General features: G+C 44.4%; 2 protein-coding genes across 15 annotated transcripts in view; one reads left to right on the top strand and one right to left on the bottom strand.

Annotated features, from left to right (window-relative positions):
- The first annotated feature begins 51,740 nt into the window (after positions 1-51,740).
- Positions 51,741-118,140, top strand: HPCAL1 (hippocalcin like 1). 13 transcript variants are annotated; one of them, XM_065055927.1, is made up of 8 exons: positions 51,743-52,134; positions 58,826-58,924; positions 68,133-68,179; positions 90,608-90,761; positions 91,913-92,004; positions 112,757-113,159; positions 114,267-114,372; positions 116,944-118,140. In XM_065055927.1, exons 6-8 carry the CDS (start codon positions 112,782-112,784, stop codon positions 117,039-117,041), a joined length of 582 nt encoding a protein of 193 aa, XP_064911999.1. In that variant the 5' UTR covers positions 51,743-52,134; positions 58,826-58,924; positions 68,133-68,179; positions 90,608-90,761; positions 91,913-92,004; positions 112,757-112,781; the 3' UTR covers positions 117,042-118,140. The 13 variants fall into 13 exon arrangements, with proteins under 13 accessions (XP_064912009.1, XP_064912006.1, XP_064912002.1 ...); XM_065055924.1 differs by having other exon boundaries at positions 58,826-58,967; XM_065055925.1 differs by lacking the exon at positions 58,826-58,924.
- An 18,994-nt stretch (positions 118,141-137,134) lies between these two features.
- Positions 137,135-143,358, bottom strand: part of ODC1 (ornithine decarboxylase 1) — a 9,569-nt gene continuing 3,345 nt past the window's right edge. For both annotated transcript variants that reach the window (XM_065055921.1, XM_065055922.1), the window contains exons 4-12: positions 143,050-143,223; positions 142,707-142,879; positions 142,280-142,414; positions 142,043-142,124; positions 141,629-141,712; positions 140,198-140,360; positions 140,005-140,117; positions 139,527-139,741; positions 137,135-137,621 (exon numbers count right to left, since the gene is read on the bottom strand). In XM_065055921.1, the coding sequence (XP_064911993.1) occupies positions 137,480-137,621; positions 139,527-139,741; positions 140,005-140,117; positions 140,198-140,360; positions 141,629-141,712; positions 142,043-142,124; positions 142,280-142,414; positions 142,707-142,879; positions 143,050-143,223 (1,281 nt within the window). In that variant the 3' untranslated portion in view covers positions 137,135-137,479. The remainder of the gene's footprint in view (positions 137,622-139,526; positions 139,742-140,004; positions 140,118-140,197; positions 140,361-141,628; positions 141,713-142,042; positions 142,125-142,279; positions 142,415-142,706; positions 142,880-143,049; positions 143,224-143,358) is intronic.

Here is a 143,358-nt window from a genome sequence, read left to right as displayed (position 1 = left end):
TCAGCTCATTTAAGTGCTCTCTTGGCAGTTGCTCTGTCTTTTGAAGGAGATAGGTTGCCATATATACGTGGACACTTTTTTTTTTGAAGAGTCCTTGCTATGCCATTGTTAGGCTGTATTAGGGTTTTACATGTCGTGGGATAAAATGAAGTTAAATCAGTCTGAAAGAAAAATGAACACTACAGAAACAGTGCTCACTGGCGCCTCCTTTGTGGGTTCCTGCCTGCAACTCTGGTTTGGGTCCCTGCTGCATTCAGCATCTTCAAGGAATGAGGATGAACACTGTTACCAGCACAAAATGTTGCTTGTACAACAGCAGGGCTATGGGGATATGGAAAGCAGCCCCTGTGATACAGGAGATGATTTGGAAATGCTTAGGGAACTCTCCCTTCTTTAGCATTATCATTCACCTTCCTCTGCCTCAGCTAAGCCACTCTCTGGTGCATTTAATTTAACCCCAGTAGTGTCGCCTGCTGGAGTGCAGCCTGAGGGGCGATACCCACCCCCCTGACAGGGCTGGGCCAGTTGTACAGTATTGCTGAGCTAGCAGTAGCACTAATCCCTCACACCCTGTTTCAATGGTAATTTCTGCATTTTCATACATGCAGCCCTCACTTCAGGTCATCTGAACCTTGATTCAAAACAAGCTTTCAAATAACATCATCAGACAACTTACGTGAACAATTTTTTTGAGAAAATCTGATGTGCAGGGACTACTAATGAGGAGAAATGGAGGCGAAGACAGGGAAGTGAGGGCAGCTTCAGAGACAGCGAGACCGTGAGAGGAGGATGGCTCCAAAGTAAACCCGTGTCACTCCTGCTTTCAAATTGTTTGTTTTAAGGAGAGGCTGCAGTTCAGTGTGCATGAAAGTGCAATACTGAATAAAGAGCACTTTTGCCTCAAGTAGATAAAGCAGGAGGGAATTCAGCACTCAGAACTCCCACAAAATTGTCTGAAAATTAAACCTGGGTGGAAAACCCAAGAAATCCGGAATTGATCAGAACAGACTGAGCTTAAGTGAGAGTGTCTGAGTGGAGACAGGTACACAACAGGAAACAGTGAGGAGGTCAGGGATGGAATATCACCATTAATGAGGGAGGACAAAATGAAGAATAATGGGCTCAGTGTGCAGCTGGACTTAAAAGGTGACTACAAAAATGGCACTGTATCCAGGAGGTCTCTTTTTTGTTTGTGATGTTTGAATTACTTTCACAGACAGCGCAGGCTTTGACAGTGAGCTCGTGTGGTCCCACTTTCTTGTCTGGGAGGATGTATTTGCAGCAGAGATTCCCTTTACAGGGGAACTTCTCTGCTTTTGCTGGTAGCCTGGAGTTGCAAGAAAGCCGAATGTAGCGAGGAAGCATGCACCCGGGATGCCTCAGGAGAGATGGGGTGCCTGTCCCTCAAAGCAGCACATGATAGGAGGGAGCACCTGAGGAAAACTGCAGAGGCTGTAGGAAGAAGAAAAGTGAGAGAAAAAGGCAGGGATATTGGAGGGAAGGAAGGAGGTACTGGTTAGGAAGGGCAACCACAGGAGGGACTTGGGCAATGTCCAGCCCACAGCAGCCCAGGCATGGGATGATTCCTGTTTATCTGTACCTGGTGCAGTGCCCTAGCAGCTGAACTTGCTCTACTGAGCAAGTGCAAGTGCCAGGGCTGCTGACGCTTACAGCACAACTGGGCACAGCTGGGCAGCACTGGGCACAACCTGTAATGCCATCATGTCGCAGCTCCCCAATGTCCTGTGCTTCAGAGGAGGGACCTGGAGAGGTCAGGGGCAGGTGGTCAGAGTGCACCTTGGAAGGTGGCCAAGCAAAGTTTCTCCTATCAACCATTTTAGCACTTTGAGCTTATGCTTTCTGAAAGCTTGTTTGCAAATTCGGTAATACAGAGGTTGGTTTCCTCCTAGAACAGACAATTGTGTCTCATTATTAAATATATCAATTTCTTTACATGGAGATGGACACTCCTTAGCTCCTCTACCCCATCTCCAGGGCTGGTAGCAACTTACTTTTGTGCCACCTTTAGACTAAGAGATACTTGTCCTTCTGTTTAAGCCTTGTCCTGTGATGTACTTAGAAAGTGCAATCATATTCTTTTTCAGCCCATGGTTAACAAAACAAGCCATCTTTTTTCGCTCTTTGTGACAAGTTGTAGTCTCCTGCTCATTCTCATTAACTCTTCCCTACAACCGCCCTGCTTTTAATCCTCTCTCCCATATGTGGTAGGCAGAACAAAGCATATAGTTGCAGATTAAGTCTCATTTTCTGTTAATATAGCTTCCTTATCCTTGCTGGAAATGTCTGATGGTTTCCTAAGTGTCCATGGGACAATTTTTTGAGGTTAGTGAGTGCAAGTGGAACAGGTCTCATTAGGCTGACTTCAATAGCATAGAAGACTCAAAGACAAGTTTTGAAGAAAAGAATGGATAGGATAAGGTATAAAGTAAGGGTGAATCATGCTATTATAGATGGGTCTACCCTACCCTTGGCAAATGAGGCAAAGTACCACTGCACTGTGAATATATGAAAGGGTGTTGCAGGGAGAATGTTAGGGAAGTAGAAAAGACTGGTGCTGCTTCAGGGGCTGCACGGTCGATGAGATGCAGCAAGGATGAAAACTTTGGCAGTAGGCATTTGCTAGAGGAGCTTCCTAAGTTCTGTCCCTGTGGGAAATCTCATGGTAATGTTTTCACTAACATCCTTGGCACAAAAAGGAGAGTGCTAATGAACTGGGTTTTGGCACCCCCAGTAAATAAGAGTGGAAGACATTTGAAGAAGAGACCTTGAGAATGAATAAGGTGAGTGGGTGAAACAGGACCATACAAAGGTCAGGATCATGCATGTATGAGCTATGAAAAGATTCATGGAAAATAACAGAGCCTATACCTATTGGGGGTCCAACTCCTGCAACGGGGCATTTAAGGTAACTAGAAACTTCAATGGGGAGTCTCAGACAGTCTCAGTGGCAGCTGATAAGTTTTGTGTGTTGTCCAACATGTTGTACAATTGTTTTGCTCCTACTCATAGCTCTTTTGCCCTGAGGAATGAAGGCTGCGTTCTGGCCATGTGATCTGATTACGGCTGGACTCCATGGCGTTCTATGGGGTCCTGAGCAGGTAGGAAAGCTCATTTCCACAGACAGCGCCTGGGCTGCACCAAGACCTCTGTCACCCCAGCATCACCAGCAAACAGCTGTGTGGTACTCACAGCAGACACGAAGCAACTGTTTATCTTCAAGGAGAAGCAAGATTCTGGGATGAGAAACAGTGCTTTTGTCAGGCTTATTCACATATTTCAGCCTTACTTTCAGGAATGCATTACTTATGCCTCCTGTCTCTGTAACAATTCACTTTTCCTGTCTTTAAAAGAGTTGTTCCTTCTTGGAAGGATATTCTTGCTTGCTAATATGGTATGGTGGTATCTGGTCCTTATTTTAAGTCATTCTCAGGAATGCAGGATCAATCAAACTACCTTCTGCAAAGCATGGCTAAGCTATGTAGCTTAATGAAATTTGATTTACATTCTAAAATCATCCTGAGAAAACCTAGACCTTTAATGAAGGAAAAGGAGAGCTTGAAAAAGAGGGTATAAGAAAAGATATTCCTGTTTTGACTTTACCATAAATCGTCCTGCACTGCGCATCCACTAAATATTCAGGGGATGGTTTCAGGTGGGACACAAGACTTGGAGGGGAACCCTTGTCTGTTGTGTGCATGTGGTTTCCTTACCTGGATTAGAAGGAAGGACACTACTAAAGAGGTATATTAATGCCTGTGAAAACAGCGAAGGCTTGCTCCTGTTTTCGTCACAAAGATTTAGTGGGTGCTATGTGTTGGACAGGACCTTGAGTAATGGTAGGCAGCCGGGTCCTCCTGGTGGGGCCAGACCTTGTGGCAAAGGCATTAATGGACCTGCAGAAACTTCCATCCCAGCTGAGCAGCCCATGGGCACAGAGGAAGCTGAGCCGCTGGTGTCTTCATCACAGCCAAGGTGACTGAAACAGGAAGGTGTCACAGCCTTGAGCTGGAGCTCCCCATCAGACTGGAGCAAGGGCTGGAGGAGAAGGGACATGAAAGCCTCAGGCATTTAATAAAAACCAAGACATACTAGGAAAGAGATTCTTGCAAAGCTCCACCAAGGCTGCTAGAAGGATGGGTCATGTGCTCAGACTCAGGTAAAGATCAGGGAATGACTGATATGCCCCTGGGAGAGGAAATACTCATTTCTCAATGACTCAGTCTGTAGTATTATTGCCCATGGCTGCTTCCTTTCCTCCAACAACAGTTTGCATGTATGCAGTACATTTAAAATCAGCTTTATGCAGAAATTATTTTAACAGCTGTCAAAAGGCAAAAAGATACACCTAAAATGTTTTTATAGGGTGGGTCATCTGTCTGCAAGGCTATAGCGAGTTGACCATGTCAACATGGCCATTTGATATCTGCAGGTGTTATTGATTCATAACCATGTATCATATCCTAGATGTTGGCTATACAGGGGACAGTCTCCAGGATGTCCTGGCCTGGATTGAAGAAGGTGCAGAACAGTGAAAGCAATCATCATCTAAGCTTGAATCTCAGTGTTGTTTATGCATTCCTACTTGCTGAAATCACAGCTTCAACTAAATGGTGAACATAACACTGGTAGTTGTCTCAGCATTTTAAGATACACCTCCCGAAAGAAGAGATTTACACTTTTCAGTGAGCTGAGAAATCTTGTACAGACCTGCAAAAGCAGGAATAATGTAATTTATGCAAATTTCACATACTAATTTGCTAATTATGGATTGTCAACTGTAAGAGTATGCAAAGGGACAGATGATAATTCTGTTATTGTCTAAGAACTAAACTCTTAAGTATTTTTGCCAAGAAATGTGAATGTACAAAAACCAATGACTTACAGAAACAGTGAAAGATTTTTCCACTGTTTGGTTTGGTTGGTGTTTTGTTTTGTTTTGTTTTGTTTTGTTTTGTTTGTTTGTTGTTTGGGTTTTTTTGTTTGTTTGTTTGGTTTGTTTGTTTGGTCTTCCTATATTATCATAGAATCATAGAATGTCGTGAGTTGGAAGGGACCCATAAGGATCATTGAGTCCAACTCCTGTTGGAGCTGTTCACCACAGCTCCAGTCCCACATCTTGGGAGGACAAAAGCTTTAGAATTACAGAAGGAAATTCCTTTTGTCAGTATTTGATCATGTGGAAATGTTGAGGCATGTCCAGTTGAAAGGCTGATAAATGTTTTCTATCAGACATGGTTTTAGGTGAAGCTTACTCACTGCAATATTAAGTTCTTCAAAGATTTTCTTCCTACTCTAAGCACATACCAAACAATAGGGATGATGGACAGATACTTTATTACTGAGTACTATTAGCTTTTTCACAATATCCTGAGTGCACTCCTGTTACCATGTTAAATTTAGAAAATAACCTGATCGTATGTGTTGGAATTTGACATTAAAATTAAGTTGAATCAAAAAATATTGGAAAAATATTCATTTAATGAGGCATATATTAGCTCTCAAATACTGACTTCACATTTTCATTTCAACAGTGTTCATATGATTCAGAAATCTTTGGGTTAGAATTGACTTCATATTTTTATCTTCAGCTCCTGGCTGTCTCCACTTCTTAGAACTAATAGAAGTTGCTGCTTTCATTTCTGCTTGAAAGACCTTTTTGTGTGTGTGAGTGTGTTAACAGGCTTGGACAGATTACACAAACCTGCTAAATACTGATTTTGGAAATGCTGAGTGTCAAATTAATTTCAGTTGTCCCTCTAAAGAGCTTAGGCACTGATTAAATACACTCAATATAATTTTAAATAATGAATGGATGCTTTGGATAATTGTATTTATTAATATAACTGCATATTTTATGATAGTAGAAAAGCAAGCATGGCAGTAAAAATGTATACTTTCAGGGCAGTGGTTCAGCTTTTAATTTTAAGAGGTGTTCTTCATTTCCACCCAAGAGATGTAGAGATGCTACTTGTGTATGATCCATTTAACACTCTGGGGAGGAGAGGGTTAGGAAGCCCAAACCCTCATTCAGCTCTCAGCTCCCCCTGACCCTTTTTCATGATGCTCCCCACTGCTGCAGAGGGTTGCCCAGCTGGGCTCCTTTGAAGGACAGGATCCTTTCTATAAAAGAGTCAGAAACACTTCCTTATCTGCCACAACTACATTATACTGTTGCAAAAAGGTACATTTTACCAAACAGCTGCATAAAAATTCCTTGAGTAGCTGGGCTGGGTATATCCACCCACCCCCAGATGTGAGCCACTGGAGCTGGCAGCTCCAGCCCGTGGTGCAGCAGAGATGCCGGGGTGCACCTCACAGCAGCGCTGAGCTGGAGAGCAGAGCTGGCACCTTTGGGGATGGGGTCAGGCTTTGCTTTCCAGTGTGAGGGCACATGTGCTACACTTTAAAGTGCCCTGTTTGCATGTGTTAGCACTCATCTACGTTAGCTGGCAAAATTGGCTACAACTGTTCAGGGATCGACATTCCCCCAGTTGGTACAGATGATGTAGAGTGCTGGTGTGATGGGAACCATGCCAGCTCGCAAGTCTGCCTGGCTCTGGCTGGCCCTACACCAGCTGTGCATGACAGGGACCTCCAACAGGCCCTAAACCCCCTCTTGTATTCTGTGCAAGAGACCAGGTGCTTCTTAGTGAGTGATCTTTCAGAAAAACAACCTAGGAGCACCCAAGGACAGGAGGAGTTTGAGTTGTCTTCTTGGTAGCTCTGTAATAAAGCACAGGGCAAGGAGTAAGCATGAATTCTCTGTGACTGACATTTATTCAAGCCAGTGGAGCTATGTTCTCTTATTGGCATTGTTCCTCTGAAGAGCTATTCCTCTTTTGTTGTATGATCATGAAGTGCATTTATACATTGGGTCCTGTTTGATGCTGCAGTCTTCATGCTTTTTAAAGTTCTTGAGTGGGTCTTTTCTTAACAGGAACAAATGTCAAATGTTCCCTTGCCTTGGCTTGTCAGCTGTGTTGGAGAGTCTGGAGAATAAGGGTTGTGGTATGTTTATGCCACAGGAGTTTAGCCACTGGCTTTTCTGCCTTGTGGAAACTGCTGGGACATGAGCACACTGGCCGGTCTTTCAAACAGCAGGAAGCTCTGGTCTGAACCAACGAGCTGGTACAGACCACCCCATGAACACGGAGTGCAGGAAATGGATTTAGATTACATGGAAAACTCCACAAAAATATACCTCCTTTGTGTGTTAACCATTTTCTGGCTTTCACTTCTTTTTGAGTAAAATAGATTCTACCATTTCTAGCCCTCATCTCCACCCAATGCCTGTTTTTATATCAATCTGCTATAACATCGTTCCTCAAGTAATTACAAAGATTTGATGAAGTGATGTCTCAGAGTAGTTCCTTTCCCTTTGAAGACTCACTGAAATTTTCTTACGCAAACCATATTACAAATAAAAGTCTTCTGACTGCTTCATATAGGATATGCTGAAACAATACTAAGTTCATGGCACATAAGATGTCCCTTTGAGTCAGTACTGGAGTCAAGTGAAGGAGATAAAACAAATTATTCAGTGCAGTTCAGATTTGCTCATGCAAGTCACTGAGCTCAGAGCTCTTGATCCAAGGCTCTGAAGTAGCAGTCAGAAGTTCTGCTGCCAGCCTTTCATAAAATCACCTTGTTGTTCCTCCCTGTATTCAATGTTGCGTATAATGTGCACTGGCTGGCAATAAAGCTCTGCATGCAAGGCTGGAAGTAGAGCACCATGTGCGCTAAAGTGCTTACCAAGCACTTTAAGGAGCATTTAGGTTCTTGCCTTTAGGAGATGGTCTGTGGGAACGGTGTGTTCCGTTCCCAGGTGTCTTCTCCAGAGTAGGGGGGGACTCTTGAAAAAAACTCATTCTTGATAAAGCTGCCTTAGCTTATTTTCCAAGCAATAGACTTTGGGAGCAGAAAAAAAAAAGTCTGCTGCTCTCAGTAGAGACAGGGACACCTGCAGAGAGTGAACATCCCCTTTCTGGTGTCCAGGCTTGAAGGAGATGCAAAGGAGTGAAATAGATCTCCTACAGTACAGCCAGGTGTCTAGAGGAGATAAAGTCTGGAATGGTGCACAGGTGGCTGGTCCCTAGTTAGAGCCTGGGTAGAGGGAAAACTAAGGTTCTCCCATATGGATTCCAGGAAAGCCGGTTTAGAAATCCCGCAGAGTGTGAGGCATGGTGTAGGATTTAAATGTCAACGCACAACTTCAACAGAAAGTTGCTACATTTTACTGTATTGTAGTTATTTACCTTTGTTTACTTTTGCTAAAGAGTGAAGAGACATCCTTTGATTTGATCAGAAGAGCCAGTTATTTTCAGCAGAACTGTGATGAAGTCCTTCAAGATGAGATACCTGGAATGTTTGGAGCTCAGCAACTGGTAAGGGAGACAGAAGCTCAGATGAGGAGGAAAATGAGACATGCTGCAATGGAATCAAACACAGCAATTGTGCCACCATGAATTCCCACATCTCAGACTTACAGCCTTTACAGTGACTTTAACCACTGCTTGGCGGCAGCTGAACAGCTACACCTCTTCTGAAGATGAGGGCCACAGTTTTTATTACATTTTTACAGCCTCTTGCAGATGACGTTGTGGTTTAATTCTAGTCTCATTCCAATTTGAGAGGTGGAGAATCACAGCTGCAAGTGCTGACATTCATGCTTCTCCACAGCGAAGCCAAGTACAAGAGACCTAATTCAGTGTAGCAGTTAAGCCCAGTGTTTGCCTTCTACTGAAGTTTGACAAGCCTTGAGACAAATATGTGTGTGTGAAAAAGGGTGCGTGCAAGTGTGTGTTTAGTCATGAAGCAGCATAGGATTAACACTTGACTTCTCACCCCAGGTTAGCTGGTCCAGGTATGCTGGTTTAGTGGTGCTGAGAAACATACGGAAGCTTGAATCCCTTCATCTTCATCCCTTCATCCCTTCATCAACAAGGCATCTTCAGTCTCCAGGGGTGGTGCCTCAATACTTTTTGCAACATTTAAATCATTTTAAAAGGTCTTTAAGAATTTACAGTAAGCCCTTGAGTTCTTCTAAGGCCACAAATTAATTAGCTTGCTCCTTAAATTCCAGCAAGCTAAGTGGAATTGCTTCAGAGAATCCTTCCCTGAAAAATGTAAAACATCCTTTGATTAACTCCCCGCTTCATTATAATGAAGGCCTAGATTTTTTTAAAGAGCTCGATGTGATTTTAAATTTGTTTAAGTGTCAGAGTAGGCTTCCAGCCAGAGTGTTAGAAATTAAACTGGTACTTTACTCAAAGTTAGAGGATAAGAATTTAGCTGACCACCAACAAGGAGAGACCCTTTTGCCATAAGACAAGGAGCATCCAGCTCTGCCTGCTGGCTGAAGCAGTCTGCAAAAAAAAGAAGCAAGGTAATAGTTGAAGTTACAGTTGGAGATGAACCAGAGGCTGTGCCTGCAGGCCGTGTGGGTGCCTCGTATTGACTCCACATGTCAGCTGTCAGTTCTCATGCCCATATCTGTGTCTCACAAATTTGGAGAATGAACCATAACTCATCAGAGCTGTAAAGGTGCTTGAGAGAGACTTGTGAACTCTCTCCCTGGACCAGGCTCTGTGTGTGCCCTACCAAAGCCTGGCTTGTGTTGCCTTGCTGACCAGTCAGCTCACTTTCTTGCAGTCATCTCTAGAGATGTGGGGATCTTGCTTCCTCCTCCTTGGGTTGCCTTTCCCTTAGTGTATTAACACCTATCCATCTTTTCCAACTGCTCTCACTTCCTCAAAGACAGTACTGGTTTTTCTCTTTTTGGTGCTTGTTGCTAAGGTATGTCCTACTTCCTGGATCTTCTGGTTGGCAGATTTGAAGTGAGATCTCCTTATTGATAACAGTAAAGGAAAAATAAGTCTATTGCTTTGGTAGCTGCTAAATGCAAAGATTAAGTGAAACCTCAAGGGATCTGAGAGGCTGCTGCTGACCAGCTCCAGAGCAAAGAAATCATTATTGTCATTTACCCAGAGATAAGATAGTCAAAGGGGAGGTGGGATTTCTTGCATGTCTAGTTCCAGCTCACCAGCTGAGGTGGGTTCATTGCCAGCTCCTGGGAGCAAGTCCTGTGGGGTTTTGACCATGGATCTGCAGAAAAGGAGACGTCAGACACTTCCTCAGTCCTGATGTTGAAACCTCTTGAGACAAGGACTTGGAAGAGCTCTGTGAGGGTGCATTGCAGTAGCAAACTGCCAGCAGGTGCAGATCTGGCATATCTATGCCAAAATACACATCTTTACTATGAAACAGGCAGCTGAGAACCATATCTGATTCTTGAGCCAATGAGTGGCTTCATGCTCTGGAGGAGGTGGCACAGCTTTAAAAAGCAGTTTTTCCCCATTACAGCACAGAATTCCCTGTTCTCTGACCCTCTCTGCAGTGAGACTCAGGACTGGGGGGACATCCACATGGCTTTCTGTGTCCGTGATCTCCTAGAAACTGATATCGCAAGTCCTGGAGCTCCTTGTTCACTTTCACTAAATTCCGGACAAGAAAATGCTCCCACTGAGTTCACTGACATTTTTGCTTTCTAAATCTTGAAATCCTTCATGACTGAGAGATATTATACCTCCAAACTGGTGGTATTTATTTTGTGCCAGTGCTGGTAAGCCCTAACTGTAGCAGGTGATGCCATAGAGATAAGTGCTGTACCTTTACAGCCTGCTAGTTGAACTTGTGAAATAACAGACCACCCTACAGTTCCTGAAATGCTTAACATTTGTGCTCCCCAACACGACCCAAGTACACAAATGCCCCTGTGACATGACAGGACTTGTGCCTGCTGTCTGAGTGGTAATTACCTCCCAGACTGTCACACTGTTCACCTCTCGGTAGGGTCCTGGGTGAGAAGTCTTCTCTCTCCTCCCTGCTCTTTTCTGCTCAGTCCTCACCCCAGATCCTACTTTCTTTTCTGCCTGCAGCTGCAGGGATGGTTCAAACCCACATTTGTGCCAACTTACTGAGATGCTGTGTTTTCCTGAGGTTCCCAATCTTTGAAAAACCTTTCAAACAATGGGTAGACCATCAACAATAAATTTTAGCAACCCGTCAAGAACCTAGTATTAGTTACCTAGTTTGATTTGGGCAAGGCAAATCTTGGCCTTGGTTTGTTAACTGTTTATGAATGTTTGCACAGTGTATAAAGTACAAAAACCTCTACAAACTCTACTGCTGGTTGTATCCTTAGTGTACAAGTTGCTGAAGTACAGTTGCTAATGAGGCTATGTTGTTTTGTGTATCATTGGCTACTCAACTCTACATCTCATTTCTGTAGTGGGAGGACTTGGTTGAGTAAAGCAGCTAACAACTGAACTTCAACTAAAGAGGCTTCCTATTTACTTCATATGCCACAAAATTAATAAATTGCCAATAATCTGGCTCACAAGGGATCATAGCATAGTTTGTGTTGGAAGGGAACTTCCAAGGTCACCTAGTCCAATCCCCCTGCAATGAGCAGGGCCGTCTTCAACCAGATCAGGTTGCTCAGAGCCCCATCTAGCCTGGCCTTGAATGTCTCCAGGGATGGGGCAATGACCACCTCTCTGGGCAACGTGGGCTGTTGTTTCACCACCCTGTTGTAAAAAATTTCTTCCTCATGTCTAACCTGAATCTCCCTTCCTTTAGTTTAAAACCATCGCCCCTTGTCCTATCACAACAGGCCCTGATAAAAAGTCTGTCCCCATCTTTCTTATAGGCCCCCTTTAAAAACTGAAAGCCCACAATAAGGTCTCTGTTCTCCAGGTTAAACAACCCAACTCTCTCAGCCTGCCCTCATAGCAGAGCTGTTCTATCCCTCTGATCATCTTGGTGGTCTCCTCTGGACCCTCTCCAACAGGTCCATGTCTTTCTTGTACTGAGGGCTCCACAGCTGGACACAGCACTGCAGGTGGGGCCTCACCAGTGTGGATAAGCAGGATGAGACTTTCAGGAGAGAAAATTCTTTCTACCTGATCCTTATTAACAGCTATGTGACGCCTGATTTTGTTTTCCAGAGGAAGCAAAGTATAAAGCTGTCAAGGGTGAAAGATCCAGGCAAAAGATGGGTGAGGGGAAAGAGGAGAGTGTAATGAGCTGAAGCCTAATGAAAGGGTGTTCTTAGAGGGCAGACAGAATAAGTACTTGGGCACTAGGTCATGAAAGTCTGGAGGGGGATATGACCAGCCCAGAAAAAAAAACTACACTTTATTGCTACAGGGTGATTGTTTCTGTATTACAGCTATTTAAATGCTTTCATCCACAGATTCTTACAATTGTAGAATGGTTTGGGTTGGAAGGGACCTTAAAGATCCCATCTTCCAAGAATAATGTAAAAACACTTTAATACTCTCAAGTCAAAAGGTACTGCTTTATTTTTTCCTTCAATTGATATATTATGGAAGATTATGAAGCATGAAACAGTGCTATTTTGCTACAGGAGAACTGAGTTCTTCTCCCACTAATGACGGTTTTGCACTCTAGTATGCCTGTATTTCTATATCAGCCTACTGCTCACCTTACTTAGGTTGTAACATAAGGCAGGATACAAAGCGTGTATTTCAATTAGTGCAGTAGTAGTATTTTAGGAGAAAACAAAAGCCAAAATAGTTGAAAGCGAATTACTCAACCTTATTATAAAGGGCAAACCTGCAAAGCAAGCATGCTACAAGGAAAGGCAGTTGTATAGTCTCAAAAAGTAGGTTAGAGTACCCAAGAGACAATTTAAATGAGCTAGTAAAGAAAATCAGATCTGGGACTATAGTGAGACATTCCTCTCTGTTAATATTGTAGAAACAAGTAAATCCAAGGGAGAAAAAAAATCACATTTTGTGTATACTGTTTCAAGTTGTGCTGATTTCTTGAGACCTCAGTGAATCATCTATGTCTAAACTCTGCAGGAAGAGAGGACACCAGGAGGAGACTAACATTTGTGATCCAGCATAATAACGTTATAGCAAAATTTATGACAGAAGACTAGGGTTTTTTTTCCATGATTGAATGCAGGGTAACATTTGGGGGTCTTTGCTTTTGTTGTGCACGGTGTGTATCCCTGCTCAACCATTATTAATGCTGTCAACAAGCAAGAATTAAAGCCTACCCTGATTGGGATGCCACAATTTAGCAAAATACACAACAGGAGTTAGCACGATTTCTTGTGAGGGTGAAGGACAAGACATGGCACAAGTGAGATGAGGAACATGAACGGTGGCACTTGAGCTGGGAAAGGCTCTTGCTAAGGCTGCTTTGAGCATAATACTTGCAGCTTTGGCAGCAGTGTCTTAATACAGAAGCTCACACAGTGCAAATAACAGCCAAAACCCAGAAAGCAAACCAGTGCAAAATGTAAGCCATCAGTTTTGGCCCTTGCTGGCCAAAGGCAAGTCTTTATGATTGAGGCTGCTAACGGAGTGGGCTACAGCCAGCCCCTGCTGCCATTGTCACAGCTCTGTGCATTTCTGGGGGTCTGATGCGCTGGATGTTCTCATTTGGCCATCCAAAGAGGAGTCCTCAATAGCGTCAAGCCTCGAATCTTTTTGTTTGGCAAGCTGGTAACCTTCTTTCCTAATGTAGAAAGGATCCTCCATTTTAAACATGCTAAATTACCGAGGAGAGGCAGAATATCCAGTGGATGTAGAGCAGCTTTTATGCCTTCATTCAGTTACGCTCCAGTTGTTGCTTCAGCTGAGAACTTGCCGTAGGGGAAAACACCACTTATGCCCTCTCCTTATTCCTTTATAGCATCCCCAGGTGAACAATGCAGTTTAAGAAAACCACCAGTATTACCTCCTGTCTTCTTTATGGCATGGGTCACTCACCTGAAAATAAGATCTTATCTGTTGGTAAAATTAGAAACCTTTGTGTGAAGTAAAAATTGTTTCTATAGCAGTTTGTAACTACAGTTATTTCATTTGGGATTAAGTTCTGCAATTTCCAAAGCAGTAACTGTGAATGCTGGTGAACCTTATGCAGCAAAACTACAATTCTGACCCCATTATAGTCTGTGGTAGAACTCCCAACTCAGCTACAGCCAGGAGTACAACACAGAAATAGGAACGACATATGTATTTTCATCCAGATGTTCTCAGTTTAATGGTCTGGTAATATCATTAGAGCAAAAGAAGTGTATATATGCAAGTTTCCTCATAAATATTTATATTGACACAGAAAATAGAACTCCAAAATTCAAATAAAAAGGAAAATACAATAAAAAGGTAAGAAGGAGTTGGAAACAAAGAAGAAACCCTGTCCAGCAGCAGCAAATGAAAACAACCATCCTGATATTTTGTGCCTCAATATTTCTCGAATAAAGTGTTATTTATATTTCTACCTAGAGGAAGAGAAGAAAGAACAAGCAATTTTGTGTGCACAGGTCCTGATGAAGCCTGGTTTCCAGTGGATTTGTCCACCACTTGTCCAGTGGGTGTCTTCTTCCTGGGGAAGAGAAGTACCTTATAAAACTGCTCCTATAACTGGTGTTAACACGTGAGCTTGTTCTACAGCTTTTCCATTTGTCAAGGCACACACAGTATACTTTCTCTCCCTGCTACTTGCTCAGCTCCTGTGCTCATGAAGCTCAAGGAACTTGATTATCTCAGAGTTCTGGTCTTCTTCTGTCAACTTCTGGCTGGGATGAGCCAAAGGGTGATGAGAAGGCAGAAGATGAGAAGACAGTGTGGCTGTGCTAACACTCGTTCCCATAGAAACATGTCTAAAAGGAGTATTCATTGTCAAATGGCAGAGCTACAGGGGACGGCTCGCTGTTCCCAAGAGCTTGGCCCTGGTCAGGAGGATGTGTGGTATCTGTCTGGTTTGCATCTTCGTGTGCTCAATCCCATGACACCCCCGCTAGCTGCTTTCTCCTGGCTGCTGACCCTGCATGAGGTGGGGACCCTATTCTGGGAAAACGATTGTATGCCTGCACCCCAGGAAGTATGTATTCGACGCAGCCTCCCAGAGAGCTGGGCAGTGGGCAAAGAGATTGGGAAACTCCTGAGACAAAAGTGCTGGATTCAGAGAAGAAGAAAGGACAGGCTTTTCCTTGGTGCCCAGAGGGACCGCACAGGGCTTGCTGCAAACTAGAAGCCTGGTTGAGCTGACCGAAGGGTAGCCCAGAGGCTGGGATCTGCCCTGCAAGGCCGTGGATGGCAAGGAAGAGACCTGCTTACACCATATCTGACATAGTTGAGTTTCTCTGCACAAAATGCTTATTTTACACTTAAAACATAGCCTTAGAGAGTTGAGACTCTCTTGGTGGTTTTGAGTAGTCATGTTAGATCCACCACTTAGTTTGCACTGGTCTGTGGTGAACCAGCTGTCACAGGTGCAGTGGTTTGCCATTGTGGGGTTGTACTATAGCATGCAGCTTTCCTGCAGCAAAAAGATTCACAGCAGCAGAGCCCGGCTGCTTTGAGTTGAGAGCAGGAAGGGTTTCACTGTGCCTCAGTGACAACGACTCTCTGTTCCTAGTACACACATTCTGTATGGGTGTCCTGTGGTTCCTATGTCCTGTCACTGGGAATCTGGGGACTTTTCTCACAGTTCATTGAGGGTCACTAGGTAGAAGTTGGCCAGAATGAACAGGGTGTCTGAAAATTTGGCCAAATTTGCATATTTCTTCAATACATCTTAGTAGAAAATTACATTCCTGTGTCCAAGTCATCATGTTGTACCAGGCAATATGCTGCAGCATTATGGAGCAACATTTCACCCAAAGTCCTCCCACATTATTTTTTCCATCCCAAGCACAATGCATCCTAATGCACACCAAGGTTGTCCTTTGAACTCCTGGCCAGCTGCACGTGCTGGGTCACTGAGCAGTGCAACAACATGGTGGTGAGTTGTTGAAGATACAGGTTGTCAATTCAGCAGACAAGATCCTACTGGGTATGCATGAAAGGTACTTGCTGAAAACCTGTGCAGGGTCTTCCCTGAACCATTTAATAATGGGAGTGAAGAAGAAAGGGAAACAAAAACCAGACAAAATCCCCATAAGGAACACTACATTTGGGGCTGACTCCTTTACATTTGCTGAATATCTCTTTCCGAGTAGTTGCTAAAACCTTCTGGGACCGGAGTCTGCTCAGTAGCTCAGTAGAGCTCCTCTTTTTGATGTCTTCAGCAGAATTTCAGCCCTTAAACATACTGCATTTAATGTAAGTTGGCATTCATGTATAAATCTAAGCTGACATTCCTGTTTATGAGTGCTTACAGTGGTCATCTGGGCTCCTTTTGAAATCAATCATCGCTCTTAAAGAACAGAGCAACTGAAGCCTTGGAAACATGGAAAAGAAATATAGAAGAATAATTAAAATGACAATAGGAAATCATACCAACCTAGTTCATGGCTTGAGCTGACTCTTGTTCCAATTTTGACAGTGCAATTATGTTAGTAATGTTCCTTTTTTCCCCACTGGGATGATATTGCAGCCTGGTGATGATGCAAGCTGGCAGGGTTGAAATCCCAGTCACTTCTACACTCTTTAGTCGGAATATTGCATCAAAGAAGATGAAAAATTCTTCTCTGCATGTATGCAGAAATGTGGCTGTGGAGTGAGCAGTTAGCGTTCTGGTAAAGGCCTGATACAGCTGAGAAAATTAAACATAATTTAGGATACTTAGGTTATGATTCAGTAACTGCAGGCTGAAAAGAGTTTTTGCAGAAAAAAAATACATTTCCTTCCTCAACTATTTGGAGTTGTTGGAGAATTTTGTCTTATTTCTAAACCAACTTTTTTAAGCATTGGGGTTTTTTTCCCTCCATGTCACTGCAATCTAGTAACTGCATATTTATTTGGGTGAGACAAGCTCTTTGTTCTTTACACTGAAGTTTTTGGAACTTATTTTCTGTTGGTCTCTTAGAAATCCTGAGGTTTTTTTGTAACCAGCCTAAACTTGAGGAACTGATGAAAACAAGCAATTTAAATGTGTTTAGAGGAGAACTGGGTCAAAAGTTTTGGTCTAAAATGTGCTGCTGCTTTTTTAAACTCATTTTCCCTCTGTTATATCCTCTAAAACGCTGGAATGGAAAACTCCAGGCTATCATACACTATTTCTTATGCACAATGTTTTTTTTAACATCAATGTATTTGAGACTGTAGCTTATAGTTTTTGGAAAACTAACTCACTGTCTTCCATCAGAAAAAGTTTTAAAAATTGTCTATGTTGTATTCAGCAAATTACACCTTCTGTGATAATGTAGGCTGATGTGAGATCTTTACCAGCTACCTTTCTGATATTGTTCTTTCTCATTTGCCAAAAGTACCTTCTCTCCCATATTTCTGAAATTACATATATGGGCGTATAGCCATTTTATAGACTTCACACTTCTGTTTGTTTCTTTTTTCTTCACATCAGTATTCTGCATTCATCATAGAGCTCTTCACCTAATATGAGCTCTTAGTTACCTGAGCAAGTTTCTTTGCAACTGAACAAGCCTTCTAAAAACGTGCTTGCTTTTTTTTAATCTGTATAGGAACACTCTGTCTATGCCAAATTTTCTAAACAGTGTCAGTCTCTTGACTGCATCCTCAACCAGCCCATGACAACAAAGCTGTTCTTCCCTCGTTTACTTAACATTTTGTAGCCTGTGTTAGTACCACAGCTCTTGCCTCCTGGTGTATGTATGTCCTGTGCTCCCTAAAGCACAGTCCTTCAGGAACAGCCTGAGGTTTGCTCCTCTCTTGCTCTGGTTGGTTGTTTTTTCTGCCCAGCAGAGAGAATTTGGGTGCTGTGGGTGCCCAAAGCAAGGGCGTTGCTGCTGGCCACGCTCCACAAGCAGGTCCTAAGGCAACTGCTGAAGGGCTTGGGAGCAAAACCAGACACGAGGTCACCTTTCATACAGAAACCTGAGAGCTCATGCTGTTGGTCTGCATTTCTCATAGGGGCTGAATTTTACATTGCAGAGAGTTTGGACCTCAGGTGTCCCCTAACTATATCATCATAGCTGATCCCTTCATGTAATCGTCCTCTATTTTGGACTCCTTTGCTATTTAATAAAATTCAACAGCAAGAAATGAAGGACTTGGACTTTGCAAGGCTTCCTTGCACTTCCTTTACATGTGCCCATTGGAATTGCCTCTGAATGATAATCCAATAAAGTGTAAACCTGGATGGACAGCTATTCCCACATTTACAAAGACCACATTATGCTGACAGTCTGTCATCCATACTAAAACAGGACAGGAACAAAACATTTTCTGCTCCACAATATGAACTTTTTGAAGAAACCACAGGGCTTTGACATTATACTTTTTGGAGAACTAGGCCAGAGGTCAGAAAGTGAAATTTTAGGCCATAAGAAACCAGCACTGGAAACTTCAAAATGCTGCTGATACAAATTCTATTAAAAAAAAAAAAAAAACTAAATACTTACAATACTGAGTTTAAAAGAAAGGTAATTGGAAAGAAGCTTTGAAAACTTTTGTATCCTAAAAAAAAATACCTCATGAGGAGTAAATTCTTGCTCTTGCTCTTCACAATCTGCCTGTTGAGTTTTAAAGGAAAAATCACCATTCTCTAACATTTTAACTACCTGAAAATTTTGAGGTACAATTGCAGAAGCTACAAGATCTCTTAACCTCAAAATTTTCCTTCTGTGGAAATGAGAATAGGATGTAAAAGCTATAAATATTTTTTGTTGTTGTTAGAAGAAATTTTAGCTTGCTGTAGAGGTGACTTTTGCTGTTCTTTTCCATTTCCATTTTCTCCCTTCGTAACAAATGAAGCATTTGTAGAGGCACAGAATAGGTTTAGAAAGCCAAGGCTGATTTAATTAGTCCCTGTATTTGTTAGACTGTAGGTCCTTGACCAGTGTATCTCAGGGTCTGCTTACCTCACTGTAACTGTTCCGTTTCCCACTTTCTTCTATGAAGTGGAATAAGAAGGAAAGCATTTTCTTCCATTGCTGCCACACTGAATAAACTCTGAGGGAAAGAGCAATAAAAGCTTCAAAGAAATAGATGGTTGAAATATTTTAGTTCTGCAAATGCATACAACATCGTGTTATTATCATTCCTGAAACAAATTTGGGCACTAAATTTGTGAGGGCCAGGGACGGTGTTCCCTGACTTCTAGCAATAAAAATTTGAAAGCATCATAAATTATCTGATGGGAATGAGGGAAGAAAAGCATCACAGAGGTGGGTTAGTGAGGAACAGCATAAAGCTGTAGAAAGCCGGGGCCTGGGCAGGGGGGGTGGGGAAGACAGGCCTGCAATTAGGCAGCATTTTGAGACTCAATCTCAAATCAGTTCTTGGCTCTGTCACTGACTATTTTTTTTTTTAACTTAGGCAAATTAATTGGTTTCTGTCCTTCAATTTCCAGTGCATAAAATGTCCCCAGAATGTCTGGCAGGAATTCAAGTGCTATTGTTACAGGCTCCCTGTAAAAACTGAGATATTGGAGGATTAGGCTGAGATTTTGACAATGCAGAAATCTTAATCAATAGCTCTTGCGTTACTGTTACTTCAAATGGTGCCAGAAAACAGCCTCATCTTTTCTTGTATATTGCAGGAATTTAATTTGGATGACTTCTCACTAGCAAGAACTAACAAAGCTCAAATTTAAGGTTCTAATTTTAGTTCGTCTCTATTACAAAGTCGAGGGTTTCTGTTTTTTTTTTTTTGTTTTTTTTTTTTTTTTAATTTGTTTTGGTTTTAATGGAAATTCTTCCCAAAATATGTCAGTGATGAAGAGAGTCAGACGTGATACGCAGCATGAAGGATGTGATAGCGGCAGCTTTCTGCACAGGCAGAGACACTCAGTTCCTCCAGTAGCTGGTTACTGCAGAGTGATTAATAAAGCACAGATAGCAGCTGACTGGGACACTCAAGAGCAGGGAGATGTGGTGGTAACACAGCCATGTCAAACAAAAAAACAAACCCAAACAAAACCAGCAGCTTCTTGTTTTCCTTCAGCCATAATGCCACAGGAGTTTGTACACGAGGTGTCTGTTTTACTTCTGCAAGTAACTTGGATTAAAAGAGACTTTGCAAAGCTTACAATATTTACAGTTTGCAAAGAATTTGGGTGCAAAGAACAGGGCAGGAAAGAGGGTAAAGATTGAATCTACTATCTGCTGAAATGGTATGTGGTGGGTTAGGTCTGTCCATGGGATGGGAGATTACAGCGTTATGAATGTCATTTCATTTCATGGTAAAAATTATTCAGCAAGCATTGTCTAAGCAATAAATCTCCCAGCATCACAGATCACCAAGGACTTGAGCTTTTCCATGTTTTCGCTGGAGCTCTTAGCATGAGTCATCTGTTAAGAACAGGTACCTGAATCCCATATAATTAGTGTCTTGTGATTACAGTGGTGTCATTGCATCTTCATCTGTCTTCTGTTTCTCATGTGAAACAAAGCTTAGGTTATTAAAGTAGCCAGCAGAATGGAAGAGGCTGGGGAAAATGGCAACAGAAGCAGAGGAGTGAATTAAAGTTTTATACATATGTATATATACACACACATATACACATATATGCGTATTTATATAAATTTTATATATACATGAATGTATAAATACTGTTATTTATCAAGCGAGTCCTGTGCCTTGGAGAATAGAAAAGGCCTGGATTAGACTTCAGCATGATGGTAATGATCAGCCATCCATGATGTTAAGATGGATGCAAAAGAGGAAAGTAGACGAAAATATGTGAGCTCTAGAGAGCGGGATTCAGATTTTAAGGATTAAAAAGGATTTCCAGTTGCTAGAAACAAGAAGAAAGCTGTTATGAAAAAATAACCTCTGCCTGTTGTGCATTTTTTCCTAATGAATTTGCTGTTACACCGAGATGTCAGGCACAGTCACTAAAATTTCCTCCTTTTTTTTTTTTTTTTTCATTTTTGCTAGATTTGCTATGGCTTTTCACCTTTTGTACCTGAATTTCTCTTTTTTTAATCACAGGTAAAGCTTTCTTGGCCTCTGGTGTGAGCAGCTGACAGGGGGTGATGGGATAGGAGGGAATAGAAGTCCCACGGCCAGGCTGAGGCTGAGCAGTAACCGCACAGCTGCCTGTGAGTGTCAGAGCTGAAGATGATGAGCCTAATGACTCCTTCAGTTGTGCGTTCCTGCTAGTGGGTTACGAAAGCTAGGAAGTCATGTCCTTGTTCTCCTGCTTCTAGTAAAGTAACAACAGCAACTGAAGAGAAGGCTGAAAGTAGAGGTTATTTGAAGAAACATGAGCTGCAAAATTTTGGCCATGCTGTGGAAGTGAGGGCTGATAGTTTGGGTATAATAGTTGTGTAGTTGTTGCTGTTGCCATTTTAGAGTATTGCTGTTCTTTGTCATTCAGTATTACCTAGAAAAAACTGCTGATGGAGTTTAGCTATAGCTCGTGCCAAGCACTTTGTAGTCACTACTCAAAAGATCATCTGTTGGCTTCAGTTTCCTCACATAACGAAAAGTGAGGCAAATATTGGAGAGGAAGCTCTTGCACAGGGAGATGAAGAGTCACTTGTGGTTGTGCTATCAGTCAGCTGCAGAGCTGGGACAAGCGCTCAGCTCTGGAAGGTCCCACCAAGGCAGCTCTGTTCTGTTCATAGCTTGAATTGTTTGATCTTAACTACAAGTTCCAGCAGGAAAAAAAGTGGTTGGTTGTATCCTGTTGTGCTTCTTGGGATGGTGGCAACTTGGTAGGTTTGAGGGCAATGTCCTCCTAATGCAAAGTTCCAGGGTATCAACCTTTGGTGACATAAAACTGTTTTCCTGCAAGGGGTGTGCTGTGCAATCCATGTGTTCCTGACTGAACGTAGCCAGAGAGACACATTAGCATTTCTCCCACAAACATCTTTAGTCTTCACTTAGAAATGGGAACTATTTTAAAAACAGGCTGTGAATACAGATTCAATGATGTTGTTATAATTACTGTACCAGACAAGATGCCTCATTTTAGGAAGGAAAAAGTAGTTACAAATACAGCATCTCATAAAAGAGACTTTAATTAAGTTGAGAGGCAAAATATAATAACAGTCTTTTCAATGTAGACGTGCTGTATCAAAGATCCCCAGACTGACAAGAAGATTAAGCCGATTACAGTTTCTACGTCAGCATAACTGTTGAATTCAGCACTTGCCAAAAAAGAGCCTGGATCATAAAATAGGCAAGTTCCTATTTAGCCCACTATGGAAAGTTTTCAGGATTTTTTTTTTTTAATTTGGATGAAACAGTTTTATTCACAGTGAATGGTTTAATACCATGTGCATTTGTATAATGAGACATAGAAGATCCTTAAATTAATGAAAATTACCCAGATTCTATCTCAATTCTTCCCAAAGCCAGGCTGTGTTGTCTTATCCCTAGCATTGCCTTCAGAGTGGATAGTCCACCTGGGCTGGCTCCTGGACATCCTCCTCGCTTCCATGCCATGGTTAAAGCCCCTGGGTTTGGCTGCTCTAGCAGCAGATGGGACCATCAGGGACTGATGCTGGAGCTTTTACCTCAGGAAGCAAAGGGTCAGATCTTCTGATCAAATAAACATCAAGTACTTCTTGCAGTGTGAGCTTGTTCTGCCAAGTCCTTAAGACCTTGGACTGAAATCAGAGGTATCAGTTCCTGCCTTTGCCATAGACTTTTTTCCAAGTCAGGCAGGTCCATGTCAATAAAGACAACTTCAGTGCCTAACTTCACTCAGAATGTTGTTTCTGGTTAACTTCGGTGTGACTTACACACTTGGATCTAGACCTTCTCTGTTTATGGTTCCTTTCATTCTTATTTGCCAAAGCTGGTAAGTCTGTTCCCCAAAGAGCTAACCCTGTGCATGTGAAATAATGTGTATGATAAGACACTGCTACAGTAATACTACTAATTGTTAGTGAAGCTCTGGCACAGAAGTAGTAAATGAGAGTTGAGAATCACTATCATCTGCTTACACAACTTCATTGGGACTTTAAGTGGGGGAGCGAAGCAATAATACGGTGCAATAGATCAGACTGTAACTTCCTGATAATTTCATTTATAATAGTCCTTTTGAATGAAAGATATTTTGTGAGTGTTATTTATTCATTCAATACTTCAGATCTACCCTGCTATTGCTGACTGTCATTACCAGGAAAAATAAGGCCTTTAGAATTAAAATGAGATGCAAGAGCATCATTCACTGGGCTGACTGCACTTTCGTTGGCAATCTATCAAATATGCTGCCAGTAGGAGTCCGATTCTGCAAGATGAAGAGCAGTCAAATCCCCTGGCCCCGCTGCACCCCAAGCTGGTTTTCAGCCACATTTGAAGAAGAGTTACTAAACATTCATTCTCAGCCACAGCGGGTGGTGGGGTCAATCCTGGATCCTTGACATTCTCTCAAAGGTGGGAATGTTTCACTGGCAATGGAAGAGATGCTGAAGGCTCCCATTCCAGGGTCTTGTTGCAACAGCATCTGCATTTTCATCAAAAGTATCCTCAGAAAAGCATTGCCTCTACCCCTAACATTTTCATTGCTTGGGTTTTTTCACTCCTCAGGCTTGTTGGCAGTTTTTGATAATGATGTAAATGGCATCTGTTTTCTCTAGTTGTAGTGCACAGCATTCTTGGGAGACAAGTAACACTTGTCCCGTTAAGGGTTTGTTTTGATGGTTTCTTCCATTTAACTTAGGTTTCACTTAACTAAGAAATTACAGGGAGGTATTAGCTTTGTTTGGGGCAACGAAGCAGTTTCGCAGGGCTGGGGTTATCCGCCTGCATGTTTGGGTCAGCTCTTCAGGCACAGTTCCAGAGGTGGGGACACTCTAGGGAAGTCTGGACAAAGCTGCTGTAGCTGTTGTGGTTCTGCTGTTTTGTGCAAAAGGCTGACCTGAATCTCTCCATCCTGAGCTGCCTGAGATATCTCTCCTGATTTTGGCCAGTCTGCAGCTTTTGGAGGCATTCCTCAGCTGTTTGTCTTCTGCTCTGGGACCTGGCATGCCTCAAGTGTGCCCCTCCTGCCCTCCTTGGGGAGCCACAGGCTCCAGCTCACTCATACCTCTCTGCCATCCCAGGGGTCCCTGTTTTTTACCTGTGCTCCTTTGCAAGCGCAATTCCTATCAACAACTGGAGGTTTCAACTCAGAATAGGTTAGAGGGTAGTTCCTGAAGTTGAGAGTTCATTCTCGCTTTCACCTTTGAAGATAAAGCGATGTGAGGGCCATGGTGGATGGATGAGGTATTGGGAAGTCCAGAAGCATGCAGGCATTCTCAAGAGAAAGTGGGAGAAAAGACTCGGAGATGAATCAGCTGAAGGTACCACCCTCCTACCCAAAAGCACCTGGAACAATAGACTGTTGGAAAGCACCTGGAAGGATCAAGTAAGACAGGTAGCAGCAAATACAACACTGTCTTTTGAATTCCCAGGTATCTTCTCTTTATAGCTAGATGAAAGTCAGTGTGCTCAAGGGAGAAACAGGTATCAGAAATATTGTCCTCAGGCTTTGGACATTACATGTGAATACCCAGGAAGGGAAGCACGGTCTGGCTGAACTTCCCAGGACATATATGTGAGGTTAGTTCATAACAGTGTATGAAGTGTGGTAACGATTCACTTCAAAACAAAAGGAGTTGCCCTTGGACACTGCTGCATCCCTCCTGGATGTGGTTTTGCTCTGTGTTCTTCAGTGATTACCTGGATGATGGACCAAGGCGGTCTGAGCTTGTTAATCTGCAGACAACGTGCAACCAAGAGTATGTGCAAGCACATTGGTGGGCAGGGTGAGAATTCAAAATAACCTTAACAAAAATGGATTAAAGCTGTAGGAGGTGAGTCAATGGCGGCAAACACAAGGTGCTGATGTGTGGGGGAAGATAAGGAACATGAGGGTGGGTGGCAGCCCCCCTCTGTGGGTGGAATGACAGAAGTGGCAGGCTTGTGGTGACCCTGACATGGGGCTACTGGGAGAGGCAGAGAAGAAAGGAGAAATCATTTCTTTGTGCCTTTGATAGATAGGTTAAGAAACTAGAAGCTTAAATTCGCAGGAAGAAAGATTCAGGTTTTACATTATCAAGAAACTCTTAAAACGCCAGGAAAGCAAGGTCATGGCAAACCAGGGGGGGGAAATGTTTTCTTATGTCTCCCTTCTCTCAACTACCGAATTATTAACAGCTGAACTGTTACCAATAGTGGACAGCCTAGTTCATCTGAATTGGTTTCAGGCAAGTGCTTCTTGTTTTTCAGACCAAAGATCAGCACTCGGTCTGTCTCCATGACAGCAAAACACTAATTTTTTGGGGACACTCACAGAGATTTAAATCAGGAACCTTTTGGCTCTTGAAGCCTAGTGGATAAACACCGGTTTTGCTCCTGGCAGATGTTCTTAGCCCAGCTCTTAAAGAAAGCAGATGTGAAGTTGGGCTGTGACCAGGTGCGCAGGTGGTGTGGGTCGATGCGCTGGCACAAAACAAGCTGGAGGAGAGATGGCTTTGCATCTCTCCACAAAATGCTCGAGAACTGGTGAAACAAAGGACTAAATGTGAGCCTGGCATTGTTGCTAATGTTTTAAAGGATGATGTTAAGCCAGAAAAAAAAAAAAAAAAAAGGAGACTGAGTAATTTATTTTTGTCCCTTACTCTCTCTACTTGTCATATTCAGCTTGCCTCTGCTCATCGTGCCCTCTTCTCACATCCAGAAACCAGCTTTGGCAGGTTTCCCAGACCTCTGCCATGGTCTGACCACCACAGCTGGAGACAGCAAGCTCTGCTGCTGGCCACACTATCCAGAGAAGGTGAATGAAGGCACTTTCCTCAATCCAGGACTAGATGATAGCCTTCTTTACAAATAATGGGTACTAGATTTTGCAAAGATCTGTCATGCCTCCAGCTGCGCCTACTCCCCTATGAATCCTTATGCAGTGAGTGTCCCAGCGCTCACTGTGAAAAGGTGTAGAAACAGCTCCCTTATTTAAAGATGCAAAATAGCTATAACCTTGCCAGGTTATATTCCTGAGGCCAAATTCTCTTCTATGCACTGTTGCCTATTCGGTTATTATGGATGCCCAGGTAGGTGAAAAGCAGTGTTGGGTTTCTGTTGTTACATGTTCCTTCTAAGTTGCTGCCAAACTGGAAATTTTAAATAACATATGTGAGTAGAGTTCCAGTCAGGATGGAGAGGTCCCATTTGGATGATGAGTGTCAGGGTCACGTTCTGATAATTAGAGATGCTGAAATGTGTTTTGTGAGATGGAGTCAGGCAGTGGCCAAGGATACTTGAATCTTCTATGACTTATTTGATCAATTAATATTTCAGTAATATTTTAGTAAGAAGGCTAATAGATTGTGTTTTCTGATTGCTTTTTGAAAACATTTAAGGGTTCCAAATGCTCAAACACCTTCATAGGTTTTGTTACCTGTAATACCAGAATTAAATATATTTAATAGAAATTACAGTAAACTTTGCTTGTAGCTCCACGAGTATTTCCTATTTAATTTCTGCAATGTTGTCAGCATCTGCTTGATACTGGTATCATACTTAGAGAATAGCTTTACCTGATAAAACATAACAACTATTAGAACATTATGTGTTATGATTTTAGGCACAAGGAATTGCTCAGGTGCATAATCCTGCCTAGAAGACAATCCAGCCCTTCCCAGAAGTATGGTGATTTTCAGAGTTATAGAAGAGTGAAGGAACAGAATGAGCATGTGGCAACATATTCACACCTTCTTTCCATCTGCATCTCCAACCTGTTGAGAGCCACAAGTGGTGTTTCTCCAGGTTGATACACATCAGTGACCTCCCATCCTCCTCCAGATTTGTGTAACTCCATTTTTTGCACCTAGAATCTTTTTGCAACCTCCAGCAAGGAACTCCAAAGATGTTTCCTAATCAGGTATTTTCTGCATGCTCACTCTCTTGTCCAGCTGGAAAGTGTTAAACAAAACTTGTCAGAGCCAGGTTCAGAAACAATCATCCTGTTTGCCCTCCCTGTCCCACTTGGACTTTGTGGCTCTCTATGACACCTCCAGTCCATTGTCTCTACTGGCCTGAAGATGACCAGTGTGTTGAGCTTTCATTGCCCTTCCCTGTCTCTTCCAGCTCCAGTCCATGCTGCTGGAGGTGGAGGGCACCCAACTCACACACCCTGTGCCAGATGGAGATGTCCCCTGCATGGTCTCAGTCACATTAGGACAATTTCTTTTCTGTCCTTTGCTTCTTTCCTTATTTTTATGTTCCTACTTTGAACAGCTACTATGTTGAATTCTTCAAAATCTATCCCATCCACTAACCATATGGAAAAAGATAATTTAAATTTAATCGTTGTGTAGGATTAGAATTTTTTACAACTTGTGTCACTTTGTATTTATCCATAAATTACCTACCAGCTTGCCACATAGTTGATACCCAAATTTTTTAATTCTAAATAACTCCGTATCATCAGCAACATTTTTTTCATGCCATTATTCAAGCTCTTTACAGCTCATTACTTCTATTATAACTTCAGGATCTTTTTCCTGAGTGGTAATGGTTTGTTCAGAAACCACTATTGTGGAAGTAAAGTGGGAACTGTTCTTCTCATCTTTATTTATCCACAGTGAATTTAATTTGCCATTACAGAAAACTATGTTGCTTTAAAAAACAGAAGATATTTATGTAAAACAGATTTTGGTAAGAAGTTAAAATTAAACTACAATAATGAAACAGATGATCTGCTTTAAGACATGAAATTCTGTATTAAGGCCAGAACTTGCTATAAGATCTCAGAATTTAGGTTGATGATATAAGTTGATTAATATTAAGTTGACATAATATTTAAGAATGACACTGTTTGTTTCCAAAATTTGAAAAAAAGGGAGCATTAAGCTCATAAAAGTCACCAGACAAGCATCTAAAACAAGTTTTTTGTCAAAATAATAGGACAGTTTTACAGCTGTTTCATCTCAGCAGGAATTCAGCAGGGTTTTTGTTTCAGCATGTTTCATCTAGTTCAGCTCAGAGACAAGTTAACTGAAAGATGAAAAACTGTTTCAAAATAGGACAAGCAAATTGTGATCTTTCTACACTAACACAGAAGTAAAAGTGGGATGTGAGGAGACCAGCTCTATTGCTTTTAATGTCTTAAAGGACCTTGTGGTTAGGAATGACCACTTGCCATAGAAAATGTGTATGTTAATAAACAAGAAATCTTTTCAATAGCGATCACATGTCATTAAGGATTTAAATAATATGCAACCAAAATAATTGTGCTTTTTTTTAAAAGAAGTTGCTTTTGTACTTCCTGTCTATATTTTTAGCCAGATACAGTTTGACCCAAGTTACCTAAGAAAAAATCATAAGCAAAGAATAAATCTTTAACTTACATTTTTAAATAGAACATTATGAGCTACAATAAAAATGGACAATCTGGATGCACAAATACAGTCTATCCCCCAGTCCTCAGAAGGTACCATGCCTATCTCTATCTTTGATTAAGTTGAAAAATGTCATATCCTAGTGGATGCCAGGCAATAAGAATGATTTTTTTATTATTATTATTTTTTTTTAGTTCAAATAAAACATGCAAAGTATGTTTAAAACTAACTCATTCCTATTTGCAGTTGGCAGAATTTGTTGAAACTGGTGAAAATTGTAAGTGGTCAGAGTCAGCTCTTTAGGAGGGAGCTGTCACTGTATATGTACTTCAGTGTCCCCTTGTCAGCTGGCAGCTCAGTGCACATTCCTCCCTGGCTGATGAAATCAAGATAAACTCATAGTCCTGCTTCTAAGTCTGTGGGTACGATATCACAGCTAGAGAACCACGCATGGTATCTGTCTGAGGCAACAGTTTAAAATGAAGGGGAATGGTTGGGTGACTTCAGTAACGTATTCTGGCTAGAGTCTTCATGCAATCTAGCAGCTATTCCAGGCAGACCTTACCACTGATGATTAAGGTCTCCTGATTGGAAAGGAACCAGGGATTCCTTTCCAGCCAATGGTTCTGACACGCTGGGCTTGTGTGAGTTTTCATTTTCAGGCACTCTGCAGTAATGTGCGAATGGTCACCCAACCTCACAGCTTCCTCCAGGTGAGATCTGGCTCATTGCTCCACATCCTGCCCTGGGAGCTCCCCAAATTTCAAGAAGCTCCTCCTGCATTCCTTCAGCATCAATCTGAGTCTTGGCCAATGCAAATCCATGTAGTTCCATTGACTGAAAAGGAGGTCAATTAAGAGCAAACACAGACCGAGCCTTGTTTATACACCTGTTTGTGGTTTAACTCTAACATAAAAGAAATGTGGTAATTGTTCATGTTAGTAATGGCCTTCCTTCTTCATGTGCCCCCTCTGAGGTATGAATTAGCTTTCTTGCTCCTTCTCTGATGAGCTAAACAGGGTGGCCTTCTCAGAGGAGGATTCAATTAACATGCAAATATCAGATTGTATAGAGAATTGCTGTCACCTCTGACTAGACCTTTGTGAACTTAATTCATAAAGCATTGTAAGCAAAATAATTGCTTCTTTTCTGAGGCTGTAATTGTTGAGTACATTATACTCGGTGTTCAGGAAGAAATCATCACTGGGCTATCAGACAAAAAATCAGGAACTAATAGGAAACACACAATTTTATATCAAGGAAATACAAAACAAGGTCATGTAATTTCTGCACATAATTGTGATAACGTAAGGCCTAATTCTGCAAGACCATGAAATTCATGCACTGAACAGGAGTCCTGATCACAAGGGTAATTCAGAAGTGGGTTCCTATTAAAATAACAGTTGTGAATATGATTCCTAACTAGATCTAACTTAAGATAGCAAAGCACTGCAGTAAGCATTTGAATAACACATGTTACATTTGATCATCAGATGCCTATATAGATAATGACATTTAAAAGTTTCAGGGAGTCAGGTGACTTGTTTTTACCACATGTAGCCTTCTAAAGCAAATTATAACAGACCACCTAATTAGGGAAATAGTATCTTTGTTGCTGATTGGAGGCAGAATTTGAGAGTAGATGCTTTCACTCCAAACCAGTGAAGCACACTCAGGAAGATTTCTTTTGATTGTGGTATTTTTGTGGATGGACCAGATCAAGCAGATGGAGCTAGTCTTAAAAAGCAGATTAAACATGTAAAAAGAAAAAAAATAATTCTTTCTAGCAAAGAAAATATGAATAGAACTGTATAAGAAAGGGAGGATGCTAGATGCTGGAATCTCATGTGCTAAACTTGTTTAAGTGAAATACCCGTAATGGGGTTATCAGCTTCAAAATGAGGCTCACATTGGTATTGTTGCCCTCTGAGCTATTGCAGCACTCCTGGGACAGCTCACACAGCCAGGACACTCACTTGGACGAGGTGACGGAGTAAGCAAGCTCTGACACAATTACAGTATAATGGGAGGTGAGATTATCCCTTAGAGAGATATTTTCATTGCTATGAGGTTAATCCAGTTAGGCTAACTTGTGCCAGGCATTTATGAGTGTGTTTAAATGAAGGAAAAACACCCTCCTTTTTAAGGATTCACTTACCACCCAGGCATTGCTTGCCTTCCTCTGCCCATCACCCACCCATCAGTACCCAGTGGGAACAGCCACAGTCCTTGCCAGCTGAAACTGCAGCTTCTCACACAACAGAAGCCCAATTCAGGGCATCCGGATGCTACCACAAGGTAAACAGCAGCGTATGGGTAGTAGTATGTTATGTAAACTATGGAAGAAAGAGACGTTAATATGATTATGAGACATTCACTGATGCACTCCTGAATTCCAGAAAGTAATACTTTCTGCATATGCATGCCTCTCTGTACCTGGGATTATTGACAGAGTTTTAATTTATATGTTAAATACAATGCACTCATAGTATTGGTGTGATATTGCAGCAATCTTCTTATCTTTCATTAACAACTCCAGAAACAAAGAATATTTTATGCTGATATCTGCATTATTTGCAAGATTTTCACCCTATTCATGACAATTATTTTGTTTCTTCTCCCCTTTCATGTGCATATGCAACTTATCAGCCAGGTTGCACCATTTTCTTTCTCGTATTGTTCAAGATTAAATTTCTCAGAATTGTATTTTTTCTTCCAAGTAAGACTGACCATGCAGTCCAATATTGCTTCTTTTCTGAGAGTATTAGATTTCTCGACAGATAAAATATGGACACTATTAGATGGCATTGACTTTTTTAAAGCTGTAAGTAGTAACTGACAAAATCAGTAACACCAACCATTTTAAGCAACCTTTCATCCTAATAATTCTTTGGCTTAGTCTGATACGGAAATTAATTTTACATAATGGGAGAAGATATATTTATGGAGCCTTGAAAGAGCATATCTTCTTCTGAGTTATTGAGCAGAGCAGCTCTATTTTCTTTTTGAAGTTTGTGTCATTCTCTGTGGTAAATGACTAAAGATGCTATTCGGCTCTGTGAGTTAAAACTTCATGCAGTGGAAGATCTGGCTAATCTGCTGTATAGTTATTACAGTCATGCTGTGTGAGTTTTATAACTCTGCGAGGGTCTGCAAGAGGCAATCTGTAGTTGATGCTGCTTGGCTATTTGAAGATGGGTATTTCTCCAAGGCTTTTGATACGGTTTCCCACTGCCTTTCTCATAGAGAAATTGATGTTATGGTCTAGAAAAGTGGTCTGTGGTGTGGGTGGGGAACTGGCTGACAGGCTGTACCCAGACGGTGGTGGCAAATGGCTCCTTTTCAAATTTGCAGCCTATCATGAGTGGCATCCCCCAGAGATTGATTTTGGGCCCAACGCTGTTTACTGTCTTCATAAATGATCTGGATGATGGGATCAAGTGTACTCTGATGAAGTTTGCTGATGACACCAAAGTGAGTGGCGAAGTGAACACTTTGGAAGGGAGAGCCGCCCTGCAGGATGATCTGGATAGGCTGGAAGAGTGGGCTAACAAGAACTTCATTAAGTTCAACAAGGAAAAATATAAGATCTTGCACCTGGGAAAATGTAATCCAGGAGAGCAGCACAGGCTGGGATCTACCCGGGTGAGGAGCAGCTCTGTGGAAAGGGACCTGGGGGCCTGGTGGATGACAAGCTCAATATGAGTGAGCACTGTGCTGCTGCTATGGCAAAAAGAGCAACAGGATGCTGGGCTGCATCAACAAGGACATCACCAGCAGAGACAAAGAAGACATTATCCTGCTCTACTCAGCGCTTGTCAGGCCATACCTGGAATACTGTATTCAGTTTTGGTCCCCACTATACAATAAAGATGTTGACAGGCTGGAGACAGTCAAGAGAGTGGCCACAAAGGTGATGAAATTATTGGGAAGGTGCCATATGAGGAAAGGCTGGAAGAAATGGGCCTGTTCATCCTTGAGAAAAGAAGGCTTTGAGGAGACCTTATCACCACATTCCAGTACTTAAAGGGTGGCTATGAATAAGATAGAGACTCCCTTTTTACAAGGAGTTACATGGAAAAGACCAGTGGCAATGGGTACATGTTACTTGTGGAGATATTCTGATTGAACACAAGAACAAAACTTTTGACGATGAGAACAATCAGCCTTTGGAATAATCTCCGCAGAGAAGTGCTGGATTCCTCAACATTGAACACCTTTAAGATTGGACAGGGTGTTGGGCCATCTTGTCTAGACTGTGCTTTCACTGAGAAAAGGCCCATGACAGGCCCAAATTACTTGGAAATGTCATGTTCTGCAGCGTGGTGCAGGTTAACATAGAGAACTACTTTTTGGGTAACTGAGCAAGGGATTCTTGAGCTATAATACACGACTATGAAAGGTCCTCTGTCAGCTTGTAACTCAATTTGCATTTTTTCTGTTTCAGAAGCTTGAACTAGGTATTTAGGAAGGGCTCAAGATGACTGCTGGCAACAAAACTTGACATTTTTCTGGCATTTAATGAAATAAAGCTTGTTTAGTCTCTAATTTTTGGTGTTACTAAACATGAAGACTATTACAGGTAACTTGTACTTTGTCAAGGTTTCCCTTTTTCTTGCCTCCAAACTCCTGGAGGAGAACACTTAAAGTTGCACAGCTATGTAGATGTAGAATTACTAAACAATTTCCATTCTCAAGTCCTGTTTTAGTTGCTCATGCCTTGTCAAATAAGATTGAATCCAAGTGGATTACGTATTATACTGCCTATCCCAGATCTTGGTGGCTTTGCAAGCTTCAGCAAATCTGACCCGGCAAATTTGGATAAAGTCTGACACAAGCCAGTTTAATTTCCTTAAGTTAGAATTCTTGGAGCTCCTTAGCCCAAACTTCAGTGCCTTGTTTTTGAGCAGGAATTGAAGCTCAGTAGGAGGGTTTGATTTGCAACTGGATCCCTATTTGGTTTTCCCTCTCACCCAAATCTGGCCCAGATACAAACCTCTGAAAAAAAAAAATTATCACTATTTCACATAAACTTTAGATATATGGTTCTGCAGGTTCTTGGGTGATTCCATCTCCAAATGCAAAGCTCCAGCCCAGCATAGTCTCTGGAGCTCTTCCTTTGCAATTGGGTATTGGAGACAAGCGTGAAGAACTGCTTCACTTGCAGCTGAAGCATATGGCTGCATAAAGCAGAGCTGTGAAAAGCAGATGAAGACGATGCAGACTAGTGAGTGGCGAACAGATGTGAAGATAGACAGGGTGATCTGGGTGATAGGAATAGGAGCAGAATAAAGCATGGTAAGGAGATGGGATAGGAAGCAAGAGAAGACAGTGAGGAGGCAGGTGGGTCTGTAACCAATGGGTTATATGATCTTCTAAGATCAAATTCAGGATAAATGGGTTTCTTTAGCATCTTACACAACAAATAGTCAAGAAATAATGTCAAATAAAATGTGAGTGTCTTCCTACACAGAAGGCAAGAGTTTGTTGTCTCCACTCCACTAGCTTATTTTGACAGGATTCACAGGCTGAAGCTGCCCAGTTTGGGTAAGGACTGCTTTGGGGTGAAGCACGGAGACACTTGAGGTGCCCCATACACACAAGGGACAACACACCAGCGCATCAGATGGAAGCAGAAAAGAGTTGAGACATTTCAGTGGAAAGCCTTCTCAGTCAGTGCTGTGGGATAAGGCCACCTCTGAGGAACACAGCTGCAACAGTAAGCAGATTAGTCTCTACTGATAGTGTTTCAATAATACTATCAATACTATTAGACATGTTTCAGAATACACTGATATCTTACATAATATCAGCCAAGGACTGAATTGTTTTGCCAAGCTTCATCAGGACAAGGGGGACAGAGTGGCAGAGCACACCATAACACAGAGTACATGATACTTCAAGGGAGAAAAGTATAGGAGAGATGAGATGTTGAACTTTACATCTTTTGTATTAGCACCAGCTGCAGAAAAGAAAGCACTCTATGTGTTTCTAAGCCAAACATGAAGGATTCTATTCACCTTTGTATGACAAATCATAGCACTTATTTGCCATCTGGGTTGAGGGTCTGCTTATCTCAGACAGGAGAGGTACCTTGGGTGGCAACGAAAGGTCTGTGGAGGGTTGATGGCATTTGAGCAGAGTCGATGTGGAGATGCAATGAATGGACCAGGCAGGTATTGAACTTAGCAAGTAGCCAAGGGGCAGTGATCACAGGAAAGTGACGGTCCTGCAGCTTGAGCACAGGCTGAGTGTGGTACCTTGGCTGGGAGCAGAAGAAGGAAAAAGCTGGGGAAGAAGTGAGCGGTGCAGCTGAGTCATAAGCAGGATGCTGGGGGTATGTGGAGGTGCTTTGTGCTTCCATTCAGAGCCAGGGAGATATGAGCAGCAGTATTTCAGTTGTGAATGACTGATGCAGACTTGTTTTGAAGACACAGTCTTTAGTCTCTGAAAAATATTTGTTGGAGGTAATGTTTGCAAGAGCAATACATTTCCAACGCAAGACTAGTGCTCTTGAATCCAGCCAAGGAGGCTTGTGTGAAATGTGGTTTGTCTTCAAGGGAGCTCAGGGATGCACCTTTGTTGGGGCATGGGGACCAGGAGAGCACTCAGAAGTCCTGGCAGGCCCCCCAAGCAACAGTGCGAGGAGCTGACAGCTCTCAGAGCTGTTTGAGTACAGTTGTGACATCAGTACAGAGAAGGGACCTTCCCCTGTGCTTCCAGTAACATCTTGAGTTTGACTACCTTGATGGATGCTCCATCCCTGGAAACATCCAAGGCCAGGCTGGATGGAGCTCTGAGCAACCTGATCTAGTTGAAGATGTTCTTGCTCATTGCTGGGAGTAGGATTAGATGAGCTTTGAAGGTTCCTTCCAACACAAACTATTCTATGTTTCTATGAGCGATCCCATGGTTGCTGAATGCTTGTTTGTAGAGCTGAGAAAATGATAATGAACTTGCAAGAGTAAACTGAAATAATTGAATTCACTGATTTGGAAATTTTTCCTGAAGCCTCGTTTGACTTCTGCATGCCTTTAGCATATGCATATCCTGTAAGTGCCTATAGAAATTCTATATGCAGGTCACGAAACACATCTTTGGATCACTTCTCACATCTCACGCAGAGATGCTTAAAATAAGACTGAAAAAGTACCCCTCTAGGGCAATGCTTTTCTGGCAAACATGGCCTAAATGGCCATATCAACACAAAAAAAAGTGTGTCAGATTCTTACTTCTGACAGAGTAGGATTCAAATCTCTCAAATATTAGAATTAGCAGAAATATATAATTTAATATTGACAATATATTAACATAAATTTTCTATTGAGTGGGGCATCAACTATGTTTAGACTGAACTGAAAAAGAGGCACAGGTCATGGCCCTGTCTCCTACAGCCTCAGTCCCCAGGCTGGGACCAAGCTCAGGGTTTCCTTCGTGTGGACTGAAGGGATGACTTGAGGGTACCCACGTCCAGACATGGACTTGGGCAATCTCTTCATCCAGCAGAGCCTAGAGAGACATTGTGTGTGTCACAAAAGGCTTTTTCTTGCCTTGCAAAAGTCCACATAAAAGAAACTAGCCTTGAGGCATACTTTAAGCAGAGAGATGATGTGCTGAACATACAGAAAATTTAGGGTTCATGCACTTTCCTGGAAACACAGTTTTCACGGGACAGCCTTTTCTGTCAGTGCTAATGACCTACCTCGGGAATATGATTCTATAACTCTACTCAGGTTCTTCACATAAGTAAAAGAAGATAAAATATAAGCTTCAGAATCTGAGTCAGGGCAGGTAGGTAATGTATGAGAGGGTTTGCAAACTGGCTCTGGTAGTGGCTGCATCATATTTCTGTAAGTGCTTGTTTCAGTGCCGATGTCATCAGCATCATACAGGCCCATTGTAGCAGCATCGTGTATCTAGCATTAAAAATAAATAAATAAATAAATAAAATCTGTTTGGAGTTGAAATTTACTTTTTCCTCTTCTTTTAGGCTTATGGTTTTTGTATTATACATTTAATTCTGTGGTCACTTTTCATAAGCTCTTGCAGGGGATTTTATTTCCTCCTCTTCCTTGGGAAGAAGGTTATACAAGGAGTTTCCAGCTGTGTTCAAGTACTGTGCAAATATATATTTTTTTTAAAAATCTGTCTTTTTAAAGGGTGAGAGTCAGACATCTTTGCACAGAGTTGCAGGAAATGATGGATGAAGTTTGGAAGCTTGTTACGAACATGAATGGTTCTGCTACCTGATCTATTTGATTTGTACTTAATTGTGGCTTAGATTTAAATGAATCTAAATGCCAGAGATGTCAGTCTAGCACAGAAATGGTACAAAATCTCGGAATCTGGCTGTAGAATTCATGTTGCTCAAGGCAACCTGCATTCATATTTGGAGAATTAGGTAGTCCATCCTGCTTTTCCTACAACACGCAGAGTCAGCTATTTGGGTGATATACATGCTGCTGTCTACTGTAAGTCTTGGTGATACTTTCCATGTAGAAAATGTCAAATATTCACTGCCAACACATTGAAATGGAAAGCCTGCTACAATTCAAAAATAAATATCCTGGGAGCTTCTCGGCTATGTTGAATTGCGAAAGGAAGAATAGTTCAAATGTTTTTTTCTAACCTCAGTTAACTCCACGAGAACAGGACACAGCTGTGAATCCCTTAAAGGCAATACACATTCTCTGCCAAGTTAGAAGGCAATTATTCTTCATAAATCTGTCTTTTTAAATTCAAGCAGATCGATTTTCTCGTCCATCCTTTCTCTATGCAAGCACCCGGAACAGCTCTTTTAGCACCACCTCCAATCAAGTACCCCACTTACCAGGAGGGCCACACCATGGAGGCGACGAACACCCTGTCAGCCCTGTGTGTCCCTTTATAATGGTGGATGTAAAGGTATGTTCAGATTTTTAATGCTTTAACCAAGAAGCTCTTGTGCTGTTTTTAAACATTAACTTGGCTTTAGATAACTGACCTCTATGCAAAGAAACAGGACACTCCTAAAAATGTATTTCTAGCCAATGGACAGAAAAGTGTTGCAATAAGATGCGATAGTTTCCTTATGTATACTGTCATAGTTTCATCAGCATAGGTTTTCTAGACCTGTACTAAATTGGCTTGGTTACGAGACAGTCAACTCCTAATAGCCCTGCTCTGCCAAATCACCCAGACTGAAAGTCACAATGGCTTCTGCCCTTTCTAGTGACCCGTAACCACAGCTAGACATTCAGCAGGTAAAGCCAAGGCAAATATTTCTTGGTGCAGTTGTGAGCAAAGCCTGTGTAAAAAGATGTGTGAGATTCAGGAAGACTGGTTGCCTTCAGGACTCCAAGGTGCTCTTTGTGATCTGAGTAACACGCTCGTCTTGATGTTTTTCACTTTTTCTTTTATCAGATAGGGAGAATGCTTTGCAGTGCTTGTAAATTACTTTTTGATTTTACTGATTACAACCATTACTGCTGTGGTGTCTTTTCTAGCTGACATCTGGTGGATTTAGTAAGGCCCTGAAAACCAACAAACACTTTGAGAAAGGGACATGCGTTAGCATAAATTGTCCTCTCCTGTGTTGCAGTGGCACAGCAATGAAAGAAAGATTTTTCATTAATATATACCTTTTTCTTTAATTATTTTTTTTTAAGACCAAATTGGTATATGTACCTCATTTGCATTTTGCCATAATGAAACAAAGCAGCTAAATGAGATGTTTGTCTTTATCAACCAGCCTCCAGAGCCCAGCCTGAGAGGTGAGTTAAGAGGAGCTGAGGGTTGGGATGTGGTGTGGAACAGGCCCAGCAGCAAGTCCTGTGTCAGCTGCTTGGTAGCACAGGATTGGATTGGGGTAGCCTGGGAACAACTTAAATCCAGGGGAAAAGCGTGTTCTAGGTCTGAAGAACTGTAAGAAACTGTGCTGTCACTTAGGAAATTTCTGGTTTACCTCCATCGGCATCATAGAAGGATTATCTGGGGTCTTAGCTCCACCCCTGATCCCAGTATGACCAACTTCAAAGTTAGGTGAGGTTGTCCAGGGCCTCATCCCATTGAGTTCCGAAACTTCAGGATGGGGGTACCACAGCTTCCCACAGCAACTTTTTCCAGTGCTTAACCACCCACCCTCATGAGGGAAATTTCTTCCTTGTTTCTAACCAGAATTTCCCTTGCTACATCTGTGACTTCTGTCCCTTGTCCTCCTGTGATATGCCTCTGCAAAGAGTCTGTCTTTGTCTTTCTCTGTCACCCACCGTGCTATTAGGCAGCAGGAGGCACTGCTGCTTCTCCCTAAAATAGCAAACGAAGGAACTAGAACTGAGCCAAGATATTCATAATAGCTTCTGGGGGGCTGAGAGACCATGTGAATCTCAATTTGTGAATCATTTCTGCCACAAAAGCAGAAGGAATGCAGAAAAGTCAACAGCTTGGCATCAGCTCTTTCAATTTTACCTTGAATTTGAAGTGACATAGATATTGACAAGGGATTGTGAGAGAAATGGGTTAAACAACCTGGAGGTTGAAATGAAATACTGCTCTTATTTGACCAATTTGTTGTTGATATTTTAGTTCCACAAAAACTGTTGTGAAAAGCTTTGAGCATCCCTTTCTCAGTTCCCAAGGAGACTGGAGCACATCTTTCTTGTGCCTTCACAGAGGTTTTGCTGCAAAAGTAGTGGGGTGTCACTGGGTTTAGACAAGAGTGCTTCCACTTTCTCCCAAATGTGGTGTTGGCCAGCAGAATTGCATGTTTAAACCCTGCAAATGTGGAAAACTGCAGCTGTGAATCCTCTGATAAATCGCAGGAAAACAGGGCTAGAAAAATTCACAAGGGCTCATTTAATCTTTTCTCCAGCCTCAAGGCAGGTTGTACCACTTTATCATCTCTAACCACCACTTGTCTGACCTGTTTGTAGCATGATGCAAATTTCAAGCCCCCCAGCGGTCCAGTCCAGTGGTTTGCTGCCCTTACCTGTATATTTTTCCCTCTTACTGGCTTTAATTTAAGCTCATCACTCCTTTTCACCACAGACATCCACCTTCACTTATGACAACATTTTACATAGTTGGAGGATTATGTTTCCCTTCAGGCTTTGCATATTCAGGCTAAACCCCAACTCAGTCAGTCTCTGCTCTTGGGATGTTTTCCACCCCCCTGCTCAGCAGCTGGGCTCTCTGCAAGTGCCACTCCTCAAGCCACGGTGCATCACTCTGGCTGCTGTAGAATGGTAATTTCCTGTTGTATGGGCTCTGCTCTTCCTTTATCTACCCTAGAACATCTGTCTTTTCCACAACAACATGAAGTTGTTGATTCATGTTCCCTCTGCAATCCACAACCACCCTCTCAGACCTTTTTTTGGCAGACCTACTGCAGCTGAGTCCAGTCTGTGTTTGTGCAGCTGATTGTTCCTGCCCACCTCACACACCATCTCTACTGAACCGCATCCTTTTTTCCAGGCTTTTTTCCCAACTTGTCAGTACTGCGTTGGATCCTGCCCTCCTCTGTACCCACAGCTCCCACTTGCTTTGCCTCGTCTATAAGCTAATAAGCATACTCTCCATTTCTTCACCATCTGTACCCTTACCACATGCTCTTCTCTTCAATTGACCCTAATGTTTTTGGACACATGGGACATATGTGATGTTTTACCTGCCACCCACTTAAGAGCTTAAGAGCTCTAAAGAGCTGATTCTCGTAGAGATGGCCTTTTGTTCCCCTTGCAGCAAGAACCCCGCAGCAGAGCTGGATGCATTTTTGACTCATACAGTAAACCTTGCTTCCTCTCTTCAGTTGCTTTGTGTAGTGTCAAACAGCTCCCACACTTACAAATAAAGGAGAGAATATCTGCTTACAATACATGCCTCCTCTTATGTACATTTTAAGTTCAAAAAATGGCATGGATTTATAGGTTTTTTTATCCTTTGACTTTGAAACATGCCAATGCTCTTAATAAATAAAGTATATAGAAAATCATGGCTCACCAATATGAAAAGAGCACTCTGATAATATGTTATGACTGTACCCAATAACTTAGCACTGGGAACAAATAATGCCATAACAGTGAGCTCATGGAAGCATGAGCTGACACGGGTCAGAGCCCTCTGTCATTCTGCATGTGTACGACTGGAAGTGTCTGGTCCCATGCCACCAAGAGATATGCCAAACCAGGGCACTGGCCATTAAAACAGCTCTTCTGGAGCAGTGATAATCTCCCTGTTTGTTAGTCTGTGAGCAGCCTGTCACTTCTGGCTTGCATAAAACTCAATTCTCGGGTGATCTGTTGCTGTTATTGGAAGGAGGCAATAAACTTCAGCCTCTCTGTGGGTATGCTCTTTTACCAGAAAGCAACATGTGAAGGCCAGAATCTGCCCTGGAGAGCCCTGTGCAGAGCCTCGGGGAGACTGCTGAGATGCTGAGGGCATTGGGATTGCACAGTGCCAGCCGTAAATGAGTCACAGAAGGTTGGCTCCTCCCGTATTCAATTAAAACATACCCCATATGCAGCCTGACTACATATGTTAGTCTGTGAACTATAAAAATCCCACATCCCCCTTACCTGAGTGTGGCAAGTTAAATGAGCAGTCCCAAGGATTCCACACCTTGGATTGGACTGGCTTCAAAAACTGGGAAACTGGAAGAAAATATCTGTGTTTGCTTGTTGGTGACTCAGGGCTCAGAGTTAACGTTTTTAAACTTGCCATGAAAAATATAGAATAGAAATATAACTGGTTTGAAAATTGAAGGTCTGCATTCACAATTAACACAAGAATTCCAGCATCTGGAGCTTCAAAAAAAGCCCAAATGTGATAAGGTCTGCAAACAAATGGAGATTTTATAGGACCAGTTGTAACACAGTAGATGTAATAATACTGAAGGCAGGGTGGGGGGAAGCAGATTGAACTACCATTACAACAAAATGTTTCAAAAAATATCCCTCCCTGTTTACAGGTGGGGCGGGAACACTAACATGAAACACTTGTTTCTTCTATGCTTTCTATATTAAGAGGTGCTATTTTAGATTTCTACTAATTTCATCAACCTAACTGCAGGGTCTGCTTTCTCTCCCTGGACTGGATCCATCCCGGGAAGAGCTCTGTAGAAGACTATGCAGCTCTGTTGAGTACCAATTTGACTGACTGTGCTCAGCTGTCCTACTAATGCATCTGTCTTGGGCCCAAGTGCTCTCCTGATTTGTACTAAAATTATCCTAAAACTAGATTTTTCTAAATTTCATTCCCTCGTAGCTTTTTATAGTTCTGCAAATTAATTATTCAGAGCTGTGGAAGTTCTCAGCAGCGTTCTTCCCCAGCTTTTATGGACACAGATGCATTTGGCTCAGGTAGAGTGGAACACGAGCTAATGCTTCAGATGGGGATTAGGGAATGAGTTTAGCCAAATGTTAAACACGCTTTGTTCAGCATTTTCTTGGTAACATCTGTATTTCCTTCCTGGCATTCATAGGCTTTAAAGTAACCGTTTACCTGTTACAGGTTGATCCCACCTGTGGCATCGTGGGGCAAGAGGGTTTGCAAGGAGCAGATGGGGATGGGGACTAGTGTGGCTGCAAAACTGGGCACTGCCAAAGACACCCCCACATTTTGGCTGGGATGGGAGTCAAGTGGAGCAGGGGTGCAGCGGGGAAGCTGAAGGAGACAGACTTCTAGACTGGAACCAGAAGCTGGGGAGATGTTAGCAATCTCACTTTGCTGTCTGGGAGTGAGTGGACGTGCAGCTGAGGATGGCTGGATTCTGGGGGACATGCTAGAGCGGTATCTCTCTGGGGTGCAGGCTGGGGGACATGTGTTGTTACAGCCCTAAGGCTTTGTTTGAAGCCTTCATTTGAGTTGGAAGTTATGAGGTATGTTTGGAGGGCATGAAGGCACCAAAGCATGGACCTATGAGGCTGCTGCCAGCAGAGCTCCTCTGGCTTCCTCAGCTGGGGACAGAGTGGCCTCTAGCACGCGCATGAGGGGAACAGCATCCATCTTGGGCTGTCACCCTCACCAGATTCACCCCATCTGCCCTGGAGAGTCACAGACACTTCTGTCACTGAGCCCTTTTCCCGGAGGTTGCCACTCATGTGCTCGGGGTTTCCATTGCATGGAGTGGTGGTGAGAGGTCCATGCTGCAGTCACCGGGCTCTAAGCAGGACCCTGGGTTCCCTGTGGTTGGCTCTGAAGAGTCAATATGGTAGCAGAAAATGAGATCCAGCCTCTTCTGCGTCCTACATCCTTGTTTGGGTAAGTGTAGTGTAGTGTGTACACTTTTAGTGATGATACATGAGGGAGACAGGAGATGAAGCAAGGTTCAAGTTAAGTATCTGCAGAGCTGGTGAGAAGGTAAATATGAGCTTCTGGACTTGGGGGATTTTTTTCAGTCCTTTCTTCTACAGCAACATATTCAGTTTTAACTTAAAAAGCCAAGAAATCGCTGTTGCAGCAATTTTTTTCCCCAAACCCTCCAGCTTTGATGTCCACCTTCACAGCCTCCTGTGCTTCAAGGCATTGTAAAAGCCAGGCAGGGCCTCCGGCTGTGGATGGAGGGACTGGGTTCCCACCATGCACAGCTTTGCACCTGGCAAAGGGATTCTGCTCCCCAGCTGCAAACACACAAGGAGGGCAACGGACCAATGCCTGCATGACACCGCCAGACCTCCTGCAGCAAATCACCCTTTAGCAGAAGCAAAACATGATGGGTTTAGGGCCTTTCCTCAGGGACGGAGGACTCAGCAACCTGTTTGACTCCTCTCTCCCATCACTTTGCACTGTTGGGGGGCAGGATGTGGGTGCACCTCTGCCCCTGCATGCATTTCTGCTCCCAAAATCAGGAAGCACTGCTCTCAGCCGTGTGCTTTGTATCACTGCCCATCGCTGGGACACCCAAACACCTCCACCTTCATGCTGAGCATCCTCTCCCTGCTGGGGCTTCACACTGAAAGTGAGTGGGATGCTGAACACAAATATTACACATGTGTCAAAGAGGATAAATTAAGGTTTATTGAAGAATAAGATAACCTTACATTTCAAAATAGTTGTTTCTTAAGTGTGTGAATTCCTCTCTCTGTGCCCTATATGACAGATTTTTTGCTTGCTTTTGTAAATAATACAGTATTTAATTATTGGACAAAGCATGTTACATAGCAAAATATGGTTTCTAATGCACTTTAAACTAGTAAATACCAAGTATTCAAACCCCCTTTGCTATCATTTCTCTCTTAATAAAGATTTTAGAGTTTCAGTATGAGTCAGGCAACAACTCAGGAATTGCTGCAGAAATTTCACTGAAAACATCTCTAAAAAAACAGTTATGAGTCAGAGGAAACACAGATGAATTTTACTGGTTCAGGCCTGGCTTGGTTGAGTCTGTAATTTCAGAAACCAAACTCCACATCTGGAATTGTCTACGGTTGGGCTATTAATAGGATGTCTGTATTTTTATTTCAACACCACTACCAAGGGACGAGGAAGGTGGCGGCCACCAGCACCCACCACTGCCTGGTAGAGAGGACCCCACTAGAATGGGAGATTTCATGCAGATATGACTCAGAAATGGAAAAATGCATTGCCAGCATGAAAGAAAACCATAAAGACAACCAGCCAGGAGAGAAAGATACTGGAAGACCCCAAAGGCTACTGAGTCCTTTGTTTTTCCTTTTGCCTCTGCTAGTGTAACTTGTTTACCTACCTCTTTGTTACTAGAAATTAAATTTTATATGCCATTTAAGGCTGGCTGTTCCCAACAGGAGCCCAAAGCAAAGCAGCAGTTGTGTCGCTCTTGAGAATTCATGTGTGCAATGGCAGAAATGTGCTCTTTGCACAGTTGAGGCCAAACTGTACGTTAATTAAGCAGTGCTGAAACTCTACTAGTTTATGTTAAAGAAGACCCACATCCAGCACTTCTTAGGAATTCATCTGGTTTAGGTACTCATTGGGTGCCCTTGATTGCTTCTTAATCTCTGTCAGCATGTAGGGATGTCTCTAAAAGTCCCCATCAGACAGAATTAATGTCATTTAGATACCCCCAGCATGGAGTAAGTAACTGAATTTCACTTACTTTCCTAGATTTTTTTTAATCTAAAAAAGCACACCTGGTATAATGATAATACAAGTGATCTGGCGGTAGTTCCAAAACAATCTGAGCACAGAGAAGGTGCTGTGGCTTTAATAAGCCGTGCCATTGTTTGCCTCTGAATGCTGTCGAGTGTATGGGCTGTGAGTAGCCGCACCAGGGGGTGCTATGGGCACCATATACCTTGCCAGAACACCAGTGGGATGCTGATGAGAACATGGTGTCACACGTTGCCCAGGATCCTGCTAGTAGGCTCTTTTATTAGATTATTGTCTATTTGGAGGGGGGAAAAATATCCTCTGCTTGAAGCAAAAAAAAGCCTCATGGTTTGTGTTGCGATAAAAGGTGATTACGCATCCCTGAAAACCACAATTGCTTTTATTTGCAAAGTTGCTGCCCCTCCCTCCGTTAGCTTTATAAAAATGCAAGTTTTGGCAGTGCTGTGGCAAAGGTAGGGCAGGATGCTTGGCAGGGCCAGTGAGTAACCTGCCCTTCGGAATAGTCCTCCCATTTCTGCAAGAGCCTTCTACACTTTGCTGTGATTTTCCCATTGGATGAGCAGCACGAGCTGCTGACCAAGCTCCTGGGGGGACATTGCTCCCTGTGTGCCTGCCCCAGCCCCACCACGTCAATGGGTCCCGCCTCCTCCTCCTCCTGCACCCACCATGTCAGGTACCAAGCCTGCGTTGCTGCCTGTCCCAGCTAAGCCCGTCCCAGCTGAGCTCATCCCAGCTAACCCCAGCCTCGGCAGCACCTTTTCCTCAGTCCGCAGGCTGCAGGGGCTTTGCAGAATCGTATGATGTGATCTCCATCTGATGGGAAACATACACCAATTTTTCACGGAAAGACCAGTGAGTGAAACACAGTTGTTCACATGCATGAACGATCAGAGAGCTGGAACACCTCTCCTGCAAGGACAGGCTGAGGGAGTTGGGGTTGTTCAGCCTGGAGAAGAGAAGGCTCCGGGAAGACCTTATAGCAGCCTTTCAGTATCTAAAGGGGACCTACACGAAAGCTGGAAAGGGACTTTTCACAAGGGCACGTAGTGATAGAACAAGGGGTAATGGCTTTAAACTGAAAGAGGGGAGATTTAAATTAGATATAAGGAAGAAATTCTTCACCATGAGGGTGGTGAGGCACTGGAACAGGCTGCCCAGAGAACCTGTGGGTGCCCCATCCCTGGAAGTGTTCAAGGCTGGGTTGGATGGGGCTTTGAGCAACCTGGTCTAGTAGAAGATGTCCCTGTCTATGGCAGGGGGGTTGGAACTACATGACCTTTAAAGGCCCCTTCCAACCCAAACTATTCTATGGTTCTACGGTATTTCACTCCTTGAAATCAAAGCTTGAGGCAGCAGAATTTGGACATTCGTGCAACAGCACAGAGAATCTGGTGATTATCTAAATGCGTAATCAATACCACCATTTAATTATTAGTGTGCATTTGTCCAAATGCCCAACAATGTGATTACCCTATTTAAGGATTGTCTCCAGGCATAAACCAACCTTTCTGAAATTACTAACTTTTTTCTTATTGAAAGTGTTGTTAATTAATACTTTTATTGCCTTCCCCTGCGATTTGCTTTTTCTTAATTACCAACAGGAACAATACAAGAGTGCTCCATCACCCATGGCAAAATTAATCTGACTTCCTCCAAATTGCACTGCACGATCCACATGGCTTCGCCTTCGGGTACTGAGCAGTAGAGCCTGATCTCATGGGAAACAGTGTTTTACCAGGCCCTCTGATTTCAGGGTGGGCTTGTGCAAATGGGAGCAGTGTGAGGACTTGGGTATCCTGGCAGGAGGGTCTGAGTCTTGAATAGGGGGTGCAGCACAATGCAAAGCCCTTGAGCCCCAGAGTGCTGGGGCAGCAGCATCCTGATGCCAGTATGCGGGGTCCCCCGGCTCTCACAGGGCTCTGGAAGGCATCCCAGAGCACACAGGCTGGCAGATCACTAAATTAGCATCTTGTTGGCTCCAGCATCCCCGAAAGCACTGTCGGGTTTCTTTCTTTTCTTCTTTTGTTCAGCCATATGAAAACCAGCGGCCTTAGCAAAACTCAAAGTCACTGTGGGGAAATACCGGGTTTTACTATATTATTTTTTATTGCCCTGATTGAACAAAAATACTTTGTTTTGTTTGGCTTTTTAAAGCCTTTGTAATATCAGGCTAAAACATTCATTTCATTTAGACACACTGGTATTTTTCACACTTCATTTCTGGCTTCTGCATTTTCCTGTTGTGGTTCAGAATAGAAACAAGTAACAGCATTGATATTTTCTGCTGCATAGAAACATGTGAGGTTTCTTACTCTATCCCATCACTCTCAGCAAAAATCTGTCATTTTGGACCACAGACCCAGAGTTTGCTCCATTGCATCCCATAGACATGATAGTCTTTCGATGGGACCTCTTCCATTTCAAAGACTCCCTCTTATTTTCTGCTTGGGCAAATCAGACACATGGTTTTGTGTTTCAAAATTGCTGCTGCTGCCGGTGTGACAGAATAGCCCAGGTGGGAATGCCAAGTCCAGGTGGGAATGCCACGGGATCACAGGCAGACACCCAAGACCCTGCTGCTCTGCCCTGTGCACAGAGAACTGGATTCTTGATAGATGCAACTCGAAATAAACACATGCAGGCTACGGAGCAGAGGAAATTCAACTTTAAAAAATAATTTTAGTTAAAACACTGCCCACCCACACTTTTTTTTATGATAAATCCCGGCAAACTTTGTGGCAAACCCTGGAGTGCAAAACTACAGTAAAGCACCATGGAGAGGACAAAAGCTTTTTAATTTTCCCTATTCAGCAAGGTTTTTCCCTTTTTGTGTAAGAATCTTTAATATTAAAATCTTATTTAAAACATTTAACTTTAGTGTCTGACATAGCAACTGCAGCCTGGGAGGCAAAATCAAGCCCCTTTTAGATACCCTTGTAATAAACTGGTAGACAAAAATAAAAGAAATTAAAAAGTGCTGGTTTAATTCATAAATTCGTCACCTCTGTCAGTCCTGACTTTTTTTTAATATATCCTCCCTCAGTCTTTCTATTATCGGAGAGAAAAACCACGCAGCCAAATTTCCTTTATATTACTTTAATCGTTGCTCTCTTTGACTTTGAAAAGCACACCAAGTGTTCTTATATATGTAAATGTGCCTGATGGCTTTTGCTGTTCACATGCTAAGTCTCCCGTAGGCACGGGGGTATCCCTGGGGCAGCCTTAATACAAATGTAGGTAGCAAAGTGCATTTTTTTCTTTGTCCAGCTGTGCAGGCTCACATCTGCTGTTTTCAGGCTTAGTGTCAATCATCACAGCTCTTACTATTCATTTTTCCTCTCAGAGGAAGAAAGCACCCAATGCAATTCCCCTACTAAGAGAAAGAGCAGCAATCACGCAATGAGGGAGTACTGCCACTATTTTTCTTACCTTTTTTTTTTACATCTGATGTTACTGACAGAGCGGTAGGCATAGCAAGTAGTTTGGAGATTAAAAAGCATGCAAAAATTACATAAAATCTTGTATTGTAACCAAATTCTCTGAACACCGATTTGCATTTGCTTCACATTGTATTATTCAAACTAACAAAGGGACTCCGGAGGGTACTAGCAGATTCCCCTCTCCCGCCTCTCCCCATCCTCCAAGGCCATTTACAACAGGCCAGGAAAGTACACTAGAAGATCCTGTAGGGAACAATCCTGCTTTGGCAGAAAATGCAGTGTAAAAACCTACCCGCTCTCTTCTACCTCCAGTTTCTGTGATCCTTATGACTCGCAAAACCTCTCAGCATATTTGTTTTGGTCATACGTTAAATACTGGGTCTGCCTGTTTGGGCAATTCTGCTTGCCCATACCTCTGGTGAGAGCAGTGCATGCAGCTGGCATTTCCCAAGTAACGTTTGTTTTGTTTGCTTGTTAAATCCAACTTGAAAATGCGAAGGAGCACAAAGAGGGGTTAAACTGATGCAGGCAAAGTTTCAAGCCCCAGCATCTTGTAGCAAAAAATGGGAGGCTTCATAGATGAGAATCCAAGTTTTGATTACTGGAAGACAAAACTTACCAAAGAAAATAGTTCTGATAAACAATTTGGGGATGACCAGGATGACCGTGTCCCCAGCTCAAAAGACATACTTTCGCTGTCACTGTCTGCAGTAGGGACAAGTCCTGGCTTGCCTGGAAGAGGCAGATCAAAGCCTGCCTGACCCACACAAGCTTTCTACCAGACACCTGGCCTGAAAGCAGCTGGAGCAACTGGCCGCCTTTAAGGACACTGCCAGCGCTTTCCATCCCAACAACCATGACAGGTATCAGGAGACCAACAGGGAAAGAGTGAACAGAAGCCTTAATCCTTGCCGACAGTTTCTTCCTCTGTTTTTGTGGTGCTGGGCTGTCTAGGTCAAGCTGATGAACTGCTCAAGAAGGGTAAATATCACTCTAATCTCTTCCTTGAGTTAATCATGCCAAACCACAGGAAGGCAGGTAATAATTCTAGATTAGCAATAGCCATATGAAGCTCACATTATTATGGCAGATATTTAAAGAATAGCAGTATGCCACACACTTCAAATACTTTAGTTTCCGTCTAATCCCTTGATGATTAAGCCCCAGAGAGCAGAAGGAATTTTACACAGTATTTTCAAATTCAGCATAGTCTGAATGATCCAGATGAATCCAATTTAATCCCTCTTTGTTTCTCTCCTGACAGTGGAAACAGAATTAAAAGCAGAAAGAAAATCAAACAAAAGGTGAGATCCTAGCGCAGCCATGGGTTTAAGTTTTGGAAGGCCCACGCCAGGTCATCACAGGAGTATTACAGATAGGCTTAACGAACACACGGCTATCAAAATATGAACTTCAGATAAGCCACATACACCCGGAGGGCCCAATCTTGCAAATATGCCTGCTTTCACAGGACATGACGTTCCTGCAGTATTATGCTCAAGTACACACTTAAGTGCATAATATGAGAAAGCAACTGCCTACATATGGATCTTAACTTGCAAGTACAGGGCTTGACTGTTTTCACATGGCAACATTCTCTGAAGAGGAGAGCAGCGCTGGGAAGCTGCAGAGTGGGAGCAGCAGCCCTCGCAAACTCATTGCAGGAATGTATCTGCAGCTTCTTTTTATCTCAGATTGTTTGTGAGCAGCCAATGACTTTCTAAGGTCAGACTTCCTTGTCTCCCAATGAGTTTCTGTAACTCAGGAATTGCCCATTATATAGCATTAATACTCAAAATAATCTGAAATGTTTGCGGTGTTTTTTTGGTTGGTTATCTATCTGAACTGCACCACCCTGTACCTACTAGTCACAGCTGGAAAGGTGCAGTTCTTAAAGAAATAAGTTGGGTATAAATGATAGTAATGCCTCATTTGGTTCTTGTGTGTTCCCAATAACTGCTGAATGTAGAATTATTTCCAGTATTTATGTGATTGATTGTGGGATGATATACAGAATACTGGACAGCTTGAAGAGAGGAGCAGCCACAGGGACTTCTCAAGTAAGTACCCATCAGTCATAAAACATCTGTGAGTCTCCCAGCATAGGCAGCTCTGGAAACATTTGAGCATGGTGCTGAATGGGGGCAGTGCAGCACGGGGACACTGACCTGAGTATCACCCCAAACCGAGGGCAGGGCGCTTGCAGCTGCCAAGCTCCATGGAACCAGGGCAACCCTGCAAGGAACCGCTGCAGCCTCCAGCCACAGCTGCAGGTCCCATCTCTCCACCTGCACGTTGCAGGACGTGGGGCAGCACTGTACAGAGGAAAACCCGCTGCTGCTGAGGCTGCTGGGTGAACCCATGTTAAAAATGAAAGCGGGATTGAGTGCCATAGACTGCCTCTTCTCACCAGAGGACTGTAAGTCTTGGCACAGGCCTCAAGTGGGTATGTGCTCAGTTGTCACCTCTTCCTGGGTGGGTAGAGTTGTCACCCGTGCCACCACCCTCCCTGGCAGAGCAGCCGGAGAGTTATGGCAGGAGCCACAGCCCCATCCCCACGGCCACTGTGCTTACATGGGCAAAGCTCAGGCAGGGGAGGGTTTGTGGGGAAATCAAGGGGATTACTCACGTGTAATCACCTCCTGCAAGGAGAACCCAGCTCCAAGTATGTGAAGTTGGCAGTGCTGGTGGTTGCATACAGTTTTCCATTATATGTTCCTGGTCAAGTTGCTTCTAGTTTTAACTGTTCAGGTTCTTTAGTTTCTAAGCTTGTTCTTTGCCTTGGGCTGACATTTTTATTATCTTTCTTTTTTTTTTTTTTTTAAGCTGGCAGAATGGCTGAACTATTTCTGAAAGGCCTTGGAGAAAATGGTTATTGTTGATAACAGTTTCATCTCTTTGCATCTATGTATTCAGTTTCAATGTATTCAAGCTTTGGACTATATGTAAAAGGTTGGTGCTTTTTATTTTTTCTGTCCTTATAAAAATCTGCTGGACTTGGTACAGAGATAAGCTTTGAAAAACTGCTCCTTTGGTGGTGGTGGTGGGATTTTTCTGTTTGTTCCCACCCCCGCTTGCCTCCCAAGGTTTGTCGCTGAAATCTTTTAAGTATCTTTTTCCTAGTGTGGCCTTGATTTCAGCTTTATTCAGTTCTTATCTTGCGACTGCACTGAATGTGCTCACTTAGTCTCCTGTAAGGGGAAGCAGACTGAAAGCTACCGATAAGGCACAGTGGCAACTATATTAAATTCTCCCTATATTTTTGACTTGAAAATGTGCTAGGCATGAGCTGGGGTGGGGGGTGGGCAGGAAATATCCTAATGGGAAGATTCACTTCTTTGTCTGTGCTGTAGGCCGTATTTCTGAGCAATGCTTCCTATTGCCTCCCTCGGGAAGCAGATTAGCAGCAATCCCTAAATGCCCTCCATTTTGTGATGGGGTACACGGGTAAACAGTCTAAGTTCACGTCTCACACAGAACCGCCAGTGCCTGTCTCTAGCCGGGTGGGGCTACACCCAGCCACAGACTACCTGCACCACATGCACCTGTACCGCTGTCTGCCTTGCTAGGGAACACTTTGGGTGGCGGGGGCACTTGTCCACATTCTCCTGCTCAGTGGGGCGGCATGGGGTGTGTTGTGAGGCTGCTGTGCTCGCTTCCAGCGGCCGCTCCGCGCACCGAGAACTTGCCACCTCCAGCCGCGCTGGTGTGAGCTGGTGCCGCGGGAGTCCTGTTCCATCGTTTATTTCCTTTGGGATTTAAAAAAAAAAAAAAAGGAGAAGAAAAAAAGGAAAAACAAAAGCAAACACGAAAAATCCAAACTTTCTTCCACTCCCTCCCCATGCCCACGTTGCGGACGAGGCCGGCGGCGGTGCCGGCGGGGCGGACGCACCCCACCCGCGGGCGCGCAGCCCCGTGGAGCCGCCTCTCCGCGCTGCCCCGCACTTCCTGCCCGGCGGCGGCCCGGGGAGGCGGGCAGGGCGATACCAAGTGGCCCGGCTCGGCGGGAGCGCCGGCGGCGGCGGCGGACGGGCCGCCCCTACGCGGGGCTCGGCGCTGCGCACGCCGCGGGGCGGCCGCGGAGCAGCGGCGCGGTGCGCTCCGCCCCCCGGCGCGCCCGCTGCCCCACCGGGGAAGTTGAGCTCCGTCCCTCGCTCTCCCCAGTCCCTCGGCGACGGCTCCTTCCTCCCCCTCCCTCCAATGCGCCTCCCGCTCATTTCCTCTTTTCCTCCCCGCTCGCCGCCGCTCCGCAGGCGCGCGGCTCGCCCGGGCGCCGCCGCGGAGTTGTAGCTCCCAGGAAGCCGCCGCGCCCCCGCCCAGCGCCGCCGCCGCCGCTCCCACACCGCCGGGGGACCGCGCTCCGCCAGCCGGGTAAGGGGCTGGGGCTGCCCCGCTGCCACCCGCGGAAACTTCGGCGGGGCTGCGGAAGAGCCGCGCTGCGCTCTCCTGCCGCGGGGACTGGAGAGGAGAGGCGCTGGGGCGGGGGGGGGGGTGCTTTCCGGATTTTTTGGGGAGCGAGGGTTGGAAAGACCCTGGCTGGATTGTGGGCGCGGTGCGTTCCTCGCATCTCTTACAGCTCCGCGGTGTGCGGAGCGGAGGGGGCGCCCCCTTCGCCGTCGGGGGATGCGGAGCGGATCCCTCCAGCCCCGTCCCTGCGGGGCTGCGGTGGCAGCGCCCGCCTCGCCCCGAGCAGTGGGGAGTGCCTGCGCTTTCCCCTGCCCTCGGAAAAAAAAACATGTATGTGTGTATTTGTATGTCTTTTTCCCTGTATGTGTATATCTGTACGTATATATGTGCCTGTACCTATACACATGCAGCCCGCGTGTGTATCGGGGGTGTGTGTGAGTCTCGCCTGATGCTGAAGGGAGTTACGCAGCTCTGCTTCATGGTGGTTAATGGTTTACTCGGCGAAGTTCCCGCCGCATGAATGTTGCAGGGCGCTTTGAGTCAACTCCTTCAGATCCGGACTTCCTATTTGCCACCTTCCCAAACGGCCTCTGAAAGATGCTGGCATTTGCCTCTGGCAAATAGGCTTTTTTGGCTGTCTCCTGCCATAGGAGGTGTCTGGGGCCGTGCTGGAGGCCAGATGGTTGTAGCTGAGGTCACCCCAGTCCCCTAAACCCGAGGTAAGGGGTGGACACCCAGCTCCTGCGATGTCGTGGCAGCAAAGGCGTCTGCCAGCTATGGTTTGCATCCAACTGCCTGAGGACCCGCCAGGGCGCGGGGCTCCGGTGCGCAATAGCTGTTGGAGTACCGAGAATCGCAAGAAATAGGGGATAAAACAAGGCAAGTGTGTTTATAAATGAGTTTCCATGCAAATGAGTTTCTGCTTGGTTGGGAAAAGGTCGTGTAATGCATCATCTGGAATAAAAAGGTTTGCTGAGAAAAACAGCTGGTTGTTCAGTAGGTCTGTGTCTGCTGCTCACAGCTGGGTATTTTATGACTTTATGACAAAATCGTGAGTTTTTTCACAGATATAGGCAAGCAATGGAACTTTGCGTTATTCTGTAATCCCACTCACAAGTGAAAATCTGGTAGGGAGGTTGAATTTTCTTTGGAGGAAGGAGAGGAGGAATTAATTACTCCCTCCCCAAAATATTTTGCAGTTTTTCCGATAGGAACCATTTGTATGGGTTCACGTTCAAAAGATCTTCCTGTCTGTGAAACTCGAGCAAAGACCAGGAGACTATGTCAGCAGCCCACTGGTGTGATAATGTCCTGTGTGTGGTCCCACCAGCATCAGCGGTGCTTCCCACAGCAGCCGGGGAGCAGAGCCAGAGAGGAGCCCGTGTGAGGCCCTGACTGCTCTGGGGACAAGTATCTGCCTCGCTTCTGGTGACTCGGCTCTTCTCAGGTGCTTGGATTGGGAGCCTTTAGATTCAGGTGAAAGGATCTTACAACTGCATGTATTTGATTTCATCTAGTGTGGTGAGGCTCGGGGAAAAATGCAGATAATCTCCACACATCTTCCCTTAGGTCAGCTAGGGAGATACTGGCCAGCCATCAGGGCATGGATTGCTTCTTCCTGACATCTGTTTTCTGTTTTTTCTTTGTATCTTGCTTTGAATTTAGGTTTTCTCTGTGTAGAGATGGAAGCGTAGAAAACTAGGAGGAGAAAAAAAACACGTGCCGCTGTAGAGTGGCTGTCGCAACGCTGGCAGCAGCTCCGCTGAGGAGTCAGCTATGCTGGCAAAGAAAGTGCTTTTTGTTGGCATAGTTTAGCCCATTCAGGGAACTGCAACGGTGAGGAGAGTTCTGCCAGCTGCAGGAGCGGGGTTTGCTCTTGCGGCTGGGTGCTTGCACCAGCAGGAACTTGTGCAAGTGTAGACAAACCTTTCGAGTTCTCCGATGAGGCTGCCGCTGTGTCGGTGCAGGCGATGCTTTGCTCACTGTGTGTCGCAGCTGGCACCGTGGTTCTGCTGCCCCAGTTCATGGGCATGGCAACAACATGGGCCAGTTGCTGAGAGCTGATGATAGAGATTACTTTGTAGTCCAAGCAATATTAAATTTGGATAATGACTCTGGAAAAAAAAAAAAAAAAGAAAAAAAAAAGAAAGCATGTGATCTGTGATTAGAAATGGTTGCAATTAAAAATACTCCTGCAACATAATTCTATTTTTCTTTCAAGCAAGACAGTGTTCTCTTGAGTGTCAGTTACTTTGATGTGAGAGAAGAATGCTGGTAGACCAAGGGGGCAGTCTGAAATAAAATTGTATATGTTTTTTTTCCTTGCTTTTAGTGACACAAGACTGTTAGGAATGAGGTTGTGCTGTCTGCGTATGCAAGATGCACTGATACTCATGGGAGGAGGCTCTCACGCTTTTCCAAAGAACTGCTGGTCCTTCCAACAAGCATGACTTTTAGGTCAGATTCAGTAACAAATGCAATATGTTTTCTAGTGAATGGAAGAAAAACAGACTTTGTTTTTTCTTTTTTCAAATGTGCTTTTCCTCATGTTCCTAGAATGCTTCCCATAATGTCTGTGTGAGGGATCAGTTTCTTTGGTTTTTTGTATTAGAAGATAGTTCGTGTCCAACTCCAGCATCTTCACAGAACTTAGCTCAAACTGAAGTTAAATTTATTTTAGTAAGAGGTGATTTATCTTAGCTCATGTTGACTGTATTACTGTATTGTGTGGGATCTTACCCATGAATGGTGGAGGGTTTTGCTCTAGCAAAATTATTGGGTTTTAGCTTTTATGATCAGAAAGTGTTTTAAATCAATGCCTGAAATTTCTGTTGTTCCAATAATTCTCTACCATCCTGAGAATATAACAAATGCAAACAATTGTCTTCACTTGTCAACCTTTTGCTGTATAAAAGCTTTCATGGGTCAGTTGTGTTTTGCTAACCTGCGTTTCTGCGTTTCTTGACTTCCCTGGATAAATATCTTTTGCCTGTTGTCGCACTCCAATAGAAAAGCAGTTGTGAATCCTTAGACAATGGTGGCATATACTGCATGACGGAGCTTCCTTACCCTACCTCCCTGAGTCTTTCAGTGGATGAGAGAATATTCTTCAGCTGAAGCTCCTGGAAATGTGACCTTTCTGGAAGTTCAGTGTTATTTTGCTTAATGACTGGGAGACCCACAAGATTGACTGCGGGATGAATTATGCATTTTCCTGCACTGATTGCCCTGGAATTAGTAGGCAGGAGCTGGGGGGGAGGGATTCATCTCATAATCTAAGAAATATTGCCCTTCTTCTGGATTGCACTACGTGAAATATGCCTTTATTATTATTAAGAAATGCTGCCTATAATTCACACAGTAGGTTTGTAGATACCTCTGAATAACTAGGGTGGAAAAGATGGCAATTGTACTTTGTCTGTTTCAATGTTTCTTGTCCTGTAGGTGTGTATCTTATTAAAGTCAAAGAAAGCAGCAAGTGGTTTAAGGAAATCTCCCTGGTGATCTGCGTTAGTTGAGATACTGTGGAAACCCATGCCAGCAGCGTTCTGCGCAAAATATGCCAGCTACAACCTGGACAGCTTTTCTCTTGCACGCTGCATGTTTCCCGATGATTGAACCGCCTGTGTCAAGCGACACAATCTACTTGAAATCTGTCTGGGTAAAAAAAACAGCAACAAAACTTAGATGTAGCTATAGTTACACACAGTTCATGCACCAGTGTTTGAGACCTTCTGCCAGTTTTTTTTATGACTTCACATATATTTTAGCTTTATTTTATTTTTCTGCCCTTTCTTTTCAAGGGAGATCAGGCTGCCTAAATGGGCTTTCCCATTTAGGGGTACAGCTGGTTAGATGCATCTTTAACAACTGGGGGAAAAAAAAGGGATGTTTGCTAGTCTTTCAGTTGCTATAAGCTTGGTGTATTCAGAGAGGTGTTCTGAGCTCATGGTAATCCCTTTGAATATCTGCTTGGGTTGGAAAACACTGGATATGGGTGACAGGGACACCTGGAGACTTCAAGGGTGGAGGGCATGGCTTGCACCTACAGAGGTGCTTGCTGAACATGAGACGTACTGAGATCCTGACTTGCCTGCCAAGAGCTACAGCTGAACTTGGGCAGCTGGTTTAGCAATTAAAATGTGTTTTTGTTTTGGACAATGGGTTTATCATAATTAATTAACCGGTGGACTAGTCAGAGTGGCAAAGGTGTTTGTTTTTGATTCCCCAACCATGCAGCGTGCCAGCATCGGGAGTGTACTTCCCACCAGTGGAAGTGCAAGAAACATTTCATAGTGAGTGCCCTGGGGAGAAGGAGCACATGTGTGTATCTTTTGGTGTGCAAACCTCAAATTCTTGTAATTTCTTGAAAATGCAAGCATATGATGGATGGTATAGTTTGGGCATGGGATAAGGAAATATATCTTGCTGATGCTTGAATGTTGGCATGTGGCTCATGCAAAGTCATTTTAAAATAGGTGGGGGTGGCAGCGGTGGGAGGAGGGAGGAAAAGAAATGCCTTGGGGGTGCTGGGAGTTGGGGTGTGGGCGAGCTGTAAGCCTTCCTCCTATGCTGCTGTTCTTCACCTCTGCTTCGCACAGGCTAGCTTGGAGGTAGCAGGATTTTTTTTCACATTTCTTTTTGTATTTCTAAAGGGCATTGTGCGCAGGATGCTCTGTTCTTGGCAGCTCGCCCGTGGTGTGAGGAGGGAAAGCTCGCTGCTTTTGGTCGTGCTGCAGATAGCTGCCGTCAAAGCCAGTTAGCGTTTGCAGGGCATCCTTTCCATTTTCTCTTTAGTGAGGCTTGTTTTTTTTTTTCTTTTTGTTATCAGGTAAATGCTGTTTTTCCAAATACACCACTTTGTGTTTCTTGAAACTTATCTAGGGAGAAGCAGACTTTCCTTTGGAGGATAGTTTGGGGCTGGTTGATGGGAGCTGCTTGCACGTGAGAGGGGAGTGGGAGTTACAAGGGAGGATGCTGTGGATGCATAACCATTAGCACTGACTTGAATTATGAAATGTGTGCTTGAAAGAAAGCAAGCATACTTTGTGGTGCTTGGGAAAGGGCCTAGAAGCAACATCTGTTAAATATGTTAGAATACTCTTGAAAACACTGTATCCCCTTCGCCAGAGCTGAAGGGAAGGCTTAGAACTTGGTCTTGGGATTGCAGACCTGGCAGGGGCTTCCTGGCCAGTGGGTATCACAGGCCTCTCCACAGAGTGGTCAAAGCATCGTCCAGGAGCAAGCCAGAGCTTCTACTGTTCATTTGAGTTTCTTCTTCAATGGTTGATACCCTTCTGTCTCGTGTCACCTCTCTGTCTTCTCTCCCTGGTGTCTGTCCTCCTGAAGCTCCTCTCGTGCTGAGAGAGCTGGAGTTGCTGTATGGAGGAGTGGGGAGAAGAAAGTGTACTCAGCATAAAAGGTCCTCTGTGATTAGACACTACTTTGACTTTTGATGAGCTGAGTTTTATTGCTCTTGTGCTCATGTAAGTCAGCTTTGATTCAGAGGGATTCAGAAAACGGGTGCTTCTGTGTGTAAGAGTTGTTGAAGGAGGCACTTACGTAAAATCTAGTGGGGCTTGGAAATGCATATACTTGACAATCATTTTTTGTGACAAATTTCTGAAATCCAGAACCATTTAAATTGGGAATGAGTGGAATGAGCAAGTACCAGTGTCCTACTTCTCTCCTGGCTTTCTGCAGTGAAGCCTGGATGGCTACATCCAGTGATGTGTGGCAGATGTCAGGCCAAGCATGTCCCTGGTGTAAGGAACCTGATTCCCCCAAATCCCATAGCAAGTTATTCTCCTTGGCTTAGGTTTGACAAGGAGAAACCCAGTGAAATAAGTTGTGGGAGACCTTTTCCTTTCAGGTGGCTCCCTTGCTGTTGGTAACTCACCGACTGAGGGGGTTTGCTGGGTGTTGCACTCTCAGTGATGACTTTTCTGACCCTTTCTCAGGTTGTCAGGCAGGAGATTTTTATTTTATTTTTTTTTTTTAATGGAAATTGGATTTCATTCCAGCTGAGGGTAATTGGTGCTGTAGTAATAATCTGAAAACAAATGAGACTGTAGACTCCAGCTACAATTTTCTGTCCTGCTCATGTTGTGCTTCTTAAAATGGCATTCATTCCTAAAACTGGCCCTAAAGCTCTTTTGCTAAGAGCTGTGCTTTCCTCAGGAGATCTGCAAAGTGAGGGGAGACTATCCTTTATTTTTTAATGCATCCTCTAGTCCTCCTCTCCCATCTCCTTAAGGATGCCCTGAACCTGCAGGCTGACTGATCTGTCCGAGCATGTCCCAGTGGGAAACCTCCTGACCCTGGTGGCAGTTTGTGAAGGAGCAAAGAGCGTGTCTCATCCTGTTCAGATGGTGAACATCCCTTCAAAGCAGTCTGCAGCTGCAGGAGGAGGAATCTGTGACTCTGGTAACATCTCCCTACCCAGCTGGGAGGAGAAGAGGGGTCTTTGCAGAAGAAAATCCCATCGCCAGTGCCTGCCAGGGTACCGCTGGATCCTCCAAAGTGGAGAACCAAAGCAATCACTGTGCTTGTCACCAGAGGGGATCTCTCTTCTGACAAAATGTGTTGCATGCAGGTTTTGCCAGATCTGAGCTTCTCAGCCGCGCTGACTGTGATATTTTTTTTCCTCTCTCAGATCTCCTGGTGTCTGCCCGTGTCTTTCATCACCCCCAACAGGGGCCGTCTGCAGGCTTTTGGCAAAGTGTGTGCCGCAGCTTTCCAGAAGTCCTGTCCTGTAAGTGAGGCAAGCTGTTACAAACTGATAGCACCAGAAACAAGTGAGTTCACTGAGTGGTCGTCGTTATGGGTATAATTCAGAAGGCATGGTTTGGAAGTGAAGGTGCCCTTGCTGGCTATTTCCAGGACCCTGTCTTGTTGCAGGACATGTTCAGGGATCTTCTTCCTTGGCATTTGGCTTAACCATTGTCTTCTGGGGGCCAGGAGCTTCACAGACGGATGTTTGCTAGTCCCATTCATGTTGGGACATTTTGAGTTAGCCGCATCTTGGTGCTGAGCTTTGTTTTCAGATGTTTGGTGCCTATGGGTGGTGCTGGGGTCTTGTATGTCTCATTAATGGGCTTGATGGCCTTTTACACTTGGTAAGGAGGCATATTTCTAACAAAAATGCTCTGCATTGCTTACTCAGTTTCATTAAAGGATTGCAAAAACATTTTGGGGGAAGCTTTAATATTCTTGAGCTGTATGCATTTAAAAGGCAGGGCTGACTAATGAATATTAATGCATGCTCAGGGTTTGTAATGAGCCGCCTCCTGGTGTAACAGTCATTAGATGGAAAGACAAACCATCAATGGCTTTTAAATATCATGAGGGATATAATCCTGTGCCTTCTGCTTCCCACGAGAGCCCACTTGCTGCCTCATGCCCAGTGTTTGGGCAGACTCTGACCCAAGGAAGATGTGCAGGTGGTGCTGCAGGCTGAGCTCCTCAGGGCTGGCCACTGATGCTACTTCTTTCTCTGACAGCATTTGTCACATCCCTGTGCCAGGTTCTGTGGCTCTGGCCAGAGCCTGTGGCTGGTGTAACATGGGGTCTGCAGGGTGCCCGTTTGCCACCACTTGCCTCTTCTCCTCCCCCAGCTCACCCTGCTATCCACACCAAGCTTCCATTTAAATGTGTTTCTTAATGTCAGTCAGCAGTGGAAGGAGAGGGGAAAAAATCCCTAACCAGTATAGCAATGATGACAGATCCCAGAGTGTAGACTTCAGGTTGATCACTTGTCAGTCTTTCTCCAGGTGCCTGATCTCATGCAGGTCATGGTTTCCACCTGATATAAAGAGGAAGGGACTTCCAGTGCTGTCATCCAAGTGGCCCTGCAGCTCCTGACGAGGGCTTCTCCAGTCTGTGTTTCAGGGACCCCTGCTGCTGGTTGAAGCCCATCTCCCTGTCCCTTAGTGGTGCCGGGACAGCCTGTGCCAGGGTGAGCTGTGGGATGCAGGAGGGCAAGCGGCAGCCTGAACTGGCGCAGCAGGGGAGACCATCAGCCTCCTGGAAAAAACTTTTGTTACCTGAGGTTCATATTTTACAGCCTCTAAAGCTGTGGTTGGCATGTACAGGAAGTTTTGCTCTTAATGTTGCTTTTCCAGCTTTCTAGAGGTTAAGACACCGGTGCATCTGGTTTTTGCTTTGCTTTCAAGGTGGTTTTCCCCTTGTAATTATGCATATGAGAATGTGTACATTTTTTAAATGAATAAATGATCTGCCCAGGAGCACTAGTTTGTGATAATTTAAACGCAGCTGCATGTTCTGTAGCTGGAGTGTGGTTTTATGTAGTGTAAAAGGAGCTCTAATAGGCAGAGAGTGTTAAGGTTATATGAGGCATCTTGGCTGTGCCATAACAGCATTTATCACTGTAATTTGTTTTTTGAATAAATTCTGGCTTCATTCAGTCCCTGGAAAATTTTTGTACTATTTCAACTACTGGTCTGTTATGTCCCTTCACCTCATATATTGAATGATAAAAATTTGCTATCTCCTTTAATAAAAGGCAGTTGAAACTATGTCTTGTGTAGCTGCTTAGGAAATCTTATTTTAGCAGATACCTCCCTTCCCATGACCTTCCTTATTCACTCCATTCCTCCCAAATCTTTATTGTGCAACTTGAATGTGATGTTTAGTTTACAGCATCCTGTGGAGCAGGGAAATGCAACTGAAAAGGAGGCTAAAAAGGGGAAGAGAGAAACTTCCCGGACAATGAATGTATAATGACATAATTTAGTTAATTGTTTTGGAAAAAAGTTTAAAAGAGGAAATAGAGTGAATAACTGGCACTGTTCTGTCCCCAGTTGCCTGTATCCTTTTTAACTATGTGCTGATGGCTTATGCGCAAGTCAGACCAGACAGTATGTTGTTGTTGTCAATAGCCTTTTTGGGGAAAAAAAAAAAAAAAATCCATCAAAACCATCCTGTAATTTAGTACGAGAAAATATTTAAGTGAAAATAATTCATCTTGCTTTGACAATTTAAATAAGGTTAAATAAAATGTAATGCATTTAGGTGGCGGAGTCTTTGAATTTTCATACCTGCCTTTCCTTCTTTCATGCAAATGCAACTTCTAGGGGAATTTAGTGCAGTCCATGAGCTTATACAGCTTCCTTTGGCAATCAGTTCTGTGATAACATCAACTTACCCAGTTTAGCTTCTAGTTGTAGCCCGAGTGCTGTCCTGAAAAAGCCTTTGCTTACCCTTGAATTTGTAAAGCTTCCTTACCCTGTTGTGGTTTCCTTTCAGTTGGTTTTCTGGAACCCAAGTGTGGGCTGTGTTTAATAAGCCAAATAGCTTTGCTTATGTAAAACCGTACTAAGGACTACAGATGTTAATTACTCATTGAAGTGGGCAAAGGAGGTGTTTGTACAGCTTCGTCACTCCTCGGAAGTGGGGCATCATGGCATGGTCATCCACAGTTGCCAAAGGCTGTCGGTCAACTTGTGAGAGGGTCTGTTAGCAGGAGGGACTGGAGCCAAAACCGATGTGCAATGCAGAAGTACATTCTGCAGCTTTGAGCTGAAGTGATTAAAACTCCTCAAAAGCCAGAGGAATAGCATCTGCCTCCCACGAGATGAATCTGTGGTGGTGTAGGCCATGATGTTTTTCATGATGGGCCTTGTTGGTGTGGAGGTTTCTTCTTCGCATGGGCTTCTTTCAGTTTCTGTTGTTTTCCCTGTTGTTCCCCAGAATCTGGCAGGGGTGACTGTTTGTGTTATGATAGCATCAGCCAGAGATAAGGTTCTTGTAGTGCACACTTCAGGCTGTTCTTCTGTCAATGGCATAACCACTACATTGCAGCTGTGTTCAATAAGTAAACTTTTGGAAATGTTCAGAGTGGGGTTTTTAGAGATGTGGAATAAGTTACTCACTTAGACCTAATCTACTAATTTAGATCCAAGCTTTTGGGGTTGTACTCCAAGTGTTTCTATGCTGTAAAGAGAGCTCCAGCATGGCAGGCATGCAGTGGAGATGTGTGGGGCAGCATGGAGTGTTTCCTGAAATCCCCCAGTAAAAACTAGAGGGGATAGATGCATTACTTTCATAGGATTTCTGTGACTCCTGTGCGCCCAACTCTGACATCTCACAGCTAAGGCGTGATGTTCCTGCTTGGGTAGGAGCACAAGTCACAAACAGCCTTCCAGATAGAGACTTAGGTCTCTTACTGTCCTGCACAGTTTACATTTAAGCACCCAGGTAAACATCTTGTGATGCTCTCAGAACTTGTTGACTTATTTGATTGACTTGAGTGCCAAGGGAGACTGACGGAAAAGAGTCTTTTGTTAGGGCAGAGATTACAGGAGCATCCTGCAACACCCAGCAGCCTCACTCTCCCTGCTGTGTTTTTTGTTTTGTTTTGGTTTGTTGTTGGTTTTGTTTGTTTGTTTTTGATGGTACAATATCTACCATTCATTGGTCTGTCTTCTCTGCTGAGAGGTGGACCTGGTTTTGCATTTCACCTCACTGTTACAGGTTAAACTCACCAAGCAGTGTCAGGGTGGCTTCGTGACCAGATGTAGGTACTGGTGATGCCGCAACAGGCTTCAGGTTGTAAAAACTTGTGTTGGGAAGTTGTCCAAAAAAACTGCAGAGGGAGAAAGCCTGAAGGCAGAGAGCTGGCAGGAGTTGCACACCTTCTGAAAATGCAGACTGCTTTACAGCATGAGAAATTAAAGTTTCCTGGGAGCCCAAGACTGTTCAGGTGCAGGAGGTGCTCCAAATAAGCAAAGATGGCCTCTGAGGAATGTCTTGAACTCCTCCTCCCTTTTGCTGTTTCCTGATGCGATACCTGCTTGGTGTTTCTTTTGTGCTCTGGCACCCGTGTGGTTATAGTCTTGCCTGTGAGAAGTGGCACTTTGCTACAGTGACTACTGCGAACTTTAACTGAGAGTTTTGGGCTCTGGAACCGTTGTAGTGCATATGCCCAGCTTGATGCATTCAAGTTGAGATTCACTGTTGTTATGGTTGTGGTGACAGCTGGAAGCAGGTATGGGGGGGTATCTTCTGTCTGCTACCGGAGCTGATGGACTTGTGCCTCTGAGGGAGTGACATTCAAACTCTGACTTAACATTCAGTCTCTGACTTAACCGTGCACCTCCTGAGGTGTTCCTGGGGAGGCTGTAGGGTCTCTGTATGTCAGTTTCCTATTGGAGTGAATGGATTATAATACATTTCTGGGAGTTTTGCAAACACCTTGCTTAGGTGAAATGGTAACGGGAGAGGTGCCAGTACCTGTATCTGAGGCAGAGAGAAGGAGGGACAGCAGTTTATTCTTTGGACACAACAGAAATCTCCCTCAGCAGTACCATCCCCTCAGAGCACGCACAGCCTGAGGTGTATCTACAAAAAAGCTGTAGCAGGGTATTGAGGAGAAAATTAGCCAGTGTCGAAATCTCTAGTTTAGCACCCTGTATGGGCTGGAAAACCTGCCCAGGAGCCAAGGGAAATGAGCCTGTGCTGGGCTGTGCTGACATCTGGGCTCTAAGCTGTGCTGAGTGGTGTCAGTTATCCCTGGGACTTAGGTTGGCCATGACCTTGAGTAGTGACAGCCCTTTGGACAGTGTGAACTGGCCGATGCCTTTTCTGGGATGTAGCAGCCTTAAAGAAAGCAAACCTGGATGACAGAGTCCTCTGGGAGTTTCCTTGCACTGGGGGTTGAGAAATATGTCAAGGTAGGATCTCTGAGAGCTCCTGGGTGGATTCTCATGTGGTGGCTTCTGGGCCTGGTGTGAAAGGTGAGGAGGAGAAAGGGAGCAAGAGGTGAGTGAGAAGAGCCTTTGCTGTGTGGGAATGGGTCAGAGCAGTTTGTCAAGCTGGCATGGCTACACGTGCACTCCGGATGCATCCACAAGTGTGTGCAGAAGTGCAACACCCAAAGGTGAGGTGCAGTAGTGGCTGATAAGCTGGCTGGCTGGCAGGGACCGGAGGAAAATTAGAATAGTTCAGTTGGAAGGGACCTACAATGATCATCGAGCCCAATGGCAGAGCAGATTACAGGACAATTAATTTCTTTGCTGTCCATGGACTATTACTACCCACGTTTAAGGGAGCTGCAAAATTTTGTGTCCTACAAGCCCTCACCAGTTCTTATTTGCAAGAAAAAAAAAAGAAAAAATAAACAACAACACATTTTTATAAAATAGCAGGGTCTATTTGAAAACTAAATTGCAAATAAGGGATAGCAGAGACTTTATGTAGCGCTGGGGGTTATCTCCACTGCTGCATGTGGTGTTTGCAGGCAGATCACACCATCCACAAACGTAGCAACGTTAATGACGGTATTGATTTGTCTTAATGCAGTTATGAAAGCTGAACCTTGGAGGTGTGGGAGGGCCTTAATCAGTAATGAGCATGGAGACTGATCAAGGACAGTATCAGCCAAAGGGGAACAAATGGAGGCTAGAACAGGGCAGGGTAAAATAGTGGCCATTAAAGGAAGAAAAGTGCCCACAACACTTGAGGCTTTTCCGTCACATAGGAGGAAATCTACTTTGTAGATGATGTCTGTGACTTGAAGCAAAGGAATGAGGTTAAAGTCACTTTGGAAAATGAGACAAGAGAAAAATAAGGGTGTCTGCCCTGCTTTTGGTGCAAGCTAAGACAGGTCTGAGGACGCTGCAGGACATGGTAGAGCTGCAGTGCCCATGGGAGCGGCGGGGTGGGTGATGTGTGACTGTCGGAAGTTTTACCCCTGCCACGTAGGTCAAAGCTTGGTCTAAGAAAAAGCATTTGTCATGTTAGTTTCCCCAGTCTGTCAATGAAGCTCTTTTTATAAGGAGGATCTTTACAAATGATTCTTTGGAGCAGTCTCTTCCTTAAGGTTTTTGCTAGCAGCTCTGATGCACTCGCCTCTTCCTGCCCAGCCTCCAGAAGTTACTGACATCTCTTCCTTTAATTCTGCTTTGTAATTGAATTTCTGCCATAAGTTGCTTCTGCTAATTCAATTATACCTTACTTTTAATTGGCAGTGGATTTAAATACTTCATGTGCTGTTAGCATAGAGATTAACGTGTGCTGACCGGTGACCGGCTACTCCCTCAGAGTGGAGCAAAGGTTTTGTATGGTTATAAGAATTTAAGTAGCCATTTTCTTTCCAAAAAGTCTTTTGCGATGCCAGAGTCTAGCAAAGGACTGGGAAATGCCATTTATTTTGACATAGAAATATGGCCAAATAATCTTGTGCTATTCTGTAAGGTTTGTTGAATGGGGAAGACACAGTGATGCTGTACCAGTCACAAATAAGAGAAATCATAAGAGCTTTTTGTTTCCTATTTGCCATTGACTGGGTTCAGTCCTTACTTTGCCTTTCCACTGTGTTTTATTGGCTTGGCAGTTTAGAGAGATAACATCCATCCCTGTATAAAATGACGATACTGGGTTTTCTTCCTAAAAAGATGTTGAAGCTAAAATGTCTTGTTTAAATGCTTGTATTGCTGCCAGGTTGCAACATTTTCCTGCCTGGGGATCTAAAGAGTAATCGAAAATTGCATGGAGTCTTGGTTCTTTCTTCCTGTGAGCAGAAAACTGATGTAGTTCACATCTGCACTGACGAGGATACCAGGATAAAACAGGAAAAGAAACATTTAGGGAGCACTCAGTTAAGGGTTTTTCTCTTCATCTTCATTTTTTATTCCATTGTCTCTGGGCCTTAGGGAGGGGTTTGTTTTGTGGGCCCCAAAACCCACCTCCGTGACACTTGTCTCACTCTCATGATTTGCAGAAGGAGCTGGATTTCAGCTGGTTGCTTGGCTTTGGTTCTTTTCAGTTTCTTCTGGGTGATAATTTCTGAAAACGTGTGGAGAATTTGTGAGGTTTCCATAACAATGAAAAGGCAAAAAAAAAAAAAAATAGTACTAAATTTTTTAAAAAGGAGGAGATGGAATTGTAGTAGAGTCAGCCTGACTTTTATTACAGTATTTTCCTGGAAGTCAATAAATTATTTCCTACCTAGGCATCTTTTTCTGGGTGCTTATGAATAACAGTCAGCATGGCTTATTCTGAACAAATAACGTCAGACATCCTAATTTCCTTTTACAGCAGGGTAACAGGTCTTGTGGATAGAAGGAGAGCGGATGATATGATGACGTACTTCAGTCCTAGTTAAATTTTTGGCACTGTTTTGATTCTCAGAGGAAATCTAGGGAAAAGAAATTTTGGTGAAACTTTCACCTTATGGATGGTGCAATGCAGGTGTGCTAACTGTGCTCCGGCTTACCTCCAGTATGTCATCATGCTCAGAAGTATTGGGTGGGGTCTGCAGAGGTGGGCCCTGTGGCTTGGGTCATTGTAACTGGTGCATTTGATAAAACACTGGTTCAGACTCAACAAGTAGCACCAAAGTAGGGGAAGATACAAGCACTTGGGAGGAGGGATTAGATTTTCAAATAACTTTGGACAAAACCAGGGAATTAGCTTGGAAGGTCCATCATTCACACCTGACAGCATTAATGTGGGCTTGAAGTTATTGCTGGTGAATGAGTTGGCAGCACAGACTAATCGGGGGTGCTGGAGGGGCTCCACTGAAAAGCCTCTTGTGATCGTGGTGGGTCATGCACCGCTTTGCCAGTATCATCCTCCTCCAACAGCAGCAGACAGAGCCTTCCATAAACAGGAGGATGGGCTTGCTGTGTCCTGTGTTGTCTCCTGGTGCTTTGGCATTACCAGAGTGCTGGAGCCAGCGTGGGCACCTGTATCTGCGGTAAGATGCGGAGAAACCTAGAGGCCGGTGGGGGTCTGAAGAACAGGACCCAAGAGGAAAGATGGGAAGAAGCTGGCTGGGTGTGTGGTCTGGAGAGAAGGTGAAGGATTGGCACAACAGGTTTGCAGTGTCTGGAATGCTGCCAGGAGACAAATGTGAAACCTCTGCCTCATGTCTGTGGGGGTTAGGGCAAGTGGTAATGAGTTTGAATAGTATCATGAAAGGATGAAACTCCTATTGTAGGGCTGGTAAAGTGCTGAAGGAGCTGGTTGGGAGGGTTTGGTAATGTCTGGGGTCTCTGCGGCTGGAGTTTTGCATTGGGGAGACCAAACGTGTGTGTTACGGGTGGGCTGGAGGCACCTGTAATAGGGTCCCAAACCCACTGGGATTTTGTTTGCAGATGTTTTGAGATTACTGGGTCAGACAAGCGTCTGACAGGAAAGAAGCTGGTATGGTGGGGCTGGAGACATTGGGCTGGAGGAGGTGGATGCTTGGTGGTAGGGGAGATCAAGGTCAGCTCTGTGGGAGGGTGGGAATGGAGAAAATCACTTGTTTTCGATTTTCTAAACTGCAGACTTTGAGAGATGAGGAATTGCAGGAGCAGGTGAGCCCCTGGTGCTCTCATATGTCACTCCTTAAGCACTGATGAACCCTCAGGATTCACAGCTGGCAGATGCTGAAGGGATGCAAATTGTTCTCTGCTTTCGGGAGAAGCGTGCTCAACAGAAAGAGAAGTGATTTCTGACCTTTGAGAGCAATGCTTAATGGCTCTGGAGGACTTGAAGCTGTCTCTCTCATGTTTTATTTCTTTTTCTTCTATTTTTAGATCTAGGCATAGTGATATTTTGACGTATAAACTTACCAAACTTTCTGAATCTGAACTTGGTACTTATTTTGTAAGATGAGTTTTACAAAATAGATTTAAAGTAGGGATGGTGGTTTCAAGCATTATTTTCAATGCTAGAATTATTTGCTGTCTGAACTTGACATAAATCTGTGCATTTTTCAACATGCGAGATCTTTTCTGTTTCAGGACAAAGAATAAAGTGCAAATGCAGGCAACAAAGTGGTTTCTCGGTGTAGAGTAAGAACTGGAGCAGGGTTTTTACATGTTTAGACTAATTCTGGTTTATTTTTCAGCTGGGAAAATTAGTTTCACAGGTAAGGCCAAAAAGGTGGGAAGGTTGTCACTTAGAAAAAAGCTGTAATGTAAAGCATGTTTGGTTTGTGTCTTCTCCTCCAGGCAATCAAGCCCTGTGGACTTTCTCTGAAGAGGTTCCAAGATAGGTGGTGAGTACTTTTCAGAGCCTGCTCTTTTCAAGGCATTCTTTAAATTAGTAATAGAAAAGACAAGTATTGTTTTATGTTCTGTATTGTGTACAGAAGTTTGTGTTTGCTGAGCTTGTGGCATCCTTTTATTTTAAAGCTGACAGGGCTAATTTTTGGATAGGGGCTTGGCACCAAAGCGTTAAGCTTTACATTTGCACCAAAATGAATTTCCTGAGACTTGATTAGTGCAAGAAATGTTATAATATTTTAAATATTTGACTTTGGGGAAAATCTGTGCAAATTATGCTCTATTTTTTAATAAAAGTCTACACTATCCAGTGGAGCAAAGTTTCTCTGTGTCAGAGAGCAACCGTAGTTTTGTTTATTCCTTCTGTTCTGTCCAAGTTTGTTAATCTAAAGGAATGCAACTTTCAGAGGGTTAAATGAGCTGCATAACTCGTGCTAATCTCTGCCGCATGTGACTGATTTTGTCCTGCCCGCACCCAAGACTTTGATGTATTTCATTTGTATGCACCTCATTAGGTCCTTATTTGTAACTAAGTGAAACATTAAATTGGTAAAGAACTGTGGGAGAATGAGATTGCTAAAAAATGCTGATGATGTGGCACTGAGAGAGTCACCTCTTACGCTGATGTAAGTCAGAGCAATTTATTTTCCTCTGGTGGAGCTGATCTCTTCTGGCGAGTGCCAGCCAGGACACTGCTCTGTAGCACTCTTTACTGTTTGTTTTTGTTGTTTCTGGAGAAAGACATACTGTTTCCTCTTTCAGTTCTAGATTTCTTTCCAGTGAGATTAACCAAAGTATATCATTACCCATTAATTGCTCAGGAAGTTTATTCTTCAGTTGCATTTACCCAGTGCACAGGATTAAAGTTATTAGAGCTCTTCTGTGTTCAGACTGACTAACGAATTACAAGTCAGTGTTCCCCAAACCTCGAATGGACTTCCCCTTCTTCTGAGACAATGTATTTTCTATAGATAATGTGCCTTTTGATACAGATAATCCCGGGTTGATTTGAAGTGTCCATACAGCTGAAATGTAGCCATCTCTGCTTGTTTCTTGTCAGGCCAGGGGAGCATACTGAGGTTTGGTGTGTAGTACTGTGCATGTGTACACCTTAAATACGTGTTCATTTTGGCCGTAAAATGCTTATTTAGCATTTATAGGGGGCTTATTTAATGCCCCTTATATGTATTTGTTATCAAATATGTCTTTTATCAAAGACGCCGCCCCCTGCTTAATAATCTGCGTTATCCATGTTTTCTGTATAATTTAACCCCAGATGGTTCTTCTGACTAAGACTTATGTCCCTAAAACATGAGCCTTACAAGGCTAAGTCATGAACTCCATGTGCCTTTTGCCAAAACTCTCTTGTGAGTAACAGCTTATGAACCCCTCCTCTCCCCCAGCCCCGCAGCTACGATCGGATCTGTATTATAAATCTGCCCACTGTTGGTACTGATAATTGCTATATGGGGACCTGAATCATCAGTTGATCTTTCTGAGATGTTGAAAGATGAATCAAGCTCTCTTTTCCTGAGGGCAGAGGGGAGTATGAGGTTGGTGACTGTAATACCATGTGTGTAAAGGCCAGGCAATTTGAAACTGTTAGTTTAAGTTGTACTTACAATTGAATTTTCTTCTTTTGTTGTTTCAGGTGGCACCTGAATAGATTATAAGTAAAAAACCACTTGTTGATACTGCAGACTGTGCTTGCTATAGCTAATGTTTCTTTTTCCTGGGTAGTCCCTTTGGGTAGTGCTTTCAAAAGCATGAAGGTCCTGTGGTCTTTTGGGGAAACATGGGCTCCTGATGTACTTTTGCAACCAGAGTTTATGGGTGTTGGGTGTTTATAAATCACATTTTGGCTGCTTTAGTGGTCATATTCCTCCTCGCCTTTGTGAATTCAGGCATGTCCTCTGTTCCAGTTTGTGAATTTAGATGACCTGTACCAGTATGAAGGTACATCCCCAGAGTGTAACAGTCTGTGTGGAGCCTTACAGTGGTCTGGTAATTCATGTTTAACATATATTAAGAGACAGATTTGACACTAGACCAGTGCTGAGCCAGCTAGGCATTTTCCAGAATGTGCGTGTGGCCAGTGGCACATGGGTGGCTTCAAAGCAAAGTATAGCATCATGAAAACAAAATATGCATGCGAGTGCCTGAACGTAGCTTGAATTTTACCCCAGCTGAGCACAGCTGGAGGTGACAGTACTGGCTGGGGAAAGGGGGACCAGGCACCCGGGTGCTCTCCTGATGGGGTACTGCAGGCTCTGACGGAGCAAGCTGCTTACCTGCGGTTCTGCATGTAAGCACATAAGCAGCTCTGAGCAGCGGGGCCCAGGAAGCCAGACACACAATGGGACATGCACCCGCGTCGGGGCTGCCTGGGGCAGGATGGCCAAATCCGCACTTGTGCTGGGGCCTGTCATGCCTCGGCATGTTTTGTGGTGCTGCTGGGACCTTGTGCCTGGAGGCTGGAGATGCCATGTGGGCGTGAGGACTGTCTGCAACCCAGGCATGATATGGTGGGGCCACAGCAGTGGCATCACTGTGGCCTCTGTGCTGGTGTGAAAGACTGAATGAGCAGCTGTGCTCCATGGCAGAGGACAGGACATTAAATGGTGTGAACGACAGCAGAGACTGCCTATTGCTTGTGTGGATGTGGGGCTCTGCAGCTGAAATGGGGCTCCTCCAGTCCAGCACTGGCGTGCATCGCTGCAACATCCAGAATTTGAGTTTTGAAGTGAAACTTTTTGCAGCCAAAGACTGGCAGATCGGTCCTACCAAACTGGCTTTGAAAAAACATGTAATTTTTAAACTGCAAGATGAGCTGAAACCTGTATAACCTGTGTTGGCAAGGAATGGCTGGTCTCATGGAGTATGGGAGGGCTGGGCTCCTGGAGATGCCTCAGGACCACCTGTGGCTCAGCATCAAAATCAGTGGATGCTCTTGCTGTTGGTGCTGGGGTGTTTTTGGAAATGTACCATGGGCACCTCTCCATGGCCTGACTCTGGGATCTTCTCCATTGTTAGGACATCCTCCATCACCAGGATATCCTTATCCCTGAGTCTGAATGCCTCCTGGCACGGCTCCCCCTCTGCTGTCCCTGCCAGCATCTCACTGCCCTCCCCACAGCCCACCTCTGTCCCCACATCCAGGGCCCTGTGGGGTCACCCTCCCTGTGAGCATCTGGGCTCTGCGGAGAGCAAAAACCAGTAGCAGAGTTGGGCTGAGCACCAGGAAGGAGGAGGAAGAGGGAGCAGGCAAGACAAGGGGGAATTTGAGGCCGTTTTCCCCTCTCTTTGGGCATCTTCTGCACTGCAGCCTTGGAAAACTCCCTGGTTTGAGGATTCAAATCCTGTTGGGGAAAGGGAGACCTTTCAGTGTTTCTACCTTTCCCCACAGTCTGATAAAACCCTCTGGAGGAAGCTGCAAGGGCCAGATGTCTGCTATACATATGACTATACCGCAGTGGGGGGAAGAAAAAAGTGCAATTAATTGGAAAATGTGTCATAAAAAAGAACAGCTGGGGAGCACAAGAGCAAATAAGGTACCTTGTGTGAGTGGCTTATGTAACAAAGTAATTAAGAATTTATAATGGTTTAATGTGTCACTAATCAAAGCTTCCATTTTTCCTCCTTACCACCTTCAAAAATTGCTATTTGAGTCTTTGTTTTCTATGTTTTTACTATAAATAGGTCTTATTAGTATTTTCACTGTTGAGGCTTTTCTGTGTTGCATTACGTGTTTGCTTTCCATATATGCTGTTTGCTCATTCAAAGGTATTAAGAAAGAAAAAACAGAATGAATGTGCAGCACTGCTCTGCATCCATGTTTTTTTTATGAATTAATCTTCTGCCTGGGTGCACACAGGCTTCAGGATTGCCCACTTTTCAAAAACTTCCACAATTCAAACATTTTATTAGTTCTTTACCATGATGGGGAAAAATTAAAAGCAGGCTTTGCTTTTAAAAATGTAAGTTTTTAGCCAAGATTTCCAATCTGGAAGATAGTGGAGTACCAGGTTTGGATTATTCTATAATAGTGCTGTTTTTTCCCCATTGTGTACTGTGCCTCCTACAAACACCACCTGTCTTCTGCATTTTGTGTAGATCTTGCTATATAGCATGAAGGAGGAGTGTCTCCTAATGCAAGTATCTCATGTTGATTCACTGCAATACAACCGTTCATCCTCTAATGGTGTGGGATTACAAAGCATTATCATGCTCAGATTGACTCAGGTAGTGCTATTTTTATTTAAGCTGCATTAAGGTATCACTGTGAATCTTTGGTCTTGCAGCGTGGGGGCAATACGATTTACTATTTTTATAAAAAATCAACATGGCTGTACGAATCCTGTCCATAGCAAGAGCTGCAAAGATTATGCATGAATGTGACAATATTTTTCCCTTTCCTCCACAGTGAGTCATTAAATTTTTAATTATCATGTAATGTCCATCATATTGGCCAGGCCTGGAATAAAATAAGAGAGTGGCTTGGCTTATGATCAGGGACTTGGTACTTGCTAGGACAAGCTTTGGTGTAAGAGGGTGAGTGTGTTTGGGGATGCTCAGTGGAGTTACCTTGGGGTACCTAGGTTTCATCCATCTGAGCTCTCACAGGGTTGTCTAATTCAAGCAAATGAGCTTGAATGTGGACATTGTACCAGCACTTGTGTCCCTGCACCTTGCTGGCTTTTCTCTTAGGCCCTGCCTCTATTAATTTAAAAAATCGTGGTAATTTGGTGTGGATCCTTTCCTCCTCTCCTCCTTACCACCCTGCAGCAGCTTGCTGCCCTGATAAAGCAAAAATAAATGTATGCCCTGGGGTTGAGGTTGGCTGAGGGGTGCAGTCAGCTATCTATGGACAGCATGTCTGTCCAGCTGCATCGCTGCGGGTTGGACAGACTGCCAGCCATTGCATTTCTAGAGGGTAAGGGAAAAAAAGCATGGCCTTTCTTGGAAAAGGAATGCAATGAGAAGTGAGGTGTGATTGATTTTTTTTTTTTTTTTTTATTTTTTTTTTTTCCTCTCAGCTGGGACAAATATTCATGTTCTGGAGTTGTTCAAAATTAATTTCCTTTGTGACAGGTCTTGGGGTTTGCAGAGTAGCGAGGAGTGACTGCTGAAAGTCAGACTGGTTTGTTTCTGGCTGTGGGTGCAAAAATGGCTTCATGGTGCCATTTTGGTGCTTTAGGAATAGCCTAGAAGAGTGTCAATGACTCAGGGATCATTTCCCACAGGTGGTTTGGATGCAGCCCCTTTCTGGGGAGCACAGTGGGAAAGACATCACCCACCCCCAACATCCCACCTCCAGGATGTGCTGGGATGTGGGGCTGCTCTGGGGCGGGGGAATACAGCACTTGGGGGGTTTCCTGGCATCTTTCTGGCCTTCGTTGACATTTGGGAGGAGATGTGATGGTTGACAGTGGTGGAGCAGCTCAGTGCTGATGTGCACATGCCTGCAGGCATCCTCCTGGGCTTGGCATTCCTCGGCAGCCCAGCTGGCAAGCAGCTTTATTGCTCTAATTGGCTCATGCACCCAAAGGCACCAGGATCCGGGTGGGAATGTAGCAGAAAAGCCCTGGGAAATGCTACCAGGAACAGCCACGGCTGTCTCTAACATGGTCCCCAGTTGTTTGTGAACATACATGGAGACACATGGGGCTTCAGCCTGCTAAAAATGCAGTGAGTGTTTCCATCTCCCTCAGACATTCATTTGAAACAGTTGTTTATTGATGTGAATTTTTACAGCATTCTCTTTAATTATCAAGAATGCAGAATAAGTTCTGATAACTACTTGATTTCTACCTTGCACAGAAAAAACCCAGTGGTGGTGGCTGGATGCTTCACAGTTCCGTGTGGGAGGCACAACACGTCCATTGGAAAGGGTGAGAAGGTGCCGTAGGTTTGCCGGTGCAGCACAGCAGCCAGCTGCTTGCAAAGGCTTTCAGTCCCGCTCCCTGCTGACCGCGGGCTGTTGCGTTAGGTGTGGAAATCTGCTGGCGAAGTCTGATCTCCGTTACACCATTTAGGGCAGATGAATGTAAATTGTTGGTTTTGCCATAATAAAATATGTGAATAATTTTGATGTGGGATGCATGCTGGGTTTCAGAATAGCCAGGCTGGAAGGCAGGGAAAATTTTTGAATGTTGATTTTGAATGTTAATTAAAAGGTTTTTTGAAGTGAAGGCTCAAAACTCCATCCTATTTTGAGGGTTTTGACCTGTCTAATAAATTTGTCTTTAAAAAGAAAAATGCCCTCCATTCATTTTACCCCTTTTTATGCTTAGTGTGTATTTTAATTTAAGTGTTTCAGTGGCAAACGTAACCATTTAACTAGCTAACCACTTATAGGCTTACAGGTCTGTGCATTTTCCTGTAGCTTCATTGCCATATTCTTGCTGTGGCCAGGGGCTTGGGCTCCTTTGCTTTATTAACTGTTCAGTTTGGGGGCTTGTTTTGGGGCTTTTTTTCATTTGGTTGCTGGGGTTTTGTTTTGTTGTTGTTGGTTTGGGTTTTTTGTTGTTGTTTACCCCAACACCACCAAGTGTTGGCTCTAAACCTGCTGTTGCGTCCAGGCACATCCCTCCTCCAGCATGATGTTCTGGTGAAGTTCCAGTGGAGCATCAGTGGGGCTGGTGGATTGCAAGTTTTTTTGTGTGTGTGAGCGAAGAGGTCTGAGCTGAGCCACTCAGTTTTGTTTTCTTCTCCCTAAGCATTCAACATGTATAAATACTGCCCTTGGGTTACCAAAAAACCTTGTCTCTTAGCAATCAAAATCTCGATTGGTCCCTTCCAGAGAGAAGCTTCCATTGCCAGGGGAAGCAGATGTGACCATCAGCCCCTTGTTGCTGTTTTCTGGGATGAAGCATCAGGATCTGCAGTTGGACTAGATGTTTGCTGCAGGTCCCTTTCAGCTGAACTCTCCTTTCTCTTCCTCCTTTCTCTTCCAGACAGGACTGGGGAGCTGAAAGAGCATGGGGATGTAGATTCCAGGTGGTATCTCCATTACTTTGGTACAGGAGGGCTGGGAAAGGTTTTTTTTTTTTTGCTCGGTGCTCCCTGTCTGTCTGTCTTACACCCTCAAGCCTGAGAATTAATTGTCTTGACTCTGATTTCATCAGCAAACGGAGCATGGTCACAAAATGCAGTGAATCTGCTGCGGTAAAACTGAAGTGGATTCAGCTACAGAATTTTCATTTCACAGAAAAAATAGTATTTGGTCATCATGTAATTTCAAGGGGAATATAATTTGACACTTTCTTCAATGAAATGCCAGGAAAAAGGTAATTTAAGAAAAATACTTCTTGTAATTTGTGGGAGAAATTTCATTTTAGGGATTTATCATCAACAGATTATTTCGTGGCGTGTCATTATTATGGCGTATATCATTAAGAGTGTGTATTGTGTTTTGTTGTTTGTTAGGTACCATTGTTACCTATATGTCAGAATGGTTCATTATCTAGTTCTGATAATTTACCTTGGAATCCCTGAAGCAGTTCGTTTCTAAGACTTTTTCTAGATTAAAATATTTCAGCATAATTCATATAGAAGGTATTTTGACACTGTAACAAGGAGCACAATAGATATGTTAATGTAAGAGTATGAAAATAGAAACTTCAGAATTCAAAACCTTGAGCAGGTTGGTTTCAAAATATGCTGGGAGTACCTTCCTTGAGTTTGCATATGCTTTTTACGTATTTTGGATCTGAGGAAAAGAGCTATTTCCTTTTCCTTTTGTTTGGGCTTTGGTTTTCATTGGTCTTTCTGTCTTAAGTTTGACGCAATATATCTGACAAACTGCTCTTCACTTGAAGGGTCAGGTAAGAGGATTGAATGGTCCCCATTCACCATTATGAAGACAGTGGGAGATGAATTTACCTGAAAAACAGCAACTGAATGGAGGATTGAGAGGTGACAGCAGGTACAAACATTTAAAAGCAGGAAGGTACTAAATGTTGAATTTTGTGGGATACCTGCGAAATGACTTCTAATTGTCCTCTTGAATCAGTGTGCTTTTAAAGATTGTAACCAGGGTCTCTGTGGAAAGGGGTTTAGTTTTCCAGGCTGTGTGGTTCTTTGGTTGTTTCTAGGCATGTACGAGCTCTGCGGTTGCATTCCCCTCCAGCCACATGCTTTTTCTGCACCCTGGGTAAAGTGTGACCTGGTAGGATGGTGCGCCTTTACCATGCTCTCCATCCCTTCCTGTGATGGCAAGGGAGTTGTTCTGTCTACTTCTAGCTAAACAAATATACAAGTTTGATTTTATTTCTCATCGCATCTCTAGCATCCTTCTCCCTTCAGCCTTCCATGCTCTGTGAGATGCCATGGTTGGTGGTGACGATGGCTCTGCCTGGAGCCACAGGCACCCAGGGCAGTGGAGCAGCACCCACGCAGAACCCAGGGTTTGTTATGCCTAAATGCAGGTCAAAACGTGCAAGAAGTGCTTTAATAAAGGGAATGTCAGCAGACCCCTGGGTACAATGATGCTGCTGCCTGCTTTCATAAATCTCAGGTTTAGGGATGACAGTTATGATGCATGGCGTTGGGAGAACGTGAAACTGCAGTCATTAAACAAAACTGGGCTTTCAAACTAATGGCAGCTGCCTAAACAGTTTTGCAGTGAAGCAGATTCCCTTAGGCTACCATTCTTCAAATAATATGGGTCTTATTGACTTTAGAAAACAAGCAGGAAAATATCTTGTTTTGGTGCAGTAGCACTGTTTTTACATTCATCCTAAAGGTCAGGCTGCTAAGTGTTTTCTAGGTTTTAAGCTGGAGGTGTTAGAAAATAATGAATGGCAACATTTCCAAATAGTTCATTTACTGTTATTCCCTTGAATTAAGCCACCTGCAATACCAAGGATTCACACCTGTTCCTAGATGGGTTTCCAAGCAAGTATGGGGACACTTTTTTCCATCCAAACTTGGCTGTGTTCAACCCAGTGGGTAGTTCTGCACAATGTCTTTGTTATACAGAATTTTATCCAAATATCTCCATCAAAATCTGTTCCAAGTCCTGCTGGTTTAAAACGATACACAATAAAGCAGCGTGTTGCCTTGTCTCCTTTGAAGGCATCATTCCCAGACAAAAGCTGGAGGCGTGAAGATGCATGTATTGCCTTTTCCTTTGTGCCAGAGAGATCCTGATAGACAAGGGTTCCCTGTCATCCAAAGTGCGTTCGTTACTTCCCTGAAGAGGCATTTCAAGAGCGTTTGGAGGTTGCAGAAGGCCAACGCATTCTCAGCTGTCCACTTTCACATCTTGCACAGCTTTTACTTTTCCCTGTCCAGGTTTGGTTTCTTCCTTAAGTCAGCATGTTATGGCTCTGTCTCCCTCCTCCTTCAGCTTGATCGGAACCCGCCATCTTTTTTCTTTCCATTTCCCCACCGCTTTTATTATGAGGAATAGGGGAGAAAGCAGAATAACCTAGACTGCGAAAGGATGCTTAACTTGGTTGTTTTGTGTCATCTCTCTTCATACCATGCACAACTCAGAGCCAGCTTCTCTCCCTATAAGCTCAGTTTCAGGCTGGAGCTGGCCTTGATTGCCGAGTAACTCCAGACTGCTGGGGTTTTTTTTGTTTTGGTTTGGTTTTTTTTGTAATTATTTTTTTAAAGCAAACAGTTCCTTTAGAAATATATGTGAAATCCATTGCAAACAGTCATATTTCACTGTGAAACCCTCCATATCACAAGATGGCGGATTACTGTTTTAATGCTCTCTAGTTTTTCTTGGAGCCCTGCAAGGCGGAGCAGAGGTTGGGAAGCATGGGCTGGAGGTCTCCTGCTGTGTTGGGGCCATTGGGTGCAGCTTTCAGAACCTGATGAGTTCTCTTCTGAACGGCCTGGTTCTCTGCAGCACTTGGCTGTCCTGTGAGACCTGGATAAAACACTGCTCCTTTCTACTAATTTTCCTTCTTTTTTGCTTCTGTAGTCTGTCTTAACCATAGATGTGTTTTCTGTGGGCAGTGCTGTGGATGAGGAGAGCTGTCTGTCTAACTACAGTGGCTGCAGCCAGGTTTACTTCTTCCTGGGGAGTATACTTGAGCCGGGAGAGGAGAGCGGAAGAATAAAAGTTAAATTAACTGTAACATGAACATTTGAACAGATGGCTGACCTTTGTAACACCAGGAACCATTTAATTTTAGAAATTTGCAGGCTATTTTAAGTTTGTCATGCTCTTTACAACCATCTGAGCATAGATACATGACACGATTTATTAGCTTACTGCAAGGCTTTTTTGCTTAATTTCGCTGCTGTTTGCAACACTGAACTTAAGGTGAAATGAGCAGGATCTGAGAGTGTTGATGGGATTGGATCCTTTTGTGCGAATGTTCTTTAAACCCCTGGAAGCTGAGGGCAGGGAGATGCTCCTGGTGGTGCTGGAAGGAGCTCAGCTCCTCCACTTTGCTTGCTGCCCCAGCAGAGCTCAGGCCTAGCATGGATGAGGGCCCTGGAACAGTTAATTGTGGACAGGGCGGAGACAAATGATCATCCTGCCCCAAATCACTTAAACGTCTTAAGGGTCTACCCTTGCCTGCCTGAATGAGCCAACTAATCTTTAGTGAGCTGCACAAGTGAGTGCTGAGCTATATATGGTATGAAGAGAGAGATGACACGAAACGATCAAATTTGCTTATCCCACCTCTCCCCAAAAAACTGTGTACTGTCTGCCTGCGTAACAGTAGAAGAACATCACTGTTGGGAGCAAACTGTTTCAGGCTGTGATGGGTTCTTCATTCTCTGGAGGCTTTTAGGTCGTGGTTGCATATCTTCTGAAAACATGAGGTGTAGGCCAAACAGGTGGTGGCTGGATGCAGAAAAGACTGGATCAGTGGTTCTGAAAACTTTTTGTGACATCATAGCAAATTTTTAGGGGCTGCACTTTGAACACTTGTGTGGCAATTTGGAAGAGCAGGATCTGCATGATGGCCATACATGAAGTCCTTGGTACTGTTCTGGAGAGCTGCTGGATAAGTCATGCTGAGGGTCTCATCTGGGATTCAGTGAGGCAAGGGTGGTGGGACAACTGTGATGTGCTTGGAAATTGTCTTTATAAGGAGTGTACTACATTAGTCCACCAAAAAGTCAAAGAAAAAAAATCTGTATCAGTGCAGTGTGTATTTCTTTTACAGAGGTCTGGTTTATCACTACAGTTGGCTTTTCTTAATTACTGCTAATGCTTCTGCAGGCTGTGCGTTTGGAGATGGAATGTGGCTGGCCCTGAGTCAGGACACAGAGGCTTTTATCGGGGCCACTCAGAGACAGGCCATCTGCAAGATGTATTTATTTTTTTACTTTTTTGTCTTCTCTAAATAAAAATGTGATGCTGTGAGAATGTCCGTTCCATCCCTATTGCTTCACTCTACAAAAGTTGCTCTTTTCTGACAAACTGTTTTAGAAAGTTATATTTGGCAAATGGCTGTTTACTTTATTCTTCTCCTATCGCTGCAGTTTGTCCACGAAACCCAAATCGGTTTGCATGCAAGCTCAGCTGTAGCTCAGTTCAGAGGAGTCTTTATACTACAGTTGTCTTCTCCTCTGTTTGCCTTTTTTTTTTTTAGCTCGTTTTCTCTCACGGTGGAGGAACAACAGGTTACTTCATATCTGACAAAGGCAAATCCAGTACCTGCAGAGCTGAGAGCTGATAGAAGCTGCAACAGCCTTGTGGTTGGGTTTCCTTGCTTACCCCAAGTGTTGGAGCTTCAACATTCTTGTCATCATGCAACTTTAACACAGAGCACAGTGAGGATTAGCTTTGCAGAAGTGAGTTTGTTCTGTCTGCAGAAAACCATATGAAGCTCCACAAAGGAGCAGTGGCCCATGTTGGTTCCCCAAGTTCTGCTGGCTCAGGTCTTTGGCCAACAGGGGAGATTTCTTCATTATTAGCTTCAGCAAATTGGCTTGTCAGGAGCAGACTTGGGAAAAGTAGCATGTGCCCAGGGGGGTAGTGGAGTCTCCTACTCTGGAGACATTCAAAACCCACCTGGACACCTTCCTGTGTAACCTCATCTAGGTATTCCTGCTCCAGCAGGGGGATTGGACTAGATGATCTTTCGAGGTCCCTTCTAATCCCTGACGTTCTGTGATTCTGTGTTGTGGGGTTTTGTTTGGTTTGGTTTTGTTTTCAGAAAAGTGATTTCTTTGGGTTTGGTGCCCTTTCTGAAATGGACTTACCTTCTTGAGACACTGAGATTTGTTTTAGAAATAAAGTATTCCATTATAGAGCTCAGTGCAAAATTGTGCTGTTCAAATCACTGGGGCAAAAGCGAGAGTCCCTCAGTGTCACCGGTTGTTGCAGGGTTTTTCTTAAACTGATAAATTTAATGCTGTTCCTGGCAAAGCGAGTTTAATCAAGGCTGGAAATGCTTTGCCCGTACTTACTGTGACATAACTCAGCTTTGGCCATCCTAGCCTAGGAATGGTGTTTCTGGAGAAAGTTAGAGCATAAGGACTGCAGTTATAAAGGGAATTGCAATTATAAAAGCAAGAGAGCAAACAGTTGTTTATCATCTATAAAAATTAAAACTCATTACTGTTGGGTTTGCCTCCCTTGCCTTATGGTTTTCTCATTAGAAGCAGTTTCTGTAAATACCATCTCTTTCTTTTCCCTTGGAGAGATCTCAAATTGCTGGGCTGGAATTGTTGTCTGGGTAATCAATAAACTTTAATCTACATGACAGGTTTTTTTCCTTGAAGTTGGTTCTTTCTGTACTGGAGATAACATGTCTAAGGCAAATGTAAAATGAAGAAGGGTTAGATTTGACTTGACTCACTCTTACTATGTGCTTTAACAATTTTGAATATGAATGTCTTCCAAAATAATTAAGGTTATTGCTAAGTGGATGATAAATGATTAATTTACTAGCAGACAGCAAGTGCAGTTGTCTTTGAAACAATTTTTGAGCCTCTTCCCTGCTGTTCTTTATCTGCAAGGTTTGTTTAAAGATAAGACACTGACAGTAAAATAAATTGTGATTTGTAGCCTGGTTCTTTTTCAGTCTACACCTTTGCTTCAGCGTTGCACTTGTGTCTTGCACTGAAAACTGTTTTATGAAAGGTGTTTGAAGTCTTCCCTGAGCCAGAACAACTTTCAGTCTTGTATTTCATTTGAGGCATATGCTTGAATTATCATGGGGTTGTCTGGATTTATTAGTGCACTTAGATGTATGCTTAATCAGGGTGAATAACAATGCTTGAGAGCTTTTGTTGATGGGAGGTCACCAGTGCTCTTCTTTGTAAGTTGGTGGCATCACATGCAGGGCATGTGAAAATATCCATCATTTGACTATCTGGAGTAGTCCTTGTATTGGGAATACCTGCTTACATCCTGGTTTTCTTCTCGGAAGATCTTCCTTTTGGTTATGGGGTGCAGAGGGAGAACCTCCCAGCTCTTAGTTAAGGAGCTGAATCGGCAGCTGAATTTAGGGAGATGACTAAACACTTTAAAATGCAATGATTTGTGAGAGGAAAAGGCAAGACTTTAGAAAATACTCCAGTTTAGTTCGTCATACATTCTAAAAACTTGTACATTCTGAACCTTTTTACAGCAAGAAGTCATAACGCTACATACCACGTTGCATCATAACAGCCAACTGTTGATGCTGTGGACTTGTGTGTGTGCTAATGCTGGTTCTAATTGTCTTTCTGTTTGAGGAGGTGTCCTCACAGTATCTCCTCAGGTTAGAGGTTAAGCTGTTTCTCATTACTTTGAGTAGCAATGGTATGTTTGGTTGTATGCCCAGCTGAGCCAGCTTGGAGGTGGTGAGCAGCAGTGGAGCTGGGCATAAGTCATGGAGTTACTCAAATAGCTTCTTACTCTTTCTGTAAGTTGTTCTGGTTAATCATATTATAATAAAATGTAATAATAATTCTGGACAATAAGGTTGTGATGGCAATTCTGTTGTCGCACAGGTTTTCAGTTTAACTCTCAATGAAGTGCAGGCACAAAGCCAATGACTGCATGTACGGTTGAGTACTGGCTTGATGGAGCTACAGATCAGATTGCACCCATGGTATGGGTGTGAAGATGCTGAAGGAAGGCACCGAGGGTGGTCTTTTGTGTGGCTGCTGAGGGGTGGAGCTACAGGTGGCAATTAATCTCATTTAACCTTATTTTTAAGATAGTTTCTCCACGGATCATGAGACTCTCTCATCATCATGTTATTTAGGTTTCTCCGTGAGTAGGTGATGGTCAGCAGTTTTCAAAATAGCGGATTTCACGAAGCTTGTTGATTGCAAAGCCCAATTTTGTGCTGTTGCATTGAGCGGCGAGTAGACTTCCAGCCTCAACAAGCAAACAAACAGGTCCCCTCTTGGGTGCTTGCCCTGCTGAGAGGCTGTTCACCTCCCTCCATTGCCCCACTTTCAGTTTTAACTTAGAGGCTGTTTAATAGTTCGGTGTTTTTTTGTCAGTGCTATGGCTTTTTTTCCAGTAACAGCAAAAGCTCCTCTCCCTTCTCATGCTTTTCATTTTAAGATGCATCAGCCAAGTGCTACTAATCTGCCAGTCTCCTTTTTTTTTTTTTTAATTTGTATTGCTGAAGAACAGTTTGATCTGTGCTCTTTATTTTCATTTGCATGATCTAATTCAACTTGACTTTGGCAATTTCTCTTTACTCTTTTGCTTCCTTACCCGCTGACACAGCTGCCTTTGCTGAGCAGCCCTTCCTTTCTATTCCTCACAGGCACTCTGCTTAGTCCTAAAATCCCTTTTTTGGTGATTGTTTCTCCAGTTAGATTAGTAATCATTCCCTAGATGTTTCCCCCACTTTGCTTGGATTTATAAGTACCAACTCTTTCATCTTTTTTTTTTTTTTTTCTTAATCTTTACCATAAAGATATTACAAGTTTCTTGCAAGTGTGTCCTTGAGCACTTTAGTCTGGTTGCCTTCCATGCCAAGTTCGTTTGATTCCTTAAAGCTTATGGGAAATTGAAAATATTAATTTATATGTTTCACTTCAGAGTATTTTACCTAAAACACCTCTGCATGATTACAATTGCTTTCAGAGTTAATTTCTGTGAGCACTCTACAGCTACTTAAAGTGTCTAGATTAGTATCGCCCTTTCCTAGTTCAGCAGCTGGAGGATTACAACTGCTGTCTGCTGCTTCCAGGAATGTCTGTGGTCAGCTCTTAACGTTAATAGTAGGTTCTTCAATTGAATATTTTGGGAAGTTACAGCCCCACAATAAGATAAGCCCTGTTAGCACTTCTATCTTGCCGTGGACCTTACAGTCTGTACTGCACTCCCACACAAACTCAGTAGGGTGTAGGACAGCCCGTGCTGTTGTCCCTCCTTCTCCCAAGCAGTGTGGACCCCACAGCACCATAGGCCAGCCATGACTGCCGTCCTCCTGAGTTCCTTCTCCTTCTGCTTCCTGACTTTTCCGTTGCATTGCCCTGGCTGCCAGTATCAGTATGTTAATTTTTGATCTTGTTTTCTTACTCATCATCTGTGAATTTCTGGTTAATTATCTACCATCGTATCTGACTGCTGCTATTGATGGTAACATGCTCTTTGTTCTCCTAAGTTTGGATGATAATTTGAGCTTTTTTGTCCACATTTACCAATCCCCCTGTCTGTTTATTAAAACCAGATGTGGGAATTAACTGATTTTCCTGATTATTCTCTCTCTAGAGTTTTGTGTGTGTGTTTAGTTTAAAGTGCTCAGCTGTGCCTGTTGTGATCACAGAAGGCCATCTATTATCAATGGAGGAATGTCCTTTTTCCATGAATGCCTCTGGTAGTGGAACACCCTAAAACCTCACTTACACTGTCAGTTCTTGAACTATATGCATGACATTAACTTGTAATAGCTTTTCCTTCCTTTTGTAGCATGGAAAGAAAGTCCCTGGGGATAATGCTCGGAGACCACGCATGGTCTCCCCAGGCTGTCTCAATAGCCTAGAGGGAGGCAGGCATCACCAGTGAGCATCTAAAACAGGCTCCTGCTCCAAATTGCTTTCCTAGTCCACTTCTCCCACTGGCAGAGGGTTTGTCCTCTTCTGGGCTAAATTTAGTCCTGGGCCTTTGTCCATGCCTGTGGTTGAGTTCTCCATGTGCATTCTGAGGGCACTTTGTCTCTCACTAGAAGGCCAAAGATAAACCTCACAGGGAACAAGGAACTGTAATACTCTGAATAATAAGGACCACATAAAATAGTGTGAGTAAAGAGAGACATGAGGACAGCACGGTGGAACAGCAAGGGGCTGCTGGAAATGGAGATGGAGAAGCAGAGTATGGTGGGGAAAAGTCAGGCCCCCAACACATGAGCTGTGTGGCTTTGCAATCAGAAGCAGCTGGAAGACTTTAATGGTGTGAAGACATCTTGAAGCATCGCTCTAGTGGGAAGAATGAGCCCAGATTGCTGTGTCTACAGAGAGCGATTGTTTTATTTCCCATTAAGAGGGTAGACGCAAAATCGGATTTCCACTCTGAGTTGTCTTATATTTTTAGCCTGTGATTGGATTGCAAATGCACACTGGATATTTACATTTGTGGAAGCAGGCTCTGGTGCTGTCGTCTTAACCAGGATTCAAGTTAATTTGCTGAGCTTCCAGATGGGAGCCATTTGTTTATCTATTACAAATTTGCAGGAATGCTTAATTTAATCTAGATTTTCTAGCTCAGTACTTTGCCTATTCTGACATTCAAGCATTTTTACCTCCCCTTCTCCTTTTTTTTTTTCCTTCTTCCCCTTGAGCTGAATTATCCACTTGTGCAGGATAAAGAAAATGGATTTTGCAGAAGGAGCCACCTGTCTGTCATCCATCCTGTGTGGAAGCAGATTGTCCTTCCATCTCCTGTAGAAGGTTTCCTAAGAGGAGACTTAAGAGCAGGGCATAGTTGGTGGAGCTTCTTAGCCCTGTTTCACATGTTTTCTTGAGGCTTATTAAATTTTGTTAGCTTCTTTATTTTAAACTATTTAATGATCACCTTATTCTGGTCTAGTACATGTGCTGAATAAAGATTACATTAAAATACTGACTCCCTTTTGTAGGTAGGTAAGGATATTTGTAAGGGGAGGCTCATAATTTTCTGTAGCAACATTCAGCCTCCAGTGCATTGAGTGATTTTTGACTGTATTATAGGCATTCCTTTAACAAAAGTTTAAACTGCATGTCTCTTTACAATCGCTTCTGCCTAGGGCTCTTAAATAGCCATTCATACACTATGTATGTCATTGCTGTGGTGTGCAGTACATGATGAAGAAGCAGATGCGGTGCACACAGGTACGGTTAGCTCACAAGCCAGACCCTTTCTTCATTACTGCATTTTCCGTAACAGTTAAGACCATGGTAGGAAAAAATGATGCATCATGGTTTTGCTGCTTTAGTTTCAGAATGAGTGTATTGAACCAGCTTGAGGTCAACCTTATTATTTCTTCTTCTTGTGTTACGAATTGCCAGTGCTCCCAATATCCAAACCCGATCCCAGAGAAAAACAGAAGTGCTGCATGAAGGAACTGCAGCACTAAGCCCCAGAGACGTAAAGTGCCCACAGCGACAAGCGTGCTTCAGAGCTTGTCCTAAGCAAGCCAGGTCAGTGACCTGCAATACTTAACACACGGATGGGCATTTACAATTATCCTGCCTGGTTCCTGTGTTGCTTGTGCTCATGCAGCAGTGGAAGGAAGCTTGGGTTGGTAGGAAATACACAATATGAAACTGTCTGACTTCTTTCCTAGCCCAGGATTGTTGCCTGTGAGGCAGCGATGCTGGGAGTGATGTGGTAAGGTACCAGAAGTCATCTTTTTTTTTCTGCACCTCTACAACATAAAGTCGTGCTGCCTCCTGGTCTGTGGCTCAGCCCCCAGGGTTTCAAGGTGATGTTTTCAGCCACATGTTGCTCAACCCTTGCAACGACGGAGCAAAGTTAAGTATTTGGCTACGTGGTCAGGAGACTCTGGCTGCGCACTTCTGGTATAAATAGTCCTTGGTACTTTTTCGTTTTGGGGATGAAAGCATAGGTATCGGGTTTTTGCCCCCAGGGCAAATGAGCAGATGGGTTTTGAAGTATTTTATTAGGTGATGGAGACTAGGTTCTGGAAGATGGATAGTGGAGATTAAGTGATGCTGCGGTTGTGCCTGGGAAGGCAGGCAGGAGCTCGGCAGTGCAGCCCAGCCCTGGGATGGAGGGCAGGGGTACATCTTGTATGTGACTGAAGCGCCGAAGCACAACCTGGACCTGATTCTGAGCACCGCTGGCAGGCTGTGAAACACCACAAACAGGGTGTGGTGGAAGTGATACAGTAAAATACTATTTGGCTAACAGTGTTCAGGTCAGCATCTCAGGTTAACAGACAGTAACCCAGACAGACTGGGAAGTTATTTGAAATTAAATAAGTGGAGCTATCATATGTATTTTATTAGACCATTGTTTTCTGTCTTACTCTACCACTGTAAAAAAGAGTGAATATAAGGAGTAAGAATCATAGAATAGTTTGGTTTGGAAGGGACCTTCAAAGCTCATCTAGTCCAACCCCCTGTAATGAGCAGGGACATCTTCAACCAGATCAGGTTGCTCAGAGCCCCATCCAGCCTGGCCTGGAATGTCTCCAGGGATGGGGCATCTACCACCTCTCTGGGCAACCTGGGCCAGTGTTCCACCACCCTCATTCTAAAAAAATTCTTCATTATGTGCAGCCTAAATTTTCCCTCTTTTAGTTTGAAACCGTTATCCCTTGTTCTGTTGCAGCAGGCCTTCCTAAAATGTCTGTCCCCATCTTTCCTATAGACCTCTTTTAAGTACTGAAAGTCTGCAATTAGTTCTCCCTGGGGGAGAGAAAGCAGCAGCACTGGTATTATTAATAGAAACAGAAGATTCTATAATGTAACCATGAGATAAGGTTGTTACATAGAAATGATCCCTGGATGCTTTCTCCCTGTCATGCTGTACATGCAGACTTTTATGCGTTTCTCACAGCCTCCTCCTGCTTTAGTGTGACCAGGACACTGAAAACATGGGGTTATCCCCATGCTCCCCCACTCGCAGCACTGTACGATGTGCATGTGGTGTGAAAATTGCTCGGCGAGACTGCACAAGCTGGTCTGGGCTACCTGGCAAATCCTATTAAGTCAGGAGTGTCAATACTGTGTGTACAACTTTGCTTGAGAGGAGGCTATTTATAGCTGCGGTAAGAGTCTTGTGTGCACAGGGCTTTTCTCTCACACCTTACCAGGGACCTTGGCAGGTTCGCCGTCCCCTTTGCCTGCTCACCAGCTTGGGTGCCCGACCTCTGAGAGGACCATCGTTCTAGCTGGAAATCCTGGTCATCTTCTAAGGCCATCTGAGGGCCATTGTGGAGGAGGAGGTTGTGATTTTTCTGACTGCCTCTCTGTATGGCATCTCCTCCTCTCCTGGCTTGCTGGGTTCAGTGGTTCGGCTGTCAGGGCATGTGGTGCTCCACCATCACCATGAGCACTGTGATGGGAAGGAGGAGGGATGCCATATATGTCAGCAATGTCATTAAACTTCTCAAGCTCTTCTTGGTGAGATGAGCGAACTTTCTGAAATGTTTTGGGGTAAAATGCATAGGATTTGGAGTTTGGGGGGACTGAATGTGGCAGAGCTGCAGGGGCAGGGTAACAAAGAGATATGCTTGGTCTTTGTGGGAAGGATGATTTTTGCACCCCATTGGCGATGTCAGTTTGTGGGTTTGGGGTCTGGCTGGGGAGATAGGAAGACTTACCTATAAGAAGTTTCCAGCCTGGCGTAATCCAGTGGTGGAGCGAGGAACTCCTTTGTGAGCATACATTCACAGTCTGGTTTGAGGCTTTGGCATTTGGTGAGCACACTAATGATATGTTAAGGAACTGCCACTAATCGAGTTTTAAAATAACACAGCATTAATGGAGCACAAACAGCAAGGACTGGTGAGAAGATGTTCCTTCCCACAGCTGGCCCAGGCTGGGGTCCCCCCGTCGCCATGAGTCCACCAGTGTTGCTGTGGAACATAAACAAACGTGTTAATAAAGCTTATGAGCTTTCTGCATGCTTACATCAAGTGAGTTGATTATAGGGACTGTTTATGTTTTTTTTTATATTCTTATTGGGAGCCATTTGTCTGTCTACATGGAAATCGGATTAGCTGAGAATTGCTATCTCTCTGGTATATGTTGACCTATAAAGTGAAGGATGCAGCAATAAACACAGTCTATTAGGCTGCTGGGGAAGTCTGTAGGTTTCTTTGGACGTTGGAAAGGAGAATTCTCAACCCTTAAATGTCTTTCCTTTGGGAACTTGCCCATGTTTGGCTTGGGGGGACGGGGGGGGTCTGTGTCAGCATCCCTCGCAGGGACTGGCAACCCATTTCAGACCACTGGTGCTGCTTTCCACTGCTGGAAATCTGGGGTCTGGGTGTCAGGGGGTCTCTGTGCCCACCCCAGTGGTGAGCTGAGAAGGAGCTGCCTTACTACGGGTTGTCTTGTGCAGGAAGGGAGCAGGATGCTGGTGTCACTGCAGCCACAAATCTGCCCCATCAGCGGAGCAGTGCAGCAAAGCCTTGGGCAGCAGGAAAGATTCCACTTTGGTAGACAAAGGTAATAGGGAGTTGTCGCTGACTGTGGTGATTCTGTGGCGCTTCCTGGAATTGAGTGTGATGCTCCTTGCAGAGTGCGATTCGTTAGTTAAGTAGGTTTAAATTCAAGACTCTTTCAGGGTACGAGGACACAGCACGAGGCTTTCCCTTTGCCCACCAAATGCAACTCCCCACTGCTCTGCGCAAAATAAATTCCAGTTTTTAAGCAGGAGAACACTTACACCCGGCACCAGGCACCTCAGTGTGTTGCTGGAGTGTGTTAAATCAGCACTGTGCACAATTAGATAAAGCATGGACGAGGTAACTTGACACCTGCAACCTTGCAGCAACTTTTGTGAAATGTCTTCAGTGTAGCAAAAGCCCAGGACTCTTCTCACGAATATCCTCTTGTTTTCTCTTAATTACAACAAGAGATTGAAGTTTCTGTTATCAGTGTAGGAAAAACTGCAGGCAATAAGGCAAGCAGAGGCTGTGGAAGGCTTTACCCGCTGTAGTGAAGCGTTCAGGATGCCACTACAAACATCACACGGGGTGAGGTGGTTTGGGGTAGCAGAGTGGTGCTGCTCACATCCCCATCCTCACATCCCCAAAAGATCCATCCAGGACAGGATACAGGTATATTTTTAGCACTCTTTTGGCAAGACGATTTCAGCTGCTTGATCAGGGTGGATCTGGGCTGCAGCGTGTGTGAACAGCGTGTCAGCGTGCAGCCTGCCCCAGTCCCTTCTGCGCGCCCCGACACATTGACCTGTTTTGAAAACCTAGTCTAGCTGATTGAGATGGGTGGCCGAGAGGGCTGGGTGAGAGTGAAGCAGGGGGTGGTTGTTAGCTAATGTAATCTGCTATCCTAAAGCCACCCTGTATCTTACCACGTGTTGTTCGGGTTGGACTGGAAAAAGATGTTCCATGTCAGCTCTGCTTTTTGAAACACAAAAAAAATATTTGCCAGCCTTTCCAAAAGATTTTGTAATTAATTGAGGTATCTTCAAGGCTGCACTGAATCTACTTTTTATGCTAGCATAGAAGACCACTGAGTGGTTGGAGTGACCAAACTATTTTAGCTTCCACCTTTGCATATTCACAAACATATTATTATTAGTATTATTGTTGAGATTGTGGAGCAAACTTACGTCTTCAAGTCCTGTAGTGCTTGAAGCTGTCTACTCCATCCCTGAGCTGCTGTGTAATGGCATACCCACCAAATTTTTCTTGTCTTGGAGGTAAAAAAATCAGGAGTGAGATAATAAAAATGAGGCAGATGCCTTTTTATGATTTCAGGTGGCTTTGTTTTATCTCTTGAGTTTGCTTTCATCAAAATGATGACTTACACTTACCTAATCAGTATGGTATCCAGCTAAGAGTGAAGGCATTTTTCTGCCTGGGATGAGACATTACAGGTGACATCAGGGTGGTGCAGAGCTGGCGTGGCATTTGCAAACAATCATAAAACCAGTTCTGTGATTAATTGGGGTTTTCAGAGCTCTGAAACAGTCACTTCTATATTAATAATGTTTGCATCTAAGTGGTCCTCTGCTGGCATGAGGTTTCTCTTTGAACAGAGGTAGAAACAGGTAGTTTTGCCATTAGAGCCTGAATATGTAGCCACATCAGCCTGTGAGCACAAATTGGGTCTATGTAAATGTGTTTGCTCCTTGAAAGTTTTATTCTCTTTGATGCAGAAGTCTTGCTGCTGTAAGTATATGTATGCTGACCTAGTGCCCCTCCAGTTTTTTAAAGAAAGATCTGTGAATTTCTGATAGATGCAGTTTGGAAAATTAGGGCATCTTTCAACTTTGTTTTACCTTTGAGGGAAACTAAGTGCTGTCCCTATGCTGTGGTGGATGGGTGACCAACCAGGTGGTCTTATCCTAGGTACAAAAATTCGACTTGGGGAGCTGTAGACTGTAAAACCATCAGCCTGTTGGAAACCCTTCAACCCTTTCTACCTGCCTGCACCTCTGAATCTGAAGTTTGGGGCATCTCTTGGAATCCCACATCTTGTTTAACTGAAACACTCAAAGACGCTGTAAGTAATTATGTCTGAGGAACTACAGAAGAGAAGCAACAGCCAGTTCCTGGCTAGTAGGGATTAAAAACTCGGTTTGAAATAAACTGATGGGAAGGAATAAATAATCCCATGCTAGTTCTTCTTTCTCTGAAATGTCTGCAGCGAAACTTTGGAGGTGTGAGCTGCATCTTCTGCTGGTGCTTTGGGATGTCCTGAGCCTGGATGGGGGTGGGGGGAAAGGGGGAGACAAGCTGAGAGCAGAGCGACCTGCTTGCTTTTACACTGCAGCAGTGCTAGGGGTGTGTTCCCATTCTGAGTTCCCTCTTCAGGCTTTGCTTGCTTTGTAGAGAGTGTTTAGTGCATGAGAAACTCTTATTTTGCCTGTGTAGGAATGGGGATGCTGAGGGGGATAATGGAAATGTGTGGGCTGACAGGGTGATGTCTGTTCTCCACCATCGCCCAGGGATTTCTGAGTGTTGGAAGGATGTACAATATAAAATACATCGCTGGGTGGGGTGAGGGTGTACACGTGGTTTGTGCGTATGTTGTTGCTTTGTGTTTAAGAAAAAAAAAAATCTCATCTAAAAATAAACTCCCCGCTCGCCTCTGCTTCCTGGTTCACCCAGGGCTGTGGCGGAGCAGCCGGAGGGATGGGGCGACCAGCCCGGCCCAGGGAACCCCCTGCTGAGCCCGGGGTGGCCGGAGGAGCGAGGTGAGGGGGTGAGCAGGGGTGGCTGGAACCCCTTGGGCAGCTGGCTCTGAGTGGGGCTGGTGGGGCACAGGGGGTCACACTGTCATCAGTCTGTGTGTGGGCATCCTGTGGGGGTCAGTCCTGCGGGGATGGCTGTGTGAAGTGCCTTTGAGACCATAAATATACGTAGTGGTGTGGATGGTCTTCCAGCGGTCCTGAGCATATTTTGGTGCTGAGAGAGGTGATTGGCTTTAAACCCTATGTCCCAGAGTGGTTTGGAGGTCTGACTGCTGCTCTGGATGAAACAGGTGAGCAAGCAGGGCAATGGTGAAGCCATCCAAAATCTGTAATATAGTGGAAAATGAATAATATTGTGCAGGGGATGCATAGGCAATTAAAATGTTCATAATACTGAAGTGTATATGAACAAACTGATAAAGGCAATAAGAAGTTGTGTTGTTTTCTCTGTTATTTACAGGTAGGACTGAAACTCCCCTAGTTTGTGGCCAGTAAGATCTTGCAGAGCCTGGTTCTGGATTGAGCTGCCAGCAGGGACCTTTACTTTCCCATGTGAGCTAAATCCCTTTTTCTTCATGAACCTTGTTTTTACCTCCATGAACCTACCATGCTTGTGTCAAATGCAGAAGCTGATGATTTGGAAAGATTTTTCTGAAGGCCCTCCTAAGTTTTACCACTGATTTCCTGTCATTAGTCCTACTGACATATATATCTGTATTTACATTGCATGTTTATACTTCACAGCTTGTTAGTTTTCGGAGGTTTAGCAACCTCCTGGAAAAATTTGCACCAAGCAATGAAGTAACCTAATGGGGTAAGCTGTGGCTTCAGTCCTTTGTGATCTCAGTTTTCTGACCTGTATGAACAAATTTTTCCCCCAGCCCAGAGCAGGTGGCACCTGCAGGTTCAGTAGTGAGCTGGCTGAGCACCACAGGGGAGGTACAGGCTTGCCAAAGGGGTGGGTTGCTCATCTGGGGCAGCCAATGAGGAGCAGCTGGCGTTTTAAAAGCATTAGTGGACAATGAATGTTGTATCTGCATGTAAAAAGGTACTTTAAAAATTGGCTGGAGGGATTTCATATGCCCATCTTCCTGGCGAAGTATTTGAATAGCAGAGCTGCATGGGGAAGCATCTTGCTGTACTGGAGGCTTTTCTAAGTTGATGGACGCAATTTAGTTTCTGGAAGACTGTAGGCAGTTTTGCACGAGTAGTCATGAAGGGAGTAATCGTGGGTGGAAAGAGAAATGTATCCGGTGTAGCAGAGCAGGGCTCTGATGAGAGTCACAATCTGTGGGTTTTTTCCACCTTTTTTCCCCTGAAAAAAGTCTGAGGCCTGGTAGCCCTGTCTGTGCTGTGTGGCCCTGTGGGGATGCTCTGGGCTGCGGCTGCTGGATACCAAAACCCCGGCAGAAGAGATGCTCCTGCATTGACTCCAGTGGTGGCATGGAGGCCGGGTGTTTCACAAGTGCTGCAACCGCCTCGTCCTTGCTGATGCTGCAGCCCATGCCCAGCTGCCTGCTTCTCATTAACTGTGCGTTATTCATCCGCTTGGTTTTCCTCTGTGTATGGAGGAGAACTGATTATAGTGCAGGGATGCTCTTTGGTGTATCCACTGGTTTCAGTGTGCCTTGAATTTTTTGACTAATTGCTGCAGCAATCAGATTTGGTGTCTGAAGGCAGCACCGCAGTCACACGTGATGGGAGGGGACAAAAGTAATTTTACTGTTTAGCTCCTCTGCAGACTTCTTTTAATCTGGCCAGTTTGGCCAGTTTTCTTGTTGATTCATTGGGGTTTTGATATTCTGAGGTGTGTATGTGGGTTTTTTTGTTGTTAACGAAAAGACAAAATAATAGCTCCTTGCCTCTTTAATGTAATGTAATTATATGGAGGAGCAAGCCATTGAATGGTTGTGGCTAAAGCCACGAAAAAGAATTATTTTAACTGCTGCTATATGAAGAATCTTCCTTTTTCTGCTTTGATGATGATGACTGCCTGTTTATATTTTAGCATCTGTTCCTGTAAGAATGTGGAAGGAAATAAGCTGGCTCAGCAGAAACTGAAACCCAAACTAATCTCATGCTGTAGTAAATGCTCAATAGTGTCATTGTCTATGGGCACTTCAGCAGCAAAGTCAGAAAACAAAAAAGGTTAAAAAAAAAAAAAAAGGCACTAAAAACCAGAATAGATGGCAGAGAAAGCATCAGAGCCCTTTCATTGTTTTCCCCAGCATCCCACAGGCTCCACGCATGTGCCCAGTAGGCACAGAGCCTGGCAGCAACCTGCTGGAGCTTCGCCCTGCTGCTGGGGGTGCAGGGTTTGGGGTCCCACTGCCAGTGGTGCCGGAGGCCAGTGTCGCTGTCACCAGCAGGGTGGCTGGTTCCTGCCAAAGCTCTTTATGAGCTTTCCCAGGCTGGCTGCTGTGTGTCCCGTGGAGTCCTCCCGTCCTTTCACCCTGTGCTTCCACACTTGCATAACTGACTTAGGCATTATTCTCCCAGCTCTGCTTGCCGTATCTTCAGCACTCGTGTATCACTTGGCCTCTTTGTTTTGATAAATGACTTGCCAGCCAAGTCACTCTTCAGCTGAGGCTGGGAGTGTTTCGAGGCAGAGACAATAAGTTTACATTCTTGCCTATTTAATTTTGTAGGTCTGGTTCATACCTAAATGCACCAGGATTATTTACTGAAAGTGTATGGAGAGTAATATTTCTCATTTTTAAAAAATCCTGGTAGCTTGTGAACTCATGATGCTTTCTCGGGGCAGAAACTGAAAGTGGAATGGATTTTTTTTTAATTACTTTATCAGACTGAGAGAAGTGTAGAGATTAGTAGAGCATAAACAGAAGAGGAAGTAAAGCAGCTCTCAAGTGTTTTAATGATCTGAGTAGCTAATTTGTTTAGTATGAGTTGTAACTGAGCCTTGAGTTTGGCACTCAGGATTTTAGTTTGTTAAATACAAATAAATAAAGCATGGAAATGGAGTTTCTAGAAATAGTGGTCCAGCTTAGCTGCGCATACATTATTCCGTACCACTTGTGGGATTGGTTGGTCTGTGCTGGTATTCCCCAGCTGGGCTTTTCCTTGGGAGGTGTTGTCATATATTTTAGCTTATTAATACCATAGACAGTGGGACTGAGTGCTCCCTCAGCCAGTTTGCAGATGATGACACTGAGTAGAGTGGTACAGTTGATACATTTGAGAGATGGGAGGGCATCCAGAGGCATCTTGACAGGCCTGAGGAGTGGGCCCATGCCAACCTTATGAAGTTCAACAGGGCCAAGTGCAAGGTCCTGCTTCTGTTTCAGGCATGCCTCAGTGTCAGTATCAATATAGTCAATAGATAGAGAAGGACTTGAGGATACTGGTGTATGAAATATTAGACATGAGCCAGCAATGTGTGCTTGCAGCCCAGAGACCCCACCTGCAGTACTGCATCCAGCTCTGGTGTCCCCAGCATAAGAGGGACATGGACCTGTTGGTACAGGTCCAGAGGAGGTTGACGAAGATGATCAGAGGGCTGGAGCACCTCTCCTGTGAAAACAGACTGAGAGAATTGGAGTTGTTCAGCCTGGAGAAGAGAAGGCTCAGAGGAGACCTTATTGTCACCTTTCAGTGTATAAAGGGCCTTATAAAAAAAAGATGGAGTGAGACTTTTTACCAGGACCTGTAGTTATAGGACAATGGTTAATGGTTTTATACTGAAAAAGGGTGGGTTTAGATTGGACATAAGAAAGAAATTCCTTACTGTGAGGGTGGTGAGACACTGTAACAGGCTACCCAGAGAGGTGGTAGATGCTGTATCCCTCAAAGTTTTCAAGATTGGGTTGGATGGGTCTCTGAGCAACCTGGTTTAGTGGAAGATATCCCTGCCCACGGGGCAGTTGAACAACTGTTGAAACTGCTGCTTGATGAAAGTAAGCAAAGTTCTTGTGTCTGAGCAGAAAAAATGTTCTTCAAGACACGAGGCATCTAATATTTTCAGTCATGGTAAATGTAATGATATTTTATGGGCAACAGTAGGAAAGAGGTCTGTAACCTTCTGAAGGAAAGGAAGCAGAGTTTTGTTGTTGGTTTTTTTTGTTTGTTTGTTTTGTTTTGGTTTGTTTTTTTTATTATTTTTTTGTTTTGTTTTTTTTTATTTTTTTTTTAAGCTTGCTAAGTGTTGCCATTTATCAGGCAGCTTCTCTTTATCCCCTGCTCTTGGACCTGCCCAGGACTGATTTGGAAGAACCCTCCACCTTGTTGATGCAGAGTGATGTTTGCTGCTGCAAGATGTGTTTCTCCAGCTGGCTGCTTGGCAAAGCGGGGAAGTCCTGTCAGCTGCCTCTCTACTTAAATTATCCACTTTTTGGCAGACCGACAGGCTCTTTTTAGCCCCGTGCATGGTGCCTGGCACAGCAGAGTCCAGATCTCAGCTGCCACTTCTCTGCACCACAGCAGGAGCCCTCCAGCATCCCACTTTTGGGCTGGGGCAGCCACTGGCAGATGCAATGCCCCTTGCCCCTTGCAGAGCCTTTAGCTGCAGGCTTCACTGCTGGTTCACTTAGACGTGTACAAGTCTAAGATGTGTTCTTAGCAAAGAAACAGTAGCTGCCACTGCTTGTATGCATGTGTGAAGCCAGACTGCTCGTGTTAAATGTAGCGTGGGCTGGAGCATGTGTGTGCTGTGGTTTTCTCCAAGAAAGCTGCAGACGTGGACACTCTGGCTGCAACAGCAGCATCAAGAAATTGGATGTGATTTAGTGGAGTTATTTGTGAGTAAAGAGATAAAGGCAGGTGAGGGTAAAGCTCTGTTTTTGAGGAGCTCTGTGAGCTCTGCCTGTCGTGCTCCCTGATGGCTCCCATGGCCTGGAGGAGCCTGCTGCCACAGCTCTCTTCCCTGATGGAAAGAGCAGTTTTGGTTGAGAAATAAGAGTTGTTTTTTATTGGAAAAGTAGATTTGGGGGATTTATGTACGCACCAATTTCATTAAGTGGTGTGGTTTGAAGCTTTTTCATGACTCGTGTATCGGCAGCAATTGGCCATCGGAGCGAGCGCCTGGCTGAGCAAGCTCGTGCCTGGCCAAAGCCAGCAGCATACCCCAGTGTACAGCTAAATGCTGTTATGGCATAGCCCAGAGTTCTGGCAAACTTGTGGTGTTTTTGCATGGTTTCTCCCCATTCGTTTCCTTGCATGGCAGCCCAATCCAGGGTGCCTTTCCACTTTGCAGAGGGAGTTGGGAGTTGGGCCAAACTGGTGTGGTCCTGTCCAGGGGGTAAAGCAGCAAAGGGCCTACTTATCTTGACTTTAAACAAACAAACAAAACAACAAAGTGCCAAGTCTCTCATTTACTGCAAGCACCGTGTGTCTGCAAGCATGGATGAATGTGTTTGCTGAACTGATTCCCCTGCCCCTACAGCAGATCCTGTGGCCCCTCGTGCTCCAGCCTGGGGCTGCAACCTGCTCGTAGTGTTCAGGGGTATTTTCAGTGCCCTTCGTCACTTTTCTAGTCAAGGAGGATTTTTCCTTTTATTTTCAGAGTGAACTGCCTAATGGCCTTTCTGTTTGTTACAGCTGTTCATCCGATGTGTCAGATCTGAATCTCCCCATTTAGGAGGAAAAAAACTCAACAGCTGGATTATGGATAAAATACAAATGTGTGTGTGTGAGAAGCTGCACTTACTGGAAGTGTTTTCTAGTACACAGATCCTATTGAACAGCAAATAGAGGGTGATTGTGGTCTCCCCTGGTTAAGTCTGTGGTTAGATTTGCTTGATTGGTTGGTTTTGTCCAAGCCTGTTGTTTTGTTTATAAAACAAATAGGCCATTATTCCTTGCTCTCCCGCTGGATGGGCGGTAGAAGTGGTCCTTCTCCATTTCCTGACATTTACAGCTGGAGAATAAATTGGAAAATCCTTCTGTGACTTGCACTGCTAGGTTTTACATGTGGAAATGTTCCAGGAATGTGTTGTAACACTTATTTTTTAATGCCGTTTTTCCACTGAGCTTCACATCTCTTCCTTTAGACCTTATCAGCAGATGGGTTTTGAAGTTCCACGTTTGAGGGTACACAGATCAGGTATCTGATGTTGTGACATTGGCTTTTGTCATTAATGTTACAGAAGATCAGAACGTGGTTCTGAGAAAGGTGAGTAACTCTGGGGATGGAAGTTGCAGAAAAGGCATGAAATGCGGGGAGAGTCTGTCTCTGAAGTGGGGGAGAAGCTGCTCATCTGGAAATGTGAAGAGCCTGGGCAGAGCTGAACACAGATTGACCCAAGACACTAAGGTGAAAAGACAAATCCCCTTCTTGGGTGAGTTCCCAGTGCGGATAAGGAAACTTGGTGTCGCTGTGCCCGCACGCGCAAGAACTCATCCGAGATGGTGCAGTGTGGTCCTGATGGCCAGAAGTTGGGAGGCTCTCACTACATGAAATGCAGAGGAGGATTTCTACAGCAGGGGAAAAGGAGAATGTCTCAGAGGGGATGAGAAGAGCCTGGTTAGTTAAGCCAGGAAAGTCAAGGCTGATGTGAGAGCGGTGGCTCTCTATACATGTATGTAGCAGAGGGCAAGTTCTAGAGAAGACTATGTTGGGACTAAAGCAAATGCTATAACCAGCACTGAACACATTTGGGCTGAAAATTAGAAGACGATTTTGAGCTGTTGGAAGAAGTCAAGGAAGGGAGCCAGGAGACCTGCTTGGTTAAACAAGGAACTGCTGGGCAAACTCAAGTGGAAGAGGAGAGTTTATAGATCATGGAAGGATCTGGACACTTTGGAAGAATATAAGGCTGTTGTCAGAAGATGTAGGGAGGCAACTAGGAAAGCTAAGGCCTCCTTTGAATTAAACCTGATGAGAGGGTCAAGGACAACAGAAAGATCTTCTTCAGATACATGGCAGATAATATGTAAAGTGTGAGTGTCATGAGGATGGAGCCAGTCTCTTCTTGGTGACAACCAATGATAAGACAATGGGCAGTGGGTACAAACTGAAACACAGGAGGTTCCACTTAAACTACGAGAAGAAGCTTCTTCACAGTGATGGTGACAGAGCACTGGAACAGGCTGTCCAGGGGGGTTGTGGAGTCTCCTTCTCTGGAGACATTCAAAACCTGCCTGGACGCCTTCCTGCGTAACATCATCTAGGGGTTCCTGTGTAACCTCATCTAAGTGTTCCTGCTCCAGCGGGGGGGATTGAACTAGATGATCTTTCGAGGTCCCTTCCAATCCCTAATGTTCTGTGATTCTGTGAATCAAGCCTGTGACTGGGGTGATGGGAGCAGAGTCTGGCTGGCTCTTGGGATGAAGCTCAAGAAGAAAGTCGGTGAGCGATGCTACATCTGTCGTACCAGGGGCCAAACCTGGTGAGCTGGGTGGTCCAGTCCCCTGTTGAATCCCCACTGTAACTCAGCCGAGTGAGGGGGAATTGCCAGCATCATTAGTTTGATCCCGCTGGTCATACCAGGAAGGGTAAAGTTTGCCGGTGTTTACACACAAGTGGCTGTTGTGTGTCACCAAGAAGCAGGAAAAACCTGCAGTGCAGGGGGACAGCCAGGGCTTTCCAGTGCCACTCATACCTCAGTGTGACAGACAAGCTCTTGTTTGATGTGAGCTCCCCTAAGGTTTACCTAAACCTCCAAACACACATCCATGCATGAAGGTCCTCAATGTGACCATATGTCCAAGAGGAGCAGCTCATCTTTAGGAATATTTAAAATAATGACTATTGACTGCATTAAAGTTTGAGGATATTGATATTCATCCACCCTGGCATGGCTCTGTGTGAAAGCCATTAGGACAAACCTGAGGAATGGAAGCCTGTAGGACACGGAGATGGTTTGACAGCAACAAGAAAAAGAAAAATAACCTGAAGTAGCTGAACTGAATTTGCAGTGCCATTGGCACTCAGCATCTTCATATCAGTGCCTGCCCATGCTGGATGTGCAGGGCTGGCAGTGGGGCAGGGCTGCCCCTCGCTCCCTTGGCTGCAAATTCGGTGTCGCCACGGGCTGTTTCTTACTGTGCTTTGTCTAATTTCAGCCCAACAAAGCTGCCTTCTCAGCTGAGTGCTCACCATATTGCCATGATATGAATTAGTAGAGATAAATTGGCAGTTGTATAACAACAGTAAATTTACTGGGCACATTTTGTTGTCCAGTGAACACAGAACCTGGCAGGTAATTGCTGTAAGAAATAGTTCTGACTCTTTTGCTCCCTTGTAAAACTGTGGAGGAGCTGATGACTTTATCTCTCTGAGTTTTAGACCAAGAGCAGTTTTGATGGCTATCTCAGCAGGGCAAAACCACAGACATTGTTCCAGACTGGTGGGTAATTGCTTTGTGGAAAGCCATTCATGAACTCATCTATTTTTTTCTGCCAGGAAGGTGAAGTTTGTTTATTCAGTTCTATTTCAAAGCAATGCCATTTCTTACCAGAGACTCTAGCAGAAATGAGTGCACAACTCTGTTCTTTCTGACCTGCTTGCATGTTTGCTTTTCTTTTGAGAATATTATTTAGAGTACATTTTTTCCACATTGCTTCTTAATCTGTCTAAGCTGCAATCTGCCAAACCTGTGGTTTCGTTCCTTCTCTCCCTTATTTTCCATTATTAAATCTTCCAGCCCATTGGAAATATCTGAGATGTAGATTTAAGTAACTTTGGCACAGCACGAGTCGTCTTCTATTGGATTAACAGGCAATGGGTGCAGCAGCACACTAAGGATGGGTTGAAAAATGACAAACGGGCTTCTTCCCATGGGCTGACGCTTGGGGTGGAGAACATGACAATGTGAGAACTGTGACAACTGAGTATGTACATTAAAATGGACAGATAACTGGTTTAGTCCCATGCAGAGTTAAGATCTGGGTGTTCTGAAAATATGTATTACCATATTTAGGATCTGATTTTGTTACCTCCAAGAAAAGTAAATATTACTTCAGGACTCATTAGCAGTAGGGTTCTTTTGGTCAACACCAGTTACCTGCTTATCAGTACTGTTGCCCAGCCTGCAGGTTGTCCTGGCTCCAATGTTCATGGCCTATGCCTGGGGGCCACACAAAAGGCAGGAGGGAGACAAGGGGGGAAGGTCTGATGCAGCTGCAGGGGTGGGGAGGGAGAGAGGGAGCAGGTTGAGTGTCTCCATCAGTCAGAATAAAGGGGCTGCTGCCCTATGAGTCGTATGAGAAAGGGCGAAAAGGTAAATGGGGCCGAGAAATAGTGTGATGTTAAGGTAGCATTGCCGAGTGTACATGCCGCTTCTTGATTTTCCTTTTTCAACAAAGGATGATCTTGGGGGACAAGTCTGCCTCCAAACCTTTGGTGGAGGAGATGGGAGCCCTGTCCTGGGCTTTCCAAGGGCTTTTTTGTCTGGACGGTGCTGGTCATGCTTGGGACTGTGGGCAGCCTTCCCATTCCCACCAACATGGTGGTAATCGCCATGGGGTGGCCACATCCCATGGGAGACCCTCAGCAGCCTTCAGCCAGGTCCCAGCCAGATAGGACTTCCCTCCAACAGCAACCTTCTTGGTCTTCAGCAGGGCTCAGGAGAAGGGCTATTTAAAGCCCTCCTTTTTTCAGTGGAATATAGGAAGTAGGAAGCGCTTCCTCCCCGTAGATCTCTGTCCAAAGTTTTTGTCCACTTCCTTACAGTCCCACCCTGCTTGGAGTCGCTCCAAAATGCAGCACACGGGGGTGGTGTGCTGTCGTTTAACGGGGTCATGCTCCGCCGCAGCTCCTCTCCTTTTCCAAAACAGAAGGTTTCAGCATCGAAATGCCAAAGAGCTGTGTCTTGGGCAGGTTTTGGATATACAAATATCCCCTCCTGCAATTGGAATGCTGATGCTACAGAGAGGAAATATAGGGGTTGGACCTTCCTTTGGGAGCCCAGTTGATGCTTTCTGCCGCATTTTAGTTCTGAAACTTAAGGGAGGACTCAAGATAAGTCTGACATCTCTGAGACAGAGGGTCAAGAAGCTAAAAAAAATGTTAACCACAAAGATACGAGTACCTCAAGTGCTTTTAAGGTAATGCTTGCCATTTTCAGAGCATGGGAGGGAAATGTGGGACTGTTTCTGTTGTATTTGGTTCATCTCAAGAAAGTGCAGCAGCAGGATCATATTTGCAGAGAGAAGAGGCTGAATGAGAGTCTTTGCCAGGGCAGAGCGTTGGCTCAAGGATCTACCTGGTGCCTCCGTGGGCTGGTCTGCCTTCAGCTGAGCAGATAAAGCTTCACCTTCATCTGGCAGAAACCTCTTCCCTGATGCCAGTGTGATTCCAGACATCTACATCTCTTCTGAAAGTGACTCCCCTGACCCTGAAGGTGGTACATTCTGGCCTTCCTTGTTCAACATATTTACTGCCAACAAAAAACTGTTAGGAGGCTTCAAGGAGAAGGGAAGTGTCCATGCTATTGTGTACTGAAAGATGAAGTCTCCACACCCCAGGAGAAGGCATCACTTCAGAAACTTTCAATTAGTGCACCATCCTCCACCAGCATAGCCCTCCTTTGAACCACCACCATATCCTTTAAACACTTCTTTCCTGTTTCTCTCAAGAGGAAAAAATAAATGATAAATTATTGTGTTGATGCTACACAAATGTTGCACTTGCGGAAAGGTCTTGTTGACATGGTTTCTGAGGCAGGATACCTTCTCCCTCATGCAAAAAAGTCACTGAAAATTTCCAGGAAAGTAGATACGTCATCCTTGGGGAAGGGAGATTTTAAAAAAATGACAACGTGGTGGCTACCATGGATCTTGGTTTGTGAAAGATGATGAAGTTGGTAAAAAGGTTCTGTTTAGTAGGATTTTCTGTAGCCCTGTTAGAAGTGGAGCAAACAAGTAGTTGATATCAGGTATAGCTTAGAGTCCCTTCAGAGACCAGAATAATAAATGTAAAGATCAAAAAGCAGCTGGCCTGGTGTGGCCAGACCCAAAAGAGCTTATCTGACCTGTCATGTTAAAACTTTACTGCTTATGTGCTTTTTTTTTTTTCCTCTTCCTTCACTAAAGCAAAGTTCATGAAGATAGGGCCATCTGAAAGAAAGACCTGAAGGTGGCATCAGGAGTGGGTTTTCTCCCTCCTCCTCTTCTTCCCCCCATGGATGTCCACCTTGTTGAGAAGAGACACTAGTTTCTTGTTTTCCCACTGGAGACCTTCAGCGAGGCAGTGGGATGGGATGTGCCCCATATGTGGTCTCAGGTGGAGGTCAGCTGTTGGGATGCTTCCTGCTTCAAACCCATCTCACCTCTTCCTTGTTACCATGCCCACCCGTTTGGTCACTACTTGCCTTACTTAGATATAAATATAAAATTCAGTGTGATTTGATTTTCCGTTTGCTGTCTTGCCCAGCCTGCTGACAGAGACTCAGCTCCAGGCAGCCCCCACCCACAGTGCTCAGGAAAGCACATTTGGTGTGGATATTGCTGAGGATGGAGTCCCGTGGTGGAGGTTAATGAAGAAAGTGCTGTCTTGAGCACAGATTGCATGGTTTGCTTCCAAGATGATTTGTATTCAAGTGTTGAAGGCTGCACAGAAATGCCAGAGGAGAGAGAGGATTTTCATAGGGCTGTTTTTGGTGGCTGTAAAAATGTCATTGTATGTCTGGGTCAGGGGGTCTCTAGCTGTCTCCTCTGATATGAAGCACTCCTTTTCTCCTAGACAGTCATATTGCTCTTCTGCATAATTTATAGTGAATGCACTTAAAAGCAAATCACACTGTTGAGCACGAAGGATTAATGCACATTGCGACTACTTAGCACATGGGCTGGGACTGCAGGTGTCCTGCCCTGCTGCTGCATCCGCCTCTGCTTGCCATGGACTCAGCTCCTGGGAGAGTCCAGCAAGTGCAGTCCGTGACAGCTCAGTGAAGGAGCGTTGTCCATTTGTGTTCTGCCTTTGCAGGAACTAGTCACAAAATAATCTGATGTCTCCTGTTTTCTGGAGTACTTCTCACATTTTTAATGATGGGAACTTAAGTAAGAGCATGAGATGTATCACTGAGCACCCCACATGCCCAGAGAGAAGGTCTGTTGAGTCACCTCTATCAAGCATGTCCTTCTCGTCTCTGCAGTGGGTATGGAAACTGGCACTTTGTGTTCAAGACCCACCTGACATGAATGCCAACAGCCTGCTCATCCCTGCGACCATCAGCTCTGGATTTCACACCACCAAGGTGCTGCCTTGGGCAAACACCCACGTGTGCCCTGACACATTGCCCACGGGGACCCACCAGCCCGGGTATGCCTTGGCATGGACAGCCCTTGCCATCCCAGGAGGACAGTAGGACGTTGCCCCAGATGGGTGTCCACATCTTAGAGTACGTTTTGCTGTAATTCAATACAAAGTGCTCGGCGTCGTGTTCTCCAGGCACGAAGGCTTGTGGCTGCCCTGCTACTAACCTGAGCACGAACTTCGCATCATGTTCCTCATGTGATGCCTTTAGATAAGATGTGTGCTGGGGACATGGCTTTCCTGCACATGGTGGTAGTTGCTGCACTTTTGGCTCCTTGATTTTAAAAATAAATTAGAAAAAAGTAAATCCCTGTGAGTCTGGTACGGTCACCTGCACCAAGACTTGAGTAATATCCTCAGGTAGCATAGAGCTGGGGCTGATTCCTACCAGCACAAGGTTTGGTCTAACGCTGTGTGAATTGCCACATCCAGCAGAACCAGGTTCCTTCCTTATGGGTGAGGTGCTGTTTGTGTGTAGTTATTTTGCGGAGTGTTCACTTCGCAGGGTTTTTATACCTCTGCAAGAAAGAAAAAGTTAAACTCTAGGTTTGCTTTTAGATTTTTAACTTCATTGTTTCTTTCCTTCAACAAACAGGAAAATAAATGTTTTGAAACAATTAGATTACCGTCATTAGTGGTTGCCACTGAAGGGGAAAGACAACAGGGTTTTGAGAAGAATTTTGATTTAGTGGTGTGTATTTCTACAAGGAAGTTAACCAGTGGCTTTTGTGCTATTTTAAAGTGACAATCTGTTGGGGAAAATAAAATTAATTAAAATCCCCTCATTTAGAAAGCTAGATTAATAAAATAAATGGATGCATTTCTATTAGATTTGAGACTTCCGGAACAAAATATTGGGCAGTAGTAGAAATTGTTAGCAGTGGCTGTGTATTGGGTGGATGAAAATGTTAGTGACAAACAGTCTTTCTCTTTTGGTTGTGTGGGGAGGTCTTTTTGGTTTTGTTTTTGTGTGGGTTGGGTTGCTTTGGTTTGGTTGGTTTTTTTTCCTGTCAGTTTTTCAGTATTTTTAATTAAGCATCCAAATAAATGTTGATCGATTTTTAACCACATTTCAGTATCTTTCTACTAAGTACACCTCTGCTAAATAATGCTTTAAAAAAATAAAAGTTTACTTTCACTCTTTGCAAACAAAGCCAGCTCTTTTCCCTGTGTCAAATTAACTACCTGAAATCAACTCCAGCCCCCCTATCTCAGCACAGAACCTGTAGCTGGGGAAGGGAAGGATGCCAGTTTTTTGGGGTTTTTTTCTGCTTTTCTGTTTTTCATTTAGTCATCTTTAGCAAATGTCACTGTCCCCAAACTCTCCATTTTTCTCTACATGAATGGCTCTGGTGCAATGGGGTTTGCTATGGTGCGGTTGACTGGCTCTTGATGCTGCCATATTTTGACTGATTCTTCTGAATTTCAATCTAGCTTCCTTTCTCCTGGGGCTGTGATTATTCTGTAGAGATGACAGCTATGTAAAAAGCAGGAAGACTACCCGTATTTGTTCCTCACATCAATAGATACGCATCCCTTAATGCAAGCAAATAAGACTTTTAAGAAGTCAGCATACCACTGAAAATCCTGTCATGATTTAAGGTCTTTACGAAGGTGGCACAGGTTATCTGAGGTGGTTGGGCATCACTGCCCTGCACAGAAATGTTGTCTGAAGGCAGCTTTCTGGGGAGAGGAAGGGTGGGAAGCTGGATGTGGTTTACCTTCATCAATTAAATTCATGCATGATATGAAACTTTAAAAAATCCAATACAAGACAGCCCAACCGTGCAAATTGCATGGTCTTAATTATATTGAAATATAATGCCCTGCGCTAATTCTTATTACTTTTTCCCCCCTGCTCTTTGTAAACTGTGAGGCTGCAAAGTTCTCTACAGTTTCCTGCTTCACATCAGGCACCTGTCTGTGTCCTGCAGGCCTGCGCTCACAGAGCTTTATTTAAAATTATATATCACAGTAGTATCTTCAATGAACGTGACGTGAGTTTCTCCACATTGTGACGCAGCCTTCCCCGAAAAAGACCTTGTATGCTAAGGCATTGTGCTGACATGTTTTCCTTGCTCTGTAATATTGTGTAAACAAGCTATAATTTATTTTTCTTAAGCCTTGCCAACTTTGCACGGTGCCTGAAGACAAAATAGGGCTGGCTGCTTCTCCCTTCTTTGTTTTGTTTTTTTTTCAAAAAAAAAAGAAAGGGCAAAGGGAGGAGACAAGGAAAATCCACTCACGATATTCCTTTCCTGTCTGCAATCACAAGCTGCACTGCTGCCCAGTCTACTCCCACCCAAATTAACCCAATTTCCTAATTTACATGAAATATTTCTATGCTTTTCTTATTGCATTGGGAATATTTGCCCTTTACAGTAATAAGCTCTCTCCCCTGGGCTGGAGAATGTTATGGAGAGCTCCATGAGGAACTGTCACTTCTCTGGTCATAGTGCAGTTCTCAGTTTTTCCTCATTAACATTTGTGAATATTTGGGGGTGTCTTGTGGGTTTTGTTTCTTTGCAGTGAATTTCTAACCATGGCCTTGGTGGCAAACTCCCCTCTCCCAGTGATGGGTGTCAGTGTCAGCAGGCACAGCGGGTACTGGTGTGTCCCGGTTCTTACAGGGGCTGCAACGGTTGGGAAGATGCTGCAGCCATCACCTGCAAGTGCCTCTGCGCTGCATACCGATGATGCGAACATAAAACGGTTCTCAGGTTAATGCATTGATGCTCAATGACAGAGACTAATTGATTTTTCTCTGTAAATCAGGAATATAATCCCTAGTAATGTGACTTCAACAGACATGAGTGATCCAGGGACCTATAAGTGAATTTCTGAGGTTTTAGCCTTGCAGCTGGCTCCATGAAATGAATGTGCCAGCCTGGAAGTATTTCTCACACGCAGCTATTTGCAGGCTTTGAGGTTTCGTAATGTCTTCCTTTGGCAAGCTTTGGGTAAGTGGTTATCTACAGAGCATTTCAAAAAGATGCACCCAATTTGAAAATTGACCCCATTTGAAATTGGGTCCATCTTTTTGAAACACCCTGTATAATAGGTTTTCATCCCAGACATGGGGTTGGGTTGCAAGACCACACAGATCCTGAGGATGTGTTTATAGATACGCTTTCAAAGGGAGGTGGCTCTAAATACATCACCCTTTCACTGTGCCTTTCAGAAGGACATTCATTGCATATACCTGAACTGTTACTGGGTTTTCTGGAACTTAAAATGTGGGTGATACAGGTGATGGTCCTTCCCCTTTGCCCACTTTTTTTTAATAAGCTTCTGAAAAATATTTAACTTGAAAATACGTTGCAAGTAAGCAATGTTACTGAGTTAAGTAAGAGTCATTGAAAGTCAAAAATATAAAAAGTTCATTTATTTATTTAGTGTGCTTTGTTCTTTTCTGTGAGGTTTCGTTTCTCTTTCTGTTTCCCTGAAGGCAATGGAGGAAGGAACTTCAGCTCCTCTTGACAGCAGCCTTTTGTGTCTCAAACCCTGTTTTTCACGGTGTTATCAATTGAGGTTTCTCTTTTGTCTCGATGCTTCTATTGTTAACTTTTCAAGACATGGAGATATTTGTTGTTGCACTTCAAGTTTTATCAAAAGGTGCTGCTTTTGGCCCCAAATCTACAGCTTGGGAATGCAAAGCAGGAGCTGCAGTAGCTGGCACGTGAGTGTCGGTGCTGCTGTTGCCACAGGGCAGGAAAGAAGTTCACAGGAGTTTACCAGGCAGGACCAGATATCTATAGCAACGTATTTGTATATCCTGTGCCTTCTCTATTGCAATGCTGGTTGCTTAGGATACTGGCATTAAAACATGTAACAAAATCTGCTCTTTACTCTGAAGTTCATGATTTGTCCCAGGGCCGTGTAATTGCACATTTCCCCTCCCAGTTCAGATCAGACCTGTGGACCGGCCCTGGGCAAAGCATGGTCTACAGGATGTCATTATAATCCTGTTTTTCAGCCTATTTGCTACGTGATCTTTTCTTACTGCTACGCATTTGTTGCTAGCTCGGGTGCCCAAGATCCCATCTCTCTCTTGCAGCTTGACCTGCAGGAGCCAGATTCTTCTTAAATAAATCTGTGCATTGCCTAAAGTTGCTGAGTGTTGATGCTACCAGAGCCCAGAACATTTTTTCCTGAGGCCATATTGCTGAAGTGAGGCAGCACACATCTTTAGTGGCTGAGGCTTTTATTTGGGCTGCCTGTGGGGTTTGAGACTTTGTTTGTTTGATTGTTTTTTGATACAAGTATCAAACTTCAAAAAATACAACCCCAAAACTAGCTGATCTTTGAAGGACCACATTTACTGAATTGCCCCAGGGGATTAGGACCTCCTCATGGCTCTTGTTTTCACCTGAACATAGGAAAAAGGATGTTGAAGCTATTTCTCAGCATGGTCGAGGTTGTCAGGGGCCTCTTGAAATCATCCAGTCATACCCTCCTGCTCAAGCCGGGTCAGCCAGAGCAGGTTGCCCATAACCATGTCCAGTTGGGTTTTCAATATCTCCAAAGATGGAGACTTCACAGTTTTCCTGGGAAACCTGTGCCAGTGTTTGACTACCATCACTTTGTCTTTCAGAGCAACACCTTTCTTACCATCTTGCTCACCAGGTCCTTGTAAGCTAAATGGCTTTGCCTCTTCTTCTGCATTCTGAGGCAGAAAGCATCAGTAACAGATCTGACAATTTAGGTGTTTTAATAAATCTTCCACCCCTAGGGGAATGGTTCTTGCATTTCAGACCAACTTAGAGCAGTATTTGCTGGCTGGATTATGCTCTTCACTTGCTTTGGGCTCCTACAGTCCCAGAGGCATCGTGCTGCAGCTTCAAGACCGTAACAGGTCTTGGCCATGCTTGTACTGTTTTATAAGTGAGCACCGTAAGAGAAAAGGTGCTAGATTTCCCCCTGCAAAGCAGATAGCTCAGATAATGTAACAAGTATTTATTCTATTTCTCTGTGTACTGTGCTTCTCTGCTGGAGAGCACCTCTGTACTACAGACAGGCATTTCGTCAATTTTCCTCCTTTTATTAATGCTAAATCAGTAGCCAAGGGGGTTTGCACAAGGCAGTGCTGCTCTAAGGAGTCATGCCTGCTTTTGCGACTGTAACTAATGTGCTAAGAGGATTCCATCAGGAGTTCAGTTCAAGGGAGTTTTGCCTCTGAAGGTTTGCAGTAAAAAAACCGTGTCGGTCTCCAGCCTTCTGGGTTACATGCAAGGAAAATTCTGCTTCCTGCAGTACCTGGTGGTTGGCAGAGAGTTGATGCAGAAATAGGATGCACTGGGCTTTGTTACAAGTATATCGAATACTTCAGCGTGTGGATGCTGACAACCAGTCCATCTGTTGGTAAAAACACAGAATTACTACTTTAGCTGTTTCGGAGTTTGCTGCGGTTGCTCACAGGGTGCTGCATAACTGGTGTCCCTCTTGGCCTCAGTAAAAGACTTTTTTTCTCATTGCTAGGCTTTTGCTATGAGATTATTGCTTGTTTTTGGTGAGCCTCAAAGGAGAGAGGATATAAAGGTTTAGGTAGGAGTTCTCTGACATCTTGGTTTCTAGCCTGGCTGGATGTAAGTTGTGCAGACAGGCAGCAGCACCGCATAATTTTAATAAATTACTCCATGACAGGGCTGGATGCTCTGAGGGCCTTTGCTCATCAAGCTAAGCAGGAATGGACCTTGCTTGTGGCATTGCTTCCCTGGATTTCACTCTGGCATGGTGGGAAGTGCGGGACGGGAGGCTGTGTTGGTGCTAGGGCACTGCTGACTGCCCAGGACAGTGTTGGGTGCAATAATGTCTCTCCTCCCTTACCTTCTACACCCACTGCAGTGAGTCATTTGGCTGGTACAGGCACATTAAAAAGAACACCCCACAGCCCTAATCACAGGACTGACCTGAGCATGCCAGACCCGCTCCCTGTGATTTCCATTAGCAGCCATCCTCCAAGTGGTCTGGTGGCTAAATCAGCTGCTGAGCCTCTGGAAAGTGGTTTGATGAAAGCATTTTATAGCAATCGAATGAAATGTCAGGTGGATGCCAGCAGCAGGGGTTGCTGTCATGATTAATGAGATATTTAGGCATTTCAATTTAGAGGAGCTACCTGAAAACACAATTCGCATAGAAGCTTTTTTTTTTTAGATGGGCTTTAATAAATTAATGTTAATGTTGGTTATTTAATTATTCATAACAAATTGGTTACAACAACTGCAGGGTTATGTTTTGGTTGAACAAACTATGAACTCTTTCAGAAAACTCATATGCAAAAAAGGGTTGTGTTCAGAGCATTGCACATTACTTTTCTGATCTAAAACGATGTAAAAGAGGAGGAAGGGTTGAAATGACCTGTAATTTGTTGGATGCAAAGACTACTGGAATGTAAAAATTTTGAAGCTGTTATTAAATGAGCATCTGTCCAAGTAACTGGATCTCTCTTACTGCTGGTAGAAGTAGTGAAATCTAATAAACAGAGTTAATATCTTGCCTCTTTGTTGTCTAGGGGCCTCTTTTTAGGGGAACAGAAATAATAAAAGTATTATAGGAAAAGGAAGAAATGCTATTAAACCTCTTCAAACTTCTTTTTAACTACCAGTTGGAAGTTTTACAGTCTTCCAGCCCTGTGCATGATTAAAGCTGAGTTTATTTCTGCTTAAAGCCCAGCTCCTGCTTTGAGAGGGCTCTGCTGCTGCTGCTCTTTTCCCGGGGCTGCCCCAAAGCCCAGGCAGGTCTGAGGCAGGGACTAATCTCAGACTGGGGCAGTAGCTTTTACAAAGCATCTGGGTGTCATGAAGCGAAGGCGTTCACTGAAGGGTGAGGATCAAAGGCACCTCCTCGCCAAAGGACAGAAACATAGTGTTACAATTTCTTCTCTTAAAAAAAGGACCACAGTCAATCTGTTACTTGCTCTAAGCCACTGTTTTCTGCAAATTGACTGCAGCAGAGTAGAATATTGTGTTTTCTGCCCTCGGCACTGCAAGGATGAATATCTGGAGCAGAGGATATTCAAAGATGGCAAGGCAGCAGGAGCAGCTGGGAGTTAGTGGTTTAACTGGAGGGCAGCCCAGTGCTCTCCTAGGGATGATGCTGGCAGGGACCAGGAGCTGTAGCATCCCTGCATGTTGGGAACAAGCAGAGGTATGTCAGGGGCCTGAAGAAAACTCTGCAATATAATGGACAAAAATAAAGCTTTGGAGCTGAAATATTGGCAGCTTTTCTAGAAAACAGAAGTGCTAATGATAACACAGTTTTCTGTTAAGCCCGATGCATTGAACTAATGAGCAGCTGGTTGGTTTTTGTCTCCGAGCATTAAGCCACAGAGCAGGATGTGGATTTTTTACATTGCTGAGGCGATACAGAGACTAAGTGGAATACAAATAAAACAAGCTTAAATTCAGCTGTTGAAAATCTCTCTGCTGTAGAGCAACTTATTTTTTGCTGACCTTTAACTTCTTTTTTTTTTTAGGTTCTTATGCATGCCTGGCATTTTTGCTCCCTGGGAAGTGCTTAGCCCCTGTTATGTGTTATGTTTTTCCTGGTCCCTGCACGCTTTGCTGCTCAGCTCTTGCAGTTTCCGAGTAGCCGTGCGGTGTTGGCCTGTCAGTAACCTGCCTTCTGTGCCAGCTATGAGCGAGTCTAACAGGGGCATAACAGGCTGTGCAGAGAACTGTCGTTTATGCTGGGCCAGTCTCAGGGGTTTCAATGTGACCTTGTGTAAAGCTTTTGAATAAACTTCTTGAGTCTGGGGAAGGAATCATAGAATGTCGTGAGTTGGAAGGGACCCACACAAGGATCTTTTGAGTCCAACTCCTGTTCCTGCATATGACAACCCCAAAATTCACACCATGTGTCTGAGGGAAGGAGATGCAGATCAGCCTCTTCTTGGCAGCTCAGTTTGCCGTTGCTGAGAAGCCATGAAAGGCTGAAAGGGATAAAAGCCAAAATTTTTTTTCTGTTGTTTCTTAAGTGTAGATTGACCATCTTTCATTTTGTCGAATGAGCTTTCCTGTTGATGGGCAGTCTCACCTGTGAGTCATCCGCACGTCATGGGCACTGTCAAGGGAGGGGACAAACCCAGCCCCCTCCTGACATCCGGAGGTTAAAAATGCCCTTTTGCTTGCATTGGGGAATATTGAACTTAGTGAATAATCTTATATAAAAGTCTAAACCAAATAAACCTGGAAGAAGTTGTCTTACCAAACATTGTGTTTTAAAAAGCCCCTTTCTCCACTTGTCTGGGAAGGCAGCAGATTGCAACCTGCCGAAAAGGATAAAGCCACTTGTGCAGGTGCTGCTGCCGCAGCGACCCCACAGCTCATACTGCCTCCGTGGCTGAGGCAAAGAGGCAGATGTCCTTCAGGGCATGCTGTGGAGCGTGAGCTGTGCTGAGCTCAGCCTCCCGGAGCAAGGCCTCAGCCCCCGGGGTGCCGCAGGCAGCACAAACCCACCTCCCGTGCTGAGGAGCTGCGGGGGGCCAGGGGAGCAGGGAGCGAGGAGAGAGATGCTCCGTAAACCAAGGGCTTTCAAAGAGCATCTGGCCAACGTGAATGCGCCTGGTGCAGAGCTGCCTGCCCTTCCTGCCCCTCACTTCACCCCCACTTACTTTCACGTGTAAATACGTGGATTTCACTTTTCATCACAGCTGTGTCCCTGCCCACTCCTGCTTGGTCATCACAGCAGATCATCCTGTTGGGGTGGGTCAGGAGTTGGGATCCAGACCTGGGCATTGCAAGCCTTATGATAAGAGGGTGGGACTGTAGCACAGAAATACAATAATGAGGATTATTATTTCCCAAATAATAAGGGTTGATAATAAGAATTAATATTTCCCAAATAGTCCTTCCCAAACTGCCTTGCCTTGTCCTTCAGCGGCATACTAAAAACTGAGAGAGCCTAGAGGAGAGGAAAAGAGGCCAGATGAAATGAGATATTTTCCCAGTGATTTATAGCATCCTTTTTCTTCTCTTTCCCCTTTGCCATGTGTAGGGGCTGTGTTTCCCAGAGGGCTCTGCCTGCACCCCAGACCTTCTGTGCAGAGTGGGGCCAGAGCTCAGGTGGATGCTCTCTCTTTCTCTTGCTTTGCAGCCGCTGAACCCAGATCCAGAAGAGGATGGGGAAGCAGAACAGCAAGCTGCGCCCCGAGGTGCTGCAGGACCTGCGCGAGAACACTGAATTCACGGACCATGAGCTGCAAGAGTGGTACAAGGGCTTCCTAAAAGATTGCCCAACCGGCCATTTGACTGTGGAAGAGTTCAAAAAAATATACGCAAATTTTTTCCCCTACGGAGACGCGTCAAAGTTTGCGGAGCACGTCTTCCGCACCTTCGACACCAACGGCGACGGGACGATTGACTTTAGGGAATTCATCATCGCCCTGAGTGTCACCTCTCGGGGCAAGCTGGAGCAGAAGCTGAAGTGGGCGTTTAGTATGTACGACCTGGACGGTAACGGGTACATCAGCCGTGGGGAAATGCTAGAAATAGTGCAGGTAAGATGTTGTCTCTGTTCTATGTTTCAGTCGTGTTGCTGTAACTTCTTTGCCTTGAGACTGATGTGCCAAGCAGTGGCTTCCCCAGGGAGGGTGCTGAGCCCCTGTTCACCAAAGGGTCATTGGTGGGACCTACGAGTTGCAAATGCAAAAAGCCTAAAAGACAAACGGGGCTCTGTGCACCTGGCCCACAGCCAAATGCGTGCACCTCTCCCTGGGGATTTCTTAGCGGGGGTGTCAGTGGGATCGAAAAAACATAAATGCAAATTTTCACTGACCTGATTCATCTCAGAATTAGTACTTTGAAACTTCAGATCTGAGTCAACATGAGCTCTGAATGAAATGCTGTAGCATGTCTTTGTCTCCTGAAGTCTAGGGGTGTGTAGCTGGGGCAGAGTGTGGGGCAGAGCCCTCTGTGCCCCTGCCCTACGTGCCACCGGGGCTGGGCCGTGGCAGTGAGCTGCTTCCATCGGCTCTGCAGCCGGGATGTGTCTGCAGGGCACTGCGAGGGCAGGGGGAAGCAGGTAATGTATCCAGCCAGTGCCCTGGCAGCGGGTCAGTGTGGCTCAGTTGGGTAACTTAGGAAGAGGGCTAGGACTGCAGATGTCATAAAGAGATCTCATCTTTATTCATATTCTTGTAGATCTGAAAATGTGTTTCCTTACTCTTCCACAAAGAAAAACAACCCCGATTCCTATATATTCATATTTACCTGTACGACACCCCATATTCATACACGTATCTGAGTGTACGTTAAGAGCCAGCTGAAAACACAATGGCTTTCCCAGCTGCAGAAAGCAAAATTACACACCAGTGCCTCCTGTATTTTAGCTTAGTCCTGCTTGTACATTAATCTAGACCCTGACTTTCAGTTAAACTGACCCAGCGGTGCAGGAGCTTCTTTTGAAGTGTGAATGCAAGCGGGAAAGATAAAGAAAGCTGCAGTCAGAAATTCCTGTTTGTTTTGGTTTATAAAGTCCTGCAGCTGCCTGCCAGGGTCAGCTGCCTTTTTTTATTGCTACAGGCTTAAATTCTTTTTCTCAGTGCTGATATTTTGTCATTTGGGTTGTGTTTTTCCTATATATTTTTTTTTTTTTTAATACCCAGGCAATCTACAAAATGGTTTCATCGGTAATGAAAATGCCAGAAGACGAATCCACTCCCGAGAAGCGAACAGACAAGATTTTCAGACAGATGGACACAAACAATGACGGTAGGATCCCCACCATCACTCCTTTGTAGCCTCTAGAAATAGAGATTTTCTAGCTCAGTGTTCGTTGAAGCAAGTGATGATGTTTGGAGTCAGGGATTAGAGGGCAGAGATGGCCTCACTGGTACCTCTGGACTCTGCCTGGCCTTGGGGAGCATCTCCAGTCCATAACAAATAGGGTGAGTAAGTGGGCAGCAGGTGAGAATCTTTCCCTGCTGGGGCCTGGGAGGGTAACAGTCCATCCCCAACATTTCACAGGTAAATCCTTCTGCCAGGGATCCTCTGAAACTCCTGAGTCCCCTGTCTTTGCCTTATTTTCTCTAGGTGTAGCACAAAGTAGGCAGGAGGTTTTGCTCCCGTTGCCCTTGACAAAGTCCTGGGCTTATCAGTAAACATGGGTCAGGGATGTGTTTGGTACCTGAAAGCAAAAATTTCCCTAGGTCCGTAATACTTCTTTTCTGTGCATTTTTATGGCATGTGTACGTATACTTGTGGTCACACGCAAACCTGCAGTGTTTATTCCATTGCACTGTCCATATTTGGGGAACATAACAGCTTCTGGGCCAGTTACAGAGCCACTGGCTGACTTATCTGACAGTGTACCCATCACAACCCCTCCACCTGAGGTAGCTCATTTCCTTGAGCTCAAAAAACACAGGCAAAATTGAGCAGTTTCCTCTGCCCATCAGCCTGCTGACGTGTTTCCTCTCGTCCCAGTCGAGGTGGAGCTTTCCCTGGGAATTACCCTGGCAGCGGCCAAGGTGGCAGCTGCCCATGTCAAAATCAGGAGCTGTGTCCTACTGATGTGCTCAGTCAGAGCACAAATTTGGTTCTAGTGCTGAGGTATGGAGACCTGGAAAAATAATATCTTATGCAAAGAAAGTTTTTTATTCAAGAGAATTTTATGGCTGCATTTTGGCATCTGCCTCTGCAGCCTCTGGGGCAAATTCCTGGGTTTGGTGAAGTCCTCTAGTATTTTGCCTTGGACTTCAACAAGACCAGCACTTCATCCCCTGACTTCCCATGTAGAGGGCCCTGAAATAACATGACCAAAAGTTTTTGTTCTGTGGAAAATAGCAGCACATGCAGATGTGTGACAGTGTAGTAGTCACAAAATCTGCTATATTCATCCTCCAGCTGTTGCGCTTTGTTGCTGAAATAAAAGTCATCCTCTTCCCAGGAAAATATCAGCCCTGAAAGCTGTGCAGTGCCAAGCAATAAAGTCTGCACATGGGGAAGTGCGTGTGCTCGAGGTGGATGGAGGTGTTTCTTCTTCTCCATCTGACTGTTGGATGTTGCAAATAGGTTTTGATTTGTGCTTTGTTTTTAGGTAATGCAAGGGAAGAGGAAAACCCATACACATACGGATCATTGAATACTCTTTTTCAGACTGATAAAAAACTTAAGAAAACACTTGATTTGGGAACTTTAGCTTAAAAGCCAGAAACAAGAACAGAAGCATGCCACAGGGTGGCCATTGGCTGTTGAGTGAGGGCAGCAGTGGGTTGTGCTGGGAACACAAAGTAGGTGGGAGATCACCGGACACGGTGTCATGGATGCAACACATGCTTGTCTCCTCCAGTTCCTAGGGAAAACTGTTTCATTTCTCATTAATACTGCTTTGCCTTCTTCCATGGTTCACAGTGCTGGAGCAGGAGAGTATTGTTGATAGCAGGCAAGGCAGAGGCTGCTCGCAGGCTCCCGATGGCATTTGTGCAGAGGAATGCTCCTGAGGTTGTGAAAAACCTGCCAGGAGGCCAGGTTGCCCCAGAATGGAGTTTGGGAGACCGGGTGGGACCTTTCCTCTTTGCCATGCCATGCTGTGCCGCGGGACTGTTGCCAGCAGGGGATGCTGGGGTGGTTGCTCCTCGTGGTTGCTCCTCCAGAGATCACCTTTTTCGACCTACAGACTGTTACGGGGTCTGTCCAAGTCAGCGCCTCTGGCCCAAATTGAAGATGTATAACCCAGAAATGCTCAGGGAGATCAGCGGCTACCTGAGACTGGCTTTTCTGGCTGCCCCAGGGGACGCGTCCTGTTCCTGTACACGCCACAGGCCACTGAAAGTGGCTCATAGGCACAGGAGAAGCCGTCACTGCTCAGCCCTACACGTCACAAGAAACCATGAGGGGACAAAGTGGAGACATTTGGGATATTTAGGTTAAAAATGTCATAGTAATACGGGTGTAGTTTTCAAACCTTACAGTTGTTCAGGTACTGTATCCTGTGTACCGTATCCCAAACCTATGTTTCATGTAATTTGTATAGTCTGGTTCTGGGCAAAACGCGGCCAAATGATATTAGGACAGTTTTTATATTTGGTACTGTCTTTTTAAATAAAAAATAGCAATTATTATGGTAGATTGTTTTGCAGAAGAAAAAATGCATCTGGGCTTAAGAGCTTGAGTAGGATTTGGCTGCTGTGCATTGCACTAAATTCCCCTTGATGCCTTTGCGATAGATTAAGTATATGTATGTTGTTTCAGTGAGGGTTTTTTTTTTAAGCTACAGCAATGGTGGCAGCAGCAGCTGACTTTTTTTTTTATTATTTCCATTTTGTTTTTCCTCCCTTTCAGGTAAACTGTCGCTGGAAGAGTTCATCAAAGGTGCCAAGAGCGACCCCTCCATCGTGCGGTTGTTACAGTGCGACCCCAGTAGCGCGAGCCAGTTCTGATTAAAGCGGACAGTGTGCACAGAGAATCTCAGCTTGTGTCCTTCAAGCTTTGCTCGCAAATGGATGCCTTCTCAACCATCCCTCCACACTTCGCGGATAAGATCCCATCGCCAGATCATGTGTGTGCGTGTGTCCGAGCGAACCAGCCCGCGCTTCCCTCAGTGACACCAGTGCCGCTTTCCTTCGGCAGCTCCGGTTCTGCTTCCCCGTAATGTTACGATTCACTCTACACATTTTAAACGTTAATTGAAAGGTATGTTTACATGCAGCTACAGAAGAGGTCAAATCGCCGGTGAGATACCACTTCACTTAGTCCGTAAGAAAGGTGATGTTCTAGTAGTTCCTGAGAAGATGTTAGGTAGGACTTTTACCCAACATAGCAGATGGTAGATAATTTATTTTGCTTCAGAAATGATTATGTAAAAAAAAAAAAATAAAAAATATGTGGACTGAATGGAGTAGAAAGTTAAAAAAAAAAAAAAGAAAAAAAAAAGCAGCTTTCCTGGGCATGGTTCCAGTTTTCTTTTTGAGGAAAATTGCTTGCACTTATCTAATGGTCTTTACTTTCTTTTAATATATATATAAATTATATATATATGGTGAAGTAAAATTTTAAATATTTAGGTCATCTATTTAAGGCATAAAGTAGAATTCGAGCTTTGTTTCTTCTAGTTGTCTGTGATTTATTCAAATCTTGGAGATTGTTTTTATGTGATATTTATGCATTAGCAAATTGCTGTTCCAAAAGAAATGCATGACTAGCAGTTTGTGGATATTTCACTCTGTTTTAATTCCTGAATGCAAATGTTTGTTCATTTTTTACTGTCGATCGTTCCAGCATTACTGTATTAACAAAAGACCTGAAAGGAGTTCATCCTCATTTTGTATTTCTCAGTGGAGTCCTACTTTCTGGTGGTTGCTGCGTTAAATGGCTTTTGAGTGCCCCGAGGTGACGTGACTCGCACTGCTGTTCTCGACTTGGCTACACCTCCTCCCTTTTGCTGTCGATATGTTAATAGTCTTGTGCATTCCAGTGTTATTTAATATCTGCCTAATGCCAAGAAATATTAATTGAAATAAAAGACTACTTTTCTTGTCACTGCCTGTCTTGGTCTAACCCATGCAACAAGTTCCTAGCATCATGTATTTGAAGGAAGGACGAGGCTGGGTCCCTGCCCAACGTGTGCTTGTCTGTCTGAGACACGTTGTTTTGTAGGTACGTAGTTTTCTTTGGGATCCTGCCATCACAGCTGGGTTATTGCAATGGTGTTGGTGCCTGTGGGATCCTGCTCCATCCCAGCTGGGTCCTGGGTGGAGGCAATTCCTTGGTGGAGACCACAGGAAGGTGACAGCCCTGTTTCTGCTGGATGTGAAGCAGCTCAAGGCGATGAAGGGAAAGCCATCGCCCCCCCGACCAGGCTGTTGTGACCACGAATTTACAAAATAAAAATAGCTTGGTCCTGTCAGGTACCAGGTACGTGCTGTTGGAATAACGTTTGGCATTGGTAGCATGGAAAGCAGTTTTCCCCATGTTCATCAAGTCTGCAGGTACTGTTTAAGCAAAATAAAGTATCAACGAATTATGTGGCCTGAGGTTAATATTAAGCATGAATTTAAGGGACTTTTGTTGTGTAGAATGGCTCAGTAGTGGTTACATATTAATACTTTAATATTAAAAAAAGAGATGTTCGCAGTATCCAAATGGAATTGCACTGTTAGCTCAGACTGCATCTACAATACAGACTTGTGTCAGTTCTGCCAAGCAGAAAAGTGTGTTCATTTTTTTTCCTAGAAATTCAAATTTGAGCTATTAAACCAACAATCCTTTCAACTGCACCACCCTGCTGACAAGTGCAGCCTTCAAAGGGAAGTTGATCAGGACCCTGCCTGCTTTCCCTGGGCAAGCCCAGCAAAAAAAGCAAAGTATTGGAAAAAAAATAGAATTCCATGGGTGCTTATACTCTGTCTTCAGTCTATTTGTGTTCGTGCTGGCTGGCTGCCAGAAGATGTTGTGGTTTTGAAGATGCTGCAGATGTTCTTACACTAATGGCTCTCCTCGGACAACCTGCGTACCAGTTGTTTAGATGCACAAGGTTTAGATGCAAATCGGCCACTGTGGGCTTTAGCATCTCTCTGCACTCAGGAAAACCTGCAAAAACATCTCTGACCTTGTCACAGGGTGGTGCCTCTGAGAGGGTCTGCAGCATTTAAACCTTGTTTGTGTCATCTTAAAATGAGTCAGGCATCCCACAGTATCCTTTTCTTGGGTACCAAGGATGTAAAACCTGTTTTGCTATAGCACTCATAAATGCACCAGTTCTTCTGTCATCATTCATCTGCTCTTGTAAGTGGGGCGTTTGTCACCTTCTCCACCTTTTTCTGACATCTCTTCTGGTTTCCACTTCTGTCTATAGTGAATAGCAAGTTTAAGTAGCCATTTAACAAAGCCCAAACACTTCTCACTTGAAAAGGAAAAAAACCCTCTCCTTACAGAAGCTCATTTTAACCTTGTTTTTGCAGAAACAAAATGAGTCTGAATTTTAGTGGTCAGAAACTCCCATTTCTTTGACTTTGTAATTCTTATTCTGAAATGTGGCCAGGGTATCCACAGTGGAGTTCACTACCTGCTGCAGGCTGACAAACCCCCGAGCAGCCCATTGCAGACCCTGGAGTTGCATCTTGCTTCATCCAGCCCAATTTCTTCTGCCTTTCTGTTTGCCTCTTAAAACTTTCCCGTCTCAGGTTTGATGTCTTTAGACTGTCCCCCATGGCTTTCCCAGCTTCTAAGGAGATCCTTCTTTTCAGGGCAGGATGGGTGGGCTCCGTTTCAGACTGGGGCTGGCAGAGGGTGTGTAAACAAGGCGCTCCCAGTTTGCCTTTTGGAAAGCAAGCAAGGAAGATGCCCAGGAAAGGTGATCGCACACAGCACCCCAAGGTGGGGACTGGAGAGGTGCTCCAAAGCCCAACCAGGATGAGCTTTTCAAAGGTAGTTTGTGATCCAGGGAATCTTTTGACTACAGGCCAGCAAGTATCGGAAAGAGCTTTATCTGCTACTGCCAAGCAACTCTCTTAAGAAAATCAGACCTGCTTCAGAGGCTGAAGTGCATCCACAGTCACTGGGTGACTTTGAACATCTTGGCTGTGCTTTGAAGAGCTCCTCTGAGGATGTGTCTGCTTCTCTGGCTGGTGATGAGGGGAGAGCAATTTCCTAGCTTATTCCCCAGGATGGGTCATTTGAGAGTTGATCCAGGCAGAGTTCAAAACCAAGGAGGAAGCCTGGAGAAATCGATGAAAAGCTTGCTCCTCAGGATCCAGGGGTGTCTTTCGACGAGGGAAGAGTATGTAGGGGAATTAATCACTTGCAAAATGATGTCCAAGTGAGTAATAGAAAATTTCAACTTGTTAAATGACTTTGGTGTTATGGCAAATTGTATGTTTCATCAAAAATTGAGTCTTAATTGGCAAAAGTGGAGTTTAGCATAAAAAAAACCATCAGCACGTCCATTTTTACCTCGCTTTAATAAGCTGTGTAATTATTTTCTTGCTACAGAGATATCTAGTACTCTGAATGATCTGGGTACTTACTACACAAATTCAGGCTTTTCTCTATGAATTGCAGGTCCTGTTAAGCTAATTCAGAATTATGTCATTACCTTTCAAATTAAGTTAATGCCCATCTGGTTGCAGCTTAACTCCAGCCTGGGTGGCAGAGCTGCTTGGATCCAGTCTTGTGTTTCTCTGTTTTCCGGTTTGCATTGGCTCTTTGTTTTTAAATAAGGCCCTTTGCAACATGTTTTTAACATTAGCCTGTGAGTAATAAACTCCTGCAAAGAACAAGATGAGCATTTCTGCAGCCGCCAGGCAGATGGTCTCCATGGACAGACCCCGATCCATTATGCAGGGCAACCTCTATTCGGATTTGGAGATTGAGAACAGCCATTGACTTTAATGGTCCAGTGGGCAGACTGGCATTTTGAGATCCCTGGGCTGTGTGATGGCAGATATGTTGTTGATGAACCCAATAATTTCTGTTACCGCTTTTGCAAGGAGAGATGCTTCATTGAAAAGAAGGAAAAAGGAGGGAGAATGAGAGCAGTGCATTTCTCTGTGTGGAAGCTTTGAAGATATGCCTGCATGGCTGGAGCGATGTGCCTGCAAGCAGACCTTACCTGTTGCCCACCTGTATCAAGTGTGATGTTTCGACCCAGACATGCTTCTGAACACTCTCTCACAGTCACAGTGGCGAAAGGGCAGCCAGTGCATCAGCAGAGGGTCAGGTTAATCCCAGGCTGATGACCATGCCACACAAGTCACAAAACACTGGCCAAGGGAAGGAGGTGAGCTGCTTGTTGTCTCCAGAGGCACAGGGGTGAGCCCACAGCCACCGGTTGTGTGGGTTGTTTTAACAGCCTGGCAGTGGGATGGCTCTTCCTGATGGAGGAACAACTTCTCCCAAACAAAATCTTTACTGGTTGGGCTGTCACTAGAGGGAACTGTCTCTCACCTGAAGGTGATAAACAAGGTCCTCTCCTGCACACATTTTCACACCTTAGTGTTTGGTGCTGCTGGGGCTCAGGTGGGTCAGGGTTGGCACCTTGTGTTATCCTCAGCTCCCCCAAGCCCTCCCTGCCTGTAGGGCTACAGCTCTGAGCACGTATTTGGTGTCTTCTCCACCTGGTCCCTGGCAGGGGGGGACTGCAGCACTAAACCTCAGGGGACTGCCAGCTCCCAGCTGTGCTCCTGGGCCCCCACTGCAGCAGTTTTTTACCTTTCCTGTACTGTTTTGCCCAGGACTCGGACACTTTCCTTTGCCTTAATTGCGCTTGACATGCAGCAGTGTGAAACTCAGCACAGAGGGCAGGTCATACTCTTGAAGTCCAAGTTGCTCACAGATACTTTACAGTGAATATGACAAATTACACCCTGGATGAAGTTTGCTTCTGTATTGCTGCTCCTGCCACCCAGGCCATTCTGCAGGTAATGAATGAGGCGTGGGTGAAGGAGCCTCTTCTGCCTGGTGATGCTGGCTGTGCCTGCTCGTCCCCAGCCATGGGGATGTGGTTGTATTGCAGAAGAGAGCAGGAGCGGGGACAGGTCCTGCCTATGGGTCCCATCCTGTCACAGTCACCCACAGAGAAAACTTCCATCATCTTTCCCAGGTCAGGACAGAGGTGTCTTTCCAGTTGCTGTTTGCATTTTGCTCTTTAGTTTCAAAGTGAAAAAAAGTAATATCCCAAAAGCCCAGTATGGGTACAGATTCTCCAGCAAAGTGTGGAGAAAAGAAGGCTGAGGGGAGATCTTATCGCTGTCTACCTGAAAGGAGGGTATAGCATGGAGGGTGTTCATCTCTTCTCCCAAGTAACAAGTGATACAACCAGAGGAAATGGCCTCAAGTTGCACCGGGGAAGACTTAGATTGGATATTAGGAAACATTTCTTCACCCAAGGGGTTGTCGGGCATCAGAAGAGGCTGTGGTTGAGTCACTGTCCCTGGAGGTGTTTAAAAGATGTGTAGATGAGATTCCTGGGGACATGGTTTAGAGGTGGACTTGGCAGTGTTAGGTTAATAGTTGTATTCAATGAGCTTAAGGGTCTTTTACAAACTAAATGATTACATGATTCTGAGCATAAAGTCCTGGCCATCTGACCTCTGTGGCAAGAATAGCCACATGTTTCTTCTGTGCATTAAAGTACCTCTAATGGATTCTTTGGCTTGTTTGCACAGGAGAAAAATGCTGGTGTCTCTGGCGTAGGTAAATGCAAGGAGAAACACTCCCTTACTCCTGCATGGGGTTTGGGTTGTAGCTGGCACTGCACTGAACACTCCTCAGTGCTTAACAAGTCTAAAGGAGCATCTGGCAGGCAGCATCCCCAGAGTTTGCTCATATTTACCTCTGCAGAACCCTGTGTTGCTTCTGAGGACTTCTCTCCAGAATCTTCTCCATGGTGGCGGCTGCAGAGACAGCCCACGCTCGCTGTGCTGTGGGAGCTGGCAGTGGGGGTCTGCAGAGCAGGGCTGGGCTGGGGCGCTCCTCACCCAGGTCTTAAACCAAACAGGTGAACAGAGATGTCTTTGGGTTTTTAAAAATGCTTTGGAAGGACCCAAGGGAAAGGCCGTGTGCTGAGTGTCACAGCACAGAGCTGGGCAGCACCGTCCTCTCGGGGACACGGCAAGCCCCGGTTGCTGCAGCCGCTGGGAGCAGTGGCCTGTCCATCTTCAGGTCCCTCGGGGATGCTGTGTGGGACCACCGCTCTCTCCTGCTTACTGCAAATGTGCAATGGCAAAGTGGGAGAACAGACCCTTCCTCGCCCCCCAGACTCAGCTGGTGTGATCAAACACCTCACTCCTGGCACTGCAGTGATCACTGAACCTCACAGCCAAGAGCCAGGCTGCTGCTGAAACTGTATGGTTTTCCTCTTTATTCTTTTTTCAGTAGTTTGCCAGACCCTTTTCAGGGCAAATAATTGATTCCATTGCTGAGCAGATGCCACGGGCAGCATGCTCAACATTGGCAGCTGGTTCCTGGGGGAAAGGTGAACGGAACGACTGTGTCTTAATATGCCATTAATAACCAGGAACAAAACACAAATACTGCACACGCTTTCCTTGGAGAAAATAAAATAATCTCAGCTAATTTAGATGTTAGCATTGCACAGCCATGGTTACTCCTGTGCTGCTTTGCTTCTGATTTATTAATACATGCGAGGCTCACAATGAGCAGGTTTGGTGCCTTCTGAAGGACACAGGTAGTGTCACCACATGCACATGGTGACACCGAGGAGTGAGGCTGCCTGCACGCTGGGGACAGTGCTGATGCTCTGGAAATGGGTTGCAGGTGCCGGGGTCCACCCCACACTGCACCATTCTCCATCTCACCAGCATTGAGCCCAGTGATGCCCCAGTGAGCTGCTGCTGCTGCCAGGCACCCGGCCACACTAGGCAAACATGGTCTTCAAGGAAACTGGCTTTGATAGCCCCCTGCCTCACCCGGGGAGCCCTGTGGCCTAAAGATAACCATATATGAGAAAATAACTTCATTTTTCAGCAAGAGTGGCTTAAGCCAGCTTTAAAGCAGCTGTTGAAGCCTTCTGAGCTACTTGGCAGGAGATTTCGCAGACACTTCCCGCTGAGCTGCCAGTGCTATGGGCCACCTGTCAGGGGTGCTGCCACCAGCCTGCGGTCCCTGGGAGCTGGCCCTGGCTGCACAGCAGGGCTCCCAGAGCAGGGCTTTGGCTCTCCTAGGAGGAACCGGTGTCTTTTGGGACCGCAGCATCAGAGGCCACACCAGTGAGGCCTGCAGGACTGCTCGGTCGATGCCACTCACCATCTCCAAGTCTGCTCAGCCCTTTGATAACTACCAGTGCTGCTGCTGGGAACTAAGTAAAAAAAAGGGGAAAAGAGAGGTTTTGGGGTTTTTTTTCAGTTTTTCTTGGAGTGTGATGCTTTCCCATGATGCTTGTGCAGGGAGATGCTGGCAACCCTGGGTGCACCTCTGTGTGGGCCCTCCTGCACCCACCCAGGTGCCCAGGTGATGCTCCCCAGGCAGTGGAGGCCGGGGCTGCCTCAGTTGCTATGGCAACACCAAAAAAAGGAGCCAGCAGTTTGTATTTTTTCTGCTGAAAGCAAAGCAACTCGCTTGAAGAAAAACCTCACTGTCCCTTTTGGATGACTCTGCAGACTTCCACATTCACCTTCAATGTGCAGTTTACAGCACCTGCACTGGGCAGGATGCTTGGAGGGGCCAAGAAGTCCCTGCCGAGAAACATTTGTGCAACTACACGGAGGTGGTACCTGCACAGTTCAGCAAGGAGTGGGACAAAGCTCCCTATTTCTCTAATTCACCGCTCCTTTGTAGCAACCTTCTGGCTAAGTTATTCTTGAGGCAATTGTACTTTGCACTCCCCTGCAGTTTTGGGGGTTTTTGACACCATCCAAAACACAGAGAATGAGTGAAAGGGGACTATGAAGGACACTTAAAATTAATTTCAATATTCTGTTAGCTGATTCTCAAAGGTGATGTTAGACCATTCCTCCATCAGCCAGTGAGGTTCATACTGTTCTTTGCATTTCCACCGTGATTTTTCTAGTTTTCATTTCTTCTTTCAGCAGCCTGTGTACACTCCTTCCCCCCAGCTACAAGTTTCAGTGGTCTTATATTGCTTGTGTTTTTAAACTTCCTTTTCATGCTTGAGCCAGCACCAATTGCTGGTGATTCCCCCTCCCAGCCCACACCTGCCTGGTTTGAGTGTGCCACAAATCTCAGCAACTTCCTTGCAGCTGAACCTGCCTGCAGCCAGGAGGCCATGGTGACACAGCTTGCCAAGATGAAGATCCACTATTCGTGGGTTCCCTGTTCACAATGTGGCAATTTCAGACATACCCAAAAGACAGCACTTGTCATTTTGAGTGGTACAAACTGACGTGTCTCCTGGAAACCTTTTCTGTAGAGGTTCAGCTCCTTTTATCCACATGGACTTGCTTAGCTGTGATGCTTCCTCCTCCACCACTGCGTGGCTGGAGAGCTGCTGTCACCAGGGGCGAAAGCAGGACCGTGGGCACTGTTCACACCTCACCAAGGACCAAACTTGATCTACATCATCTATAGTGTGATGTGGACATGTCTAAGCTTCCCACATACCAGAGCTGACACTGTGGCTCCATGAGCTTCCATCAGCATCAGCTGGACACAAATACGGTCATATCAGCTGGTGGTGCTGACTGAAGGCTCAGGGACACTGGGAGATCTCAAAGGGGCACAAGTCTACAGGCGGGACTGGCACAGCAAGAATTAAGTAGCTTTTTGTGTCTCTCCATTGAGCAGCAGCAGGGATCCCACTTGCTCATGGCTGTGCGAGTGGTGGTATCACCACTGGAACAGGCTGCCCAGAGAGGTTGTGGAGTCTCCTCTGGAGACATTCAACTACAACCCGCCTGGACACATTCCTGTGCAGCCTGCTCTAGGTGAACCTGCTTTAGCATGTGGTTTGGACTAGATGATCTCCAGAGGTCCCTTCCAACCCCAACCATTATGTGATTCTGTGGTCACTGCACTAATCCTCTAGGCCAGGCACTTTTTGATGGGAATCCAGGGTTGCTGCAACTCCACAGACCCAAACGTGCTGTTGAGTCACATCACCTAGTCTGTGTGTGTTTGTAGCTATACTGGGCATTTATTTTCAAATTGCCACCATGCAGGTCGAGTACAGTGCACTGGGCAGGCTCTGGCAGGGGGAAGCAGCAGAAACATGCCTGCAGCACCAGTATCTGGGATGGGGAGGTGGGTGGAGATGGGGCAGGAGAATGTCCCGTCCTGGACAAAGCTGCCAAGGCATGGAAATACAGGATGCCGTGCAACAACAGGTAATACCAAATGGTCTTTTTTTTGCCCAGCATCTTCCTGTAAGCTTTCTTTGACCAGGACCTTCTGCACAAGCACAAAATTCAGCAGCAGCATTTGGAAACATGGGAGGGACACACAGGCATGAGGAAGAGGATGGGACTGGCAGGGGGAGGCTGAGCCTGAGATGCAGCCTGTGAACATGATGGCAGATCACCCACATGGGATTTAGACTCACTAAGCAAGGGAACTTTCTTGAAACTGTCCACCTCTTGGCTAATGCCACCAGCAGAAGTGGAGCTAATGTCACGATCAGCACATTTCCTTGCTACATCATCTTAAGTGACTTACAAACCCTTTCCTAAGGACAAAGCTAAATGTCACACCTCTGGTCTTACCTTGTTCTCCTCTGTGATTAGTTCCCCCCTCTGTCCTGGAGCATGAGTCGCCTCAATGTCTTCATCTCCATCAGCTGCACAGCCTTGTCTTACAGGATTTTTCCAAAGCAAGACTGCTAGTTGATTTCCTCCTCGGTAATGTGATTTAAATCACCCTTCAATCACTAGTCATTTCCACACCTTGTGGCAATAAGGACAAATTAGCACAAATGGGTTTCATTTCTCAGGGGTTTTTGAGAAGGAGCTGCCAACCTTGGATGAGTTGTTTCCTCTGCTTTGGTTGTATGATGAAAAAGGGGGACAAATAGGGAAAAACTGGCACATCCCTGTATAGTGCACAGCACCAATAAGGAAAAACGCTGAGTGCCTTAGGGAGGTTACAAGGGTGTTGTGGTGGTCCCTGCCCACATTCTGTCTTCAGCTGTACCAGAAGCTGACAGCCACAGATGGTGCATTTTTCAGGGTTGCCCAGAGCCCTCTGAAACTCAGGGGTTTCAGTACTTTATTGGAAGGTAGCTGGAAATGAGCCCTGAAGGATGCGGGGGCCTGTGCCCCACTGTTGGTAAATAGACACCCACCTCATTGAACAGAGGGCAGATTTTCCCACCAGCTTGCCTCCAGGTCATGCCTTTTCCTTAAAAATAGGGGAAAACTAATTTTTAATGTAAAAAATAGTGATGTCGGGAGATGGTAAGACCCAGCTGCAGAGAGTGGCATGGTGGAATTGCCTCTGGAAGCCAAGCTCAAAGGCACGTTCCCTAGCTCTGCCCAGGGGATGGGGGGGATTTTTGGTACTTTAGAGAATCGACTGCAGCATTAGCAGGCTGTATGGATGTCTTGGATGACTAATTAGTGATTGACAATGAATCAGAGCCCAGAGGTATCCCCTGTCATGTCCTGGGAGAGAGGATGGGGTTGCACTGTGAGGGCCTGCACAAGGAGATGCTGGATGAAACATCACCAAAGACACCTGCTGTGATTTCAGATCTCATATAGGTAAGGTGAACTGAAGTGAATGGATTTGACCCAGGTATGTTTTTACCTTTACCCACGTATCTTACAGTAGCAAGCATTTTTTTCCTCTCAGAAGAGTGATGTTTTCCTATTCATGCCAGCAGCACGTCTGTGAAAAGCCAAGCTTCAACAGTTCATTTCCTTCATCAAAAGCTGAAACCACAGTGTCCCCCAGACATGGGTGGCAGCAACCCAGGCTGAGGAGCTGCCTCATTTATATCTCTCATTTATATCAGCCTGTGGCAATCATTATATCAGATTATTATTAGTATTTTTAACGACTCTAGGGCACAGTCTGAGGAATGCTAGACCAGTAAGCCTGATGTCTGAACCCGAAAAAAAATTGGTGGAAACGATAGTGAAGTACAGACATTGCAAATCCAAGGATAAATGGGGTGTATTAGGGAGGAGACAAAATGGGACTTTATAAATATAAGTCTTGCCTGATGAATTTATTTGTGATTTCTGCAGGAATGAAGGGGTACCACCTTCCTAAATGGTCTGAAAAGGGATAGATGGATGGGTGGATGGACAGACAGATATAGTGGGACAAGGATGTTTGCTAATGATCCAGGATTTTCTAGGATCATCAGAGATAGTGCAAAGTATTGCAGAAGTGTTTCTCCATATTGGTGACCGGGAAGCAAAAATGTTAGTTAAATAGCCTATTATTAATTACAAAAACAAAAAAAAACAAACAAACAAACAAACAAAAAAAAAAAAAGTGAGGCTCAGGGAAAAAATAGCTCTAATATTTTATACACTTTGAGGCCCAAATTAGTGTGATATTGGGATAACTTTGGGCAGAGATCTAAAAATACAAGCTCAGTGCTCTACTTAGACTATGAATAAGCTTTTGGGAAGCCTTTGGGTTTAGGATGTTACTGAGCAAGGTAAAAGGGTTCTCTAGAAGCTGCACACATCATGTGGGTTCCACTGGCCTCCAAAACCTCCCTCTTCTGCTCAGACATGGCTGGTTCTCCCCTGCAGCCCATGTTTCTGTGCCCTTAGTTCCTCACTTGACAATTTTAACTTTCAGGCTATTTACGTGGCAGCTGGTACCTGGCTAAATCACGTACAGTGTCAGCAGTACTCTCGCAGACCAATGGCAAATATCTCCACAGCTGCTTAATGCCAGCGGGGAACATTTTGATCAGCCCATCATGACCCTGCAGCTAACACAGGCCAGCGAATCTGCCTTGGTAATTTGCGCACCAGGCTTATACCTTCAGCCCGAGGCTGGACACGATGTTAAACATCTGCCACCACACTCCTGAGAGTGACGTCAATACTTTTTTGTCTTAAGTCCGGTACCAGCTCAGCTGCATCCATCTCTCCCAAAGACAAATTATACTTTATTGCATGGTATTGCTCTGTATAGAAAAAAATTCTCCCTAGGCACCACAAATTCAGAACTTAAATCTCAGTGTAATGAATAGCTTGACCAGGATAACTTTTTGTTCCCTTCCACGTTGTCTTTCCTTCTCCTCCCTTCTGCCTGCTCCAGCTCTCGGGATGCACGGGGTCTAGTGGGCAGCGCAGGGGCTGCAGGGTGGTAGAGGATGGTTGCACAGTGTCCCTGGGCATTGCTGGGGACAGCGTTGGGAGGCTAGACCAGCGGAGATGTGCTCTGCCTCCCTGCAGCCCCAGTGGCATCATCCACCCAAATGGGGTGATTTTTCTTCTCCAGGAGGGGACAGCAGCAGGAGGAACTCAGGGCTTCTCCCGGGGCACATCTTGGGCTGCATCCACATCTCGGGGTGCATCCAAGCCTTGGCTTACACCCAGACTATGCCATCCAGCCCTGTGCATTTCATGACCTCTACTTTCCACATCAAATAAGCACTGTAAGACATCCCTCTGGAGCCATGGGGGTGCTGGTCTGGCCCTGAGAAGGGGACGTGGACAGGAGAGCAGGGGGCTGGACTCACCTCATGTGGAGGTTTTTAGGGACCCCTGCTCGGTGGAGCCTGCCCTCATCTCTCAGCACCTGCAGATCCAGGGACTCTGCTGTGTCTTATAAACCTCTGCACTTGGTGGCATCAGGCAGAAGGATCGCTGGGGCTGCTGGTAACCTGTCTGGAGGGACACATCCTGGGCAGGGTACACTGGTGCTGTCTGCTCTGGCTTCCTCCATTCACACCAACCTCTCTCCAACTCAAATGCCAGGGATTTAAGGAATTCCATTTTCCCTGCAAGCACTGTTTCCCTGTCAGCTCTCTTCAGTGCTGGTCAATTATTTGCTGGTAACAGAGAAATTTCCTTGCTTTCCCCCCAAAAATGAGGTGTGTAGGTGGTAACCACAGCTGTAGTAAGGTCCCAGAGCTGAAGGCCTTGGTGTGCTGAGAAGCAAGTGGCAGCAGACACTAACTCCCAGTTGTGGGTTGCAGAGGGAGCGGGTGAGACGAGGCCCTAACGCGGGCTGTTGCTGCCATCTAGCCCTGCCTACTGCACACGTACAGTGCAGCCTCACACGCTATTCGTCTGTTTTCTCTGCAAGTTACTTCTTTTCTGTGTATTTCCCCTCCTGAGCTACCAAGGAGCTGGGCTCTATCTTTCCACCCAGTGAGCTTCACCTCCCCTGGGGGAAGACACCTCTGGTATGGACATTGGACCCAGTGGGTCTCAAACCAGCTTGTCCAGTGTCCTAAATCTGAGGCTGGGAATGGGTTTCTGCTTTTGAATCCGTTTGCTCCCTGCAATGGCCATAGATATAAGCTGACACAGGAGGAGCAGTGAATAGTAGGCCCCAGTCTGATGTGGAGCACAAAGAATCATAGAATTGTAAAATCATTTTGGCTGGAAAAGAACCTCAAGATCGTCAAGTCCAACCCTTAACCTGACAATGTCATTAGCCCATGTCCTTAAGAATCTCATCTATGCATCTTTTAAACACCTCCAGGGATGGTGACTCCACCGCTTCCCTGGGCAGCCTGTTCCAATGCCTGACAACCCTTTACATGAAGAATTTTTTCTTAATATCCAATCTAAACTTTCCCTGGTGAAACTGGAGGCCATTTCCTCTTGTCCTATCACTTGCTACTTGGGAGAAGAGACCAACACCCTCCATGCTACAACCTCCTTTCAGGTAGTTGTAGACAGTGATAAGATCTCCCCTCAGCCTCCTTTTCTCCAGACTAAATACCCCCAGGTCCCTCAGCTGCTCTTCATAGGGCTTGTGCTCCAAACTCTTCCCCAGCTTTGTTGCCCTTCTCTGCACTCTCTCCAGCACCTCAATGTCTTCCTTGTAGTAAGGGGCCAAAAAGTGACCCCAGGATTTGATGTGCCGCCACATCACTGCCAAGTACAAGAGGACAATCACTGCCCTGGTCCTGATGGCCACACTATTCCTGATACAAGACAGGATGCTCTTGGCTTTTTTGGCCACCTGGGCACACTGCTGCCTCATGTTCAGCCAGGGGAGGTGAGATGCTGAAGTTCTCGGGTGAGGACCCTTCTTCAGCACATGGAGCAGGATGCGGCTCTTTCCTTTGCTCCAGCAGCCATCCTGTGGCTTTGGTTTAGCATCCATTACCACTTCTTGCCCCCCACCCTCCCCACATTTTATTTTTTTTTTGAGGCAGAAGTGGGTCCTCTCTCCTCAGCAGCTCGAGGCAGCTGCCCAGTTTAGACCCATTTTAGCACTGCAGCACAGGCACCTCACCAAGCAGAGCCCCACCAATGGGATGGCAGACAAGGAGCTGGTGGTGCTGACAAAACCCGCTGCTGGACTGAGCACCCACTGCTGTGCTGTGGGGCTCAGCCCCATGGCAGTGTGAGACCCACTGGGGACCAGGGTGAGGACAAGCACACTAGGATTGGAAGGGACTTCAGGTGGTCTCTATCCCAAGCTGCTGTTCCAAGCTGGGTCAGCTGCAAGATCAGCTCATGGTTCCTCAGGATTTTGGCCCTTCAGGTCTCAAAAGCCTACAGAGGCAGAGCCTGGCCAGCCCCGCCAGCAGCCTGGTCCTTTTCCTGGCTGTCCTCATGGGGCAAGTTTCTCCTTGCACCCAGCCGGACCTCCTGGTCACAGCTTGTGTCCATTGTCACCTAACATCAGCAATCCTGCAAAGTTCCTCTACAAAAGTTGGCATAAATCATCTCCATTGACTTACCCCCCAAAAAACCTTGACAGCAGCAAACCTAAACTAACCCCAGAAGCAATAGAATAAAAAAGTCGCAGAAATAACTACTGGAAAGGCCAAGCCTGGGGCTGGTCTTCAAGCAGGAACCTGGAAGGACATTTGAGGTAATAGCCTTAATAAATTTTAAAAAAATAAAACAACCACGCTACTCATTTTGAAGTTTTCTGTGTATTAAAAACCTTGAGTTCTCAGTTTCCCATTTCTGTGAACAGACGGGAAGGGAGCTTGCTTTGAGGGTTTTTTTGAGCAGTAAAATAGTTTAATTATTATTTTGTAAATACTTTTTCCTTGTGCTTTCTTATTTGCATTTGTTCTCTCTAATAACATCTCGCTCATGCTGCGGTCTAACACTGAGAGTGTGGGATTAATTTGAAATCTTTCCATTTCTCTCCTTTCTCCTGCCTTCTCTGGCTCTGACAGACAGGGGTTTTCTGGATGCTTTTTTTTTGAACCGAGCTCCATCTTGCGGGCTTTTGATTCGCTAATTAGTCATCACATCCCTATCTCTGAGAGGATCTCCCTTGGCCGCGGTCAGAGGAACACCCTGGCTTCGCTTGCAGTCAGATACAATCACACCGATGGGGGATGAAACCCACACATGGCTGAAGCAGATGAGTCCTACAGCACCTGCCTCCAGGGGAGGCTGGCGAGCCGTCCTGGCAGGGTGCAGGAGCAATTTCCTGCCCAGAATCAGCACTTTCTGTGGCGAGTTAGATTTTCTTTTGCTTTTCACTTTGGCCAGATGCTTTGATAGTCTAATGTAAGTTTTGATTGCAGGAAAGCAGGAGAATCATTGCTGAGAAATCTTTATTGAGCTGTTACAGTGAAATTCTGTTGCTACTGGCGAACTGTACTTAACAGGAGCTGGAGTTTTTAAGCAGGTATTTTTTATCTAGCAACGTGATACACTATTTTCTTCCTGTCCCCACAGTAAGGGCGGCAGCATCTCTATTATCCTGCTGAAAACAGCATCTGCATTATTGTGTTCAAGCATTGCAACCCTTTTCCTTGCAAAAGCACCCATTTACAGCTACTACCTTGTTTTTCCAGCTAGTCAGCTTAATAGCCAAATATAGAAGGGTGATGCTTAAGCCAATTGAACATCCAAATCCTGTCCTTCTCCCAAAGCAGGGAACTGCATTTTAAGGATGGATGGAAGAATACCTGTGACTGCAAAGTACTTTGAGAATTCTCCACACTGACCTGCTACAATTGCCCTTTCTCAGCTCATACGCAGCATTTGCTGCATTCCCAAGGTACTTAAGCTGACTCTGCACTTCCCCAGCAACGGTAGAATGTTGGTGTCTCTGTCTTTTCTTCCTTCCCCGAATTGCTGTGCAGCCTCGCTATCCCTTGACCACTTTCTGGACTGGAACATGGTTGTTGGCTCTGTACCACTAAGGCAGGGTGAGCCAACTACTCTTTTGCAAAGCACTCAGAGAGTGTGAATTGAAGAGAGTATAACTGGAAGGCACTTTTTTTTTTGTGGGAATACTGTGAGCAAGACTGGGATCAGCTCCCTAAAATCAGGGAGAGGAAGAGGGAGGGTTAGTTCCAGTGTGCTAATTCTTTTGTCTTTAGGCAAAGACTAACAGACTAAGAAAAATTGTTGCGGTAGTGTAAGAATCAATAAACAGATGCAAATAAGGGTCTAATATTAGTTGGATTGTAGCGATATTTGCAAGACGACACGGACATACACAAGATCGCAGTGTGTTCCCCTCAGGGAGCTCCCTTTGCTTGCCAGTGCTCAAGCATTCGCCTGTGATGCTGGTGGCCTCTCCTTATCGAAATGGAGGGGGCTCAAGCGGCCTCCCTTGCTTATGCCCAAAGCACTCACCTTTGTGTTAGCCCTGAGTCCCACTGCAACGGGCAATGTCTTGGTGGCTGTTCCTCTTCAAGTGCTCACCATCAGCTTTCCAAAAAGTGGCACCACTGTGATTTAGCTGCTCTAAACACCTCCTGTAGGCAGAGGACTCCAAAACCAGCTGAGAGCAATAGCAAAGTTTGCCAAAATGTAAATCCCAGGCCCTCAGTACAGGAAAGACATGGACCTGTTAGAGGAGGTTCAGAAAGATGATCAGAGGGCTGGAACAGCTCTGCTGTGAGGACAGGCTGAGAGAGTTGGGGTTGTTCAGCCTGGAGAAGAGAAGGCTCTGGGGAGACCTTATTGCAGCCTTTCGGTACTTACAAGTGGCCTATAAGAAAGATGGGGACAGACTTTTTAGCAGGGCCTGTTGCGACAAGAGGTAATGGTTTTAAACTAAAAGAGGGGAGATTCAGGCTAGACGTGAAGAAGAAATTGTTTGCAATGAGGGTGATAAAATACCAGAACAGGTTTCCCAGAAGGGTGGTCGATGCCCCATCCCTGGAGACATCCCAGGCCAGGCTGGACGGGGATCTGAGCAACCCGATCTAGTTGAAGATGTCCCTGCTCATGGCAGTTGGTTGGACTAGATGACCTTTGAAGGTCCCTTCCCACTGAAACTGTTCTACGACATATGCTCGCTGTTCTCAGTGTATTTTCAGGATAGTCAAATACAGTGTTTTAACTAGTTAAAGAGTCGTTTGTACTGGAGGCATTTGTGACATGGCTATTGAAACCAGACCACAGACATTGAGCTACCAAATGCCTTCAAACATTAAAGAAAACCATATGATGCTTGTCAAAACCAGGGACACTTCTCTAAAGCAAATTACTCTCCTTTATTTTTCTACTGATCATTGCTTATTTCAAGAAAAACTTAAAAATAATTATTACAATGAGTAATGACTTTTTTTTTTTTTAATGATTAAATAACAGTTGTCTAAGCTCTTCTTGCAACTATTGTGGACTTCTTTTTTGTTTTGGTTGAAGAGGGTTGGTTTTGACCAGAAAGAAAGTTTTCCATTTCAGTCTTACTGCAAATTGGTGCTGTGTTTGACTATTAGAGACCTGTTTAAATGACAGTATTTGCTGGGGGCGAGGCCTGTGAGAGAAGGGTCTCCCTCCAGATCTGGCTTACACCAAGAAACACATTTTCCCAGTTCAGATGGTAAGGAATCCCCGCAGTCAGGAGGGTCTGATCTACCATCTGGCTGATTCCTGTCACTTGGGGCATTTTAAAAACACTGTAAGAAGTGGAAATGGACCACTAGGATTCTCTGGAAGCCAGGAGCAGGGCAGCTGTGAGATAAGGAGATATACATACATACATATACATATATATATATATATATATATACACACTTAGTATCCTAAAACCCAGAACACCTGCTCAGCATCATCCAACTTAAAATGAGAAACTTGTGCCTTGCCTAAAATCACACCACCACTACTGTAAAGATTTATTGCACCTATAAGTACTACAAGTCAGCTAGAAAAACCCATTGTTTTTGTTTTTACACAGAAGGCGCTCAAGAAGATTAACAGTTCTTTTTAAGCACTTGATCCTCTCCTTAGATACAGCTTACAGAGCACCAGCTGAGGCTACAACACACCTACCACGGAAGAGGAAGGTAAAGAACTGAGGTCAGCTACATCTCTTTTGGTAAACATCGTAAGTTCATCAAAATGCTGGCCTGTAATTGTTTGGAGTTTGAGACAAAACCTAATAAAAATCACTAAAACAATCAATAAAGTTATAAGCAGATCAATAAATTACTATAATGGGCAGCCTATCACATTCCTCCCATGGAAGCTTTCTCATTAGCTTCCGTAAGTGATTGCCTTCAAACCGCCTGCTGGAGCTGGTCTCCACTGTCTGAGAGCAGAAGCCAGGCTGGGCCCCTTGCCCCCCAAGGCAGGAGAACAGGCTCCAGCACTAGTTGTCACATCAGGTCTCACTACAGCCCTACAGCCCCCTGGCTCAGCCATCCCCAGCCTTCACACAGGCAGGTTCACAGGTACCTACATGTTCTTCAGACAGCTTTCCTGTTAGCTGCCGGTTCTTTGTTTTCTCTCCCTCCATAGTTCAAATGCACTTTGCTCTCAAAGAGTAAGATTAAAATGTGAAATTGTTATAGTAACATTTGGTTACCATTCGTTACTTTTGCTTTCATGCTAAGAATCTTTAGGTTTCTACAAGAATTTGGAGGAGCTAAAAGAAACCCTGGCTTAAAAGTAGGGAATTTCTTTGAGATAAAGGCTATCACTCCACTATGTGTACATACTGGACTTTACACAAGTGTTGTTCAGTAGCCAAACAGCTGGCTACTGTATGCATGAGAATAAATAAAAGTCACCCTTTGGATGACCTTTGAAATTTTAACACTTACTCTAAATTAGCTTAAGCTTTACATACTTACTTGATACATTAAGGTTTTCCTCTTTACACATCAGGCATTTGCTAAGGGATGCCTGATTGAACAGATCCTGATCTGGAACTGGTAAGTGTCGCGGAAACTTTGTGCAATTTTAGTGCAACAGAAGTGGTAACAAACTAGCCTCAGGTTAAGTACAAGTCAGTATCCTCAACTCCAGTAACCAAACTCACTGATTTTACCATTAACACACCCTGTATTAGCTCTTAGTATTTACTACCTAGTGGCATCATGTTTAATCCAAAGTCAGTTTAACAGAGTAGCATGTATTTTCATAACATTAAATAAGAGCTTTGAATTGTGTTGCATACACAAAGAATGTTGAGTCCCATCTCTTATCATCCATTTTATACTAAAGCTCCAGGTAAAAGGGTCAGAGAGTAGTTGTCACTTGCTAGTCTGCCACACAGGTTCAGGTTCTTAAATTTCCTCATTATGTACTTTAATCTCCATGCACACAATGGGCAGCTCAGCAGCAGCAGCCATGTGCTGTATTCTCTCATTAGTGACTGTGTGGTTAAATAGCCAGTCCTTGCCACAGCAGTTACAAACCAAAATGAATAAAAACTGCATGGCATTTAACAGTGTGACTGCGTTAAACCAATGTTCAATACTGAAAGGCAAATATGACTCTACAAGAACTGGCACAATATTCATCTTGTTGATAGCCAAGCTTTTTCTAATAATATGTTTTTAAAAGACACAGTTTAGTTTCCCTGCCTATCAACAGGTTCTTTTGCTTCAGCAAGTTGGGAGGGCAAGGCTAGGGGAGGAGATGGCAACTGTGTTATTAATAAATAAGCTCTGGGGTTGCAGAACCTGGTCTGCCTTCATAGATGTTGTAAGAGCCACCCATGACAGATTAATTTTCTACAGATTAACCAAACACATGACCAGTTATTTCAATATACTTTATTTTAAAACAGGGAGGTCACAAAACGCTAAGCTTAGCCCATTCTGCCATACACAAGCTACAAATACTTGTTTGACAGTTGAGGGTCAGTCTTTAGTAGCATACATGAAAAGTGAATAAAAATCCATATAAAACAATATTCAAATAGTTTCCATAGGAACACCAATAATTGTGACCCATCTCCTAGTCATTTTTGTTGCATTTATACTAAACCTAAACTTTAAAAAAAACAACCAAAACACTTAAAAATTCTAGCAAGAATTAAGTTAATGGTCCCCCAAATGCCCAAAATTCAATGACTAATCTTGCAGTTAATTATTCTGTATTACCTATACATTAATACTAGCTGAAGCGCAAGTTGCTGGATACTCAATTCCGCTTTCCCAGGCACAAGAGAGTGGCAGACTAGCAACATCCTGCTCCTCCACTTCAGCCAGGAACCCTCGCTGCTTAATCTCCTGCATCAGTTGCCTGGAAAGGGAAAAGAAAAAAGCAAGCAACAGTCAAAAGAGTATTTCACTACAATGTGACAAAAGAAGCCAAGCAAAGTACTTCTTATTTTTTACTGCCAGGGTGCACAAAATCAATTCTTTACTCATCATAGAATGCACAGAATCATAGGATGCTAGGTATTGGAAGGGACCTCGAAAGATCATCTAGTCCAATCCCCCTGCCAGAGCAGGAACACTGAGATGAGGTTACACAGGAAGGTGTCCAGGCAGGTTTTGAATGTCTCCAGAATAGGAGACTCCACAACCTCCACAATCCAAACAACATTACTAGAGGTTAAACAAAACAAAAAACCAAAACCAAAACAACAAAAAAAAAAACATATCAACGCAGAATCTATGGCAGGTCACTTGTGGCTGGCTAGGCTTTAGAGCAAGTGCCAATACCAAGCTGGTTTCATCATTTCTGGGGAGGATCTAGGTCTGCAAAGATGCACCTGTGTAACTGGAGCTACATCTCTATACCATACACCATAAAGACTTAATGACTTAGTGGTCATTAGTTCAGAATTTCAGACCTATGTCACTGACTATCCCTTATCCCACACCCTCACGTTCCTGGGTAACTTGAATTAAGTGAAGTATGGATGACAGACCAGGGATGTAAGTGAGCTGACCAGTGAAAACCACGTAACTCCTTCCATACTCAGGAGTTGCACTGAAAGATAAGCTCAGAAGAACTTCAGTTGACTGAGTTTTTGGACTTGGTTATCCTATACTACATGCAAAGCAAAAAGTTGTGCTACTACATGGCTCCCCATATACTACTAGCTTTTAGTTAAACATATGTAGTCATCTTGTCCCTTATCTTCAGTTATCTAGCTATAAATTTAGTTTCACACCTTTACATATGTAGATTACATACATAAAAGCCTTTTTTAGTTCAATTAGACACAAGTTTGGAGTTTTACAGGAAGTCTAAAAGCTTCACTTGGTTTGAAGAACACTTAAACTCACAGGAGGCTTCATAAAGGAAAGAAACAATACTAGACTTGCTTACAGATGTTGCTTATAGAATGGGGGAAGCTTCCTCTTCTACAGCAGGAATGCCCCTGAACTTAAGCATTTTCAGTAAATTTGAAAGTAACTCAATAGCAATACTGCTGCTCAAACACTCTCCATCAGTTTAGCAGGCAGACTTCAATACAGACATAAGTGCTTCCTCTTACAGAAAACCCCACTTTTAAAGAAAATGAAATCTGTTAACATGTCACGCACAGAAGAGCACCCAGGTTATTCTAAACTGCTGTTCGAGGTGCACTTTCACAGCATCCTCACACTCGAGGTAGTCCTGTTCTCTTTGCTTACTTGTTTAATAACTTCTCATTGGAGATCTGACACTCTGCACTAAACAATGAGCCAGAGCTCAACCTAAACTAAGGAAAAGCTCTCAAAAAAACAGATCATGCTGTGAAGCAGCACTGTTGAGTGTGCCTATTTCCTGCAGTTAGGATTTAGCAAGCTGTCAATTTGGAAGACAGCATACTATTAGAACTGCGATTGACTGGTCTAATTACTGGTCACAGAAGATAACTGTCAAGAATCTGTAATGATTCTATATGTCATGCAACAGTGAAAAACACCAGCCAGAAGCCAGGCTTAATTAAAAGACTCCTAACATTACGCCTTTAAAAGGGCCTCTCCTGGAAGTGAGTACCTCAGAAAAAAAAGAGTAATCAGTAGTGCTAGGATTGTTCTAAGCACATGGCAAAAACCTTCAGAGGCCTTTTCCTGCAGCACAAGGAAGTCTTCCAAGAGAAACAGCACCATGGCCCTCTTTGTTAAGAGGCAGTCAACTGACATGAGCTATTGCCCTACAGTCACCTGTATCAAAAACACTGATGGATCAAGACACTTTATTACTAACCATGCAGGTCTTGATATCACATAGTGTATTGTTGGCCTCTGGAATCCATTGAAAGTAGAAGCTGCTGCAACAGTATAGGCACCCATGTTTTCAAACAGGATCCAGTCACCAACTTGCAACTCTGGCATATTAAAACGCTCCACAATACGATCCAGGCCATCACATGTTGGTCCCCATATGCTGCAGGAATAGCAGCTGTCATCTGGTTTAGACCGCTAAGGAGGAGAGCAGAGTATAATTAGCTCAACGATAAAAAAGAGCTTCCAGAAATAATATTGTAATATCATAATTAGTAAAACATTCCACCTCATCTCCACCCTTGGCTTTGAATTAATTCCACTGCATGCTTCATAAATCAAATGCTGAATTCTGGCAACATGAAGGGAGCAGTGAACCAAGTAAAGGCTGCTGTGACAAGGATTGCCCTACATCCATCCATGATACCCAACTAGTATGTGATACTTCTGAACAAGCATACCTTTTGCAGAACTGGTTTAACATGCGCATGATCATACAAGATGCAGTTGAATGATCCATAGACTCCATCATTCACATAGTACATAAGAGTTTTGTCATTTGCATCATCTTCATCTGGAAGAAGTTGAGATACCAGTAAGAGAATGCTTGGAAAGAACTTGCCTATAATTAAGATTATGTCTAGATTTACATACCATCAGAAGCTGATTGCTCCTTTAAGACAATTTTTTTTGCAATGATGTTGACTGCCAGGGTGAATGCTGATGCAACATAGTATCTTCCTGGCTCTGCAATAATCTTTATTCCAGAATCCAAAGGGAAGTATTTATCCAGTGCTGGGTTGATCACACTTGTGATCTAGGGAAGAATCAGTTGCCAATATTAGTACTTCAGCAGTTACTCAGGTGCTGTTTTAGAGGTCTCAGATGAAGTCAGATTTTCATGCTCATGATGATACACTGGTCAAGTGTGTAATAACTATTTGCATATTGTAATCTCTAACGATTAGTTTTGCTTTTTTCCTACTCAAAATTTTATTTGGGATTAAGTTTGCACATAACAACAAAAGCAGACATTGGTCACTTAAATTTTTTAAGCTGCAAGTAAACAGCTCATTTTTGAGTCTACAGGATATCACCCTTCCTAGACTCATTAAACCAGCATTAATGACCTGCAAGTCCCCACACTTCAACTTTAATTTCCAGTCCACTTGTAGTTCTGCTATCATGCAATATCCCCCACCCTACTGCATCCTAAAGAAGTAATCTCACAGGATCTTAACACAGAAGGCTTTGTCATTGCCTTTGAAATTCAGTTGCGACCATGGAGAGGTTTTTTTTACAAGTTCTGAAGTTCCCTGTGATTACAAAGCTGCCTCCAACCACATGACTGTATTATGCTATGGAGGCCAACGACAACATCATCCGCTCTTCATGCTTCATGTAAGTCAATATTACACTAGGAGAAGCCAGTCTTCATTAAGAGGTATTACAAGTGATGCAACATTGGCTCACACTAGCAGCAGAAAATTCACTTTATGTAGCTTATTTGCTGTCTCCTTGTGTAAATATATAACATAATTTCAAACAATTTTAGACTAGCAGGTGCTCTGACAACACCGCTGCAAGTGGAAGTCCTGCTAATACCCAGCCACTGCTCTGAAAGCAGAAGGATTTCTGTATGAAAGCAGACTGGAGAACACTGATCAATTAAAAATGATCTGAAAGCTAGTTCTAAACCAAATCAGAAACCGACCTAGTCTGCTGCCACCCAGAAAGACAGTATGGGTTCAGGACTACCTTTTTGCCCTTTTTGAGAGGATTCCCCATCCAAATGGTCTGAAGTACAGCATTAACTGAGAGAAGTCTCTGCCAGTAAGAATCCAACCTGCTTTACAAATTTGGTACCTCTGCATGTTTATGAAGTCATTTAGCTATGTATCTAGTGGGTTCACCCAATTTTCAGTTTTCAAGCTAATTCCCCTCTTTTTCTCTGAATTCAATTTCTGGACAAGCAAATTCTTGCAAGTGTGTCTGCATACCAATATAGAAGTCAGATTTTTTTTAATCCAGATCAACATTCAAAAAGACAACAACCCGAGAGTTCTTTGCAAAGCAAAACAATACCTCCTCAAACTTAAGCTTGACATCTTCAGAGCCAGGGAAGCCACCACCAATATCAAGCAGGTACATACTGAAGCCAAGTTCAGCCTAAAATAAGATTTAGGACAATGCTGTCAGGAAAGGAGTTCTTAGTTTATCGTTTTAGCTTAAAAAGCAATGTAAAGTCATTTCATTAATACTTGGAACAGAGCTAACTCATTGTGTTCAAGTAATAGTCACTTGAGTTTAAGCTGCTGATTTTAGCGCATCTGTAGATGATTTTTGCAGAACTGGTCAAAGTAAACCACCATGACCTCAAAACTTCCAACATGAAACTAGCGACTTAGCTTTCTGTTAACCTCTTAACCATTTTTCACTTGATTCAGTTTTGCCACAACAGTTCAGCAGTAGTTCCAGAGAAAGCAAAACTAGACTTACTCCCATATCAAACACACAGCGGGCATCAGAAATGGCTTGAACAAAGGTCTCTGGGTCTGTACATCCACTTCCAACATGGAAACTACAAAAGAGATACAAAATATCAGTTGCTATTTGTCCCCACTATAAACTGCTATTAGTCAAGCAGTTTATACAAAACTCAAGTAACAATATGCAAAGCTATCTCTACTGTCAGGTAGACCACTTCAAGAAGCAACATTTATATTGCCAACTCACCTAACTCCAACAATGGCAAGGTCAAGTTCTTTCGCACGCTCCAGAAGAAGCCTGCTAGTCTTAAGCGTAGCTCCAAATTTAACACTCAAACGACAAACTGCTTTGGAGTCATCAGTTGTAATGCGTAAGACTAACCTAGGAATAGGAAAGAAATATAATGGTTTAAGTTCCAGTATAAAAGACATCATTATCAGGCAGGTATGACCTTAGAATGAGGCTGAGCCTAAACATACAAGCTTTCTCATCTGTCTCTTCCTAATGTGCCAGTAAGCTACACGGGATTAGATTTTATTGGCTAAAACCAGGTCTATTTTCTCATTATTTTGCAGCCCATCTTAACTCATGAAGAACAAGTTTCAGATAACAGCAGATGATTCTGTAATTTAGGAACCCAAGCAAGAATTACAGAACAAATAGCATAACTTACTTGGCTTTTGGATGGGCCCTTGCAACTTTCATTAGTTCTACTTCACTATCAAATGTCATCATCTGTACACCACTGCTGGCAGCATGTTTGATTTGAGATACTTGTTTGCAGGGATTTGCATATATTATTCGCTCAGGAGGTACATCAATGCTCTGTACCAGCTGTATTTCCGTCTGAAGAAAGAAAGAACAGATTACACTTGTGAAAGCTATTTCTAGATGGATGATCAGACTGATCAGCACAACAAAAGACACCGCTTGGTTATGCTTAATTTTGTATGAACACATTTTGTAAAGCTGAACATATACTAATGGCACAGATCAGAACACAGTTAAGATCTTACCTTACTGGCACAATCAAAACCTGCACCAAGAACAGCAAGTGTCTTCAGTATGGCTTTACTGTCATTACATTTTACAGCATAGAAGGGGGTCACCCGAGGGAGAGCTTTATGCCACCGCAAGTGCTTCTTTACAATATCCCCGAGGTCAGCAACATAGAAGGCATCTTTATCATCCTAGAGCAAACACACATCTTAAAGTTACAAACAACAGATAACAGGATGAGCCTAGAGGTCAGCCTTTGAGGAGGAGTTTGCCTTGCAGAAAATCTGCAAAGACAACTTGTTCCATTGGTTTATAAATTTGTAGCA

This window comes from Columba livia, chromosome 3, assembly GCF_036013475.1.
Source record: "Columba livia isolate bColLiv1 breed racing homer chromosome 3, bColLiv1.pat.W.v2, whole genome shotgun sequence".
NCBI classification, from domain to species: domain Eukaryota; kingdom Metazoa; phylum Chordata; class Aves; order Columbiformes; family Columbidae; genus Columba; species Columba livia.
Note: the sequence above shows the minus strand (reverse complement) of the source record. Positions and strands in the feature narration are given on the sequence as shown.

Excerpts from the sequence above, each read along its gene's own strand:
- HPCAL1 (XM_065055937.1), top strand. The coding sequence starts at position 112,782 with ATGGGGAAGCAGAACAGCAAGCTGCGCCCCGAGGTGCTGCAGGACCTG. Across the intron at positions 113,160-114,266 it reads AAATGCTAGAAATAGTGCAG|GCAATCTACAAAATGGTTTC; the intron begins GTAAGATGTTGT and ends TTTAATACCCAG. Across the intron at positions 114,373-116,943 it reads GATGGACACAAACAATGACG|GTAAACTGTCGCTGGAAGAG; the intron begins GTAGGATCCCCA and ends CCTCCCTTTCAG.